The sequence below is a fragment of the Vigna umbellata genome, chromosome 2 (assembly GCF_029865625.1).
Source record: "Vigna umbellata cultivar VRB3 chromosome 2, Vumbellata_1.0, whole genome shotgun sequence".
Lineage (NCBI taxonomy): Eukaryota > Viridiplantae > Streptophyta > Magnoliopsida > Fabales > Fabaceae > Vigna > Vigna umbellata.
This window is the reverse complement of record NC_142166.1, coordinates 41139028-41279724: the sequence shown is the minus strand read 5'-3', so window position 1 is coordinate 41279724 and position 140697 is coordinate 41139028. Positions and strand designations below refer to the sequence as shown.

At 34.0% G+C, this 140697-nt stretch overlaps 13 protein-coding genes and 1 long non-coding RNA gene across 25 annotated transcripts; 8 read left to right on the top strand and 6 right to left on the bottom strand.

The window, feature by feature from the left end:
• The first annotated feature begins 1539 nt into the window (after nt 1-1539).
• On the top strand, nt 1540-3892 carry LOC124832122 (uncharacterized). Its single transcript, XM_047306249.2, has 3 exons — nt 1540-2631; nt 3199-3427; nt 3544-3892. Exons 1-3 carry the CDS (start codon nt 1721-1723, stop codon nt 3706-3708), a joined length of 1305 nt encoding a protein of 434 aa, XP_047162205.2. The 5' UTR covers nt 1540-1720; the 3' UTR covers nt 3709-3892.
• Nucleotides 3893-24326: 20434 nt separating this feature from the next.
• LOC124832119 (RING/U-box superfamily protein) lies at nt 24327-26945 on the top strand. Of its 6 annotated transcripts, none has more exons than XM_047306247.2 (4): nt 24327-25258; nt 26026-26061; nt 26250-26369; nt 26727-26945. In XM_047306247.2, the coding sequence occupies exons 1-3, from the start codon at nt 24385-24387 to the stop codon at nt 26279-26281; spliced, it is 942 nt and encodes a 313-aa protein (XP_047162203.1). In that variant the 5' UTR covers nt 24327-24384; the 3' UTR covers nt 26282-26369; nt 26727-26945. The 6 variants fall into 6 exon arrangements, with proteins under 6 accessions (XP_047162203.1, XP_047162202.1, XP_047162199.1 ...); XM_047306246.2 differs by having other exon boundaries at nt 26247-26369; XM_047306243.2 differs by having other exon boundaries at nt 24327-25378.
• A 4592-nt stretch (nt 26946-31537) lies between these two features.
• LOC124832123 (YbaK/aminoacyl-tRNA synthetase-associated domain-containing protein) lies at nt 31538-36092 on the bottom strand. Its single transcript, XM_047306250.2, has 12 exons — nt 35941-36092; nt 35787-35846; nt 35640-35693; nt 35465-35525; nt 35299-35375; nt 34582-34631; nt 34007-34089; nt 33567-33637; nt 33322-33478; nt 32081-32226; nt 31911-32009; nt 31538-31809 (listed from the first exon to the last, which is right to left on the bottom strand). Exons 1-12 carry the CDS (start codon nt 35977-35979, stop codon nt 31738-31740), a joined length of 969 nt encoding a protein of 322 aa, XP_047162206.1. The 5' UTR covers nt 35980-36092; the 3' UTR covers nt 31538-31737.
• Nucleotides 36093-37781: 1689 nt separating this feature from the next.
• LOC124832124 (uncharacterized) lies at nt 37782-43210 on the bottom strand. Of its 5 annotated transcripts, none has more exons than XM_088106867.1 (11): nt 43122-43210; nt 42930-42982; nt 42639-42820; nt 42486-42545; nt 41494-41546; nt 40370-40640; nt 40222-40283; nt 39446-39644; nt 39271-39367; nt 38437-38519; nt 37782-38095 (listed from the first exon to the last, which is right to left on the bottom strand). In XM_088106867.1, exons 5-11 carry the CDS (start codon nt 41539-41541, stop codon nt 38088-38090), a joined length of 768 nt encoding a protein of 255 aa, XP_087962993.1. In that variant the 5' UTR covers nt 41542-41546; nt 42486-42545; nt 42639-42820; nt 42930-42982; nt 43122-43210; the 3' UTR covers nt 37782-38087. The 5 variants fall into 5 exon arrangements, with proteins under 5 accessions (XP_087962993.1, XP_087962992.1, XP_087962994.1 ...); XM_088106866.1 differs by having other exon boundaries at nt 42930-43038; nt 43122-43160; XM_088106868.1 differs by having other exon boundaries at nt 42639-42754; nt 42930-43203.
• A 7670-nt stretch (nt 43211-50880) lies between these two features.
• On the bottom strand, nt 50881-53003 carry LOC124832125 (transmembrane emp24 domain-containing protein p24delta3-like). The gene is made up of 4 exons (XM_047306256.2): nt 52706-53003; nt 52235-52450; nt 51772-51848; nt 50881-51554 (listed from the first exon to the last, which is right to left on the bottom strand). Exons 1-4 carry the CDS (start codon nt 52931-52933, stop codon nt 51410-51412), a joined length of 666 nt encoding a protein of 221 aa, XP_047162212.1. The 5' UTR covers nt 52934-53003; the 3' UTR covers nt 50881-51409.
• Nucleotides 53004-71033: 18030 nt separating this feature from the next.
• Nucleotides 71034-73199, top strand: LOC124832129 (ethylene-responsive transcription factor ERF014-like). The gene has a single exon (XM_047306260.2). It carries the CDS (start codon nt 71270-71272, stop codon nt 71975-71977), a length of 708 nt encoding a protein of 235 aa, XP_047162216.1. The 5' UTR covers nt 71034-71269; the 3' UTR covers nt 71978-73199.
• Nucleotides 73200-75897: 2698 nt separating this feature from the next.
• On the top strand, nt 75898-78340 carry LOC124832127 (Thioredoxin superfamily protein). The gene is made up of 3 exons (XM_047306258.2): nt 75898-76179; nt 76265-76354; nt 78033-78340. The coding sequence occupies exons 1-3, from the start codon at nt 75937-75939 to the stop codon at nt 78111-78113; spliced, it is 414 nt and encodes a 137-aa protein (XP_047162214.1). The 5' UTR covers nt 75898-75936; the 3' UTR covers nt 78114-78340.
• Nucleotides 78341-82587: 4247 nt separating this feature from the next.
• On the top strand, nt 82588-90659 carry LOC124832128 (Tetratricopeptide repeat (TPR)-like superfamily protein). 3 transcript variants are annotated; one of them, XR_015784358.1, is made up of 4 exons: nt 82588-85549; nt 85803-85933; nt 88758-89312; nt 89410-90659. XR_015784358.1 is itself a non-coding variant. In XM_047306259.2 (2 exons), exons 1-2 carry the CDS (start codon nt 82679-82681, stop codon nt 85842-85844), a joined length of 2913 nt encoding a protein of 970 aa, XP_047162215.1. In that variant the 5' UTR covers nt 82588-82678; the 3' UTR covers nt 85845-86203. The 3 variants fall into 3 exon arrangements, 1 of the variants encoding a protein (XP_047162215.1); XR_015784357.1 differs by having other exon boundaries at nt 88758-90659; XM_047306259.2 differs by lacking the exons at nt 88758-89312; nt 89410-90659 and having other exon boundaries at nt 85803-86203.
• A 13425-nt stretch (nt 90660-104084) lies between these two features.
• LOC148204030 (uncharacterized) lies at nt 104085-106229 on the top strand (the record flags this gene model as incomplete). Its single annotated transcript, XM_088107833.1, has 6 exons — nt 104085-104708; nt 104793-104918; nt 105001-105674; nt 105748-105829; nt 105904-105993; nt 106083-106229. Coding segments are annotated over exons 1-6 (1731 nt in total), but the record flags the coding sequence as incomplete, so codon positions are not given.
• Nucleotides 106230-106238: 9 nt separating this feature from the next.
• LOC148204029 (uncharacterized) lies at nt 106239-106783 on the top strand. The gene is made up of 3 exons (XR_015784492.1): nt 106239-106412; nt 106504-106607; nt 106692-106783. It is a non-coding gene; the product is annotated as an uncharacterized LOC148204029 (long non-coding RNA).
• A 2139-nt stretch (nt 106784-108922) lies between these two features.
• On the top strand, nt 108923-109847 carry LOC148204028 (uncharacterized). Its single transcript, XM_088107545.1, has 2 exons — nt 108923-109609; nt 109695-109847. The coding sequence occupies exons 1-2, from the start codon at nt 108923-108925 to the stop codon at nt 109845-109847; spliced, it is 840 nt and encodes a 279-aa protein (XP_087963671.1).
• Nucleotides 109848-113365: 3518 nt separating this feature from the next.
• Nucleotides 113366-114117, bottom strand: LOC148204027 (uncharacterized). Its single transcript, XM_088106863.1, has 2 exons — nt 114003-114117; nt 113366-113917 (listed from the first exon to the last, which is right to left on the bottom strand). Exons 1-2 carry the CDS (start codon nt 114054-114056, stop codon nt 113495-113497), a joined length of 477 nt encoding a protein of 158 aa, XP_087962989.1. The 5' UTR covers nt 114057-114117; the 3' UTR covers nt 113366-113494.
• Nucleotides 114118-114177: 60 nt separating this feature from the next.
• On the bottom strand, nt 114178-134703 carry LOC148204025 (uncharacterized). The gene is made up of 6 exons (XM_088106862.1): nt 133122-134703; nt 132988-133034; nt 132785-132884; nt 132444-132479; nt 131948-132358; nt 114178-117303 (listed from the first exon to the last, which is right to left on the bottom strand). The coding sequence occupies exon 6, from the start codon at nt 114842-114844 to the stop codon at nt 114191-114193; it is 654 nt and encodes a 217-aa protein (XP_087962988.1). The 5' UTR covers nt 114845-117303; nt 131948-132358; nt 132444-132479; nt 132785-132884; nt 132988-133034; nt 133122-134703; the 3' UTR covers nt 114178-114190.
• LOC148204026 (uncharacterized) lies at nt 115384-116097 on the bottom strand. The gene is made up of 2 exons (XM_088107832.1): nt 115824-116097; nt 115384-115718 (listed from the first exon to the last, which is right to left on the bottom strand). The coding sequence occupies exons 1-2, from the start codon at nt 116095-116097 to the stop codon at nt 115384-115386; spliced, it is 609 nt and encodes a 202-aa protein (XP_087963958.1).
• Nucleotides 134704-140697: the final 5994 nt, after the last annotated feature.

The window sequence follows — 140697 nt, the reverse complement described above, 5'->3', positions numbered from 1 at the left end:
AGTTTCAGTTTTACTCCTACCGTCAAAACCGTTCGTCCAATCTGCATCACACACCTGTCTTCCACTTTCTGAATTTCAGACACCCATTTCGCTTACACATCTACTCCACTAAGTTAAGATTTTTATGGGTCTGACATTTCTCAATTAATATTATAAAAAAAATATTAAATAGTGTAAATAATTCAAACAATATAAACAAATGTGTTTAAAATATCAATTAAATTTAATAATTTTTTATTAAAAGAAGAAAAATTACTAATTTTTAAAATTGAAGAATTAAATTGGATCAAAGTTTTAAGAAGAAACTAATTTCTAGAAAAAATTGAAAGACCAAAAACATTTTTAATTCTTTATTTAATAAATATATTTCCAATTTTACCTATTCACAGTATCAATAATTAATTATTTTTATTCAAATATTTTTTTATGATAAAAGGATAAAGGGACTTTTTTTTAAGAGAGGAACACCATCAATTATAAATATTTGTCATCGAGTATTGTTTTCTTAATGTATACGTTTTTAATTAAATTAGTAAAATGAAAATTATTTATGAAAAAACTAATTTGATTTAATCTAATATTTTAGAGTGTATCTTATTTGGATTTGTTTAAAAAAGTTAATTTTACTTTTACTCTTGTTCCAAAAGTCAAATTTATTTATATTTGACCTCTAAAGTGATGTAGAATTTATATTTTAAAAAGAAATTTCTGGAATTTCGTTTGGAGATCATAATCTTTTTAATAAATATTTTTGGGCTTAAATAAAAACTGACTACATAAAAGAAGTTAGACAGTAAATTCTGAATAATATTTGCATGTAACCAATAGATTTCTTCCAACATAACAGATATAAGTAATTAATATTACTAGTTGTATTTATAAGTATTTGCCTGCAATGTTGATCTGATGAGCACATATGACAGAACAGAAAGAATGTTAATTACATATACTATTTAGTACTTTTTAATGGTGAAAAAAATATAGTTTTATTAAGCTTAAATTAATAAAATAAAATGTAGAAAGAAAGTGGAGAAAGTCTCCATCACATTACTCTTTCAAACTTCTCAAAGAATTCCAGGTAAAGGAAAACAGGAATTTGAATTCTTTTTCTTTTAACTGAAAAAGAAACTAAAACAGAATATTGACTAATTATTTAACATTTTTTGTAGGGTATGCATGGTAGACCAAACAGAGCGCGAAGCATGGGATATAATCCTCAGATATAAAGTGAAAAACCCGAAACCATGATGTGAAACGAAGGGTGATTAAGGGAGGGCCAAAATTAACCTGAAGAGAACGAGTCAGATGGAAAAAAAATTAAATAAATTGTGGCGGCACGTGCCGGCCAGGTACAGTAAAGCGAAAAAGGCACGACCTCGAATCAATCCCGATCCGACGACCATATCTACCCGTCAAGACCGCTACCCCAACCCATCCAACGGCCACAAATGGACTTCTACAATCTCAACATCCAACGGCCAATGTGAAATCTAACTCCTCTTTGCCAATACCCCATAAATACACCAAACCCGGCACCCACTCCACGCTCCCTTCATTTTTACCCTCCGAGCAACAACTCACTACTTTTCCTTCTCTCTTTCAAGAAACTTCCGCGCAGTGCCGTAACGTAACGTGTCGTTTTTCTCCACACTCTAATCCAATGGTTCCCGTATATGTCGCCGGCGGGGACAGTATCCCGGCACCGGAAACGTCGATCTGAATGAAGACAGCGAACATGGAAAATCAGAAGAGTGGGAGCAAGCTTACCAGAACCCACTCATCGCTCCTTAGTTGTTCTTCTCCTGCAATCCGATCCTCCATCCACAGCCTCTCTTCCATCGTCACCAAAGAGGAACACGAATTGCAGGAACAGGAAAAGCTACTCCTCGATGTTGACGACGACAAGAACAACAAGCCCAAGAAACCCCAAGCCCGAACGCGTCCTCGAGCCCAAGCCCACAGGTCATCCGCCTATTCCGCCCTTGCGGTCTTTTTCCTCGGCGCGTGTTCGCTCTTGTTCTACTTCTTCTACCTCGAGGTGTCCTCCTCGGAGAACGTTTTACTGGCGCTGATTTTCGTGGCCGTGGCGCTCTACTTTGTGTCCAAGAACAAGGGTCTGATTCAGAGATCCTTTTCCGCGGCGAAGCATTCGTGGGAGGAGAATGTGAAGCGGTTGGGGTTTTCGAAGGCGGTGGCGGCGAGGCCGGTGCAGTGGTTCATCGGAGAGCCGGCTGGGGCGGGAAGGAAGGCGGCGAAGATAGTGAGGGAAGGGGTCGAGTTTTACAGCAATGGGGATTTTTACGAGGGCGAGTTTCACAAGGGGAGGAGCAACGGGAGTGGGGTGTACCATTACTTCGTGAATGGGAGGTACGAAGGGGATTGGGTGGATGGAAGGTACGATGGGTACGGAATTGAAAGCTGGGCGAGGGGGAGTCGCTATAGGGGTCAATATAGACAGGGATTGAGACACGGATATGGTGTTTATAGGTTCTACACGGGGGACTCTTATTCCGGGGAATGGTGTAACGGTCAGAGCCATGGCGTTGGGCTTCAGACTTGCTCCGATGCTAGCTGTTACATTGGTCAGTTTAAGTATGGGGTCAAGCACGGTCTTGGCTGTTATCATTTTAGGTCAGTTTCTTGCTTTTGATGTTTTTAATGTCTTCTACTCAATTGTGTTAATTGTGTCATTGATTTCTTGTTTTTGATCATGGTGTGATTCAATCTTTGCTTTGCTCTGGTCATTGGCTTTCTTTAAAGATCCGGATTTTCAGGCTAGTTTTGTTTCCTTTAGATGTGTGATTAAGGGTTGGTTGGGATGACTTGGTCTGTTCTCCCCCCCTTTAGTTGTTGATTTCTTGGTTCCACTACTACTTTATGAGCTTTCTGTTTTCTTGTTGCATGCTTATGTGGAACTTAAACTACCAAGTTCCAGCTATTTTCTTTTTGAAGTTATTCCCGTGTATTGTTTCTAATGCCTTGGTTGTTGGATAAATGATTGATTGGTTTCTGTTGATGATTTATGCGGCTTGTTCGATGATGATGATGCATGATTTTGTCTACTAATGGCTGGCATTGCAAAGTTCTTTTCTTCAATTAGCATTCATTGTTTCTTGGGAGTTAGAGTAGACAATAGCACCAGAGCTTTCGGATGTTGTTTTTCAAAAATCTTATTTTGGAGGAATTGTTGTGTTGTAGAAATGGTGATAGGTATGCTGGAGAGTATTTTGGAGACAAGATACATGGATTTGGAGTCTACCACTTCGCCAACGGCCACTGTTATGAGGGAGCATGGCACGAGGGTCGTAGGCAAGGTATTGGCTCATACACTTTTCGAAACGGTGACAGAAGATGTGGTGAATGGGATGCTGGCAACCTCAAGCAACCTTTACCACCATTATCCGATGTTGTTCTTCGAGCAGTTCAGGTACCTGTCTTGTACATTTAATTATTGTTGACTATAATGGTTGCCTTATTTTGTAATCCGTTTACAAATGTTGCTTTCTTTTTTCCTCATACCCTTTGATGTGTTATGAATTTCAGGCTGCTAGGAAAACAGCAGAGAGTGCTATGAACCTTAAACGAGTGGATGACCAGGTTAACAAAGCGGTAATTGCTGCAAGCAAGGCTGCCACAGCTGCTAGAGTTGCTGCTGTGAAAGCTGTTCAGAACAGGATGGATGGAAAATTTTGCGTTACTGAAGTCTGATAATTAGTTAGATGCTAGTTTTTTTCTGGAATTGTAATTGTAAATTTTACTAATTTTTAGTCCTTGGAAGATGTCACCCCGGTGAGCAAAAGCTTATTGGAGGTTGAAGAGAGAGTATGTTTATTTCACCACACTGTAATTTGTATATAAGCCATGTATATCAATGAAAGATGAATTTGCCCAAGTTATTTCTTGTTGATCAGTTATTTTTAATTTTACACGCCACTGTGGGATTTTAAGTAGCTTCACTGTAAGGAGTGGGGGCACAAGTTAAACTTGAACATTGGGATGCTTAATACGGCCAGAAAAGGCTATTTATCCTATCGTCTCTTTTTGGTCTTTCAGAATATTTGTTTATCGGCTGAGGTGACATTCTAAAATTGATTAACTCGAGAGGATTGGTTCAACTTTTTGGCAATTATACGGCGTTCACTAAGATCCTTGTTTAGGAGACAGCCCCCAAGGGTTACAACGTTAAAGATTTGTGTTTAACGTTTTCAGTGTTAATCAAACAGGAAACTAAGATTATGTAAAAAAACAGTAGATGGTGGTCTTATGCACAGAGAATAATGGTTTATATCTCATACCACCATATTACAGCGAACAGGTGATGTTGATAAGTCTCAGTTGAGAGTCTAGAATTAGGCCAGCAACTCTCCCGCGAAGGGTCAAAGCCAGGCATCACCGAAAATTCTGTCTGCTTGTTTTAATGTCAAGCTGGTTGCATGTTGTTGACGATATTAATATTATTATCTTCATCAGAAACGCCATTACTTAGATTAAGATACTATTATTTTGAGAAGCAGCCATTGCCTAGAAGGAATAAAATTTCAAGAGAAGGAAACAAATAGATGACACTATAATAGTATCATATTTTTGTAATAAGAATCCATGTGACACTCTCCTATGTAGGACAATGACAGGAATTCTCTTTCCATTATTATTATTATTATCATTATTATTTTGTTTAAACTGTGGGCACATGATATGGTGGTGGGTAAGATCTTTATCACTTTTTTACAAAAATATAAAAGGGAAAAGAGTGTGACTTTTCTAGCATGCTGGATCTACAATCTGAAGTTCTTCCTTCTAAAAAAAGAATTCTTTTCTGTCAATAAAAAAAACATACATCTTACCTTTTTCAATTTCTTTTAGTTTTTCGACTACTTTTCGTTAATTTCTATTTCATATGTTTCAAAAATTAAAATAAAATTAACAATTGATAATTTTGAATAATGAAATACATTTATATAACAAAATATAAAAATGATCTCAATGTGAATAGTTAAATGCCTATCGTATATTTTTATCTTGTAAAATGCACTCTTCTCACTTTAAAAAGGCAAATCTTTTCATGTTACTAGTTCATCTTAGTATTTTATCTAACCCTGGATTCAAATATCTCCTTCTTTAAGCTTTCTTGTTCAACCACTCACATGCATCTCGAAAAAATCCAACCAGGAAAGGGTAGATACACAGTACAGGGCATTAACACCATACTGAGGTAAACTTTAATATCACTTGACTTGCCAAATAACGAGGAAAAAAAAACTTACCAACTACGAGGGAAAAATAAATAACTTTCCATGGGTAAAGTTTGATAATTTTAAATTTAATTTTATTTGAGAGGATAACAATGTAAAATTGTAATTATTAATTAAAAACAATAAAATAAATTCGAATGATTTCACGATTTACTTTGTGTAAATATATATTTTGTTATAATTAATCTACTCCGCTAACTTTCTATCAAAAACTAAAATATATTGTTTTAATTAACATTGTATATTTAGATTTTATTCTTTTTAAAGTACAGCTTTACTTTAGTAGGTGCTGGTGAAAGTATCTTAACATGCACCCAAGTGAGTATGAGTCGCAAGTAAAATGAGTGGAGAGTTTCAAAAAGAATATACCATCATGTTCAAACCCAACAATTTATAATGTGAAACTGATTATTATGTTGAAGACTCTGCAATGTAACTTTTACCATTGTCCAGTAATCCAACATCTCATTTAAAAAACGGAAACACGAAATCAGCATACGAATAGTCTATGAACAAATATTATTATTTTATTAAAAATATCAAATGAAAAGTTAAATATAAGAAATGTCTGTTCTTGATTTAATGGTTAAGAAAAGTGTTGTGTGAAAACAATTATTAAGAGAATGTCTTAATGAAATTCAGAATTATATTACCATTTAGGAGCATGATTAGAGGTATATTGGGTATGATAATTTGATGGAATCTGGTTTAAATAAGTAGTTTTATTGGTTTGGTCACCTAAGGCAGGGTCAATTTCTGAGCAGTGGCCAACTGCTTGAATTAATAAGATTTTGGAGGGTTTTTGATTACTTGGGTGTTCATGAACCTTTTGTAGCGGTCAAAGTTTCTTGAAGAATCCCCATAAAATATATCTGCCAAGAACATGCGGCGCTGCAGTATCATCAGAGCAGGCAAATGAAAATTAATCAATGGAAGCCCATTTAATGCTACGATTCTTCTTCTTTAATTACTTTTAAACAAAATATAAACTAAATTAACCCTTGACATGCATTTAGAGGGAAAATCTGAATTTGCTTTTGTATATATTTTGAATTGGAACTTGTCATAAAATCATTTTTGTCATTGGAACTTGGCAATGAAAGTAATCACTTGACATGGAAGCTCCATTACTTGAAATACATTTTTAGATAAAAATACTTAATTTTTTCATATTTGAGATTTGGTCAATATTTTCTTAGTTTTAAGAAAGTTTTTATAAGTGATAATATTACTAATAATAATATTATCGATTTCAAATCTATTAATATAATATTATTATTGAATGAAAGTTTGTATTTGTGACTTTACATACCATATTAATGTTCTAATCTCAATTTTATTAAGATAACATTGTTAAAACTAATTATTACATTTAAAGTATTATTTATTTTTAAGTTTAAAATTTGTTATGATTCTGTTTTTATAAAAGTATTTTAAAATATTACAAAGAGAATATATATTTAAATTGCTCTTATTATTGACTCTTAAATAATTTGATACTATGGACTATGACAATAGGATGTTCAAACATTCATTTTACAAGATTTTGAAAATAAATAAATTTGAGAGGGTTTGCAAAATTTATTCAGAAATATGAAAACAACAAATTGTAAATCTTATATGAAAGAGAGAGAAAGATGTTCCAAGTGAATTTAAAATAATGTTTCCAAAAATTTAATGCATTGATATATTTTACATTAATGTAATATGTCTCAATACACTTTTTCCTATTGATAAAAATTTATTAAAAAATTAAAATTTTAGAAGGTTTTTTCTCTTATTTAATAGTTTCTTCCACATTGTATTGTTTTTTTATAAATTATAATCAATGCGAGAAAATACATATTAAAAAAAATAAAAGAATTAAATATATCTTTAGTTTCTTAATATATAAAATTTGAATTTATTTATATTTGAAATTGTGATGCATTTTTATTTTTAAACTTTGAAAGCAGATAGATATAATTTTTTTTAAATGTTTTTTATGTGACATGTAGTTTTTGATTTATATTAGAGTAAGAACATGTAAAACTTGTAAACCACTCAAATATTAATATAAAATGTATTTGACATGTAAAAGAATATAACATAATTGGATTAAAATGACTATATTCATTTATTTTTAAAGTTTGGCTATCAATATGCATCAAAGTTTCAAATATGAAAAATTTCAATTTCGCATCAAACTTCATAGACTAAAAATATATTTAAAAAAAATTGAAATTAAGTTTTTTCCACTACAAAGTTGTAACCTTTTCTTACCTACTATGAAGATGGTAAATCCTAGTGACATTGTTTGAGTGTGTACATCTCTCAAATTATGACAAAAATGACTAATTATTGAGATTTTCTATAGAAATAAACTTTTAGGAAAGAAATTTTCAAATTAGAGATATATTGATTTCTTTTATATTGAAGATGAAGAGATATAAAACAATTATTACTTCGATGGAAAATATAAAATATTTGTCTACAATTACTTGATTAGAGATGTTAATTTCGGTTAACCCAACCCGTTTAGACCCACCTTGTACTTGGTCCTCAAAATGCGGGTTAAACGGGCACGTCCCATTTTAAAAATATAGGCTCTATAGTTTGGCCCGTCCTGCATAGATCCTTACCTGCGAGCTCATGGGTCAATCCAAAACATATTTTGTGGGATAATCCTAATATTCAGAATGACATTATTTTGTTTTTAATTTTGATATTTTCTCAATTGTTTTTGCTCAATTATTATTAACATTGTCAACTAATATTAGGATCACTAGTCATTATCCCAACACAAACTATTACAATAATTTTTTGGGATAGTAGTGGTACATTTAGAGTATTTAGGAGTTGTTTAGGATATTGTAGAAATGAAAGTTATTAAAGTTTGGTGTTTAACATGTTTGCTTGTTATTAAAGAAAAGAAAAAAGAAGGAAAAAGTGGTATGAATGAGTTGCAGGGAGGGTCACACACACATAGGTCTCCACACTAGAAAGATATTGTCCGTTTTGAGCCAAGCTCTCATGGATTTGCTTTTAGCACCACTTCAAAAAGCCTTTTACCAATTGAGGTATCTTATGTGTATATAAACTCATGTTTATCTCTTGTTTTTATACAATGTGATAATTTATTTTTATCCTAACAATCCTCCCTTCAAACAAAGGACTATGGTTCTCCACCTCCCTTACATAAGAAGTCTTTTTTTTATCCACGAATACAAATGGCCTGCAAACCCATGGTCACAACACTGAGTATCTCTTTCTCTACACCTCCTCGCATGATTCATCTAGTTGTTTGCCACCGACCACCTGCCAAGGCTTCACCTTACCATGGAGGGATGTACTCTTCTAAGCCCGTCACCAAGACTAACCATCAACTCTTATACCAATTTGGGTCTATCGAGAAGGAGATTCACTGGGAAAGTACAACACCAATGAGAACTTAGCTCAACCACATAAGGGATTTACACTACTCTCTACCCAAAACCTTAAGACAATCGGTTAATGGGTCTTCACCTTTATTTGATGCTCTACTTTCTCATTTTTATCCAATGTGAGACTTAGACTCACACTTGGATTCTAACAATCTCCCCCATAAAGGGTGAGTCTCTTCCATATTGTTACACTCTCCCTCCAGTGGAAGCATTCCCAACTACGAGTACCCCTTTTCATACCGTCGTGCATCTTAATGGGACACACTTACTTGTAATTCTTGCTAGGAAGACTTAGGGACCATGGTATCCCAACAATTGGTATCAGAGCCAGGTTAGGCTTAGATGAGTACAATGGTTCTTGCATCTCTAACTTTGACATAAGTGATACATGTCTTGCAACAAAGGTATTTTACTTCATACTCATGAAAGTGCTTTTCATACTCATGAAAGTGCTTTCATAGTCAAATAGTATAAAAAGAAAAGATAAACACTAGTGAAAAACAATTTTTATAGTGACTTTTTATACATGTTATAATTCACATGGCATAAAAAGAGTAGTGATGTAATTATAAATATTGTGATGACATTTTTTGTAACAAAGCAAAAAAATTTATATACTAGTTCTAGTTATAACTGGTATAGAAAGTAGACATAATAAATATTTTGTAATAAATAAAAAAAATTTCTATGTTGGTTCTAATTATGACATGTATAGATAGTAGTCACGATGACATTTTTTTAATAAATAAGAAAACCTTATATATAGAAAGTGAAATTTTATAATAAATAAGAAATTTTGTGTCAGAACTTAGCTCCATCCACAAATACCACAATCTAGCTCCATAAACAAACACCGCAAAAGAAGTGTCGATGTTCTTCATACTATTCACCGCCACTGAATAGTCACTCCTTCATGGCTACTTCACTCCCCTTCTCTATTTCTCCCACAACCATAACCACATCCAGATTCATACACTTTGCCATGGTCGTCGCTGCCACCACCATCACCGTCCCTCCTACCAAAGCGGCTCTCATTGTCATTGTCGAAGCTGAAAGAGTGGGGAGGGCTTTGCAAGACATGGGCACTGTCGAAGACCTCCTCGTTCACCAAGGGGAGTCTATGCCCTTGATTTTGAAGGCCTTATTTTTGTGTGCATGAAGAACGATGATCTCAAGTTTGTGCTTTAATTGATACCACCTTCTATATGGAAATGTGAGTTCTTTTATTATGATAAGTCATTGGATTGGAGTGTTGTTGATGATTTATTGATGGTGGCGCACATTTAGTGTTTTTCCATAATGGAATGGTGGAAGCATGGCTTGAGAAGAAAGGGTTGAAGGATGCACACCAAGTGTTTGCTTATTTTGCTGTGTCGAAAATTGGAGAAGTCCCTATTGATAAAAGGATTGATATTAGTTATTGGACTATTATGCATACAAGATGAACCAAATAATCGAGCTAAAATGTCAATGTGTAAAAGTTGTTTGAAAGATTAGAAAATAAGGGTTTCTCTATTTTAAATATTTTTTTATAACGGTTGTGTGTTTAACTGGCATAAAAAGTAGACTTTTTATATCTGTTCAGAAATCTATATAAAAAATTGAATACTTTTTATATCCCCTACTTCTATACGAATTTTAGAACTGATATAAAAAACTTTTTAAACCGATATAAGTAGACTTTTCTAGTATAGTGAAACCAAAGTAATAATACACATGTTTTTCCACCTTGACCTTAATGTTTATATCCCCTACTTCTATACGAATTTTAGAACTGATATAAAAAACTTTTTTAACCGATATAAGTAGACTTTTCTAGTATAGTGAAACCAAAGTAATAATACACATGTTTTTCCACCTTGACCTTAATGAAGAAAAAAAAATCACCAATACAACAAGTATCAATGGAGGCTAGATACAAAATGCAAAAAATGTGGTCAATTGGAACTTATGAAAAATATATGTAAACCTCAATACTCCAAGAAGATGTCAAGATTGTAAGGGATGAATCAAAGGAGGAACTACTTATTGCAATATTATATGTTATAATCGACAAATCTACAAAAAGGTTGACTTATATATAAATAGTTGTTATACAAATCATTAACTCACATCAATGTTTTTTTTTCAAAAGGCTCAACAAATCAAATATTTCAAAAGTAAGAATTGAGAACTAAGGACAACTTGTTGAGCAATGTGTATGAACAATTATAAATAAAACTCACTTAGTCAACTCCTAAAAAAAAATTATAGATAAGGTGTCCTTTAAAAAACAAATTGTGTGTGATTAAAATGCAAACAACTAAGAAATATTCAAAATTCATATGAAAGAGATAAGTTTTGTTTTAAATTTGATAAAGAGAAGTTGGTTACAAATGAAAAACAATATAAATGAATTATCAAGATCAAAAGAAGATAGATATTTCTTAAAAGAAAAAGTAGATGAAAAATCGCATTCTGACATTTATAAAAAATTCAATCATGAAATTACAATAAACAAAGAAAATAATGCTCAGAAAAAGAAATATATTAAAAAATGTCAAATTGAATAAAGATGTGATCCGGAGAAGAAAGAAAAACACAGTAATTATAAAAAAAGAAAAGAAATCAAATATAAAAAGAAGGAGAAGTAAATTTGAAATTTGAAATTCAAACAAACATATAAAATATATTTACTCAATATTTTGTTATTTAAATTAGAGTTTTAAGAAATTTTTCAATTTTAAACATATATTTCATATAAAATGAAATATATATTTAATTATTATTTAAATTTAGAAAATCATGAAAATATTATCTATATTTAATATTTTATCATATTTTATTTACATGAATAAAATAAAATAATTTTATTTTTATATAATATATCTCTTATATTTCTCATATATCCAAAATCCTAAAATCAATTATTATTATTGTAATTAAATATATTATCAATTTTATACATGATTAATCTTCATACAAAATTATGGATCATTTCATTATATTGTTTATTTAAATTAAATTTTTTTCTTTACAATATTCAAACCTAACCTAAATGGAATATTTAAACTGTCGAACTTAATTCCACTTACACCAACAACTTATGAACTGAAAATGAATATGTTATAGTTTTTGTTTTGCAATTTCTCCTGTGTTTTCCACTTCTTTTTAGAAGGGTTGTTAGTGCAAATTTCTAGGAGAAAAGTTAACGAATTTTTTGTTATTTAATTTCACATGTGGTGGTTTGATCTATTTGACTATACAGAAAGTTTCAACGGGGGTAAGTACGATTTTATCTCTCTACTTTAAATTTGATCAAAGTACACTCATGGCATTGATTTTTGGAAGAAAAAAAAAGAAGGGATCTCTTAGATCTATTTTAATGTATGAATAATCTTTTTTTGTTTTTCTCCCATGCAAAAACCTCAATGCTCTTAATTTGTAAAAGAGTTAGAAATATACCCTTTTACCACATTTTAATTTCTTAATATTTTTATATTTCCTGGTAACAAAAACACATTTTAAATTAATGGCATATTTTCATTAATGAAATCATAATTTAACAGGCTATTATTGCTGCTATTTTTTCAAACTGCTAATAGATATATCCCATTTTTAAAATCAAACAAATTTCTATTTTATGAGCGGGAAGCAAGCATGTCTGGTTCTTGCATTCATTGTGCATAATCGTTTGAACATTTCCCTCGTGTCATTGTCCCATTAATGTTCCCACTTTACCTTTTCACATATTAAAAATATTCACCTTACCCAAGACCAAAATAATGCTACTATATAAATATAATATATATAATCATATACAACTAAGTCCCACCAAATTTTGAACGGATAAGTCAATCATCTCTTGATTGATTTATTTAATTTTGTGAAATAATTCATTTTTTTAATGTTAATATGGGAATCATTTATATATAATGTGACTACGTGGCAAGCTACGATTGCTTCTGGATATTATTGTAAGACTTTAAAAAAACATAATTATAGAAGAACCAACTCTCGGTGTTCTTTTAGTTTGCTTCAAATTTAATCAAAAGGCATTATTATAACGTGAACAGGGTTTTCCGTTTTACAAGAGGATGAGTTAATGATGTAGTTACGACTGTAAACAGCGCATTTGCAACGAATCCGTGTTGTTAACGGAGGTGTAATTAGCATAATCAAGATCTAACGAACATATATTGTACTTGCATGGACGGTTTAGTTTAAAAAATTGAAATTTGGAAAGTAGCTCCTCCACCATCGTCTACTTAGGGGTTGCTTTATTAGAAATCTAAAATTGAATTATTCCCTGCCAGTTTTACTCACTTAGTACATGACACATGACATTACCCTCTTTGAGTAAGGGTTAAATTCACCAGCATCAACTACTATCTTTCCTATATTTGTAAGTTATATAAATGAAAACATATACCTTAACTCATCAACTTTTATCTCAATTATATTATCAGATTATACCAATAATTTTATATAATTCCAATACTATAAAATAATATCATATAGTTCATTCAAAAATAACTTTATCTAATATCGATAATCTTATATAACCTAATACGATAAAACACATCATATTCTTTATTAAAAGACAAAACTTTACATAATAGTATATCATATGAGCAATTTAATAATTTTTATTATTAAATGCGGAATAAGATTTCATGTACTTTCATTCAATTTACTTGCCTTCTATCTATGATTTTTTTTTTTATTTGTGAACTTATTGTTGTAGAAGCTGACAATAAAGAATAAAGATCACGAACAAAATACTTCCTGAGGCGTGTAGATCACTGTCTTTAAGGTGTATTGCGCAAGCGCCCAGGATACAACAGGAACTTCTCAGAATTTTTAAAGATATCAGAACTAGCAAGGATCTCTTAAAAAAAGAATAAATAAACCCAAAATATTTTTAGGGAAAGAGAGATAATGAAACTAGGAGAAAAGAGAAAGAGAGAAGAATGATTCTGATCATCTCTTCTGAATGAAAGAAAAGCTCTATTTATAGAGCCTATGACGGAACTAACCCTCCTTAACTTGAGGAGTACTTCACGTAAAAAGCGGGACCAAACCTTAAAATTAAAGTACAAAATCGGTGGTTGTGGAGAGAGAAAAGCAACGTTGGAAACAAACATGAACGTTGCACACCAAAAATGACGTTGGCTGCGAGCATATAGGAAAATATCTCTAAGGCAAAGACTTGCGGTCCAATCTCAACTTCCTCTGCAAGTGATGACACATATCTTTGCAATATTTTATTAATAAATAATAACACTTATAACCGTTGAGCCCTTCTTTCTCTTCAGCATTAATAGCAATTTAATAGTTACTTCTACTCGAATTAAGAGTATACGTTCTTGAAATCATTCTATAAATCGTGTATTCATATCTTATTACTCTTTTATCTTACTTATGTTGATTGATTAATACATAGGTTACAATCATATTAATATTATTGATTATTGGTATAATCATATAATGTCATAGGAATTAGACTAATGTGAATTATATAAATGTAGGCATGATTGTATTAGTGTCTGGTTACTTTTATTGAGTCTCTTCACATAATATGTTTAGACTATGTATTAAACCGATCTGAATTATATAGATATGAAAACGATTGTGTTGTCATTGTTTGATTATTTTTATTCAGTCTCTTAGCGTCATATTTTAGATGGGATGTATCACCATAGTATTATATCTATTTGAATATTAAGGGTTTATAGTAGGTTATTTAAGGGCTACATGAATAGAAAGTAGTATTCTTCTGATTGAGGATATTATTATTTTTCTCAATTATTTAAATTGTCATACCACTATAAAAAGACGAAGACAAAGTGTAAATGACAACTAATTCTAAATATTTTAACTAAGATTATTGAATAAATCCTAGAGAAATATTGAGAAGGTTTTTCCTCAATTTTAATTATCATACCGTAATCATAATAATAAAAGTGGAGGAAAAGTAAAAATGATTCTTAAATAAAACCTAAAAACCGACTAAAACAATTATATATTTATTTTATTACAGCCCATGTAAATTGATTAAAAATTATGTCACATAAATCTATATAATAGTATGATCATAACAAGAAAAGTAACATGAGTTTCAACCTACTTATAATGCTCTTATTTATGTTTGTGTTGTGTTTAATCCTTATCATTACTCACATCTTAGCTTATGTAGCAAGGTATATATATAACCTTATAAAAAGTTCAATCAAAATACATTAAATTTAATTTTAAAAAAAACAATTGTAACTTGTTACGATCAATCTCTCCTTTTTCTAAATCTTGTTCCATTTGACAGGCTTTGCGTTTTTTGTGAATTTGGTTCTTCCTAATGAGGAGAAAGTGAAGGGTAGCTTTGAAAGTCACCGAAAGCTTGTTATAAGAAAGCGGCAAGTAAAAGCCGAATAAATACCAATCAACCCAATGTGAAACTACACAACGTTTGTCTTTCTTTTTTGCATTAACGTATTCCACTTCTTATGCTGGTAAATAAAGAAAAATCTAACGTTTACTTGCTTTGAGAAATGCTATTTCATAGACACATGATGTGTTTCTTTTTGCACCCTTTTGAGCCAAATTATAGAGACCCTTTACATATACTTTTATAATCAAGATATATATAGCATGTCCTACAAGAATTTTTATCACCCATGCATTTTCAAATACGATGTATACAATAGGAGATTATGAGTGGTCTTTTAGATGGTCTCAGTCACATCAAAAGCCAAAAAAACAGGTAGCTAGCCATTTGGTCTGAATTATTGAATTCCAATACTCCAAAACGGAAATGATATTCTCTTCTGATTTACCTTCCTAAAACAGCAAAAGGAAGAAATCGACAACTTCATATACAACTCAACTTCCAGAGAGTGACGAAGAAGTAGCTTATAGTTCTCAATTTTAATAAAATGGTCAATAATTTTGCTCTAGCCCAATAGAAGTAATCAATTAATTAATATGTAAATTGTGCACATATCTATATACATGGATATGTTCAGTTGAAAGAAGGAAGCTGTCAGGCTTGACCTAGTGGTAATAAGGGAGATTTTAATATAATGAACTAAAAAAAGTGTTACGTATATAGTGACGTTTGAGGCTTTGAAAAAGAAAGGGAAACAGAGTTTGTCCTTAGTTCAAAGAAGCAGGGCGCGGGATGAGAAAGTAAGATGAAAACTCAAAATGCTTCAAACGTTGTTATGCTTCATTTTCTCTGGTATTATAATAGTCCTGTCTTAGTTTAATAGTGACTAATCATAGTCATCAACGTGGAAAGATTATGAACCACATTTCTATGATGTGACTGTGAATATATGTGAGTGCACACGACAATTCACACAATTAATTTAATGTCAATAGCTTTCTTGACTATCATTTAGATTCACCAATTTTATTGTTTTATGTTCAGTTGAAATTAATGTTATTTTTTTATAAAGTTACATACTTATACACTTATTATCTTAGGTTTTCTAAAGTAAAAAGCAATCTAATATTTTAAAATTTTGTGATGGGTTAGTTGATATGATTACCTTAAAGAAATTAATCACCCGCAGAGACATTGACTAAGTGAAAGTCTTTAATTTCACCTATTATTTAATCTGTAGATTAAAGTCCTCTTTATCTATTTTCTGTCTTTTTATTTGTTTTTTTATAACTTTTTGTTATCACATCAATAATATTATTAATTTCAATTAATAATTAATGATTGTGTGTTTGTTATATTAATTGATATGATAAAAAAAGTATTGAAAAATTAGAAAAAGAGAAACAAAATAAAGAAAAATGATAGCTATAGGATATATGTATTACTAACAAGTCACGTAATTGATTGTCTCCTATGATAACTTAACTCAAATATATTATATTATTATTTAATATTTCATAAAATATATTTTAACCCAAACAAAATTTTGAGTGCATATATAATTTCGAAATTTTTATCTGGTAAAGTTATAATAAATACAATACTTAATAATACTTTATAAATTACACATATAGATTCGAAAAGGCATTTCTTATAAAACTTAATTTTTCAAGTGGTGTTTTAATATACAGATGGGTCTAAATCTGCATTTCCATGATGAATAAGTGTTTTCAAAGTAATAACTAAATAAATATCTCTGTAGTTTGAATATAGTGATAATAATCTCAATACGATGTTAACATCTTACAATGCAATTCCGAGTTTCTTATGCATTTCTTCTCATTTTATAACTATATATATATATATATATATTTTGGTTTAGAAAAATGATTCTTTAATACACCTAAATTTTTTACATTCATTTATGTGTCAAATGAATGTAAAAGTGTGCATGATATTATTACTCTTTGATTTAAGGGATTGAGGTTAAGTCTTCAGTCTTTTATCTATCGTTCAGTCAAATCGGGTACTACTTACAGAAAACACTTTGATATTAAAGTTACTTCAGTCAAATTGAGTGTTATTTGTAAAAAACACTTTGATGCTAAAGTTAGGATTTATAAGTATTTATTTGAATGTTTTGACAATAAATGCATAGTAAATGTAATGAACTACTATATATGAATATTATTTACAGATTTTGGTACGAGCTTCTGATTAATGCTGACCTAATTAGGGTCCAGTAATAATCTCTCTAATTATTCTTATTATTAAGTGTCAATAGTCCAACTAACTATTTTATGTGAAACCAAAAGAGTTGTTGAGAGCTCGGTTCATGATTGACCGTCATATTATACTATACAATAAATAAATATATATATATATATATATATATATATATGTATATATATATATATATATTTTGTTTTGAAATGATTCAATTCATTTGAAGAGGTGATTGTGCTATAAACCAACTTGGTGTTCACGATCCTTCATTAGCCGCGTGGATCATGATTCAAATGATATCTCAAATCAGCTGGGTGATTCACCAGCAAAACAGACATCATTAATTTTAGCTCTACCTATAAAAATCAGCACTACCTAATGTGCATGGAATAGCAAGAAGAACAGGTAAACAGAATATTTTGTTAAAATGTTTTTGAGTAGAGTTAGAAAAATGTCAAAGAATTGCGGCAACTCTCATTGAAGTTTGATGAATTCAGAACCTTATTTGTGGCTTGAACTGAAAAGAATGTCACCATCAATATTGATGAAATAGTTTCATGTGTAATTTTATCATACCTTCATTTAAGAAGTTTGTCTTTAGGTCAAAAAATGTAGACATGGTCGGTTAGTTGGAAAGATATTTCCTTTTCTTGAGAGAGAAGGTAGATGAATGTTGCCACTATCGTTCAATTCAATGATAATACTTTTGATATAGTCATAAATTTCAAAATATTCCAAAGTGGAACATTTCTCACGAAACGTCACCAAACACACATCTTCACATAACCCATATATATAATTTATCAAAGTCAATCACCAACACATTTTTACGTCTGCAACCAACATAATACTTGCTTGATTTCTGTCAACAAAACAAATTCTTTCAACAATCTGAACTTTTATGTATGTATATTAACATATGTTCAGAAAAAAATTTAGATCATAGTAACATATGCAAACTGTTATTACGATATACAAACTATGTTTAAAACAATATATATATATTTAAAATTATAGTTTAATTACGTTTCTTAAAATCAGAAAAAAAAAAGTATGGTTTCTAAGTTTGAGGGCTCTTTTATTATGGGTGTCACGTGAATTATGAAAAAGATAAATTCACCGAAACTTTGTATAGTACAAGTTAATAAGAATTTATAGCGATAATAATTATAAATAAATAAGTAAATATTTTTTTATTATTAATATATTTTAAGTTTTGATATTAAAAAACAAAAAGATGTATTCAATTTATTAAATAAAATTTAGTAGTAACTTTTTGTTTTAAGTTTAACCTGATTATTGAATTATTAAATTTCAAATTATTATATTCAATTTCAATATTGGTAATCAATAAAATAAACTCTACATCTAAAATGTTCGAAGGTGGATAAATGTATAAATCATCATATTCAAAATATTAGTAGTTATTTATTTTGAATAAGCAAGAGGATGTTAGTTCTCCATTTTAAGGATGAATGAGTTTTATGAAATTAACTAATTATGATAATTTTTATCAAAGGCAAAGCTTTTAAGACCATTTTATTGAGACCATTTTTTTACAACCACTTAGTTTTGCCCTACGAGTGATCCTAGGAAGTAATGTTTTAAAAGAAAAAGGTGTCATTTTACATGAAACACATTCCCCTTATTTTTAAAGGATTTTTTTTTTCACCATTTTAGTTCTTACAATAAGTTTTCACTCAGTTTTTAATAAGTTTTTCTTTATTTTTCCACATCTTATTTTTTCACCGTGTTCTTTCACTTGTTTATTCTATTTTTTTATTCTTCCTATGATCATAGAGGAAGTTGTTAGTAGTGGAGAAGAATCCTGAAAAGAGTCATATGACTACTTTTCTATATAAGCAAATCCTCCCTTAGCAAAAATATTATATGCGCGTGTTAGCAATTAGTCCGAACACAAAAGCAATCTCTTGTCAACGAGAAGTTATTAGACGGTTTTTGTAGTAGTTGAAAAGTTGGGTTTTCGACAGATTAAAATAGTTTTATGAAATGTAACCAGAGACTAAGATAGGTTCAAGCACTTCGTTTTCCTCTTGGTCTATTCAATTCTTTTTATCCATTTTTTAGTTCTAATTGTGCAAGTGTAGCTAAAGTCTATATTCATTAACTAAAGTTTCTATTCACTAAGACTGGATATAATATATTTAAACTATATGTAGATTTTTCATATAAAATATAATTTCTTTAATTACTCTTGTATTTTTTTTTATTTTCATGTGCATAATTAGATATTTATGCTATTTTTTTTACATTTAATCATTGAAAGAGATTTTGAAATTTAGATAAGAATAGAACAACTTAGAAGCTTGGTTTTAGACATAGACTATAATCTTATTATAAACAATTCTTCTTAATGCAAATTTTGTGTTAACTAAGGGATTAATCTTTTCACATAGATCTAAGGAATTAGAATGTTTAAATTTATGATGTTAATGCTTGAGTATATTAAAGATATATTGTGTAAATTACATTGAGTTTATTTCATGAAATCAAATCTTATTGAATATTTGTCCTTATCCTTTATATAACTTTAATTTAGTAACTTTCTATATACTTTTAATTTAATTTCATCTGTAATTAAATTTGAATCAATAAATATTTATGTTCATAACCAGAATGAGTAAATAAAAACAATTCACTAAATAAATTTAAATCATTTTAAAAAATAATATTTAGATTTTATTTTATTATTTGTACAATTAGATACACTTGTGAAATTGAATTTAATTTAATTGACAAAATGGATTCAATATATATTTAATCTAATTTACAGATTGAATAAAATCCAAAATTAATTTATCTAATTAAAATAAATATAAATTATAAATCCTATATATTTTATTGGATCAAGATTGGAACTGAAATTTGAAAAATGCAATCCCTTAAATATAATTGTAGGAAAATTATTATAAAAATCAGAATAATTTTATTATATATACGACACTTTTAAATTACATGGTACTCTAGAAAAGATTAAATTGTGAATGAATTTAACTTAAAAGTAATAAATAAATGTACCGTCCTAAACTGTGGTGGAACGTAGTTGTTCTGAGATGTATAGGTCGCACATTGATTGTATTATAATTTGATGATTAATGGTGGGAAGTTCGAACTTGAATTATGCGCACTAACGAAAGCTTTCTCACTTGCATCATGTGCGAGAGCAAAAGGTAAGTCCATGATTATCATTTTGATGTCCCAAATTTTCATCATTGTGTTCCCAATTTGGGTTGAAAAACCCTATGAACATAACAACACCTATAGCTGCCCCAGCCACTAAAAAATCTCAGGTCCATTTCCAAAGGTTTTACTTTTTCTTAACTTGATTTTTTGTCCTCTCTTCAAAGAGTCCAATTGGACCTGTAGATTAATGAATCCCTGGCCCAGTTCAATCTTCACAAATATTTGCTTAATAAACAAGGAAGAACAAGAAGACGAGTTGCACAACAGTATCATATCAAAAATCTTGCATCTCACTTTTCTTACCTTTTTCAATTGTCATTTCCTTCATAAAATTGTTAATATTCTATTGCAGAGGTAATTAAGTCATTTGTACAGTACTGTGTCCAAATATTTTAATTCCAAGCTCTAATTAACAATAACAATAATAAAAAAAATAAGGGATAAGTAATTGAAATAATGATTCAGAGTTTGTCAGTGACAGAATATGTAGTCCCAGTAGAAGATGGACGGACCCTTGTGTTACAATCATCCATATATTTTATAGCATAGCATGCATGATCTATGAGCATTGAGCAATGATAGCTATTTATGTGCCATCTTCATCAAGTTTAAAATACTTGATGGGGTTATTTAAACAATTTCCTTAAAATCATAGAAAATACTTGTGGAATCTTAATCCTATTGTAATGAGGTTTTGTCTTTTAAAAGATGTTTGAGGATCTTATATTTAAGAAAAATAATTGACTAATTATATTATAATTTTGTCCTTAAAAAAATACATTATAAAATAAAAAATTTATATTTAAATTATCTTAAATTTTGATTTTTAAATAATTATAAAATAATGAAAAAAAATTAAATTATTTTAAATCTTAACTCTTAGATTATGTAAACATATTAGAAACAATTATATGTTCCAGTAATTGGATGAAAAAAATATAAAACGATAAATGAATTACAATAGTAAGAATATATTAATAATAAAGTATTCGTAATTAGAGGATGCCATGTATTGTTGTTAGGACAGTATATATACATCTTTCTCTCATCGTCATGGTTTCGGACAAAGTTGTAAGCTTGTAATTGAAGGATGTCCATGTGTGTGTATATATATAATTGCTGGGACACTAAAGATCTGTCTCTGATTCTCATGGTTTTGGATTACTTTTTATATACAATAACATTGCTGAATGCTGAAGCAAATAAGCTCCTTCCTCAAAGGACTTGCCCAATAATCATTTCTGATAGCTAATTTAACTCTCACTTAATTATCTGATAATAACGGTAAAGCTGATTTGAGAAATAAATCCTTGTGTCCACAGAATCATTTTAATGTTTGTCAATAGCACATCCTATGAATTTAGGTCAAACTATGCCCCTTTTGACTTCCTCATCATCATAACATAATAAATTAAGATAATTGAATTTGCCACCTGAATCAAGGTATGACAGTGTGAACTGAAGGAGTAGTTGAATAAATATACTATAATGTAAGGCTGTTCTGTATAAATTATTATTATTATTATTATTATTATTTTGGGTAGGTTAAGAAAAGAAGAAACACCAACGCAAATCAATTGCAATTTAGGAGCTTAAAATAAAAAAGGTATATGTCATGCATGCTATTAATTATCGAAAGATTAAAATCAGCATTGCCAGTACATGTAGGTTTACAAACTCCAAATTAATTCTGAAAGATAAATGATTAGTAATGCACAAGATTTAACTTAAAAGTTATTTAAAATAATTAATTCTAAATAATAATAATTCGATATTATTTAATATTTAAATGTTTAATTAAAACGATTTTTCAAAAAATACAAAAATTAGTGGTGTTGATACCAAATAAAGCAGGCCTTGGACCAAAGCCCACTAGGCCTTATCCATTGGAACTTTCTTTCTGTACCTTCAAGTTTTTTCCTTGCATTTCCAAATTTCATTATCATATGACAAATTTAACCTTCAAATATATGTAAAATATAAAATAAATTAGGTAAATAATAATTATTGTTTATCAGTCTATATTTACTGAATGACCATATACTCAAGTCACTTTTGAACGCGTTTACTGTCGTCTTTCGTCTTCTTTAGCTTTCTTTTTCATTAAACAGCAACGTAACTTTTCTTTGGTCTTGCTTATTTTGTCTTCATCTCATCTCGTTTATTTTTATTTTCGTTCATCTTCCAAATACACATTTTTTTTCTTATTTAAGTTTCATTTGATATTTTATATTTATTTTGTTTAAAGTTTTATATTCATTTTTATTATATTTTGCATGTATCAAAATTTGAAATTCCGAAATCTAGTTTAAGAAACTTATCGAATTTCGAAATTCTGTGAAGTTTTTTTTTGGATTTCAAAATCAGATGAAGTTTTTTTTCGAATTTTGAAATCTGACGAACATAAATGAAATGTGTGAGAGAGATTACACAAATAATTTTACAATTGATCATATTTTTCTCACACGTAATGAGTTAATTGAGTGAGTTCGATAAATTGTTTTTTATCTTAGTTTTGTTGTTGTTATTATAAAATCTGACAAAGCTAATGGTTAACTTGGGAGAAAAACGTTTATATTGCTAGGATGTAAAATAGGTGGAAAGTATAGAAAATATAATGTTCATCCTATATATCATGCACACAAAAAATATGATTGTCCTTATAAATTGATAGACAAATCAATTTCTAATGGAGAGGGATGAGTATTAAAGGTAATGTGTGGACATTATAACCATGATTTGGTATGTAAGATACACTTACAAATGATCATTGAGAGGTTTGAGAACTGAACTACAGCTACTGATTATGATGTTCGAATGCGATAAATGTATCCACTAAAATATATGTATCAACAAATTTAAGGTGATAAGAGACATCTTTTGGACACATCTTGATGCAATAAAATTGTTGAATACATTTAATATTTTTTTTCTCAATGAATAACATATAGAAAACAAAAAAGATATTGATTTCCATTGGTTGGAGTCACATCAATAGGGTTGACTTTCTGAAGTGCTTTTGCATTAAGTGAAGGACAAAATAATTTCATTTAGGCCCTATAAAGGCTAAGACATTTTATTTTTTTGACATCTCAAGACGATCCACAAGTTATTGTTAATGACAAACCTAATTTTGATGAATGTCATAGGTAGTGTATTCCCTTAATGTTATTATCTCCTATGTCGTTTTCACATTCAGAAAAAATGTACATACCAAGTGTAAATGTTAGTCAATTTTGTAAATATCATCATGGAAGTATGAAAAAATCTCATGAAAAATAAACATGAATCAATATTTACTAATTGTGTTGATCGCTTTAATAATGTATTTATTGGCCTTTATTTCTTAAATATCTCACTAATTAAATAATTTTTTGAAAAATTGAAAATATGTTTTAATAACATTTTATTAAGTTACAAATAGCGGTTTCTTTTAACAACTCTAAGAAAATAAAAGTATGTTTTAAAAAATATTAAACATGTATAGTCTTCATAATTGCATGAAGAAAGGCCGTTAAACCTTTTTAGCTTAGGGTTAAGTGTAAGGTTAGCATAAGATTGGTCGAAAGCTGATCCTAATAGTACCTAGGCCAGGCCTATAGAGGAAGTAATAGCAGAATGAAGCGAGGATGATAAAGAACCAAAACAACATGGAAAATCCAATAGAGAAGAAAACATATTGGCATTTGTAATGGTATGTTTTTGTTTGAGCACTCATCCTTTTCCTACCCATGCAAGGAACAGTGGAAAGCAAAACCTGAACTCAAAGCTTATCCTAACTAAAAAGAATCACTTCATGGAAACCATTAAGTCATCCTTCCCTCTTCTCCTATATAACATTCTTTTACTTCCACTAACCAATCTCATACGTCAATTCAAAGCCGATAATAAACTTTAACAACAAAAACAACCCACGATGTCGTTGAGTCCTCCGAGAGAGAGAAACAACGTGAATGGCAGAAGGCGAGAGAGGCCAACGTTCCAGATGTACTGGTGCTTCCAGTGCAACCGCATGGTCCGCGTCGCAGTGGATAACAATAACCCCTCAGAGGTCACGTGTCCGCGCTGCTTCGGCCAATTCATATGCGAAGTAAACGTGCCGCGCCCAAGACTCGTTGTCGATTTCACTACCCCAGACCCCTCCCCAGAAGCGCGTTTGCTCGAAGCGCTTTCCCTCATGATGGACCCACCCATACGCCGTTTCCCGGGTCTCCTCCAACCCGAACCCGAAGAGGTCCCGGTTCATCACCACCGCCGCCGTCGCTTACGCCGCCACCAACCCGAACCCGAATCCGAACCCGTCCCTGAACCCCCACAACCCCGCCCGCGCACGTGGATCGTATTCCAGCCCATGGACTCACCCAACCCCTTCCTGTCCATTAACAACATTCCTAACCGCCCCGGCCCAGGCCCACTTCCATTCCCGCTCCCGCGCGCCGTGGACACTCGCGACTATTTCTTTGGACCTGGACTCAACGAACTCATCGAACAGATAACCGAAAACGACAGACAGGGTCCCGCGCCGGCGCCGGAGAGGGCCATCGAATCGATTCCGACAGTGAAAATTGTGAGCGCGCATCTGAAGGAGAATTCTCAGTGTCCAGTTTGTCAGGAGGAATTCGAAGTTGGCGGGGAAGCGAGGGAACTTGCGTGCAAACACATATATCACTCGGATTGCATTGTTCCGTGGCTGAGGCTTCACAATTCTTGTCCAGTGTGCCGTCAAGAGGTTCCTGTGCCGTCTTCTTCGTCGGAGGAGGATGAGTGTGTTGATGTAAGCGGAGATGAAGGTAGGTTGCGGAGGTGCTTGAGGTGGACCCGTCGTTTTACTTCGGTTTGGCCTTTCAACTCAAGGTATCGACGGGTTCACCCTCAAGGAAATAATAATGTTGCTGCTGCTTCTTCCAGGGGTGAATCATAATTAATTTTATTCAATTCACTGCTTATTATTCTATCTTCATCACTCTTTCAAATTAGTGTTTCATACTTGTGTTACTGTCATCACTGTTGTGATGTGCTGGTGCTGCTGCATTCAGTTCAATTAAATCATTCTTTGTTTGCTTATGCTATCTTATGAATTATTAAATTATCACCTATGGTGAAAGAGTTGGGTTGTTATTATTGTTCTCTTACGAAATTCAAATTCTCTCTTCGTAATCCATTTCTTTCGTTGAGACACTGGTTAAAATACATTATCAGAGCTATTTCTTAATTGAGGTGCAATTTATGTGTGCTATTTCTGAATTGAACAGCAAATTTTGTGTTATTTCTGAATCGGGAGCAATTTTTGTGTGTTAATTCTGAATTGAGGAGCAAAATTTAAAATGATGTTAAGATAGCTATATAATGTTAACTTGGATACTGGTTTAAATATATTTTGGGGTTTTGATTGATTGTTACTACAGATATTATGCTTGTCTATAAATGTTCTCAAATTGAGATGTATTTTGATTATACGAACTCGATTGGAATGTGATGCAGTTTAGGAGATTTTGTGCATGAGTGTGTAAAGTGTTATTAGCTGATTTGGCTCACCATTTATTTATTTATTGGCCAGGATATTTTGCATCTGACAGTCCGACACTCTCTGGCGGTACGAACCAAAATCTAACACTTCTAGGATTCTCCCAATGAATTTTGAAACCTAAGGAGAAAAGAAATATAAGTACCACAAATGAGACAAAATAAAACTGCATGTTGATCAGGTGTTAGATTGTAGTGATTGAATACAGGCACCAAATACTGAAAAGTAACCATCATATTTGCTTTCATTTGCAGCAGTTAGGAGGCAACCCTCTTGCTGCATTCTTTAAGCTCTCCAATTATTTACATCCAAGGCTGATGAACTGGTTAGGTTGCAGCTTGTCTAAAAGGGCACTACTCAACATGTCATGATCCCCAGTAAGTTAATTTCAAGCCTCTTTTCAACTTTTATTCCATCTTAAAACTAAATAAATAAATAATAGTTTAATTAACTTTTTAATCCCCTAATTAAGATATACATCTATCGTTTTTTGTCTCTTGAAGAAAAAACTTGTCACTTAGTCCCTCAAAAAAGGTTTTAGTTATTGTCCTTCTTCAATAATAACGTGACTAATGGATTAACCATATGACCAAAATCTACTATTGATAATTTTTAGAGATTAAAGTTAAAAGAGGTGTGTAAACTGTCAATTAAAACCATACATAAATAAATTGTGTTCCGAAGCAAAAGCCTGCTTCTGAATAAAGTTTCAACGGATGAAATGCGTTTTGCAGGGGTAACATGGGCTTACGATTCAAAAATAAAGTGAAATGGCCCTCCTCAAGTTCCACTCAAATTGAAAAATGGATTCATCACCACATACTACGACATTCGAGATCCGTATGATATTGCCACTGTAAATATTATCTGTTATTGGCAAAGACAATTATCACAACACTACTGGCACACTTTTTTTATAAAAAATAATATTACAAAGGCTACCTATCTATTAACTTTATGGTTATCTGATATTTTGCCAGACATTTTTTAATAAAATTTCTTCCTGATAATTTTTTTTACGGTTGATATCGATGATTGGGTATGTTATGTGAATAAAATAATAATAATCATGAAGATGTCCTTAAGTAAAATAACAATAAACAACCAAGAAACCCTTTGTAATCGAATACAATACCTAAATCAAATATGGTTGTTATCCTTAAGTAACAATGTCCTTCTTCCCTACATCTTCAGCGAACTGGTCGAACGCACAATTAGCGTTTAGTAGTAACAATATTTTATCGAATAAATAACACGTATAATGGTAGTGTAAAAATATATTATCCAATTACAAATAATTTTATATAATGAGTTTATTAACTTTTATAATAGGTAGCTTTAAATTAAATAAAATATTAATAGTTTTTATTGTGTCATTACATTTCTATTAAATTTATTTTGATAAGATTCATAAAATCCCATTTGAGTTCATAAAATTCTTTTTTATAGAATATATCAACTTTCTATTCGTGAACCCCAAACAAAATTAAAACGCCTACACTGATTCATAAAAAAATCTAGTAATTAAAATTGTAGTCCAATTGTTATAAAAAGGACCGCGATATTCCAACAACGCATATTTAACACTGTTTTGACAACGCCACGTGTCGTTGTTTGATTGGTTTGTTTTAAAAATAAAATTTTTTTAAAACCTACGAAACGGAAGTCCGTAACCCTTATTTTTACTGAAATTCCGAAAATAGCCCTTTCTGTGTTCCATTGGAAACGAAGGTGCGTTCTCTTGGAAGGTCGAAGGTCGCGTTTCGTGGCGCTTCACTTTGTTCTGTGTGCGTTCGTCTTCGAAGCTTCCATCTTCGCTGTCGTTGTCTCGCTCTATCATTTTTACTTTGTGTTAATCTCACTTATAATGACAAAAGTAGTGATTGAAAAATGAACGCAGCATTATAATAAGAATTTGAAAAGTACGAGACCATTTTCAGTAAAATTAATGGTGATTAATGGGAAGGAGTTGATCAAATTCTGAGTGGGGAGATGGGTGTTGGTCATTGATGTAAACGCAAGAAGTGTGGAGTGACCCATGAGTAGGGGGACGAAGTAGTGCAAGGGATGAGTCAGAGTGTTGAGAAAATGGTCTGGTAATCGTTTACAGAATCCTGGTAAACGATTACCCGAGAGAAAATTGGATTTTGTACATAAAGTCCAACACAGGTAGTCAGCCAGGTGAACAGGGGTCACCATTGGAAAAAAAGCTCAGTTTTAGGCAGTTCTGCACCTGTCTGAGGCTGGTCCAGGTGTTTCAGTGGTGGGAGAGGGTGGTTGGTGATGTGATGTGTGTCCAAGGAGTGTGGGGTGACCCCTCATCAGTTGGAGGAGCAACCTCTGCAAGGGATGAGTGAGGGTGTTGAAAAAAGGGTCTGGTAATCGTTTACAACATCCCTGTAAACGATTACCCGAGACAAAACTGGATTTTGTACAGAAAGTCCAACACAGGTACTCAGTCAGGTGAACAGGGGTCACCATTGGAAAAAAAGGTGAGTTTTAGGCACTTCTGCACCTGTCTGAGGCTGGTCCAGGTGTTTCAGTGGTGGGAGAGGGTGGTTGGTGATGTGATGTGAGTCCAAGGACTGTGGGGTGACCCCTCATCAGTTGGAGGAGCAAGCTCTGCAAGGGATTTGTTGACCAAAAAACCATACAAGTGAATTTAAGGGTCATTACTGGTTGGGAGGTTATGTTTGATGACCCCAAGAAGTGGGGAAGAAGTCATTCTTACTGAGGGGACCAAGTTGGACAAGTGTAGAGCTAATCTGTAGAAAAAACATTGTCGTAATCGTTTACAGTGGCCTCGTAAACGATTACATGAGAGAAATCACTGTTTTGTACAGAAAGTTGAACTGAAGTAGTCAGTTGTAGTGTCCTGGGTGATCATTGGCAAAAACTGTTAATTTAAAGCACAAGTCCACTTGTATTTACTTGGTGTTGGTGTTTGACTGGTGGTAGAGGGTGGTAGGTGATGGGAGGTGACCCCAAGAAGTGGGAAAGAAGCCATTCTTACTGAAGGGACCAAGTTGGACAAGTGCAGACCCAATCTGCAGAAAAAACACTATGGTAATCGTTTACAGTATCCTTGTAATCGATTACAGTGTCAAAAAAGGTGTAAACTTGATTTCTAAGGCATAATTTGAAAGGTCTTTGAGTATAGATTCCAACAAAACAAGAATCAACTCATTTGGAGTTCGGTGGAGAAAGTTATGAGCAAAAGAACAAGCAAAGGTGAGAGTTGGCAAAAATATATGAAACGCTAACTTGAAAGAATAAACTGTACCAACTCAGATGTCCAAAAATTACAAATTAGTAGTCATTGGAAAGATTCTTGAGTCTAGTTTCTAATAAAAAAAGAATCACATCATTTGGAAGTCGGTGGGAAAAGTTATCAGTAAAATAGCCAACAAAGGTCAAAGTTGACAGCATGTTATCTCACCCAAGTTGCTCATCTCATAAACATTGTTTTTTTCCTTCATCATGGGGTGCCAAAACATCACTTCCCACCACTGAAACACCAGGACCAGCATAAGAAAAGTGCAAAAGTGCTTAAAACTCACCTTTTTGGCCAATGGTGACTCCAGTTCACCTGACTGAGTACCTGTGTTTGACTTTCTGTACAAAATCCAGTTTTGTCTCGGGTAATCGTTTACAGTGTCCTTGTAATCGATTACAGTGTCAAAAAAGGTGTAAACTTGATTTCTAAGGCATAATTTGAAAGGTCTTTGAGTATAGATTCCAACAAAACAAGAATCAACTCATTTGGAGTTCGGTGGAGAAAGTTATGAGCAAAAGAACAAGCAAAGGTCAGAGTTGGCAAAAATATATGAAACGCTAACTTGAAAGAATAAACTGTACCAACTCAGATGTCCAAAAAATACAAATTAGTAGTCATTGGAAAGATTTTTGAGTCTAGTTTCTAATAAAAAAAGAATCACATCATTTGGAGGTCGGTGGGAAAAGTTATCAGTAAAATAGCCAGCAAAGGTCAAAGTTGACAGCATGTTATCTCACCCAAGTTGCTCATCTCATAAACATTGTTTTTTTCCTCCATCATGGGGTGCCAAAACATCACTTCCCACCACTGAAACACCAGGACCAGCCTAAGAAAAGTGCAAAAGTGCTTAAAACTCACCTTTTTGGCCAATGGTGACCCTAGTTCACCTGACTGAGTACCTGTGTTGGACTTTCTGTACAAAATCCAGTTTTGTCTCGGGTAATCGTTTACAGGGATGCTGTAAACGATTACCAGACCCTTTTTTCAACACCCTCACTCATCCCTTGCAGAGGTTGCTCCTCCAACTGATGAGGGGTCACCCCACACTCCTTGGACACACATCACATCACCAACCACCCTCTCCCACACTGAAACACCTGGACCAGCCTCAGACAGGTGCAGAACTGCCTAAAACTGAGCTTTTTTTCCAATGGTGACCCCTGTTCACCTGGCTGACTACCTGTGTTGAACTTTATGTACAAAATTCAATTTTCTCTCGGGTAATCGTTTACCAGGATTCTGTAAACGATTACCAGACCATTTTTTCAACACTCTGACTCATCCCTTGCACTACTTCGTCCCCCTACTCATCACGGGTCACTCCACACTTCTTGCGTTTACATCAATGACCAACACCCATCTCCCCACTCAGAATTTGATCAACTCCTTCCCATTAATTACCATTAATTTTACTGAAAATGGTCTCGTACTTTTCAAATTCTTATTATAATGTTGCGTTCATTTTTCAATCACTACTTTTGTCATTATAAGTGAGATTAACACAAAGTAAAAATGATAGAGCGAGACAACGACAGCGAAGATGGAAGCTTCGAAGACGAACGACAGAGCGAGAGAGCGAGACACAATATGGAAGGGTTGAACGAACTTCTTTCCCACCCGAAACCGCCCAAACCCAATTCTTTAAATTTTAACGAGAGAGCGAGAGAGCGACAAGGGTTGAACGAACGTCTTTCCCACCCTAAACCGCGAAACCCAATTCTTCAAATTTTAACCTCGAAATCCCAAAATACCCCTCGCCCCGTAACCCTTTCTCTGTTTTATTTTCAATTTATTTGGCCAATCAAGAGCTGACACGTGACGTTGTTAAATCTGTGTCAAAATTTCGTTGTCCAAATAACATTTTCCTTATAAAAAACATGGCAAACATTTTAGACAATAGTTAATATAGAGTGAATAGTTGAGGATCATAAAGAGAAAAGATTTGGATCGTAAATCATCCAAATTTAGATCTACTATTTTTGTCTATTTAAAGTAATATTCCTAATTCAGTCTATGCTTTCAGTAAAGTAAGGACTATTCCCAACCTAATGAATCGAATGAAAGGGATTCGGCTCTCATAGCAGTTACTTGAAGTTAAGTTACCTTTTTGTATTTAAGAAAGAATGTCATCAATACAAACCAAGAAAAGCTTCTCTTATGTTAAAATGATTACTTCAAGACAAGTTAAGTTGACTTCCATGAGATCCGAGTATACTCCACTTAAATTCTTTAAACAAGCTTTCGATTTTGACTATATCATTGTGAAGGTTATAAAAAAAATTGCCACTTTAATGTGCCTCTTTTTTTGGCTGATCAAATTGTATCAGAATCATCTATTCTGTAACATTTACCAGTATATGTGAATATCCAAACAATGCATGGTGTCATCACAAACTAAACATTGACCAACTAGAGATAAAAACTTTGGGGCCCTCTTACTTTCATACCAGCAAATCCTAAATCATCCTTCACATGGGCGGGGGCCGATAATGAGTACCAGCATGAAACCCTTCTGTATATGCTGTGTTCTTGAATATCATCTGTAATAAAGAATTGAATGATAAGAGGCATACTTGCATAACATGGAGGGTCTGATTTCCTGAAAAAAAGGAAAAGCTCACTAGCATGTTCATATACTTACAGCAAGGTTCTTAAACTCTGAAGTAAGGTTTTTCTGTAATCTGTCAGATACCACTGTACCCAGCTGCTCCCCGTGTAACTTTATATTCTCTTCCTTGACCTGCATGACCATTCTTCAGCCTGATGCAGGATGTATAGCTTAACTTCGAACTGAGAAATATTTTTGTTTACCTCCGAAAGCAATAACTGTGACGTTTTTTGCAATATCTCTTCAACGAATTGACCAACATCTGCAACATAGCCTGATGAATTAACTTTTTTTACCGGTGTTGGTGATCCCTTCGTACTTTTCCCATCAGAAGACTTGACAACTTTGGCTGCACCAGAAAAAAACTATCATTAATTTAAGCAGTAGGATATTTCGGCCATAAACAAGCTTGTTCTGCTATCATTATTTACAAAGTTAACTAATGTACTGAAATCGAAAAATATTTAACGCTAAACATGTAGCAGTCCAATAGGGACTCAAGTATTATGAAGTGACTAAGTCTCACATCGAATAGTATAAGATACTCGATTGGGCGTTTCATTGGTAGATTCTCACTTCTTATTAAGCAGCTTTTTAAGTAGTGGTGTGCCAAAAATTCAAATATTCAAATTCAATCCAGAACCATTGGGATCCAAATAACTTTAAGTCCATTTTAATGAATCGTTTCAAATTCAAGTTGGCCTCCTCCAGAGCATCATCGTTATGATCTCAGTGGGGGTTGCTTCAGTTTCATCACCAAAAACGATTTGATGCTAAACGAAATCTTTCAAATCGCATCTCAAATTAAGGATATAAAATCATAGGTATGTGTAGAAATTTAGTGAGACCAGCTACAAAAATCCGGAAAAACCACATATATGCTGAATGGTACATAGAAAATGTCCCATGTTACCAGAACCAGCGAAACATTTAGTCTTGACTCACTGGTTAGGTGAATTTGTGCGACGTGGGTGGGTATGGACAGCAACCGAACCCCAGTTAATATAAAAGTTCGTAAGTTGTTTCACAATGATTTGTTTGCAGCCCGCATTCTAAAAACTGGAGTTTGGGATAGACAAGGCATGGGTGGGTCAATAATGGATAAGGCGTGGGTTAAAAATGGGAAATCCTACGGAGTTTCAAACATAAAGTGTTTAAAACCTGTTATCCCAGACGTATGGGGTACTTCATATCTCTATCCCAGATCGATGGCTCAACCTGGACTAGAGCATCATCGACCCAGCCTCAACCAAAGCATCGTAGAAATGAAAGCAAAAACATGAGTGCTATCATACTAAAAGATTAACGTACAGGTGCAAATTACTCTGAGGACTAACCAAATCATAGAAATGAAAGCAACAGAAACATAAAGTAGATGCTGTTTCAATGCAAATAATGATAAATGAAAACATTGAATAGTGCTGTTAATAGTTTTTTTTTTTACCTGAAACTGCACTGGTTCCATTACCAACAGAAACATGATTTGCATCCTTAGGAACCTGTGAAGACTGCTTTTGTGGTTGATCGGGTAAAACTACTGAACCGGATGGAACTAGAGCAGCTAGATCAGGGGGTTGATCTTTCCCCACTGTAGGATTGGCCTGGAGAGGAATAAGGCAGATATATAATGATCGACAATGAAACAATTAAAGATTTTTCTTTTAAATGATGTGCCTCGAATTGACTCACCTCCAAATCAACATATGAGGGATTTCTTCCAATTGATTTAAGAAACTTGTCAAGATCGCATGCTTTTATAGCTGCATTTGTAAAGACAGGACTATATTAACTGAACTTTTAGTGCATCAAAGCATAATAGATCTGACATGAGCATCAAACCTTGTCTTACATCAACATAGATGCATAGATGAGGTAAAAGATGTCATTCGAAAACAAAATACGACCACTATTTAACATTTAATTTCCGAACTGTCAAATAGTAAGTAAGCATGAAAGGAAATCCTGTTTGGACTTCAGATATCAATTGATGGACCATGGTGTTAGAAAATGCAAGTAAAAGAATTCCCTAGGGGGAGTATTGCATCTATGTAATATTCATCAGCTTTAAAAGTGTTATGTAAAATGCGCAAACAAATTTATTTCCTTTTCACAAGAATCTACTTGCTTACATATAGACATGTCATTCGACAGTGGATGGAAGAAGCAGTGCTCCTGAGTTTTGAAACCTTGATCCAATAGCAATGAAACATCTCTTCAGAAAGGAGATGATGTGACATGAAAGAAAAATACATTAGTTCCTTATAAATATATTAACTGAGTGGATCAGAAAAATGTTCACAAATAGTTAGTCAAGCAAACATATAAACATCAACAAAACAGTACAAGCAAGTATGGTTAAGGTCAAGACATTATTAATAATTCACAGATTTAATTCAGCATTCAAGAGAAGATCATTTTATATTTGATGGCAGGAAAGAAGCAACAAACACATTCAAAACTAGTAGGAACTTCATAAATAAACAAAGTAACTTGATGAGAAAACTAGAAGAAAAATAGAAGAATACGGTTTAAGCCTAAAATAGCAGCAACAACAAGGAAATCATTGATGGATGGATTTCGAATTGCAACATCTTAATAGTGCAAAATGGGACAGTATTGCCGTAAACATGGCTATGTAACCGAACAATTCCCATGAAAAATATTAAATATCTCATAACCAAACAAAGAAATAAAAACAGCATACCGTGCTGATTCATTCACTAGTGCAAACGGAGTGACACAACCCAGGGGTACCTGGCGAAATAAGGAAAACAACGGCATCAAGTAATACAATAATTTCAATCATGACAACACAATCTTGATTTTCTTCTTAAATTTTATAATAATTGATTTCTTGCCAAGCACAATACCAGTTATCATCATACAACTGAAACTTATGGTATCGGCAGTATCAACATGCAACAAAAATAGACTACAAGGAACGTTTTACATTGATTGATAAAAAGGTTCTAAATATATAGATTAGGAATCGCTAAACAAGGAAAATAGCGGAAAATCCATAAGGATGATGAATATGCTACAGATAAAAGCTATGAAACGGTTTCCATGACAAATTGGATAAATCCTTGGTCCGGAGCAAGTTTGACTGCATTTATCAATTTCCGCCATCAACTCAATCAGTAATTTGTGAATGCTTTAATATGAATTGTTTAACTTATACATTATATAATGCACAAAAATATCAAGGTAATTGGGCAAATTTTACACTTCATGAGTAGAAAAAAAAAATCCATAATTTTTATGCAAAGACTGTCAAGAAGCCAAGACAAATTCCAGAGCAAAAGCCTCTAAAGATTTTTGGTAGTCACTTAGATAGACACAGCTACTAATAAAAGGGAAGAATTAAAGAGAGAAATGACTGTTCCAACTACAAAATGATAGAACAGAGGCATAGACAGACCTGAAGTACTTCACCTAGAGCCTCCTCAGGTGCCATTCTGAGACCACCTTTTCCCAAACCAAGCCGCTGAGATAATACTGCTCAGCTTTGAAGCAACAAAGAAATTCATTGATACATATTGAAGTAAAATAATACAAACTCTCAATGTTCACAAAATCATGCATACCTTTAAGATCTACTTTGGTAGCAGCTAAAGCAGAAACAACATACAGTCTGCTTTTCTTATCCTGTTTAAATTAAAAAGACGGCCGTAATCAGGGCATACCCATAACATAACGATTTATAAACAAAGAACAACAGAGGTGTATGGACTTTGATTTTCCTCTTTAATTATACTACACCTTGAGAAACAAATTCTTACTGAGCCCGCCCCCCAAATGTCCAACATACTGAGCCTGAAGGTAAGATAAAGGACACTCAATCAGATGTAATATTACAATAAAATGAACAAGAAAGGGAAAATCTAGTATTGTATTAACGGGTTTTACCTGAGCGTCAACGGTCAACACAACTGGATGTTCGTATTGGGAAAATGGAATCTGAAGCTCCTGTGAATGGTAACGTTCCAAGATGGATTAGGATTGAGGCATTTCGTGATTACGGATAGGTAAGAAAAGTGATTAAATAGGAAAAAAAACGAACCTTCAAGCGCGCAAGAAGGTTTTCTTTGGAGAAACCCATGAACGGAGACGAAATGGTGGAGAGGCTAGTGCAGTGGAAACGATTGTTATGGCAGAGGAAACACAAGTGCCAATGCTCTGATCTAAACCCCAAAAAACAATCAGATATGGGTGGGCCTGCTTTTCTTATAACACTGGATCACACTGTTAATTCTTATTAGGGTTTTACTATTTTCAGCCTGTTTTTTCTAAAGTTCACACCTGATCTAGATAAAAAAAATTAAAGAACTAAAAATAAAGACCTCAGAATGGATAGACCTACTTAATTCTGATTAGTTCATCAAGATACCATAATATCTTTATCGTTAATAAAGAAATTTATTTTCTATACACAATTTTTTAGTTTTTAATAATTATTTTTTAAAATTTTTTATTATATTTGACAATTACAATGAGTTTAAATTGAAAAGGTTGAGAGTGAACTTATCAAACAAAAGTGGGGATAGCAAAGCATTCATATATATTCCACCTTCAAATTCTACAAAAAGGAGTTACTATTTACACTCCTTTTGAGTACTCCTAAACTCCCTTTAATAAATTCTTTTCCAACATACATCTCAGAATTTGCACTCGTTTTTATAAATAAAAAACTTAAATATTTGTTCATATTTTCGTTGACTACGTCAGGGATTCTTTTTTTATAATATTTAATATGGTTCTAATTTTAATAAATTATGTTGGATGTGGTCATTTTTTATCACGTTGTTTAAATTGTTAACGAGATACACATTAATAACATTTGAATAAATTGTTCCATTTTTGTTTACATGGCTCGTCTTATGCAAGGTGAGAATTGGATTTAATTTATTTTATTGTATTTTGAAACCAAAATTGGCCGTAAAAAGGAAACTAGGATTTCCGAACTACATGTGGGTTTCATGCATTATATAAATATTTTGAGTTAAAATTTGATATATATTAAACCAATTAGAAATTATTCTAAATTTTGTTAAAATAATTATTACAAAAAATAAACATTTCACTATATGTGAGAACATGATTGGAAAAAATAGAAGGAAAACTCATTAAGAGGATGCAACACTTTTTATTAAAAAAAAAAAAACTGATATCATTACAAAAGGCATATTTCAACTTTCAAGGAATAAGCTCTATTTTCTTTTTCCTTACAATGCAAGACTGAAAAATGTCAAGTTTTATTTATTTATTTTATTGAAAAAAAAAAAAAAAAAAAATATATATATATATATATATATATATATATATATATATATATATATATATATATATATATATATATACATTTTATTCCTTGAAGAACATGATAAACAGATTAGAAGAGAATAAAATGTATATATATATATATATATATATATATATATATATATATATATATATATATATATATATATATATATATACACACACACACACACGTGTGTGTGTAACGGTATTTTATCATCATGTTTTGGACTTTATAGGAAAAGGATGCATTCATTCAGCAAAAGTGGTTTGTAGTAAATATGTATATATCATGCATATTTCCAGCTTTAGAGTTGATTTAGTTTTGCTTAACACCAAAATGGAATAGCTTATGAAATATTAGTTTGATCTATATTTATGGGACTGTTTCAAAAAACAAAAGAAGATTCTTTTTATAATAACAAAAAAAAAATTGCTAATTTAATTGGAACTAAAAAGTTTGCTAATTTATCTTATAAAACACATAACATAATAGTTTCTATTGATTTGTAATTACCTATATATAAATTTCTTACTTTATTCCTTAAAACATTATACATTAGTCAAAATATTAATTTAATACGCAGTTAAACTAACATCGTGTTAATGGTTTTGATATACCTGTGATGAATTTATTGGTTTTGTATAATGAATAAAATTATTCACTTCACTTACACCATGTTAATGGTTTTGATATACCTGTGAGGAATTTATCCACTATAACAGTATCCATGGTGGCATCAAATTAAAATACACCATAGTTTGCTCAGACCTTTTTTTACTCGCCATGACTTGCAATGGTATCTCTCCAGCAGAATCAGAAAGCACTTTTTCCTCAGATATCTTAGCTAGCTACTTTTCTAATCTTCAAGCCAACGCTTTGTGGTGCTTGTGCAGTTAATTCCATCGCTACTTACCTGTTACAATCCGGGAACAAAAATTAATGACGACATGAAAACAAGATTTTAATGATCTATGGACCATGCATAACTTTATTTAATACTAATTCCGCTCATTGTCCAAACGCAACATCATCCATAGAAGTGCGGAAATATCTTCTGATATACTGTACTATTTGTTAGTAATTATTTCTCCTTGAAAACTGGGATCCGTTTTTGGCTAATCTCACATGATTTACTAATGGAGATCCAAACAGTAAAATGGAGTTAATGGTAAAAATAACTGCAGAACATTTACTAATTTATTGGGGATCAAATCATGGTTGACCAGTAAATGACTGACTAAAGAGAATACCTACCATAATTTTGGTGCACTCTCGTGAAGTTATAAATGGCTTTGATTAAGGAACCATATGTCATGAATTTCAATGATCCCATGTGTCTGTAATAAACACAAAATTCAGTCAGAAGAATCTATCAAAGAAAACAAATTGTCAAAAATAAATCAGCGTACGCATGATCCAAGCCTTGCCCAAGACCAGCTTACTACTGTCACCACTTTTAGAATTCTCTAGTCTTTGTCTTGTACTGAGTATTTATTACCTATTATTGATTTTTTTTATGCAATATTCTTATTTTTTAGAAGATTTGTACAGAAATGAAAATTATAACTTTTCAGTCTTTCTTTATCATTGTGGTTCGCCATTTAGGTCCCTAAATATCCAAATCTTCTGAAAAAAGTTGTGTTGTACTCGAGGCCGTGGGTTCTCAGTTTTCTAACAAAAAAAGATACATGTGTATAGCTTTCTTAAGCGATCATGAGATCACTAACTTTTAATATTAAGTTTTCACGTATAGGTACGGCCAACATTCATCAAAAATTATAAACAAGTTCTCACATCACCTACAGAGCAGAGCCTATGCATGGCAAGGAACTTTACGTTAAACTTTCAATGTTATAATGTCTCTACAATAGAATTATGGAGTTCAGTTCGAGTTTTAAACTAATTTCATTTACGAGGACTTTTACTTTAGTTAAATCATCACCATACTATTCCAAGTTGATAACTAATTCAGAACAGAACGGCAATGTAACAGAACTACCGCTTTTAGTTTCCTTTCTGTGAAAAAAACAAACATTTTATCACTGCACTGATATAATAAACAATAATAGTTTCCTCTAAAGAACTTACACGATCTCTGTGTAGCGAAGTCTCCATGCAGGAAAACCAAGATGGCTCCTCACAGGTCCATAAACCAGTAAAAGGTCAGGCTCAGGGCCTTTGCTACCTGATCATAGTGATAGCTACTTTTCTGAACAAGGCAATCAACTCTGAAACTATTACTAGGTCTAGAAAGCAAACATACCAACAATTTGCAATGCTTCATTCAAGTGAGATTCTAACGATCTTTGAGCATCTAGTTCTCCAGCCAAGCAATGCTGTTTCAAGTTCTCCACAAAAACCAAGTTAGCTGCTTTCGCCACTGCCTCCTTCCCATCCACATAAGAAAGAAACTCCAGAGTCATGTGATCATGAGCATGGTGTGTAACAACTTGACTAACTTCCTGCACTGAGTTAATGCTAGATCAGATCAAACAAGTGACATAACAGCAACGTTACTATTCATGCTTGACAGCAATGGCAGCTGAATGAGCCATTTATAATCCATATTTTCTACTAATGCATCTTTTGGAGGCAGAGGGAAAATACAAAGAGAACATATGATAAGAATCATGTATTTCATCTTCTAATGAATAATTTCTTAGACAATGCTCCAAAAATAATCAAATACTGCAAGTAAACCCCATTGTCTATGAACATTTTAAGCCAATGACAACGGAAATGAAATCAGATGTACCCAACAAATTTCGTGTGTAAAACCAATTTAATCTAGGACGCATGATCTACCACAATCTAAAAAAGGGTTTGGTTACATATCTTTCCTCATCACCTAATTGAATAGTAGAAAGAAGTCAAAGAATCAAACAGAATTAAATGAGGAAAAGGTGGGATCCAAAATTGATTAACATGGGAAAAATATAGGACACACCCAGTCACATGCAGGTTAAAATCATAACTCGATGCCAAACTTATCAATACATTAACAAAGAATCAATCTGCAAGGAAACAATTATATGGTACCTGAATGGATTTTGCATTCTTCAAATTTTGAAGTATGGTTTCCTTAGACTTCTTCAGTACTCCTAGAATGAAGAGTTCAAGGAAAACACTATTATATGGCCTGAGTAAAAGAAACTTTATAATCACTGGTTCTCCAAACCTTTCATACCATTCATGTCATAGAGGCACACATTCTTCACACCAATAGAGTCTAGCCACTTCAACAGTTTAACAAGTTCCGAAATCTGACGAGCTTCTTCACTTTCTATGACAATGGCAAGGTACTGAACCTTTTCTGAATGAAGAGACTTGTATTTCTCTAGTACTCCAAGAGAGATGAAGTAGCTCTCCAACAAATTAACCACGACTACTATGGAATACCATGCGCTGACAATTATTTGTAGGAAGTGCCATAGCAGTCGAAGCCAGAGATCTCCAATCTGTAGAAGCCTTAAAACCCACAATGAATAGACTTAAAGTTTAGGTTGAATGGGAAAGGATATGGTCAGTTGCATAGGCTAACCATTTACGTTAAATATCATTGTGTTCAACAATACATAGATCAAAGATGACGCAAAGCAACATGTATTTAGATTGCAATCTTTCTACACTAGCGTGGACTCTGTTAACAAAATTGACTTATGTTGGAAAATGTAGCAGGAATAATTCGTTTATCTTATAGAATAAGTAATTTAGTGATTTAAAATTGCCAGTTTTGTACGCACCTTTAGACATAGATTACCAGTTTCTTACGGTCTACACGTCAATTCAGGATCTAGATAGTTATCATTTTTCTCTTGTATTGGTCTATTTTTTTATTCAGTGCTTGGATTACAGCGCTTGGAGATGTGTCTATGACAGCATGATATTTGAAAGAAATAAAGTGCTTGAAATTCAAAGAATTAACTGAAACATCACAGGGTCTCTAAACAACTTTTAATTAGAGCTCAAGTTAATAAATAATAATTGGTTATTAAATTGAATGAATATTTCGTTTCTACTAAAAAACATTAATATGACATAGATATCTCACAGAATATTATTAAGTACTGTTGTTATTGCAACTACAGCAGAGAAAAGCTCTTCAAAATTAAAATTAGTATTCCTATATGTCTAAAAAAAGATTGAACAATTTAGCTATTTTATCAATTAAGAAAATTTGAACACCTAACTTTGATTATATACAAATTTAATAGCGGGTGCAAGAAAAATATTTCTTTGAAATATAGTGTGCAGACAGTTGCAGTACTGATGGAAGATTAGGCAGAAGGATATGAAGTGATGAAGACTTACAGTAACAATACACCAAGAAAACTTGTGAGCTCCATCTCTAAAATCCATGGATCCTAAAAGTACGAAAAACATCAATTAGATCAATTTCAAAAGGAGAAAGAGGGTAATAAAAGAAGCGAGCATGTAAACATATATACACGAGTAACAGTTAAACTGGAAATAATAATTAATAATTGGTGCAATCAAAGTGGGAAACTGAAGAAGATGAATCCATAAAGCAAGAAACCAAAACATGAAGGCAGCAAGCAATAGACTAACACAGACGTGAATGCAAAATTGCAACGAAAAACATACAAGAGGCCCCCGCTAACTAAAACCGGGTTACGATTCAGCAAACACTTAAGAGAATAGGGAAAATCACAACATGAATAAAGAGCGAAAGGAGAAAACGGAATGGCACCTAAAAGAGAAACCCAACGAAACAAAATCGTTTAATTTGCGGCGCCAAGCGAATAACAACAGAGAAGAAAGTGATGATGAAAATTATTTAAATTATTGTATTTAACCAGTCGTGCGCAGATCAAATTATTTTGATTGGTGAGGAAAAAAAAGCAAAGTATTATTTGTCTCGGAAAATAAATTATTGTTGACTACTACAATCTTTAAACTATAGATTTATTTTAATAAATTATTTTGTATGCTCATCTTCGTTTATTTTCATTTATTTTATTATAATTTTTTATTTATCTTTTGCATCTTTGAAATTCAATAATAGTGAGAGCGAAAAATAGTATTACTGACTTGACGATATTTTTTAATTAATTTTTCAATTCTTTCGTATTTGATCTATTTCATTGACTATAAAATTCCCGTTTATTTGTTTCTTCCTACTTATTTGATTCGAAATGTCATGCAAAAACATGAGTGCTGTCATACTAAAAGATTAACGTACAGGTGCAATAACATGAGTGCTATCATATTACAATCGGATATAATATTACAATAAAATGAACAAGAAAGGGAAAATCTAGTATTGTATTAACGGGTTTTACCTGAGCGTCAACGGTCAACACAACTGGATGTTCTTATTGGGAAAATGGAATCTGAAGCTCCTGTGAATGGTAACGTTCCAAGGTGGATTAGGATTGAGGCATTTTGTGACTGTGGATAGGTAACAAAACTGATGAAATAGGAAGAGAACGAACCTTCAACTGCGCAAGATGATTTTCTTTGGAGAAACCCATGAACGGCGACGATATGGTGGAGAGGCTAGTGCAGTGAAAACGATTGTGATAGCAGAGGAAACACAATTGCCAATGCTCTGATCCAAACCCCAAATAACCATCAAATATGGGTGGGTCTGCTTTTCTTATATCACTGCTTCACACTGTCCATTCTTATTAGGGTTTTACTATTCCCAACCTGTTTTTTCTAAAGTTCACGCCCAACATATATCCCAGAATTTGCACTCATCTTTCTATAAATAAAACCATTACCTCCATTGAATTGAAGACAACCATTGACCAAAGAGCACAGGTTCTTAGCTGGTCTTTTGAATCAAATGAAAATTCCTAAATCAATTAAAATAAAAACGCAAAGCATGCTCTGTTCTCACTTGACCAGTGAATAAATCAGAACCCAAACCACAGATAAAAATTGAAACAGAGAGGGAGAGGGAGAAGAGAGACCTTGTCAGCAGTGGCGTCGCTGAAAAATGGCAACAGTGGCAGCAGGGCGAGGTGAACATATAGGCTCAGAGTATCTTTCTATTGTTCTCTTTTTCTTTTTTACAAACCACGTTTTATTTTAAGGAGATTTTCGACAATTCCAATTTTTAATTTTCTGATTGTTCTAATAAATTTTTATTTTTAAAAGAAAATTTTTAGTCAATTAGTTTTTTAACAATTTAATTTTGTTTTAATTTTAAATAAAAATAAAAAACTAATTAATCTTTTTTTTAAAAAAAATCATTTCATTTTTTTATTTGTTATTTTTAGGATTAATGGAATACTAATTTTTTTAGGTTCGCTAAAATAAATTTCATTCACCCAAATGAAATCAGTTTGTGTTAACAGTATGAAGCCAATGAATGTGGATAGTTTTCTCATTAACTTGATGAAAGCACGATGAAATTGTCAAATATTTTATTTAAATAAAATAAAATAGGTTTTTGAGAGAGTTAGGAATATATGATTTTCATTTGTAACGTTAAGAGGGAGTGTTGAGACGAATAGATTTATTAGTTAAATTATAACGCAATATAATATAGGATCGCGATATTGTAACAACGCCAATTTAACAAAAAATTGACAACGTCACGTGTCAAGTTTTAATTGGTCGAATTTGAATGTTTTTTTTTAATTTAAAATCTGATTTGGAATGGGTTGAAGTTTGGATTCCGAAACTGCCCTCTTCGTTTTCGAACTCTATCTTCTCTCCTTATCACTGTCTTCTGTCTCCATTTTAGGGATTTGAATTTCATTTCAACTTCTCTCTTCATAGCAGTGTTCTCTCTCCTCCATTTTTGCAGTTGTTTGTTCGTCATCATTGAAAGACCAAGTTAAGGTGTTTCTGGGTTGAGAGGTGAGTTCCTGCATCATTGACAAAGAACTGATGTTGTTGTAATCGATTACAGGGAGCTGGTAATCGCTTACCAGTAGAAAAATCTCCTTTTGTACCGAAAGTTGAAGAGTGCTACCCAGACGTGGCTTAAGCACTCCCCAGGAATATTTTGGATTCGTTATGACTGCCTTTTGAAGGTTTTATGGATGGATCATTAATGGAACACTTCAAGTTGGAATACTTCAATATTAAACAAATATAAATGAAATAATGAAGGGTATTGAGTAATGAAAAATTATAACAATATTAAAAAGCACATACATTAATAAAAAAACGTAATGACATTTCATGAAACAACAAGTTTTGAAATGAAAAGATACATAACAGTATACAATGAAATGTAATCTAAGAAGATGGTTGTCGATCAAATTGATTGCGGAAGTTAATAAGTTCTTCCTCTACGAGTTGTGCAAAAATTGTCATGAACTTGAACTACCTTGGTTCAAACACCTATAGGAGTTTTTTCCTCCACAATTAAATGGGCGGAAACTGTGTTTTGGTACACTTGACACCATCAATGATGAGCAACATGTGTTTCATCCACAATTAAGTGGGTCAAACTGTGTTTTGATGCACTTGATACCATCAATGATGAGCAAGGTGAGTCATCCATGCAAAAAAAATAGAAAAGATCACTTATAGGGACACAAAAACGACTTTGGGGAGCAGTGTTCATCAACCTGGGGAGTATAGTTGAAGTTTGTGTACAAATTACCCTTTTTCCTCTGGTAATCAATTACAAGACCCCTGTAATTGATTACCAGAGGAAAAAGGGTAATTTTTACAGAAACTTCAACTGTACTCCCCAGCTAGATGAACACTGCTCCCTATTCTCTATTTTTGTTGAATTTTTCCTTTTTTGAGATGGGTGAGTGAGTTCAATGTTATTCGGTGAGCTCCCTGCATCAATAATGAGGTTAGGTCATTGATTTCTTCAAAATAAAAATGTCCATTTAGGTGGTTTTCTCCAATTGAGGTGAGGTGCATAACCCATGCTGTCAACTTTGACCTTTGCTGACTATTTTAATCATAACTTTTTCCACAGACCTCCAAATGATGTGATTCTTTTTTTATTAGAAATTAGACTAAAAAATCTTTCCAATGACTACTAATTTATAATTTTTGGACATATGAGTAGGTGCAGTTAATTCCTTAAAGTTAACGTTTTATATATTTCTACCACCTCTACCTTTTCTGGTTGTTTTGCTCATAATTTTCTCCACCAAACTCCAAATGAGTTGATTCATGTTTTGTTGGAAAGCTCTTTGAGTCTAGATTCCAACAAAATAAGAATCAAGTCATTTGGAGTTCGGTGGAGAAAGTTAAGAACAAAACAAGTAGCAAAGGTCAGAAAAACAGAGTTGGGGAGCAGTGTTCATCTACCTGGGGAGTATAGTTGAAGTTTCTGTATAAATTACCCTTTTTCCTCTGGTAATCAATTACAAGACCCCTGTAATCGATTACTAGGGCAGAAATTGGCCAAAAATGCTTATGGAGCTCATCTAACTTACATGAAAGCACCTAAATGACATTTTTTCTCAACAATTCAATGAGCTAACATGTTCCTACACCATACACACTGGACACATGCACTTGTAATCGCTTACAGAGAAGTTGTAATCGATTACCAGGTTAAAATTGCAGTTTTGTACTGAAAGTTGATCTGCGCTACCCAAATGTGACAATTGCGCTCCCCATGATTGTTTTTTGTTTGTTGTGAGTGTCTTTTTAAGATATTGTCAATGGAGGACCCTTGTTGGTCATGGTTGATGGTTTTCACAACTTGTAGTGTGAAGTTTGGTAAGTCTTCTATGTAGGGAAGACCCATCCTGGGTGGTCTTAGCAACGCAGGTTAGGTCTTGTACCATACACACTGAAGACATGCACTTGTAATCGCTTACAGAAAGGTTGTAATCGATTACCAGGTTAAATTTGAGTTTTGTACTGAAAGCTTATCTGTGCTACACAGGTGTGACAACCGCGCTCCCCATGATTGTTTTTTTGTTTGTTATGAGTGTTTTTAAGATTTTATGAATGAAGGACCCTTGTTGGTCATGGTTGATGGTTTCTACAACTTCTAATGTGAAGTTTGGTAATGAATCAATGATGTGTGCGAAAAAGCCCAAACCTTGGTGATACCAACCTCGACGGTGTGTGCGAAAAAACCCAAACCTTGGGAGAAATACCGCCAACCACCATGGGAGACAAAAGCCAAAGACTTACACAACCACGAAAATGTCGCCAACGACAATGCACGCCAAAATCAACAAAATTCCAAAACGAGGGATATATACCGCCAACGAGCCCACAGTCACACCATCAAAAAATGGGGAAATGGATAAAGAGAGAGACAAAATCCTCGACAGTGACCAAATGACCCAAGAAACGAAGTAAGAAAAGTCAAACTCAAACTCAAAGGGGAGAGAGAAACTACATTTCAATGGTGGACAGAGAGTGAAGAAAAGCAAGGAACGAAGAGAACCCAAACGGTGGAGAGAGATGGATGCTTCAATGGTGGAGAGAGATGGAAACTTCAATGGTGGAGAGAGAGTTGAGAAAACCAAACTGCAAGTGAATCTGAAAAAATAAACTGCCAAAAGGAGTTTCTATCCAAATTCATTCCAAAATTGCCCTTCTGAACAAATTCCACCTTTTCAAAAAAGCATTTTAAAACCAACCAATAAAACAACGCCACGTGGCGTTGTAAAAAAGTTGGCAAAATATAGTTGTTAAAGAAAGGTTTTCCTATAATATATTATATAATTAAAAAAAATTAATTTAATTTTTGTATTATTTGTCTTTTTAGCTCAACTTTTGGATTGTGTATTTTCGGTTTAACTTTTTGTATTATGGACACAATGTTAATTTAATCGTTAAAATATATTTGCAGATACCTTCATCACCTAAGACCAACAATTACTTGAGATCAACAACGAATACTGAAAATTGAAGAGAAAATTGTAACTTATTGGTTTTGTGAGATCCATTTGATCTCATAAGAACAATCTTAATTTGTAGAAATAAAATGTTATACTAATAAAGTATCTATATACAAAAATATATAAATAAAAATTATATAATAAATTCTATGAAGCGTGTGAATGTTGATAGTTTTTTCTTTAAGAAAAAACTTGATGAAAATTCGATGAAATTGTGAAATATTCAATTTAAAAACCAATTTATAAATATTTTTACCAAAGTTATGACAAACTAAGTTTTTGAGAAATGATTGGAATTAGAAATATATCACATTCATTTATTATGGAAGATGGAAAGGAAGAACTTTTATTAGTTAAATTATACATATGGGTATAAAATAATACAATATAATATATAATCAAAACTTTTTTAATTTAATCTTTGTACTAGTTTTTTCAGTCCAATTTATTGACTATACATTGTTGGTCTAACTTTTCGTTATTGTCTTATTGACATAACTTGTTGGTCTTGTATTTTTGGGTTAAGTTCTCGATTTTCTTTATTTATACCAATTTTTCGATTTTGTCTTCTCTATCCAATTTCTCAACTTTCTCAGCTTATTTATCCCTCGATTGAGAAACAAGATAACTAAATAGAGATTGAACACAAAGCAAAGTCTAATCATGGTTAAACTGTGATTAAGTCTTCCTTAATCGCCTTAAGGGCAAAAGCCCAAAAAAATGTTATAAATAAATAAATGCTTAAGGTAAAACCAAATGTTTTCTTTAAATTATATTTGTAGAACAAACTATGGACATAATATTAACTTGATTGTCGAAGTATCTTTTCAAATATTTTCATCATCTCAAGCTAACAATTATCCTAAAATCAACAACCATAGTGAAAATTGAAAAGAAAACTACAACTAAGTCGGTCTTACAAGAACAATCTTAATTTGTAAAAATAAAATGTTATAATAATACACTAACTATATACAAAAGTATATAAATAAAGATCATATAATAAATTTCAATTTTCAATTACATTATGTTTGAAGAAGAGGAAAATCATTGGTTTAAGAACTAAAAGGAGTGAAAATTTTGGGCACTTAGAAAAAAAAAAGGTTTAATACCTATTTTGGTTCCTAGGTTTGGTCAAAGTGTTCAAAGTGGTCCTACCTTTTTTTCATATGTTCACAATTATCCCATATTTTGTAAAAATGGTTCAAGTTAGTCCTTTCTGCTTACGGTGTTAAAGACGCTAACAATGTAATTGTTCCCTGGCCAATGTTGAGTGACTTGTGCACTTTTGTAATACGTGAAAACAATCAGTCCAATTAACGTGGCAAAGTTAAAAATTTAAGTTAAATTTAAGCTGAGGAGGGTTGGGGTTTTGAGTTTCTTATACTTCTCACGATGAAGAATCAAGTTGTCTCGAGGTGTAGAAGACGAACATGGTGGAGTGATGGTGCAATTTGGGTTTTTTTGCATATTAGGAGTTTTCTAATTTGGGACTTTAGGGTTTTCTGATTTGGGATTTTAGGGTGATATTATTGTGGCTTGGTTGTTGTTCGCGAAAAGAAGGTGATTGCGATTATGGTTTCGCGTTCTCAATTTGGGGTTTTGTGGTGGTTTCTTGCAAGTTGAATCGTGACCATGGAGGTTTGAACGAATGTTTCTCTCGTTCTTACAGATCCTTAGGAGAAGGAAAATCGCGATGGTAGTTTTGGAACGAGGTTACTGGTGATTGTGATTTGGGTATGGTTTGTTGTTTCAGATTCGTGATTGTAAAAGAGAGAGGAACAAGGAAGTTTTTGCGGTGGCCGACGTGGTGGTAGTCCAAGGGAAATGGTGGTTGCTGCATTGGTGGTAGTGGCCCGAACGAAGAAGAAGATGAGAATCTATTAGAATAAAATAAAAAAAGTAAAAATATAAAAAGATCAATAATCGTGTCATGTAATTAATAATTAGACAATTCATTCACTTTTAGTCAAGAGACAATTATATCATTAATATTTTTAATCCAGTAAATAAAAGAACCAACTTGACCGTTTTTATAAAATATAAAAATAATTATAAATATCTAAAAAAAATAGAACCACTTTAAATAATTTAACCTAAGAAACGAAAATAGTTATTAAAAAAAAAATCGATACTAAAGAGTGTGTAAGAAATAAGGGGAATGGAAATAGGAAACCCTTACACGGAGTTAACCGACAAATCATATTGATCATTAAGAAATATTGACCACTAATGTAGTCTTCAGATATTGTCATTTGTGAAGTTTTACACTGTCGATACGTACATTATTATTTGGCCATGAAACAGGTTGGAATTAAAATTTTGTTAAACTTTTTTTTTTTCAGAAACTTGAAGTTTTGTAAAGTTACGCAAAAGTAATTTCTGACTATTTAAAATCTTTTACACTGACTTGTTTAGTAAACTCCTGTTTTACATTATTCAGTTTCATCCACTATATAGATATTTTGAGTTAAATTTTGATATATATTAAACCAATTAAAAATTATTCTAAATTTTGTTAAAATAATTATTACAAAAAACAAACATTTCACTGTGTATGACAACATTGGAAAAAATAGAAGGAAATCTAATTAAGAAGAGTAAAAGACTTAATTCTAATTGAGGATGCAACCGTTTTTATTAAAAAAACCTGATATCATTACAGAAAGGCATGTTTCAACTTTCAAGGAATAAGCTCTATTTTCTTTTTCCTTACAATGCAAGACTGAAAAATGTCAAGTTTTACTTATTTATTTTTTGAAAAAAAAAATATAATATAAGGCTGGTGGTTAAGGTACCTGTTTTACTTTATTATCTTCAAATCTGTTTATCATATTCTTCAATTTAAAGTTGTTATGACATTTCCATTTTGTTGTCTGTGTGAAACAATAAATAAACAATAAAATATAACTAATATAATTCAAATATATGAATATATATCCAGTAAATCATATCTACAAACCTGAACTTAATGAATATCATTAACTTCATATTCACATCATTAAAAGAGAATTTATGCAATATTGCAACTACTTTTTAAATTAAAAATCAATATATTTATTTTTATTGAAAACCAATGTTTTCTTATACCTATGACACACTTAATATATATATATATATATATATATATATATATATATATATATATATATATATATATTTTAATTTTGTAGTTAATTATTTTCAAATAAGTTTATATTTTAAAATAAAAATATGATATGATTGATATTGATAAGTGTTTACTAAAATATGAAATGTTTCTCCATAGTAACCGGATCATGTTGAGTTTGTTAAACACTAATGTGTTATAAGTAGTGTTCCTGATTATAATGTGTTTTTTTATATTACAAATAGTAAACATAATTAAGTTTTTGTTCACTTGAATGGATTTGAGAGAAAATGATTGAATGATTTTGAGGAAGAGTGATTAAATGAATTTGAGATGATTTGAAGGTAAATTTTTTATTATTTATTTGAGTGGATTTTGGAGGTAAGTGAAAGTGGATTTGAAAATAAATTTGTTTAATCTGTCACATCAATCAAATTCTACACTAATTCTCACAAACTTTAGTTCCAAATCCACTCTTATTTACTTCCAAAATCCACTCAAATAAATAACAAAAAATTTAACTTTAAATTCTCTCAAATTCATTCAATCACTCTCCCTCAAATTTATTCAAGTGAACATAGACTAGATTTCGATTTTAAATAAAGATGAGCATCTCCAAAATGGAAACTTCTACTAGGAATTTCTTACAATAATAGTAATTTTTTAATCCCAGACACATGTTTCAAGTATCTCTCATAGATATGTTTCAAGTATCTCTCATAGATATGTTTCAAGTATCTCTCATAGATATGTTTCAAGTCAATAAAGATGAGCATCTCCAAAATGGAAACTTCTACAATATAAATACTCAATTAAATCACCTTAAACTTCGTACAATTAATATCTTCAAAAAGGAAAATTAGTACAACTAAGGCATCAAACATTTGTGCACAACAAACATTTCACCCACAGCTCTACACATTTGTTTCGTTTCATCAATATCATAAGCTTTACTCAAAACATTTGCTTAGATTGAAGTCTATCCCTTCTAGAAAAACAGGGCATATCAGTCCCTTTCAGGGGAAATCATTTGCAGCAAATGCTAACTGTGAATGCCTTTTCCAATTGACAAAATACTGAAGGAACTCTTATATATAATAGCTGCTCAATAATCAAAACCAGTTACCACCATTCGATTAGCTCCAAGAAAGAAAGAATCAAACTCTCCAATTTCCGCATAGCCCTTGCAGGGTCAACCCACAAACCCCAAAAGGATTCCCAAGAAGAAAAACTATACAATGTTTGAGTCATCTCCAAAACTTGAGAAAACAATCTGCTGTGGGTAAGTGTCACAATAAAGCAATATCTATATGAGCTTCTTCTTACGAAAGAAGCGCTTCAGATACCATAGCTGCAACACCGAAACACAGATGCAGATGCCAAGAGATAAGATACTGAACCAAGCCACTCTAGCATTTGTTGTTTCACTAACTTCCCTCATCTCCTCTTCCCTGTATCATTGTCCAAGAGAAAAGGAAGTTTTGAAATGTTTTAATAAACATAATGGATGCTTCGCAATAATTTTATAGCAGTTATGTTACTCAGTCACACATCACCACCACTGTTACGTAATGCAGCTATTTCGAAGAACCTATCATAAGGCCTCATACAAATAGATAGCATCCTACTAAATACAGCTGAAATCAAGCATGCATAGAAGAGATTTACCTATTCTTCAAATAAATTAGATTGTCCCGGATGGCTTCCACGGCTCCTTCAAGTTTCCTTAGCTCAAGTTCAACACCCTAAAACCAATGCCCGAAAAGAATGCGTATGAAATTTAAATTAAACACACACTTCAGTACAGATAAACATGCATTGTACATATTACAAAGGCAATGATACAGAACGAATGATACCTTAAATTTATTTAGGCTAAACTATTCAATTAGTCTCCATAGTTATTTCTATTTTTAGTCTTTCCATGAGAAACATGTAAGTTTTACATATACACACACACACACACTTAAAAGTTAAGTTTTGGTCCTTAAAGCTAATATCATAAAACCAGTGATAAACCAGTACAAAAATTTGTGAGGACTCAAATGTACAATTTGTTCCTGTACAGACTTAAACCTCAAATGGAATTAAGGGGGAAAATTGAATAGTTTAACCCGCATTTATTTATCACCTCTATCTTTTCCTTTCTTGCAACGGAGTCCCAATCTTTGGCAGCGATTCCAGTTTTCCATTCAAGGCTGATTGTGGTCTCTACTCCACCTTCTTGATGTTTGGTATCCATCCAAAAGCACGCCACATAGTTCCCACTCTCCGAAGTTGTAAATGCAAACTGACCATGGGTAACATTTTCATTCTGGTGAAGATTATTTCCATAAGGGGATGTCACCTGAACAAAAAAAAAAGAGTCATCATCAAAATCGAGTTGATCATATGAACTCTACGAGTATACTATCTTATTGTACTATGAGTTAATTAAAACCGTAGTTCACAACATTCAATTTCATTAGCAAGGAAGAAATCTACCATTACTAATACAGCCCTAAACTTGCCAAGGAACTACAACTGGGTATGAGAATAGTAACAAATCCGTGACAAAAACATAAATAAACGGAGTCTTGAACAGCTTAATCATGTATATAACCTTGACAGAAACTGTTTGAGGCTGGTGACCCTTGCCATCCTCGGCTACAACGTAGTAATCTGCTAAAACGACGACGTGTGCCTGGATTTCCTCAGACATGCACTTAGTTCCCTTACTTGGGATGGTTAACCATACAGCCTCGGTTCGAAGGAGCATGAGAGTGGTGAAACATAAGAACAAGAGTAGAGGATTTGGGGTTCCAGAGCTTAGGTTGGTGTTCTTCGCCATTGCTCAGTTGTTGACCTTTGGATCCAAATCAGATACCCTACAACTTAGGGACTCAGATCTAAATTTGTCAATTATCCACGACACAGTACAAACTAAATTGATTGCGGTAATAATAATTTATAAAATTCATTGTTTAATGTTTTCTTGCAGAGGTTAATGTTATTCCAAGCGGACAAATGCGCGTAGTATTGGATTACGGTGACGCGTTTTCAAGTTCACGTGGCAAGCCATGCACCAATCAAAACCGTGATGTCAATACTCTGTCAGGGAAGTGTTGCATTAACATAACCCTTAAACCACACGCTTGGTTCGCGTCTGAACCCAGTGGTTGTGGTTAGTGCTATTATTGGATTTGGTTAAAATCCCTTTTCATCCTTTAATTATTATTAAAAATTTAATTAGAGTCTTAATTTTTTTATTTGGCTTAATTTAATATTTAAATGACTTATTTAGATTGTTTTCTAATTGACATTAAATTTTAAAATTTATAAAAACTTAAATATTTAAATTAATTTTATTTTATAGGTAAAATAATTTGATGTATAAATTTTAACAGAAATACAATGTGAACCTAAAGAAAATGATTTAATTGGATTATTTTAAAAAATTAAAAGATTAAATTGAATTAAATAAAAATTAGGAATCTAATTAAATTTTTTATAAAAATTAAAGGATGAAAATAGAATTTTAACATGTTGAATTATTATAAATTTATTATTTTGTTTTTTTCTATTAAGAATAAAATTGTGTTTGTTTCGAAAATAAAAATTGAGTAAAAGTAATTTCATACTTTTTAACAATAATAGATAAAATGTTTAGTATTTAAACTACATTGACTTTAACTCCTAAGTGATATATGACTATTATTTGTCATGATTTTGTTTTTCAAAGTCGTCTCAGTCGATGAAAAAGAAGAAAAAATATTTAATTTGCCTTTGACTCGACTTCTAAATGATGTAAGACGAGTATGGTATGAACAATAATTATATACCACTTTTTTTTGTTTCACCTTACAAGAGAAATAAATAACAAATTAAAGAGATATTTATTAACGAAAAAAGTACACATCATTATTTTTTACATAAACATTTAAATGAGTTTTCTCCTATGAGTAAAAATAAAAAAAGGAAGAAATATACAATTAATATAAGAATCTAAAAAATAACTCAACAGTAGAAGTAATTAATTAATTGAGTTTTATTTTATAAAAGTTATCATTTCTTTAGAAATTTATTCTCTTCCCTTTCTATATATTCTCTTTAAAAATTCTCGACTCTTTCCTTTCATCTTTATTAATATCAAATGTTACTATAACGAGCCTAACTCGGAGCACATGTATGTCAACAAAATAGATCATGTGTGAGTTGTATATTGGACTTAAGAGATGACTTCAATAGGAAGAAACAACACCTAAGTCCAACTTACATAAAGGATTAACACCGCTTACAATCCAAAACTCTAAGACAATGAGTTTATGGGTTTTAATCCTTATATGATACTTAATTTTTAATTTTTTATCTACTGTGAGACTTAAACTCACATTTCCCAACAATCTCCTTTTCAAAAGTGAGTCTCTTTCACATTGGTACACCTTCCCTTAAGCAAAAACATTCATAACCTCTGTACAATAACTATATTATACTCATATGAGTTAGTCACCAAAACTAATCATGACTCTAATATCATTGACGAGTCTTTAAAGAGAGTGTTCATTAGGAGACTGAAACACCAATGAGACTTGAGTTTAACCCATAATAAGATATTAACATCATCTCCAACCAAAAATCTCGAGGTTTATGGATCTTCATTCTCATATGATACTTAACTTTCTCATTTTTACTCAATGTGAGATTTAAACTCATACTTAGATTTCCAACAGTTGTGATAAAAATTGTTTATGAATTTGATATTTAATATTTTGAATTAAGATATTATTATGATTGAGGAGAAAATTTAGAACATGTATATTAGTTTGCTTTTATTGGTTTTTTGTACCATAATTTATAACTAAGGAGATAAAAGATAAAACACTAGTTTGAGTTAACGAACCAAACTAATATAGCTAATAGATTTGAGTTATGTAGACAACACACTTATTGAGTAAGTTAGTGAGTTGTTGGTCGAGAGTGTAAAATTGAAATTCTAGAAAGAGCTTTGGACTATACATAGTATACTACTAAGTGAGAGAAAAAAAATTAAAATTCCTAATAGAACTTTGGATAATTCACTCGCTGGGGGAGTTTATTAAAAATGACTCTTAGAGGTTTGAGTTAAGAAAATGTAGTGAGCTCAAAAGGAACGGGTAAGAGCTTGTGTATTGAGTGAGAATGAATCATTTCAAGCATAAAATAAAATGTTTTTAAATGTGTGTATGGTCTAATATAGCTTGAGATTTTACTAAAAATCTACTGAGTGTGTGTTTAGTCCAGTAGAACTTGGGATTATACTAAAAATCTACTATGGATTGTTATTTGATGCGCAAAACCAATTGACATGAATGTAGTTATTTCTAAGGAGAAATACTATATGGAGTGATTTTAAGATGTGTTTTGAATGATAATTTCAAGAACGAGGCTATCCAAATTCTATGAATATTGGACTCACATAAGAATATATTATGTGGTAAAGGTTGATGGAGGATTTTATGGTCTTGAGGGGTGATATGAAAAAGGATTATGTAGATGGAAGGAATTTATTCTATCATATAAGAAGGTCTTAGTTCTAGAGATGTGATTTTGTGAAGTACGATGTCACATGACAAATCCATAATTTCTAAATTTATTTATGTGAAAAGTCTTTCAGAAAAGGTTAAATATCTATTTAATATAATATTATTGATGAAGTGTAAAATGAGAATAATAAACCAAGTTGACTCATAAACTTAGATGCTTAATTATAATGATTATAAAGTTAAATATCTGATTGTGATAAATGAGATTTGTTTTTATGATGTCATATAAAAATCACTAATTTATTCTATTTACGTAGATTAGGGTTTTCACATGATCATGTATCACAAATAAATTATGTTTTAAGTGAGAAAGCTAATTTTTATATATATATATATATATATGTATATATATAATATTTACTTAACTATTTTTATATTTAAATAGTTTTATTTTAAAAATTAAAAAAACGATATATCATGTATTATACTGTTTTTCAGCATTATAATGTTAAAATAAAGTAATATAAATATTTATATAAGATAAAAAATAATAATGATGACATATTTTTTAGAGTACCACAGTTACAAAAAACGCGTATAACGTCACGCATTGAACGTCAAACCACTGAATAACCAACGTTAAAAATAAACGTTGACATTTTTGTAAGCAAATGCAATTATTAAACTGAAAATTCATTCACTTTATCTTAGCGCGCGATACCCTCCTCTCTTCTCAAACTTTTCTCGAATGAAGTTTGACGAGCATCACATGTAATTTTTCTTTCATTTGATACAAATGCATGTTAATTAATTAGTTTATGTATGATTTTTGTTTGTTTTAACCGATTATTTTAGTGTTCTTGTCCTTCATAAGCGCATTCTGTTTTTTCTTTCACTATGACGAAACTTTATTCGGATGAACCCACCTTTTGAAGGTTAGTTTTTGTTTTTGTTTTGAAGAACTTATTTGTTGAACTTGTTTGTTGTTTTTTTGTTGAACTTGTTTATGGTTGTTTAGTTGAACTTGTTTGTTGTTGTTGTTTGATTGAACTTGTTTGTTGTTGGTTATTATTGTTTGTTGTTGATACTACACTTTCATAGTTCATGATTTATAAAATACCAAAAACTGAAATTTAAGCATCCCAATTAATTAAAAAAACAATTAATTAAAAGTCCAAAATAGTTGATGTTGTATGCGATTTTTGTATTAGTGTATGGAGATGATTTTATATTATTGTTAGTATATTTTAGTTGCTTTTATTTTCTTTTTATAACAAGCTCCCGATTTGAATTATCTGTTAGTATTCACTCTAACATCTCCTAAATTTTAAATTTGTTATAATTCAATGATTAATTTGATGGAAATTGAATATCTTTACAAAATGAGAATTTAATAGTCAGAATAGATAGAAAAAATCTTCTAATTCTGGATGGAAAAGGGTAATTTTGATTAAAGAGAAACTCAAATATTCAAAACAATGTGATTTGTTCTTTTAAAAAAATAGGCGTTAAACAAGAAATTATGAGTTCAAGAATATTTGTAATATTTTCTTTATAAATTTAAAACAGAAAAAAGTAAGTTAAATAGTGATTTAATATTTTACCGTGTTAAAGTTATAAAGGTTGTGTATAATATAAAATGAATTCAGTTTTTATCGACAGAAATTTTATTTTTCATATTAGACTTTTATATATTCTGTTTAGCCTTTTTATTAAATCATATAAATTAGATACGACAAAGTATAAGACAATGTAATTCGTTTAAATTTTTCTTGTTTTTTTTGTAAGTTTTTATATTTTCTCTAGATCTTATGTTTTTTATTTTTACATTTTGTATGTTGGGACTTTGTCAATGGTTTGGATTAAATAATATATATGAACCTATATTAAACTAGGTTTCTATTGATATATTTAGTTTATATATATATATATATTATTTTATTTATTTTTTATTTTTTTCATAATACATCTCGATACCATCTTCTTGCAATCGAAGATTTTTAACACATTACCGGAAGATTTTCGATGAAAATTTTAGAAGTTATATTGCCTTAAATTATGGGCCTTAACTAATATTTTTGCGTTTTAGTTAAGGTTTAATTCTCTTTTAATTTTAAATATTTTTAATTAAGTTTTTATTAAAACAATATTAAACTAAGTATCCTATTTTATTTTGTATTTTTTAATCAAATGTGTCTCATATAACTTTGTTTTTGTTATTTTTAATTACTTACATCGTTTTATACAGATAATTAAAGTATAATTTTTAATTAAATTATAAAAAATTATAAAGTTGAGTATTTTAATTTTATTACGTGTTTAAACTATTTATACTTTTAAATTCAGTATTTAGTATTAATTAGAGTTTGTAATCAATTTGAGTGACATGACAAATTAATTTTACAATTTTAAATAAAACACCACATTTTTTTTATGATAGAAAAATAAGATTCTAGAATTTTAATTATTTTTACAAAAAAAATTATATTATTTCATTTTATAAATTAAACATTAAAATAAAAATTAAATCAACTACGTAAATATCAAAATAATAATGTTTGGTCATATTACCTGATAACTGATGTTAAAATTTCAGTTTTAAAATATAAAAATTTAATAAATTAAATATTAAATTTAATAAAGAATTCAATTAAAAAAACTTAATTTTGTAAAAACAAAAACTCAATTAACTTTGTGTTTTTTCAAATAAACATACTTAATATAAAGCAACAAGTAGGATAGTCTTGTTAATAACAAAATTAAACATAAAAATTCAAATAAAAAGAATGGAAATTTTAAGAACTATTGAATTTTGAAAATAGCTAAATTTATAACCCCCTTAAAAACTTAATTAAGAGATAATAACCTAACAAATACTGTCAAAATTAAACACACTATGAGTAACTTCCATCACTTAATGGTTAATTACTCATTATCCTCCAGAAATCACATGCAAATATACTGAGGAATCAATCTAAATATATGAAATGACTTTCCTTCTATTACAATGAAATAACTTATTATCCTCAACTAATTAGATCAATTGTTTAGGAATCAATTAATATATACGTGTGAGTGTTACAAAGTTGTTACCACAATCAAGCTTAATAACGTAAAATATATATACTTTTTTTTTAATAGTGAGATTTTTGAAGTGCCATAAAATTTAAATAATAACAATAATTACTCATACTCATAAAACATATAATTATTTTTTGACTAAAAAAAAGATATAATTATCCTTGAAAATTTCAACCCACGAATATTGAAAACTAAGGAGCTTACAAAATTTAGCAGTTGGTGTTGGTCCTCCAAAATATTTATCCAATTTGATGACTATAAAAATATAAAAACAGCTATGAAGCACTGAGTTATGAATGCGGATACGATTTGTTGATTTGACTATATCCAACCACAATTATTTTCAAGAAGTTTCACAATACATTTTTTATCTTATCTGTGGAAGAATATAGTATATTTAATTTATTCAATAATAATAATTCTAAAAATATCTCGTCAAATCCACGTCCACATGGATCTTGCCTCTTTTCGTATCTCAAAAAGCTTCAAGTTTTAAATCCTTGACTGCACTTTTGCCCATCCCCCCACACCCATATTCCTTCTCGTCAAATTTCTGGCCGAATGTTTGTAATCTTCATTTTAAATTATCTTTATTTTATAAATTTTATTTTAGTTAAAAGTAAAATTAGAAAATAAAGTAAGCTGTGTTTGAAATATTTTTTAGTATATGATAAAATTTAAGACGTTTTTTTTAACTTTAAGATAAATATATATTAAATAGACAAATGTACAGAACTTCAAAGTAGTTGGGACAGTGCCGAACGTATAGACAACCGTATATAACACACAAATGATATTGTTAAGTGTGTATTTGAGTGAGTTTAGCTATAGTTTCATGTACGTATGAAGTTCAGTGTTATTTCAGGCATTTTTTTTCTTTTTACTTTTCTTTTTACTTTTCTTTTATCTTGTTTAATGGTTAAGTAAAATTCATATTTAAACGGTTTAAAAATATTGTTGTAATAAGTGTATTATAAAAAGTCTCAACAATTATATTTTGATTTGTATTTAGAGGTTTTTTTTTTTGTGATCGACCTAATTATGGTCTAATTTTATTAAAAATAATTATTGGTCGGTTTAGCTTAGCTGAATCTGATCGACATTGATCAGTTTTCTTCTACTTTAGACAATCAATTTGGGGAGTTCGGTACATATACAATACATATATTGTCTCACTAGTGCAAAATTGATCTTTAACGTCACCTCATAGACGTCCGTCCACCAAAACCCCAACGTAAATAATTGACCGGTGGCATAAATGTAAATAATTGAGTGTGGAGACGTCCGTCCTAGACGGGGCCGGACGTCTATAATACAGTAGACGTCCGACCCCTCTAACGGACGTTCAAGGGGTTGACAGGTTCAACTACTCTGTCAGCCTCTTGAACGTCCGTCCTGGAGGGGGACGGAAGTTTAATATATATAGACGTCCGTCCCCCTCCAGGACGGACGTTCAAGAGGCTGACAGAGTAGTTGAACCAGTCAGCCCCTTGAACGTCCGTCCTGGAGGGGGACGGACGTTCAAGAGGCTGACTGAGTAGTTGAACCTGTCAGCCCCTTGAACGTCCGTCCTGGAGGGGGACAGACGTTTAATATATATAGACGTCCGTCCCCCTCCAGGACGGACGTTCAAGGGGCTGACTGGTTCAACTACTCTGTCAGTCTCTTGAACGTCCGTCCTGGAGGGGGACGGACGTCTATATATATTAAACGTCCGTCCCCCTCCAGGACGGACGTTCAAGAGACTGACTGAGTAGTTGAACCTGTCAGCCCCTTGAACGTCCGTCCTGGAGGGGGACGGACGTTTAATATATATAGACGTCCGTCCCCCTCTAGGACGGACGTTCAAGGGGCTGACTGGTTCAACTACTCTGTCAGCCTCTTGAACGTCCGTCCTGGAGGGGGACGGACGTCTATGTATATTAAACGTCCGTCCCCCTTCAGGACGGACGTTCAAAAGACGTTTAAAATAAGGACTTACTAACCAAAACGCGAACCCGCGAGGAGTTATGCGAACCCGTGAGAGTTCCCTCTGCGCCTTGCATTTCCAGGTTGGTTTTTATCTGTTTTGGACCATTTAATCTTACTTTTATTCCGATTAAATTGTTCAGTGATGAAATATCTTTCATTTGAACCGATTAAAAGTCGTTTTCTGTGCATTTTTGTGCAGTTTGTAGCGTGTTCTTGGGCGGCGTTTTTGGCCTACGTTTTAGGTCGTTTACTCCTCCATCTCCCTCCATTTTTATTTCGAATCTGCTCTTCAGACGTGTTGCAGTGCACAAACAAACGTCCAAACCCTGTAATCCTAAATAACTCGTAAATAACCCTAAATAACCCGTCTAATAAAGCCCTTTCTGCAGTAGTGTATAGACGTCCGAGAGGTTCACAGCGGACGTCTATATAGACGTCCGCCTGACACAGCGGACGTCTATATAGACGTCCGGCCTGACACAACGGACGTCTATATAGACGTCCGGCCTGACACAACGGACGTCTACATAGACGTCACCCACATAGACGTCCGTTGGAGGTCAGACGTCAAAAGACCCACAGAACGGACGTCTATAGCCCGTTCTGCACTAGTGTCTAAGTCTTGAATTTGGGTCAGAGGTTTGATCGTTGGTGATGAAGGGTTGCATTGCTTCGTTAAATGCATTCTGGTTTGACGCCGAATACAAAGCGTCGCACCCCTTTACCGTTGGATGGTGTAAGATCTGACGGTTGTGAGAGCGCCACGTCTCCTCGAGAATTTTTATAAATATGGGTTTGGTGGTTCTGTCATTTTCACCATTTTCGCTCTCATGCTTATCTCTACATCGTTTGACATCCAATTCTTTTTGCTCAAGGTAATAAAATATTTGTAAACATCTCTTCAGAAGGCTCTTCTGGTTGGGAGGGTAAATGGTACGTCAATGATGTGTTCATGTCTTTGTCGTCACTCAGGTCATCAAACAATAAAGGGTCAATCAAGAAAAAATTGACATCTTTAAATAGTGTCACGACACCAATTCAACCTGCTTAAAAAGGTTCGGTTGAGGAAGAGGGATAAATTGGGGAGTAAGGTTCGTAAGAGTAGGTTTTGAGGGAGAGAAACTACGACACTGCTTGAGAAATCCAAGTGGACGTTGTTGTTGAGGGGATGAATAAAACATGCCTTAGGTCCCTAGGTATGCATGGGCCTAACACAAGGTGCGTGAGTATGTCACTCACTTTAGGTGAGGTAATAATCTAGTGGAGCTTGTCGATTTGACCTACGTTTTAAAGGATGACGTGGTGGACAACTCCATGTCTACTGAGGAAATCAGATATGCCATTGGAAGGGAACTTCAACTTTTTCTTTGTCTACTCGTATTTCTTCACCAACATGCACGTGTCCATCTCATTCTATGATTTTCAAGCTAGAGTCTTATAAGAGTTGAATGTTGCTTCCACACAGCTCCACCTGAATGCCTGCATGGAACGCCTCCCGGACTCCCAAACTATTATGTAGGCATTTAAAGACGAGTTTTCAAGATCACAATTACTAATAAAGGTGGTAAGTTATTCTCTGATTTGGGATGATCGACCTAAGTTCCCCTTATACTAGACACAAAATCTTGCTCAGACCGACCCTTGGGAGTCCTCCATGATGACCCCCAAGGAGTTCACTAATTTCGAAGTTTTGGAGCAATTACCATATAAGTTCTCAACCAGACAACTTTTGAAATGTCCCCATTCTCGACATCTCGGTCAGGATGTTTATGGTAACTTGTCATTCTTCTTCTGGTCCCTTATTTGATCGATTTTTAACTTGGATGATTTTCCTTTCCTATTATAGATATCATGGATTGCACCAACCCACATAACCTCAATTACTTTAAGAAGTTATTGGACAAACGTCCAATAAGACCAAGTGGTGCTAGATCTGTTATCGGCGATGGTCCTTTGATCAGGGCTGAAAGGGAAAGAAGTATTGGTCGACCTTGATGACATAATATTGGTCTCCCCAATCTAAGTCCTAAATGTCCCCCCTTGATCACCGTGTATGCTACTCCAACTAATTAGGAGGAGGAGACCAAGAGGTGGAAGGGGAAAAGAAAATATATGGTGAGCGGTCAACCTCCACTTCCTACTCCTCTAAACACAACCGTTGAGGTAGGGAGCTTTCGATCCCTCTTGTTGAGGGATCTTTGGCAAAAGCTTTTGGATGGGAGACAAAGTCCCCTTTCATCTAAACCTTTAAGAGAAAGATCTATTTAATAGTTTAATATTAGGATTGAGATCATTAGATCATATAATTGGAATGAATTTGCATATAGAGAGTTGTACAATAATTTTGGTATCATACATCAAACTAGTTGCATTGAAACCCCCACAATAAGAAAACATGAGTACATTCTAAATGTAATTAGAAGCATGTTTTTTCAAAGTAAAATTCTTAAAAATTACTGATCTTTCGTTGTTATGCATGTTATGTATTTGATTAACAAATTTTGTTTTGTTGTTTTGAACAAAAAATCCCCTTATAAATTATTCTATGACAAATTACTTGATTTGTATGATTTAAAAGTTTCATGATTTAAAAGTTTCTTATTCACTCTATTTTACTTGCACTATCAAGAGAAATTTATCCAAGCTTGACCTTAAAGACAAGAAATGTGTGTTTTTTGGATATTAATACCAAAGATTACATAGTTGTGGATATTAATACCAATGAGATCTTTATTACTATAAACATTAGTTTTGATGAGGATATGTTTTCCCCTTATGGATAATGAAACAAATGTTGAGAAAAGATTAATAGAAAATAAGTTTGATTTGTTACTCGAACCTATTTACGTATAGACATTATTGTTGAAAAAAATCATGATGGTACAAACATTAATCAAAATCATCAAAATATAAGACGTTCTACTAGAAATAAAAGGGCGCCTAATTTCTTGAAGGATTATCATTATCAAATTAACAATCATGTTGATATTAAAGTTATACTCATATCCAACTTTGCTATACTCATATCCACCACCAATGTCTAGTATTTTATTAGTCTGTATGTTTGAAACGAACCAATCACAAATTACCACATGGATTATTATAAAAATGTTGTAAAAAAAAATTGTTAAAAAAACATTTTCCTATTACATAACCTTTTCAATGTCTAATGCTTCAACTTCTTCATCATAATCAATCAGCATGGTTGAAATCAAATACAACCTCCACTAAAATCAAATACGGATAGAAGAAAGTCAAATAAAAAAAGTACAAATAAGTGCTTATAATAAATCAATTTATCAAAACAATAATGTTCTCAAATATGAAAAGTAAACAAAGATAAACCTAAAATAGAAGAACAATGTGAAACTGATTTTTCTAGCCACAAACCTCTAATTCATGATTCCAACTATAATATTGAAGAATCCTATGTGAGTAACCTTTTATCAAAGTTTCAACCTAATTCAACGATGAAAAGTATGAATCACAATTTTAATGAAGTGACTAAATGAAAATGTCAATAAATTTTCTCTCTCTTTTTTCTCTTTTAAGGACTTCTGAAAAAACACTGTCATGATCTAAACTATCATTCTCCATTTAGATTAAATAGTGAGACAAAATAAACTTAATTAGTTTGTACTCTTTAAATACAGAATTAGATCTATCCCAACAAAATCAATAACTCAAAATCTTAAAAAACAGTAAATTTATATATAAGATATTCGCAACAAAGGTGGATAAAGTTTAACAAAGATTGAATTTTTTTTTCTTTGTTTTACCATCATATATAAGATATTCGCAACAAAGGTGGCACTAGTGCAGCGAGGGGCTTTTACCGCGGTTGATTTTCACTATACGTCGCGGTTCTTGAACCGCGGCATATTCAGCCGCGGTAGTAAGTCAGACACTTTATGCCGCGGTTCGAACCGCGGTATATAGGCTGCGGAATATGCCGCGGTTGTCTAGGGAACCGCTGCCTAAATTCATTTTTTTTTAAAAAAAAAATTAAAAAAAAAATTAAAAAATGCACTATATGCCGCGGTTGTGGTTAGAACCGCGGCATATTCCCCTGCAGTTTTTTAAAATTGCAGGTCTGTTTTTGTGATATCCACTACCACAAAAACAGACCTGCATATAAAAACATTTACAGAAATTCAATTTCAACATAACAAACACATGTTCAAATGTATTTCAACATCAAATAAAGTAGAGAGTCTAAGAAAATTCTATCTAATCAAATGCATTGTTTAAATCTAAATCTAAGAGCTATTGTATAATCTAACTATATATTTTAAGGTTTATAAATAATACAAGAACTACAACACACATTACCAAAACTATAGCAAAAACCATATCATACATTACCAAAACTATAACAATTTCATGCACTATCAAAATTAAAGCAAAAATTATACCAAAACTATAGAAACTTCATACATTACCAAAACTATAGCATTATGCAAAAATTAATGAAGAAATCACGTTAAAAATGCAAATGGACATAAATACCTGGAAGAGGAACGGCGGCGGAGAGGGTGAAAAACGCAACACAACGGCGGCGGAGAGGGTGAAAAACGCCAGGAAATCACGATTTTGAACGGCTAAAACTCGTTTTTATCGTCAAAAACGAATAATGACCGAACAATTTTGAGTTTAAACGGTTAAAAACGCAAAATCTGAGATGAAGGGTGGTTCGGAGGAAGAAGAAACGCGAAAACAGAGAGAACGCGCGAGGAAGACGATGCACTGTTCCAAGTTTTGTTTTTTAACTCTGAACGGGAGAATCTACCGCGGTTCACTACTTAACCGCGGTATAAAAGGCATTTTATACTAATTTAAAAAATTATTTTCAAACTATATGCCGCGGTTCAGCGGGCAACCGCGGCATAAACCTCGAAATATTTCAAATAAACATTAAATTAATTTCATATAGGAGAATATGCCGCGGTTCCCCAGAGAACCGCGGCATATACCCCTGAAACGTGTTCAACACAACTGTCTCCCCAACTGCCTTTCACAGAATTTGAAAAGTTACAGGGGGTATATGCCGCGGTTCTCTGGGGAACCGCGGCATATACCCCCTGTAACTTCTGAAATTCTCTGACTGGCAGAGAAGTTGAGACGTGACAGGGGTATATGCCGCGGTTCCCCAGAGAACCGCGGCATATACCCCCTGTAACTTTTCGAATTTTCTGGCCCAGTCAGCACCTGCAATAAATTGGCAGGGTATATGCCGCGGTTCTCTGCACAACCGCGGCATATACTCTGTTATTTAATTTTTTATTCATACGTGGCGTCAAAGGCAATGGTTGACTGGGGTATATGCCGCGGTTCCCAGTAGAACCGCGGCATATAGGTTCGTTTTATTTACAAAACTGCCACCGCGCACCATTATGCTGCGGTTTTCGTTGAACCGTGGCATAATGTGCGCTGTAAAAACCCGATTTTTTACTAGTGTGGATAAAGTTTATTTTTAAATAAAGTTAATTTTTAATATTAATAATAGCAATAATATAATGTAACACTAATAATGATATAAATAATATTAATAATAAATATAAATGATAATGATTTTTCATTTTTTAATTTATCAACTATATCACATTTTCATTAATTTTTATAAACTTTCATCTCAAATATTTTTCTTTATCATCATTTTTCTCTTAATTCAAATAATCTTACATTATTACTTTCTTTTTCCCCTAAATTCACTCTCTTAAATTCGTCTTAAAATCCAAACAAAATAATGAACCAATTTGAATGATCACACTAATATCGAATGAGTATACTAATATGAATGAGTATACAGTGTAGTAATAACAAACCTGTATCCTATTTTTGAAGGGACCTCCAACATCAATCTTACACAGATTCCAAAGATAGGGCAAGTCTGAAATACAAGAAAGCATGGCCCTAGAGCTTAGGGTGGGTGTGAGGTCATTTAGTGGATAGTAGTATTTGTGACAACTGGCAAACGATGGATATGTAATCTAATTGACCCTACAGATTACAAATGTTATTGCCTGCATTATTTAGCAGTACTGTCCTTTACATGGGTGTCTTGGTCTGTGAAAGGGGTACGGATGTCCTATAGTTGGTACGGGCCACCAAGGACAGATAGAGTACAGGTGTAGTACCTTATCGAAAGGCCCTCACCCATGCATCATGCATGCATCTACTACATTTTGTGGTCATCAAGTAGTTCGCCACCTGCACTACTGTTATTTCTCAATCTTCATGGCAACTTAATAGATATATGTAGGCCAATATGTTTAGCATAGGTAACAAAAAACATTAAATCATTATATCGTTTTAAGTTAAAACCCTTTCATCTGTCATGTCTTCTTCTGTCTGCTAAATGTAATTTCTTTCAAGCTTCAAATCCACCCAACAGTATATTGATCCTTTTTAGATGCAGTGTCATCGTGAACTATTCACCCACTTTGTTAGCATAATCACACCATTTATCACACTAATTATAGAAGTTTTAAACTAAGGCTTAACCAAATTTGTTTTTATTTTATAAGTATTCAGAGAAGTTTTCCTTTAAATTAGATGTCTAATCAATTAACAAGTTTTTTTTTCTGTATTAGTTTTATTGTTTATGTGTTTGTTAACTTGTTCTATACATAATCCTAAGTGTTGAACAATAATTAGTAGTAAGTTTTTCCGTAAACCATGTTGACTTAATATACTTTATTAAATGATATAAAATACATTTGTTTTATGATAAACAAATAATGAGGAAAAAGAAAAATTCTAAAACATTTAAAAGACCTAAACTAAAATAAATAAAAATAAAAATATCATCTAAGAACTTAACATGAATTAATTTAAGTACAAAAATATCGAATACTCAAAATAGATTCAATTATATATTTGTAATTCAAGTGGAATCATCCCTTAATCCATTTGCTTACTATTTAATCTCTTATTTAATATATTATTGTTTCATGATAAAGTAAACCTGATTTATTTTTAAACAAAAAATATATTTTAATGATAAAATAATACCATGAAAATTAACAAATTGGTAATTGGAGGATTATTATTCATGGACTCAATAAATAATTTATTTTATTTAAAAGATTAATAGACAGATTTTCGTACATTTAAAGATCAAATTGATAATTTATCCTATATTTTTATAAATTTATATAAACTTCCTATAATATTTACTAAATGTAAGACAGTATCTTACAAAGGCAGAACATAACAGAACAAAGCTTTTGCGAGATTTGAGCAAAATTTATAAACACTTAAGTACATTGCAGCATAGAATAATCCGCGAGACTAATAAATTTATTAACATAAACATCACCATCATCATCATTATTATTAACATAAACATTATGTAACCAAAGAATTGTGTTTTTATTTAAAGAAACTTCAAAAATATTTTTAGCCATGTTTTAATAAATGGTTCTGAACAGTGTTGGAGAGTCTTCTTTTGATCCCTGTGAATACTCCAAGTTTCAACTTTCAGAATTTAAGTATTGGTAATTCCACACATGATGATGATGTTAGCGTTCACAACTATACTTGGTGTGAAACGAAGTAAACCAATTCGAGAAGGTCCAGCTAATCCAATGGATAAAACCCATTTGCGAATGAAGTTTCCTTCAAACTTCCAACAACGAGAGTTTTCCTCGCTCAGAATATTTGATGAGAAAATACGAAATCAAATTGAGCGTGGCAAGAACATGTGCGCATCATTAATGTGAAATCAATGGCATGTCAAAGACCGTACTCTTAGCTGCCACGCCCAATTATAAATCGATTCTGAAGCCATTTTCTTGGGTTGTTAATTTAAAAAGCTGTGATGGAGAGAGCTATAGTTGTCTTCAATTTTTATCTATATTCTCTGTGTTCTCTACAGCTACCAACCATGTAACAAAGGAAGGAAGCAGGAAAGAAGGAGAGGACACGTACGGATTGACGACACTATTCTCTTCACACATGCATGATCATTGGGGACTGCAATTCTCACTGCTAAATTCTTATTATTAGCTCTCATTAATTCTTCACTCTCAATTCAAAATAAAGGCATTTTAATATACTTGGTATCTGATTATTGTACCTAATGATTGTTGCATACCGAACCTGATTAAAACTGCCCAGTTAATACTTAAAACCGTGTTAAAAAGATTGATCATCTAAGTTAGTTTTTTTTTAATCCATGCACATCAGAAGGTCATTGCTAGCGCAGACAATAGCAAAACCTTTGCTGTAAAGTTGACAAAACTCATGCTCATGATTTTTTTTTTCATTCAGTTTGATTATCTATGTATTTCTTCAATGAGAATATTTAAAAGAGCTGAGAAAACCTTTGAAGTTTGAACCAGAGAAAATCAACTTTGACCCAAGTTAGAAAGAGTCATTTGTTTCTAAAAAGCGTTTTCTTTTCCTCACATATCCTCCAGCATGTGATCTGAGCTGGCATTTTTCTCAAAGTAAAAAAAGAACAGTTTGCTTTTGTATGGGAAAAATCATTATATAAGTATTTATGTGTTTGTTGGACCAATTTTCATGACATGTTTCATACATAATTTGATAAAAAATATATAAACTTAACGAAAAAGGAGATCCTAATGAAGTGAGAAAACTGAAAATGCTTCTTGTATTGGTTGACCATTTGGTTTTGTTTGTTAAGCAAAGGTGAACAGTTAGATTAGATATGTGTTTAAGTTTGACAAGATTAATTAATAATTAGATTGCAATGATATGATAAAAGTTAGAAAAATAAGGGTGAAAGCATAGATAATAAATAAAGTGGGAAGGAAAAAGGAGAGCAAAAGTCAAGTTATGCAGGCGTTAGCAATAGCAAGCAAAGTAAGTAAGCATGGTTATAGTACCGTTGAGGAGAGAGAGGGTATGATTTATTATATTGTTTCCGTAGTTTAGAGAGAGAAAAGGATAAGAGACATAAGCCACAGTTGATGAGGAAAGGAGGGTCCATGACGCGGTTTTGCAGCTGAGTACAGAGAAGCAACAGCTGTTCGATTGGCTACACTGTTGAACTGCGCGTCGAGTGTTGTGTGTTAATATATTTTACCTTCCAACCTTTTGTGCTCACCAGCTTTAGTTCAAATCCCTGTCAAAGCATCAGCACCTGGAAGCTACCTCTTAACCCTAGAGAGAATCCAATGTCTCTCTCCATCTCTACGTACATTATTAATTTATGTAAAAACCAATATAAAAATATTACTACAAGATACCATATAATAACACATCATATATATAACAATATTGCCTTCCTGATATATATATAGTATAACAACTTAAGATAACATATAATAATCTGAAGTTTTTTTTTTCAATGGCAAAACTATGTCAGAGTATATTTATTTATCCATGAAAAATTCACAGGGTCTGGTCTATTACATCATTAGGGTATACAAATTTTCCCTTACTTTTAGAGCTCAATCTAAGATTAATAAAATGGGGAAGTCATGAGGGAAAGATGAAGACTTATTCCCAAGTCAGACCAAAAACAAAAATGAAGATTCATGAGCCTTTTTTATTTTCGGTTTCTGATTGGTCCATAGGATCGAGTTTAATGCATCGCTCAACTTCAACCATAAGTCGTGGTGTTTTAAATTTTGTGCAGTTGCTATGTATGCTGTCCTTAGTCATTTGTGTTGTATTATGACCACACTGAGAAGTTAATATTATTAACCAAAAAGTCGTACCACATTTTATTTTGTACCACCATAGAATAAATCCTCCTTTGACCTTTGGCTTCCAAAAGATAGCATTCTGATACGACTAAATCAAAACTCTCCCAGAAGAACATTACTCTTTAATGCACTCGTAAGCAGTCTCATTCGTGCCATGTTATCAAAAATTCAAAATGTGCTGAAAGAACAAGCCATACATATATATCTTTTGGTTCTCCTATGATGTGTAGACGAGTTTATATCTGGTCCTTCTAGCAAAGGTGGATGATATGCAACATGATTTCAAATTTAGAATATGGACGTAGTGTAGTATTAGAGTGAGTTTAGTTCAGTTTGTGTCTGAATTTTTTTCTTCTTTTTCTAGAGAGTTTTTTTTTTTTTAAAAATATTTCTCCAGAAAAAAAAGTGTTAGCAAAAACATGTAAATTAAGGAACAAGTTAGTTTGTTATGATACTTGTTGAGTATTGAAGTAATTTCCTCAAAAGCTTATATCATGTGTTAAGTGGAATGAGGATATCTTACACTTATGAGGGAAGCTTCAGTAAGAAAGGACAGAAAAGTCATTTTAAGAACTAAGTTGTCCGTATTAAATTGAAATAAACTAAAAACAATCTGGCAACGATGTCGTATATTGACTACCGAGGATTTGCTAGTTGCTACCTTGAGACGCAAGCCTCTGTGTGGCTGTATCAGTCTACTATAAATAGTGGATTTCTTCTTCCCACATTCACTTCTGATCTGATTCTTTTCCCCACTTTCAGAACAGTAAGAAGGTTGATAGAGTGAGAGAGAAGAAAGACTGCCACTCAACAAAAAGAGCAAGAAAAACCTCTTAGATACGTATACACCCTTACTTTCTACCTCAGAAATAACCACTCTTCAATCGTTTTCCATTCACTGAAGAAGGATCTTCGCAGTTGCAGCCATCTACCATGGTTAAGTCAGAGCACAAGATCAAAACAGAACCATCATCAAAGGCAATGCGGTCTATATCCTCGTTATCAGCATCATCACCAGCACCAGTTCCAGCACCAGATAGCAAGAAGAAGAAGTACAAGGGAGTGAGAATGAGGAGCTGGGGGTCTTGGGTTTCAGAGATCAGAGCACCAAACCAGAAAACAAGAATATGGTTAGGCTCTTATTCAACCCCAGAGGCTGCAGCTAGAGCCTATGATGCTGCACTTCTGTGCCTCAAAGGCTCCTCTGCTAATTTTAATTTCCCTTTAAGCTCTTCACAATATATTCCTGGAGATGCTGTCATGTCCCCCAAATCAATCCAAAGAGTTGCTGCAGCTGCTGCAAATAGTTTCATTGACAATGCCACCATTCCCCCTTCTGCATCTCCAGCTTCAACCTCATCATCATCGTTGGTCTCATCCCCCTCGATGGCCTATTCTCCTTCGGATCAAGTCGATGATGATGCCTCACTGATATCATCTCTGGAAACCTACACCAGTTATGATCAAGCAAATGAATCAATGGCTATGAATGAGATGGAACCTTGGTACACTTTAGATGATCTTCAATCCCCCAAGTATGTTGATCAGATGTTAAGTGGTGCTTTCTTTGATGTTGATTCGTCCCATCTGCTCGATGATCTATACGAAGAAAGCGACATCCGTTTGTGGAGCTTCTGCTGAGAAAAACTCCAGCCAACTCCAATATTTCTCTTTCCCAAAAATTCAATTCGTTTGTCTTCAGTGGTACAACTTGAAGATGTTACTGACTGTGACCAAATTAATTTTTTTTTACCCTATGCTACATAATAGTTCATATTAGATGAAATTCATATAGAGATAAGAATTTTTGGTCTCTCTTATGTGGATTTCTAAGAGTTTGAAATTATGTATCATTGATGAAAAGCTTGTATGTCAATGTCATGAATGGTTTCCCATGTGTCACAGAATAAAGGGAGAATTAAAAAACATGCAGTGGTCATCAATATCCTTAGTTATAAGCAATTCCTTTCACTGTTATGGGAGAAGACTTTTGCTATTGAGTATTATTACAAGGAATTTGGCAGGGCCTTTGTTGCATGGGAAGGTATCAGAGATGCTTATTTCCAATTCAGTGAGAATAGGAAACCATGTACAGAGCGTGGTAACTTGAAACCATTGGAAAAAAGCGTCTTTTCTAAGCAGTGTCAGCAGCTCTCCTGCGTGCCCAAAGAACAAAGACTGTTCCCTTGTTTTGATGTCTAAGTTTGGTATTTTATACCTTATTCTTCTCATAGAAGAGAATAAGTTCAGTTTAATTTCCAATTCGTGTATAGTGCATAGTGATAAATCTTGGGTTAGAATTTGGGAATGCTTTTAATAATTGAGTTGGTGAAGGCAAAAAAATAAATAATAATAATTGAATATCAAAGCTGATTTGATTGAACGATGATTCCTCAGCAGTTTTTGTTATTGAATTGGGCCAACTTTGTTTGCTTTAGTAGCATATGATATCTAGCGAAAAAGAAAATTTGCAGTCATAACTGTTGATGCAAGCAACACTTTATCTTGTACTTCATGGAAGTGTAACATGTTGAGAATATTATATGCAATATGATATTCTTTACACAAGGAGAAGGGTAGACAAACTATGACGCTTTTCGGCAACTTTTCAACCCCATCATGTGTCCGAACCAGACACGACCTGTCCTATAGTGAAATGGGCTAAGGCATGGGATGCCATTCTCTCTTGCTCTCTTTACATTGCATCTAACTAGTCTCAACTCAACAAGGGCAAAGTGGCTTCCATATGATATTCTCATAATGTGAGGATGCAACAAAGCTTTTGCTTTTGGTGTTACTTGTTCATGTATTCGCAGGAAGAAGGGCAGGGGATCAACCCTTTCCTTTCACACCTTTGTTGTTCTTCAATCTATATGCACATACTAATGGCCCTACATAACATTGTGTCCCTAAGGAATCCATTTAATTTAGCTTATTCTCTATTTTATGCACATGAAAATGATATAACTAAATGACAATTTAAGTGTTGCGTTTTGAGACACAGCATGTGAGTGTCCTTATTTTGGCCACCAGCATGTGAGCTCAATGTGTCATTCAACACGCCATTATAATAAATTTTAAATTATTGGTGCTTCTGTTTGATATTAACAAAGGATTGCCTTGCTCGATGCAGTATCCGGCTAAATTTGTGATATTTTGTTTAGGTAAAATGCATTTTACTCTCTTTCTGATCAGTTCCTTTTGGAATTATGTCTGAAATGTACTGCTAAGTAAACCAGTTTGTGCTCATACAACTACCACGTGCTATAGAATTTGACAAGTCATGGTTATTAGGCTAGTCATTACTAATTTGAAGTACAGTGATATCCCATATGAAGAAGCCATTTATTGAAATAAATATACACATTTTGCTGGGTATTTCATGTGGGATCAGTGGCTTCTGATATAATGATTGAGAAACAGAATAATTGGGCAGGCACAAAGAAAAGGTAGGGGTAGGGTGGTGGAGATCCAACATTAAGCATGATTTAAATGATCCATGCTTCGCCATATTAAGACATAATTTTAGTGAAATGTTGATTAATCAAGAACCCGGGCAGATTTCAATCAATGATTTGTTTCACATGGAGCCTTTTCCAACAATGCATATTAATGCAACTTAGTATCTTGAATTACCAAATGAAAAATGATACTTTTGATACATATAATTTTTTTTACGTTCATTTCATATTATTTTTTTTAGAAAATTACAAAAGTTAACTCTTATGTGACTGTATTATTCTTGTTAGATGTGTTAAATGAATGCAAATGTATGCCATTTTACTATGACTCTTAATAAATAACTTGATTTTTTAAACCATGAAGGTGTTCTTTCTCGGTACACTCACTGTGCTGCCCACAGTATTTAACTAAAATGGGAGAATTTGGTCTAAATCGTGTGAGTGAAAGTTTGAAACTCTTGTCTGCTAACAGTGGGCATTTGGAATTCTATGCGCTACAGGGCTAGTTGGCAAACAGGACCTCAGGGATTACAATTATGTATACAAACTCTGATTATTACAGCCAGAAAAAAACAAACAATATTTCAACAACAAAAAATGCTGAATAAAATTCATTAATAAGAGTTGCCCTGATAATTTCTTTCATTTTTTTCATCATTGACTAATTAGAAACATGATGAATAAGAATTTTATCTTATAAAATATTTATTATATTACTTTTGTGTTTTATAATGAAAAATTAGTTTTAATAAAATAATGATGGAAATAATAAAAGAATAAGATATTATTCATAAAGTCTTTATAGTGTATATGTAAAATTTTTCTAACAATTATGGATCGACTAGTTTTGTTAAACGAACAATGCATACGCATCCTAGTCACATTTAGAATTGAAAATGATGCGGGTGCTACTCACTCCACCACCACCCCCTCCTCCCTCTACCATCCCATTCTTGTTTTATCCCTCTCTTTATTTTTTCATTCTTATTTTACCCATAGTAAAATTTTAGGCTTAATATTTTTTAACCTCTACCCACTCCAATCCTCTACATGTATGCAGCGGCAACTTTTCTTTCTCTTTATCGTTTGTCCCCTCATTGTTTTATTGCGCTCTTCTTCCTCTTTTTCACGTTCCACTTCTTCCTCTCATTCTTTATGATAGAATTGTGGTCTCAGAGTGTGGTGGACTTTCATTAGCTGGTGTGCTTAGTGAGAGATTGCAAGTGGTGGTGGAAGTAATTGATCAGTCGTGCCAAGATCGGTGTGTGGTGGTGGTGCTTGAAGGATTCGTCGTGAAGGCACATAATAAACCCTAAAAAAATAAATGTATAATCTTTAAACGGATGTCCGTTTAAGGAAAACAAATGTCGATATCCGTTTTGCCTTAAACGGATGTGGACATCGGATGCTCATATCCGTTTAAAGTTACATGTTTATTTTTCAGTTTATTTTTATTAGTTTACTTTTTTATATTAATTTTGGAGATATTTTAATAATGTAATTTATATGTTTTGATGTATTATTTTTGAATATATTTTTGATGTATTTTAATAATGTATTTTTGAAGATCTTTATTGTTATTAGTTTATATTTATATTTTTTTGTATTTTGCAGTTATATATAATTAATTTTTTTAATGTTTTTGTATAATATAATTTTTTATATATGTTTTTGTATTCTTTAACAATTTTATAATTATATAAAAAATTATTTATTAATTTAATTATATAAAATATATAATTTTATTATATTAATATTTGTAATTAAAACAAACGGATGTGGTGGAGTTGGAGGGGTGAGAATCTGAAAAAGAGAGAGAAGGAGAGTTGAGAGGTGTGGCTGAGTGAAAAGTAAAAATGGGTAAAAAGATAAGATTTGATTTTAAAATAAATAAATAGGATTAAAAGTAAAAAAAATTATATTTGTAATTAAATTTTTTTTTCAAAAGGTTGGGGAGGTGGAGGGAGAAGTGGTGGTGGTAGAGGGGGCAACACCCAAATGATGCTGTGCTGTTTAATGACGATAAAAAGGCCCAAAAGCCCAAAAGAATGTAAAGTGGGCTTTTGCAACAAAGCCTATGGTGTATATGTAAAGTTGGGCATAAGCTGAGAGAAAATTTGAGTTGTGTGGAAGAGAAGCATGGTAGTGGGAAGTGCTTTAGGAGCTTTTGCAGTAGCAAGGCCATCGCCACTTTTGTTGTTTAGAGGACAAAAGGCTTTCAAATTCAGACCTCTGTCGTCTTCATCTTCGTCTGCCGAACCTTCTAGAAAGCTTGTTCTCTACTCTAAACCAGGTTGCTGTTTGTGCGATGGCCTTAAAGAGAAGCTTCATGCTGCATTCTTACTCGCCGGTCCCGATTCACTTAACGACGTTGATTTGCAGGCATATCTCTTTCTCTCACGTTGGTTGTTTTATGGGTGACAATAGGTACGAGGTTTTTATTTGATTTTTGCTTTTGTTTTGTCAGATAAGGGATATAACCAGCAATCCCGTGTGGGAAAATGCTTATCAATACGAGATACCTGTGTTGGCTAAGGTGCTTTCCGATGGCACCGAGGTTTGTTCCCTTACGCACACTACTCTTCTTCATTCTTAGGGCAGGCATTGATGATTATGAAGCTCTTTAATTCAACACAGTGGGGGCTACTACTCGCATTGACGAGTGTGTAACTAGAAAATTTTAGACGGGAATGAAAATTGAAAGGGTGGGACTTGCTTAAAAAAATTAGGCTTAAAAGAGGTTGTTTTGGGACACTTTCTGCCCCGGAGACCTAGGTGATTGCATCTGATTTTCATTGGTGAAGGGTTACAAGGTAGGCAAGTGCCTAATTTCTTTGAATCGTGATTTAGCAGGGATTCATGTTTCTCGTAGAAGTGTGTCCCCCACTAGGTTTTCATAATGTCTTTAAATAGTTAAAGTTTGATGCTTGTATTTGTATGCAAACCTGCAATCAGTAGTAGGACAAAGAATTTTCCTGGTGATTTGAATATCATCTTTGAATGACTGATATCTTTTGCAGTTTTTTCTACTCAAACTAAAAACAAACATTAGGAAACCTCTCCTACTTTTTTGGTTTTATTAAGTCCTGAATTACTTGACTCTTGGAAGATTTTTATCTCCTTCAAGTATTCCCTATTTGCAAACCTACCAGAATTCGTTTTTGAATTTGATATCACAATTATTCATCCTTGCTTTCCCCAACATAACATGCAGCCATCTAGTTTGAACTCAGCTTATTGTTGATCACTATTGACGAACTTCTAACTTTTTCATTTGAGTCTTCGTTGTGTCTTTTTATTTGAAGATGAATAATTGGTCCAATTTGTTAGCATAGTTGTTTGACTCCTTATTAAGCTCATTCCCCTTCTAGTTTTCACTATTATGTCATGGTTTTGGTTATAGTACTTAGATTGCGGTATATTGGTGTTTGCATATCATTCGGACCTTAACTGTTGGATAGTCAGGTCTTACATTCATACTTAGTCTGAATTTTGTTTAATATTTAGATGTAATTTATTGCACACGGTGATTATAGTACGCCATTGTGCCGGTAGATACTGAACTGTGGGCTTATGAAATATATTTGATATAACCCCAAAATAAACACAACTAAAGCCTAAACAAATAGGGCATAGAGTGTTAGCAAAGAAGTACTAAGAGATACCATCTTTGAAACGAAAAAGAAGAGTGTTTCGGTTTAAGACTATAATTGTCTATAATTTATTTGAAATTTACAAATTCTGGTGACCCTCCAAAATGAGAAATGGGCATCCTCCAAAATTTATGATTTTCAATTACTTTCAACGAAATGGTAGATTGAATGTTGGAGGGTGTTGCTAACATTCCTTGAAGAAAAGTCCAAAGAAGCAACTTGCTAATCTTAATCTATCAAAGCTTTTCCCTTTCCTTCTTAATCATAATCCTCATTGAAAACACAATTGTAACTTTGGCCATCTTAAGCCTGAAGAACTACCCATATAAGTCTGTCTTTCTCATTTCGAAGTTGCATCGCAATTTGCTCAACCATCTTTATGAAGATGGACCTCATGGAAGTAAACCAGTTCATTAGAAGTTTTTTAGTCCTATTAGTTTCTGATTTTATGGTCCAACTCCTAATAATTGATACTGTGTTCTCCCTTTCTTGCAATATTCATGACAACCAAGTAATAATAAAATAAGATTCAACATAGAGATGGAATGATTCTGTCTGAGTAAACTTTGTTCTGTTTTCTAGGTGGCTTTACCACGATTGTCCCCACGTCTAGGAGTGGAGCTCCTCCATAAGAAGATAGCGGCTGCTCTGAAACAACAATAAAGGTGTCTCAGTTTTTGTTTTGTAACTTTACATTTACCATTTAAAAACCATTTTTGTAAATTATATTTGCTGTTTTTCATTATTCTTTTAAGTTTTCTGTGAAGTATAGTGTATGAATAAATCAAATACATAACGCCGCCTCTGATGTGTGGAAGTTGCACAAACATATACTCACTAACACCGAAGAAGTTCCTTACATATTAAAAATTAGAGGAAAGTTTAATGCATTTTCTTACGTCTCTGAAACACTGTATAACAATGATCTTTCTTAGGGTTTGAAGTTCTGTTTTCTTACTATTGCTGCGTCTAACCCTAATCATAGAAGAGTGCATGTTTTCCTGCATAAGTATATAGTTCTTTGTATGCATATTTTTAAAAATAGATTATATATATTTACGGTCATTTAATCATATATAGCATTGTGTGTAATAGTATTGTTAATTATTAAAATAACTACTTAAAAATCATTACAACGATAGTTTGAGACTGATTAAATAAAGGTATACATGGTCATCTTACGCCTTTTTTTGGGTCCACTTTTCCTTGTGTTTTTAAGTAACCATTTAGCAACCGTTTCCTCTCTTGAAAAATTCTATCTTGCAGCATAAAATAGAACAACAATTGGCTTTAACATTCTTTATTTTTTTTAATCTAACATTTCTGATATATATAATAATAATAATAATTTACAGAATAAAAATAAAATATAATAATATAAATAAATTTATATAATTGATAAAATAAATTTATAAAATAATAAAAAATAATTAATAATATTAATAAACAACAATAATTATAACTATAATTTTTACTTCAAGAAAAAAATTATTCATCTTACAATTTCAGCTTTTAAAACAATTTTTTTATATCTACATCAATTAAATTCTGTACAAACTTTCTTCTTATTTTCCTACATTTTTTATTATCTTTTTCTTTATCCATACAACATAATTTTCATTTACCTTTTGTTTTTCATATCTTTCACTTCCTCAAATCTATCATTCAATTCAAAGAGACCGTGATGCAAATTTGGTATTTGATCCAGGGACGCTTAGACATAATCTTAGGACAAGAACAGGACATGAATTATATTTGCCTCTAGATATTGGGCTTGAGGTCTATTTAGGATAAAAGAATTAATTTTATTTCATCTTACTTAATAAAATTTGCTGTCCTACTACTCCTAAACAATAAAATGGATAGTAATTGTTTAAAAGTCTATAAATATACACTTACACCGTCATTATAAAATAGGAATATACATTGAATATCTTTGAGTTAACCCTTTTTCAGCTTTGTCACAGCTATTGCATCCTCGAAATAAAATTGTGATTAACTTTATTTTTTTTGTGAAATAGTATTTTTACTTTTGTAAAATTTAAATTCGAAATTTTGTTTGTAAGATTCATTGTTAAAAAATTTAAATATATAACTCAAAAATAGTATTTTTTTTAATCTATATAAAAAATCTATTTATTTTTTATTATAGAATTGAAAATCACTACATTCAATCTAATATTATGTGACGGGAACAAATGACTAATTGGCCATTTCCAACCACGTCTATGATATGTTATCAATATTTGTCATTTTAAAATAATATAATATATAGAATAAACTTCATTTATTCATCTTAAAATTGATAGTAAAGACAAAAAGTAGTAATTTAAAATGTTGAGAAAAAATATTTTATATGAATAAAAACTAAAATTCCCTCATTTTATAAATATTAAAAATAAGGATTACAAATCTTACCATGTGAGGTGTCAGAACCATTAAAAACGCACCCAAAAACCCTTGAACGGACGTCAGGTGTCAAGTTGAGGGGAGTCGGAAATCAGATAGTGGAATGCATGTGTCAGCAGATGAGTGGACGTTCGTTTTAAGCAAAACTGAGTTTTTGAAAGTTTACGTCACACTCTCTCTCCATGCATCTTCTTTTCCAAACTCTGATATTCTCAAATTCTCCTCCTTCTCTCTAAAAGCCCTCCCTTCTCTCTACCAATTCACATCCTTTCTCTTCTCCGATCTTCATTCAGGCACCGTGAAAATATTTCCGGCGTCAAGAGCTTCAGTTTGAACCGATCGGTTTTGGATTCTGAACTGGTAAGTTCTTTTTCTCATTAGTCGTTCGTTATCTGGTACATGCAAACCAATTTCTGGTTTCATGATTTCATCTTGTCTGAGCCTTTGTTGGTCTTCTGTTGTTTGGTTTAGTTTGAAGATTTGTTGAGCGTGAGGGTAGAAGAAATTTTAGTCAGGCAAACCATATTCGGTCTCTAGGATGGTCGTTCACGCTCAAAGGTAAGGGAAGCTTATTAATTTAATTTGTATGATTATGCGTGTTGCATGAACGTTCGTTGAAATTGACTGTATTAATATATGATGGTTGATATGTTTGGGATTATATGAAGTATGAAAATTGATTATGATATGAATGTATAAGTTATGAAACTATATGTTAAGAAATGAGGTGAATATAAATGAATTCTGAAAATGAAATTCCACTATGATAATGTACGTTCGTCACTGAACGGTCATTGACCGTTCGGTAATGTTAGTAAACTTGGTTAGAATTGGATTCTTTCATTTGGGAAGAATCCTAGTTGAGGACGAGCGTCTTCGCGTTGTAATACTATGCGACCAAGCATAGTTGTATCTGGGTATTCTGGGATAAACTTAAATTTGTAAATATATGTATTTGTATATTTTAGTTATTCTTAAACACTATTCCAATAATATCTTATTATATTTATCAAGCTTTCTATTATAAGCTTAGTAGTGCTCGGTCTTACACCAAGCGCTCGTACTTGTCTATGTTATAATCCATCTTGATGAAATGGCGTTCGTCCAACTTAAATAGAGTTTTCTCTCTACGGTGCTCGGTCATTGACTGACATTCTGTGTTCTTGATACTAAACTCAAATAAGTTAAGTATTCACAAGTGTTCGGTTTCTTCATGTGAATTCTTCTAAGCATTATTCTTTGACTGTCTTGAAGTGTCTATATATATCTTGGTTCCAACCTAGAGCCTTAGTACTTGACATGGATTTTTGGTGTTCGGTCTCTCAAGAGTCAGTTCATCTAATTGGCTCACTTTGTAAGTAACGTTCGTCCTGATAGTTTCCTTGAGATATGATTGTACTCAGTTTCTTTCTCAACCCGATAATAATCCTCTCGGTCTTAATCTATTCTAAAACTGGAGACCTCTCTGTCTCGTTCCAAGCGTTTGTTCTTGTTCTGAGTTAAAGCTTAACGTTCGGTATTTGGTACCATTAGTGATCCTTGAATGAATGGTTTAATTGAGATAATTTATAATGAAAGATGAAGAGAATGTGATATGGATGGAAATGTTGTGGATTATGGACGAGCGTTCCGGGGAGGAACGACTCATGGTTGAATATTGGAATTTGTAAAGTATGAACGTGGGCATGCTAAGCTGACAGTTTATCCTGATGTTCCGTGAGTACTCGTCCTCACGTAGAGGAGGGTAGGTCATGTGTGGGAATGGCAGGATGTCCTAGTCCTTAGGGGTACTTTGGACAGATAGGACTAACCTCGGGTGGCAGCTGTTGAGGGCATCCCAGTTACTACATCACCCGGGTGCACGAACGCCTGTAGCTACACAGATTTCATACAGTCCGGACAGTCAGTCTAGTATTAAGCTTTGTATGAATTTATAATGAAATATATCTTTGTGTTTGATTGTGTGAAAATGTATGTTTATACATGAATTAAATTACATAAGCTTATCCTGTGTTTCCTATCTTGTCATGTTTTGTACGTTCGTCTTGTCATTGCAATGATCATCCGTTGTGAATGTAAGCAGAAGGAGACGAGCTTCTGGAAGAGGCGCTTGAGAAAGAGAACCTTGTTGAGGTAGAAGTGAAGACCGAACAATAGGACGTTCGGTCAAGAGTCTAGTTATAGTAAGGTGGTCGTTCAATCACCTTCTCCTTTTGTTTTGATTGACTGTTCGGTATAGTTTTTTGTAAACCGTTTGGTCAGAATTGTAATCCTGTACAGTTTTAATTTCTCGCAATGCTGTTTAAGACCGTTCAGCAATAACCGTATGTTCTTCTAATGTAAGACTGATTTGAATTACTATTAAATGTTAATATTTTATTGTATAGTTTTAGACTGTAGTTTTGGATGTTACATAAGGAGAAAGAATAATAAAAAATTAATCATGATCCACTCACAGATTAAAAATATATTTAAAAACTGTATAATAAGAAATTCCAAATAAATCTCTAAAGTTTTTAAAATCAAATTATTATATATACGTTATGTACATCTTATATGTAATCATAGTGCGCATGTAACGTGTGAATCGTTGTTTTAAAATTTATTGTTATCTTTCTTAATATCGATTAAGAAGATGAAACCATAATTAAGAATTTTAACCTTATACAGTAGAAATAAAAAATTGAAATGATCATGAGTTGGTTTGAAAATGAAATGGAGTTATCTTTCGTTACTCCAAGGGCTTTGTCTTGTTTGGTTCTCTCTCTTAAACCCTAAATCAAAGGGTTGGTTGGTTCGTGTGTCGTTGATTTTGATTGATGATTATGAAGAAGAGAGAGTTGAACAATCTTCTCTCTCGCTCTATGCAATTTTTACACCCAAAACAACACTGCTCCAATTCCTCACACCACCCTCTCCCAGGTCTTCTTCCCTCCGACGATGAAACTTCTTTGCACGATTCTTCCCTCCAGTTGTCGCAACACTACGCATTCCTCCGCAACTCTTTGCTCAATTCCTCCACCCCCTCCGGTGACTCCTCTAACGATGCCGTATCCATCTCCAACGCAATCAGAACCGGGTTTGGCTCCGAAACCCAAAATTTCTTGAGGCAGTTTCGGGGTAAGCTAAGCGAGTCTCTGGTTGTTGAGGTGATGAATCTCGTTAAACACCCTCAGCTGTGCGTCGAGTTTTTTCTGTGGGCGAGTCGTCAAATCGGTTACACCCACACTCCTGTGGTGTACAATGCGCTGATTGAGTTACTGTGTTGCAATGACGTTAATGAAAGAGTGTCTGACATGTTTCTGATGCAAATTAGGGATGATGACAGGATGCTTCTTCGGAAGTTGCTCAATTTTCTCATTCAAAAGTGTTGCAGGAATGGGATGTGGAATGTGGCGTTGGAAGAGTTGGGGAGGCTTAAGGATTTCGGGTACAAGGCTTCTCCTACCACTTATAATGCTTTGATTCAGGTTTTTCTTCGGGCTGATAAGTTAGATACTGCTTACTTGGTTCAGAAAGAGATGTCCAACTCTGGGTTTTTCATGGATGGATATACTCTCAGTTGTTTTGCCTATTCCCTTTGCAAAGCGGGGAGGTGTGAGGATGCGCTGAGTTTGATTGAGAAGGAAGACTTTGTGCCTGACACAGTTTTTTATAATAGGATGCTTTCCGGGTTGTGCGAAGCTTCGCGTTTTGAAGAAGCTATGCAAATTTTGGATCGAATGCGGTTGAATTCCTGCATTCCCAATGTTATTACATATAGAACTTTGGTTTCTGGTTGTTTGGGGAAAGGGCAGCTGGGCAGGTGTAAGAGAATTCTTAGCATGATGATGACAGAAGGCTGTTATCCTAATCGGGAAATGTTTAATTCTCTTGTACATGCCTTTTGTAAATCCAGGGATTACTCTTATGCCTATAAGTTGTTTAGGAAAATGGATAACTGTGGGTGCCAACCCAGCTATCTGCTTTATAATATATTCATTGGTAGTATATGCAGCAATGAGGAGCTGCCCGACTCAGATTTGCTGGAATTGGCGGAAAAGGCTTACAGTGAAATGTTAGATTCAGGGGTTGTGTTAAATAAGGTAAATGTCAGCAATTTTGCACGGTGTCTTTGTAGAGCTGGAAAGTTTGATAAAGCCTTTAAGATTATATGCGAAATGATGAGCAAGGGTTTCATTCCTGATGATAGTACATATTCTAAAGTTATTGGTTTTCTTTGTGATGCCTCCAAGGTAGAGAAGGCTTTTTTGTTGTTTGAAGAAATGAAAAAGAACGGCATTGTTCCCAGTGTTTATACGTATACTATTTTAATCGATAGCTTTTGCAAAGCTGGTCTTATTCAACAGGCTCACAAGTGGTTTGATGAAATGTTAAGAGACGGATGCATCCCAAATGTAGTGACTTATACTGCTCTTATTCATGCATACCTGAAAGCAAGAAAGGTGTTTGATGCAAATAAACTATTTCAGATGATGTTGGTGGAAGGTTGCAACCCTAATGTTATTACGTATACAGCTTTAATTGATGGTCATTGCAAGGCTGGGCAGATTGATAAAGCTTGCCAGATCTATGCCAGAATGCAAGGTGACATGGAATGCTCTGACATGGACATGTATTTTAAGCTAGATAACAATGACTGTGAAACACCAAATATTATTACATATGGGGCTTTGGTGGATGGTTTATGCAAAGCAAACAGGGTTAAAGAAGCCCGTGAATTATTGGATACCATGTCAATTAATGGTTGTGAACCTAACCAAATAGTGTATGATGCTCTCATAGATGGGTTTTGCAAGACTGGAGAGCTTGAAAGTGCACGGGAGGTGTTTGTAAAGATGTCAGAGCGTGGATATAGTCCGAATTTGTACACTTACAGTTCTTTAATTAATGGTCTGTTTAAAGAGAAACGATTGGATCTTGTTTTGAAAGTGTTGTCCAAGATGTTAGAAAATTCTTGCACTCCAAATGTTGTTATTTACACAGAGATGATTGATGGCCTCTGTAAAGTTGGAAAGGCGGATGAAGCATACAAGCTCATACTTAAAATGGAAGAAGTGGGTTGTTATCCAAATGTCGTAACTTATACTGCAATGATTGATGGCTTGGGGAAATTGGGAAAAATTGAACAGTGTCTTGAGCTATATACTAGTATGTGCTCAAAGGGCTGTGCACCAAACTTTATAACCTATAGGGTCTTGATAAATCATTGTTGTTCCGCTGGCCTTCTTGATGAAGCACACAGACTTCTAGATGAAATGACACAGACGTATTGGCCAAGGCATTTGTCAAGTTACCGGAAAATTATTGAGGGCTTTAATCGAGAGTTTGTAATCTCAATTGGGCTTTTGGATGAGCTGAATGAGAATGAATTAGCCCCAGTCGAGTCTTTATACAGAATTTTGGTTGATAGATTTATCAAGGCTGGAAGACTGGAAGTTGCGCTGAATCTACTTGAGGAGATTTCATCATCTCCAAGTCTTGCAAATGCCAACAAATATCTATATACTTCCTTAATTGAGAGTCTGTCCCTTGCAAATAAGGTTGATAACGCTTTTGAGCTTTATGCAAGCATGACAAATAAGAGTGTTGTTCCAGAGCTTAGCACATTTGTCTATCTCATCAAAGGCCTTACCAGGGTTGGTAGGTGGCAAGAAGCACTACAATTATCAGACAGCATATGCCAAATGGTTTGTTGCACTTTCTCTAACTTTGTTAAGTACAAAACAACACAAGGATAAACTTCCCATGACATTTTACTGAATTATTTTAAACATGTTAACATTAAGTGCTTCCTTTATGCATTTAGTGGTAAAAGTATTCGTCAAACTTGCCGTGACATTTCTTACAAAACCACTCTGTAAATCTACTAGATCCTTAAGTTATTATTTATGTTTGTTTGTTCTGATCCTTTTTATTTTGCACTTTCTTTTGACATTGCAGGATATTTGCTGGCTTCATGAAGAGATAACCGTTGTGGATTAAATTTATGATGTACAGAACTGCTGATTGAATGCGAGTTATGTAACTTAAAGAAAATGAATATAGGTAGGATAGAAGAAATGGTTAATCTGGTAAGTGATTGCTGTTTCATAATCTCTAATATCTTATGACACCTTTCATTACTATTGATCTTCAACTGCAAATGTTGATTTTTGAGGAAAAATGTTTTAAAGTGTTAGAAGTCTCACATCTAAAGTGGGCAAAGGCTTCCTTTCTTCATTTGCATATATATAGAAGTGTAAGTGAAGGTTTAAGATGCACCAACATTTCTTGTATCCTCCTTGTATTCAAAGAGAGGATGTTGTAATTTCTTCCATTTAGTGAATATTTTTCTTGTGAGAGCTTATTTTCATTACTCTGATAGTATCAGAGCCTATTGGTTATTGATATTATTCCGCTGCATGTATACTGGTATAGTGTCACAGAAAATTCTAGTATGCTCTGTGGTTGCACTAAAATCTTATCTGCCACATCAGAAAGAATTATTCTTGCTACTAGAAGCATAGTGCGAGATTGTGAAAGTGCATGTCTAGGGAAGGTTCTGGATAAGGAAAAACTTGGTATTTAAGCGTGTCTATCTGAGACCCACTTCTCTTTCTTAGGAACTTACCTAGTGTACTGGTTCATAAATTATAATCACTATTCCAGTAGGCGGTACTATACATAGTAGAAATTGTGTAAGTCGGTTCAAGAGTGAAACCATGACAGCAAAATTTGAGATAGAAAAGTTTTTCAACGGGAATAATTTTGCCTTGTGGAAATTGAAGATAAGGGCAGTTTTGAGAAAAGACAATTGTCTAGATGCAATTGAAGGCAGATGTGCAGAAATTTCTGATGAAAAGTGGAAAGAGATGGATGACAATGTTGTTGCCAATTTGCACTTAGCAATGGCAGATTCAGTTTTGTCTAGTATAGTAGAGAAAAAGACTGCAAAGGTGATTTGGGATACTCATTAAATTGTACGAGGTCAAGTCACTTCACACAAGAATATTCTTAAAGAAAAAACTCTACTCTTCGAATAAGTGAGTTAATGCCAGCGACGGAACACATCAACAATTTGAATACATTGTTTGCTCAGCTCACAACATCAGATTTCAACATAGTAGAAAATGAACGTGCAGAGCTTCTACTTTAGAATTGTACGAGGTCAAGTCACTTCGCACAAGAATATTCTTAAATAGAAAACTCTATACTCTTCGAATAAGTGAGTTAACGCCAGTGATGGAACACATCAACAATCGGAATACATTGTTTGCTCAGCTCACAACGTTAGATTTCAACATAGTAGAAAATGAACGTGCAGAGCTTCTACTTCAGAGTTTACCAGATTCGTATGATCAACTCTTCATCAACATTACAAATAAAACCATTATCGGTCGTCTCTCCTTTGATGATGTTGCTGGAGCTATTCTTGAAGAAGAGTTCAGGCGAAAGAATAAGGAAGATAGGTCAGAAAGTTCGAAGCAAGCAGAAGCTTTAACAATGATGAGAGGAAGATCAAATGAACGTAGCTCTAGTGGGAGTCAAAATCATGGTAGATCAAAGTCTCGAGTAAGAAGAATTTTAAATGCTACAATTTTGACATGAGAAGGCATTTGAAAAAGGATTGTTGGTACAAGAAGAGTGGAGGGAAGAACTTTGAAGCATCAAGCTCTCAAGGTTGCATTGCAAAAACTTCTGACGATGGAGAAATCCTATATAGTAAAGCAGAAGCTAGTTCTAAAGGCAGAAAACAACTTTTTGATGTCTGGAGTATAGATTTAGGCGCAACATGGCATTTGACTTCACACCGAGACTGGTTTCACACTTATGAACCTATCTAAGAAGGATCTGTGTTCATGGGGAATGATCATGCCTTAGAAATTGCAGGAATTGGTACTATCAAATTCAAAATATATGATGGTATATTACGCTCGCTTCAAGGGGTTCGACATGTGAAGGGATTGAAAAAGAACCTCTTGTCTGTTTGGCAATTGGATGACCTTGGGTGCAAAATTCACATTGAAGGTGGAATCCTAAAAGTGATGAAAGGTAACCTCATTGTGATGAAAGCAAAGAAGATCACAGTCAATTTATACATGCTTCCCCTTGAACTCCGTGTAGTATCCCTAATTTAAATAATACAAACTAAAAGTGATGAAAGGTAACCTCATTGTGATGAAAGCAAAGAAGATCACAGTCAGTCTATACATGCTTCCCCTTGAACTCCGTGTAGTATCCCTAATTTAAATAATACAAACTAAAAGTGATGAAAGGTAACCTCATTGTGATGAAAGCAAAGAAGATCACAGTCAATCTATACATGCTTCCCCTTGAACTCCGTGTAGTATCCCTAATTTAAATAATACAAATGCAGATAGATGGCTCTTCACGGGTTAACTAGTAAAAGGGGGAATGTGGATTTGATTATTATCGTGTCTCTTGATTATCTTCTAGATAAAATTGCGAGGCTTGTAAAAGCTATCTATATTTTTTACTTTAACCTTTTATTTTTTTACTTTTTTTTAAGAAAAACCTAAATCTTTACCTCTCATTCTCACTCTCACAGTAGCCCCACCCCCAACTCTCATTTTCACTTTCACAGCAGCGCCGCCCCCCCTCCTCCACCTCCACTCTCATTTTCACTCTTTCTCTCCATATCTAAAATTACATCATACAAGAAAGAACTCAATACAATTGGAGTAACCATTGACGTTGAGAGAAAGGGTGCCTCTTGATTTCTAATCACCTTAACCATCTCTTTGATTATGACACCATTGTGAAAACATATGGGTACATCCTTTTTCTCTCAAGAAGATTATTCCTGTTTTTTTGTATTCTTTTCAAAATTTTAAGCCTACAATGGTATCTATGATTCATTCTGTCTTATTATTGCAACCTTGTGCATGTGTATAGGTACTTGAGCGAATACAAGTGGAAAATTGAAGATAATGCTGCTAGAAAAATTTAGATTCCAGAAAGTAAAGTGTGGGTCAGAACAATGCGTCATACATGACCAGGATGATCTTTTTGGTTCAAAATTTTATGTATTGGATGATGTCTATGATGATGATTGTCACGCCCCATTTAATGCCTCTGTGCCTCATTAATACACCCACGCCCCTCCACGTGCTGTGCCATTAATGTGCACGTTTATTCTCTGAATCTCTTTGACATGTGTCACATCGGAAGGTTCTGCACTCAATTCTGGAAGCCAGGTGTCAGCACAGGAAGGAACGTCCGTTTGACTATGGGAAGGGAATTAATTTTTCTGAAACACTCTTCACATTCCTCTGCACGCTTCATCTTCTTCCTCAAGCTTTTGATTTCTAGATTCTCTGCCTTCTCTCTAGAACCTCCACCTTCTCTCTACCATAACTCACTTTCTTCTCCTCCGATTACGTTTCAGAGACCACAGAAACGTTCCCTGCACCAAGAGCTTCAGACTGAACCGAACAACTTACAGTTCTGGTAAGTTTATTTGGACGTTCGTTTCTAGAAGTTCCTGCAAACCCTATTCCGTTGCATGCAAAGGCGTGGACTAAGTCCTTTCTTTTTCTTTGGTTAGTTTAGTTGGAAAGCGTAAGTGAAACGCTGAGGGAGTCTCGGTTAGACGAATCAAGATCCACTCAGTTTAGGACGTTCACTACAATCCGGGTAAGGGAAGCTTTAGTAATTTAATTTAATACTTGTTTGATGTGTATGAAAGCAATGAAGTGTACTGGATGTCTGAAATGCATGAAATATTTGATGTTTAAGTATGCATGAACGAGCATGGTTGCACTGGATGTATATGATGAATATTGTTTGAACTGTATGCTGAGAATGAAACGTATGATTTGGAATATGATTAAATTTCTGTATGGTTTGGGATGATAATATGAATTTTGTAATGTATGAGATTTATGGTGGAGAGAAATTATAAGTTATGAATCGTATGAAAACTGTAAAGTTATTGTAAAATGAAAAATCTGGAAATTATCATATTCTCTGCTTGATAATGTACGCTCGTCATCGAACGGTCTTATACCGTTCGGTTTCCCTTGAAATGACTTAGAATAAGAATTCTTTCATTTGGAAAGGATTCTGATTAAGAACGAGCGTCCTTTGAGTGAAGGGTTAGGTTTGAGCGTTCGGCTCAGCCTAGCGTGTCCAACGATTGAAATAAATTGAAGTATTTTAGTAACGCTCGGTTTTATATTCCAGCGTTCGTCATAGGTAGCGCTTAGTCTTATACTGAGCGTTCGTCCAAATGAGCTCTCGGTCTTAGATTGAGCGTTCGTCCTAGTTAGCGTTCGGTCTAATACCGAACGTTCGTTCTAAATGAGTGTTCGTTCTATTTAGTGCTCGGTCATTTACCTAGCGTTCGTCCAAAGCAGAGTTCGGTTTTATAACTGAACGCTCGTCCAAATGAGTATGTGGTAAAAGAACGCTCTGTACTATACCGAACGTTCGTTCCTTCATAAATTATCAACGAGCGGTAATAGCGTTCGTCCCAAATTTGAAATAGCGTTCGTCCTTAAAATCTAAATAGCGGTTGTTCAATAATCCTAGAAACGTTCGTCCAAGATTTCAGTGACGTTCGTCCAAAAGTTTCATTTAACGCTCGGTCGTTGACTAGCGGTTGACTCTTGAATTAAATCGTGTTCAGATCCTTTATCTAAACAATTTGTGATACATCTATCCATTTGATTCGTTCCAGAGTTATTGAATTTAAATTATTCTAAGTATTATCCGGGTCGTACTAAAGTCAGTTCATTTAACTGATTCAAAGGAGTCTTTCTCGGTCTCACTCTCGACGTTCGTCCTCGTTATGAAGGGGAGTGAACGTTCGGTTTTTGGTTAGAGAAATTAGAATAGCGGGTCGCTTAAGCGAGCGCCCTTTTGTTGGTTGTATATAGTTGGACGTTCGGTCATTATTTTGTAAACCGTTCGTCCTAATTCTTTTTGTGAACGCTCGTTATTTTTGTGTGTATATGTAAGGCCGTTCGGCCATTTTTGCGCACTGCTCTCTTTAATTGTAAAACTGCTATATAATATTAATTCATGTTAATATTCTATTATATAGTTGCTGACTGTATAATTTTGGGATGTTACAATGATATTCTTCCATTTTTTTCCTTTGCCTTGGAAGTCCGCAGCATGCCCTCCCTTGATGGTTACATCAATATTTGGAATGATTGGGAGAGTTCCCAGAATATGAATGCCGTGAACGCACATCAGCGCCCAGGCCTCAACGGATGTGGTACATCCGTTTGGCCAACGAATGTCGATATCCGTGTACGGATGTTAACATCCGTTTAAGAATCCAACGAATATTCATATCCGTTTAAATATTTATGAAAGGCAAAAATAGAATAGAGAGATTCGTTTAAATATTTATGAAAGGCAAAAATAGAATAGAGAGGTGTATGAAGCAGTTGTGGTGGAGGAAGTAACTCTCCTACACGGTTAGTACTGGGCCCAAAGTATTATTTTTGTCTGACTTTCACTGCAAGTTTCTCGTAATGATCGATTTCAGAATTACAGGGAATTGTTACCTCTGGAATAACGTATTATGCGCAAGGGTTGGTGTTGCAAAGCAGGGGTCCGGTATTTTTAACTGCCTTTAATCCTCTTTGCATGGTCATAACCTGTGCTTTAGGCTCCTTCCTTTTTGCAGAGCAACTTCACTTGGGCAGGTAAACAATGCTTCTTACCTCTTCATTATTATTCTTTCGTCACACTTCAAAGTTTGATTATTATTTTAATTCTAAGTATTCATAGTGTTGATGCAACTTTCTCAACCATGTTCTTCCTCTGTCTTTCTCTGTTACACTGATTTCAGTATCATCGGAGTTGTCATTATCGCATTGGGTCTGTACTTTGTGGTGTGGGGCAAAGGCAAAGACCATTCAGACCCCACGCCATCATCTCCTGCAGCAAAGCAAATGGAGACACAAAAATTGCCAATTTCATCATCTGACATCTAACACAGAATTCCAAAGGAATTTGTGAATAGTGCACTTTTGCTGCCTTCAAAAATGGCAATAGTTATGTATGCCAATTTCTTGCTTTCGGTCTCCACATTTTGAAGGATAATCTCAGATTGCTGCTACAAGCAATGCCATTTTCTTTGCTTTATTTTATCATCCAAAAAGAAATCATAGCATCGTTTCATGCGAAGGTAAGCTTTTAACCACCACCTTGTCTTCGGTGTTCATTTGCTCTTCTCCAACAATGAATAAACTTATATCTCTCAATTCATATCTTTTTAAAGTAATTTATAATTATTTTGAAGTGTTTTTTGATCTTGACGCTTGTTATGAATGATCAATCTATTCTGAAATTGTCATGTCACAAAAAATCAGAAAGTACATTAAAAATAGACCGGATAATGTCTGATAATCAACTGCAATTTGAGTTATCAAGTAATGTGATGGATAAACGTATAAACAACATAGCATTGCAAACAAATTAAATCTAAAGAAGTCTGGTTTAAACATTTGCTTTAGGTGATAAAAAATGGATTATATATGAATGACTAGTCTTTAATTATATATATATATATATATATATATATATATATATATATATATATATATATATATATATATATATATATATATATATATATGATTTAATATACCTCGATCGTGTCAGTATAATCATTACGTCTATTCGAGTACATCTCGATCAAATGAGTCTACATGTATGTGGTTCAAACATATGTGATCATGATGAAACTATACTAACCAGACTAATTGAGATTGGTAAATTATAATTAAACTAAGAATAAAGGGTTAAAACGTTGTTAAAAGGATGTGACCCAATCTCATCCAGGTAAGGATATATGAACATTAATATAAATAACACATTCTACGAGATACACTAATTACGTTCTAATTACCACATTTATTATCATCTAATGCACTTAATTGACTTGAGCGTTAGAATATCTTTTGCAGACATAATTCCCATTCAGATTTGATAGGACAAGTACATTGAAATTGGAGTTAGGAGTGCTTGGAGTTGGAATCTTTTTGCGGAAAATGTTCGACTCTATAAGAATAATTAGCGCCTACCGTGAGACTGACATATTTTATTAAGAAGAATTGTTATATGGTGTTTACAAGAAGCAAGATGGTTGAAACGAAGGAAGTGAGGCTTAGACCCTCCTTGACTGACATAAATGAAAATGCAACAAAAGTTTGAAGAGTTTAACAAGAGAAACGTCGAAAAGATATATGCCCTGAAGTAAGACAATGTCAGGTTAAGAAGGAAGGTAGAGGTTGAGGGAGTAATTGACAAAGGAAAGGAGAAGGAAATCCATGATAACAATAATTTAGTGCACTGGACTGTATCTCGTGTTAGCACTATCAACGAAACTAAAGAGGAAATTGCGTATAACCCTACCCCCAAAACCGGAGGAACAACGAACAACTCCTTGACCGCATGGGGAATTTATCAGCCCCCCTTTGTTGATGATATCATGGCCCTAAGTAGTGGAAGTCCGTTATACTGGATCAATATGATAATAACATTGATCCATATGAGCATGTCGCTGTATACATCACCTAAGTCAGCATGTATTCAATCAATGATGTTGTTATGTGTCAGGCCTTTCCAACCACCCTAAAAGGGACCGTTCTAGAGTAGTTTACCCACATACCCCCTACTTCTAGTACCTTCAGAAGGAAGATGATGCATCCTATCACCTTCACAAACACTAACTTTCAAGGGGTGGACCCGAAGCAAGATGACCCCATGGTCATCATAGTAGAGATCAAGAACTTTGCTGTCAAAAAAATCTTAGTGGATTAGGATAGTTTAGTATATATGCTTTACTGGAAGATGTATAGGAAGTTACAACTCCCAAAAGAAGCTTTGACACTGTATAACAAACCCATATTCGACTTCTTTGGGAAGAAAATCAACACCAAAGGGAGTATTGATTTTCACACCACCTTTGGGGAGGGGCCTGATGAAGACCATACTTATTTGGTACTTAATCATATACGTAAATACGTTTTATCTTGAGGTTGGCTAGATACATCAAGCCTATACTAAAGATTATGAAGAAGAGCATGACGGAGAAGTGGGATGACAGTAGCCACCTTTATGGAAATTAAAGGAATTTTGGCCAATCCGTTCGTGATGGCTCGACCCGCTCTAAGACACTTGAGCTACAACTTTTTTTAGTTGTGTCTAATACCACGATTAATGTAGCACTTGTCCAAGAAGCTCCTGAATTCAAACTTATATATTTTATACGCAAGGTATTGTAGGGTCCGAAACATGCTACACCCAGATTGAAAAGGTGGCACTGGCACTGTTAACAGCCATGCGCCGTTTGTAGCCATATTTTCAGAGACACCAAGTGGTCGTCCGTACCAACCACCTTGTCGCGAAGATTCTTAGGAAACCCGATCTAACGGGGGTGATTGTAGCATGGTCGATAGAGTTATCAAAGTTTGATCTTCGCTTCGAGCCGTGTGGATCAGTACATGGCCAACACTTGGCCGATTTCGCGACGGAGCTATCGCCTGCAAAAGATGACCCTCCACAACCTTGGCTATTATACGTTGACGACTTGTCAGATAAGAAAGAGGTGAAGTCGGAGTGTTCCTCGAAGGACCGCACAACCTATTAATTTAACAATCTCTAATATTCTAGTTCAAAATTAGCAATAATTAGGTTGAGTACGAGACACTCATCGCCAACCTCGCTCTGGCCAATGATCTAGAGGCATCGACTATAGAATGTCGGACAAATTCTAAATTGGTGGTAGGGCAAATAAATGACGATTTCCAGATCATAGACGATTTCCACAAAGCCCAACAGTTGCTGAAAAGCTTTAACAAGGATAACGTAAAACATATACCTAGGGAAGAAAACTTGTGAGTAGACCCCTTGTCTAAACTAGCACACAACAAGGAAAAGGGACAACTTTCTTCTGTGATCAGGTAGATCACGACGAAACCCACCATCAAAACCTTGTCGTTCACGACAATAACCGATCAAGCAGACTGAAGGAAGGAAATACGAGATCTCATGAAGAAACTGGAAGAGAGAGAAAGGATAAGCCCGACTAACACTAAGAGGATCACTCAATATGTTGTTATCGGCGACAAACTCTACAAATAGGGCATTTTTCTACCCCTCTACTGAAGTGCATCTCAGGGGAAGAGACAAACTATGTCTTAAGGGAACTCCTCAACGAAATTTGTGATCTTCACACAAGGACCCTCAAAGACCGCACTCTCTGAGTCGGGTACTACTGGCCAACGTTTGAAGAAGACTGTAGTATGTTCGTGAAGAGATGTCAGAGCTGTCAAGAACATGGTAATAACATTGGTGTTCCTCCCACAGAGTTGCACAATACTATCTCCCCTTGTTCGTTTGCATAATGGGGAATGAACATTGCAGGACCTTTCCCGGTCGACTAAAAGTAGAAGAAGTTCCTCCTTGTTGTCGTTGACTACTTCACTAAATGGATGAAAGTCGAACCACTCACTACAATAACCGCTTAACAGGTCCAAAGGTTCGTATGGAAGATCATCTGTAGTTTCGGCCTCCCCCACACGTTTGTCATTGATAATGGACGACAATTCATTGATAAGAGGTTAACATAATTTTATCAAAACTTGAGGATTAAACATATCACCAGTTCTGTAGAACACCTTTTCATATTTCTCCAAAACTTGAGGATTAAACTTATCAAACGGCCAGGCTGAGGCGGTCAACAAAACTCTCATAGCCGAGTTAAGACGACTCTTGGGTGAAGTGAAATACACCTTTTCATATTTCTCCAAAATGCAATTGTTTGAGGTGAGAGCAAAAAGGACAATGTTACAATCGTAATAAACAATGACTATAGCTTTAAAATAAGCTTTGACACTTTTCATGTATCTCTATAATGCAATTGTATGTAGTGAGAAAGAGAAATACAATGTTATAAGGCAAGCATAACTTTTTTGACAGATACAAATGGTTTAAGATATAAATATGATCAAATGCTGGTATATATTAATTGATCTACATTTTATTTTGATCTTACTCCTCTCTTTATCTCACTCCGTATATATATATATATATATATATATATATATATATATATATATATATATATATATATATATTATTTTATCTTTATTTATAACTTCTTGGGAATGTATATCCATTTTTTCAATCTAGATTTCTAAATATGGAAAATTGAAATTTTCGGTTCGATCAGGCTAGAGGTTGAGATGGACCGACCTACAAAGAAGTTGGAACAGATTGGTCCGGCTCGAAGATTTAGAATGACTGACATTTTCAAGCGAGTCCCAAAAGTCGCTTCAGCGAGCTGACTTTTTCAGAACTCATTAAAATGGCTCAAAAACACGAACAAAAGGAGATTTTGATGGTGAGGACGCTGCAGAACCTCTCCAACTCAAGTTCAAGTGCCTCCAGGGTGCAAGGCCTCCATCTTTCACCATCCAATCCATCAAAATCACTTCTTCTTGCTTCCTTGATGTTTATGTGTAGTTAAAACTCCATTTTCATTGGGGTTAAGAGTAAAGTTCCGAACTTCTTGTAATCTTCTCTAGTTAATGCATGATTCTTGATGAATTTTGTGTTCTATCCTTATTATTTACGCATATGATGGAAATCTGATTATTTGAACGGTTGAATATTTGGAAAATGCATAGAAACCATGGACATAGGTAGAACAACTTAAGGAGTTCAATTCTAGACATAGATTGAATGCTTTTTGTCATTTGTAGCGTGATTAATGCGAATCTGATTTCTGAATTTGCTAGGGATTAGTAATTTTTAGTCTGATGGTTCAAAACTTGTCGTATGAGGAACTAGATGCTTGTATGCCTGTGATGTTGATGCTTAGTTCATAGAAATTGTGTTAGTAGAAAATAGTATTGATTTCGGAACTTGAATTTTAACCCCAGTGAATATGAACTCGAACTTTTTGTACAAACTGTAAATCTAAAATTTAAATTTAAATTTGACCATAAAACTTTGTGATATCCATTATTGTTGCTAAATTGGTAAATTTTCATAATTAGCAAAGTTAGAACAAATCCCTCTGAAAAAAGATATTCGGACTTACCGGTTTATTACTTGATGGGATTCGGTACGTTTGTCGAGGTCTTAACAAACTTCTTCATCATAGGTTCTAAAACAAATTCTTATTCTTCCTTTCCCTCTCTTTGGTCCCACATCACTCAACCGCGACCACTGCTTCCCCTTGAACTCCGTGTAGTATCCCTAATTTAAATAATACAAATACAGATATTATTATTGTGTCTCTTGATTATCTTCTAGATAAAATTGCGAGGCTTGTAAAAGCTATCTATATTTTTTGCCTCCGTAGGAAGAATTTGGTTGTTCTGTCACGAGCAAACCCAACTCCAACGTGGGGAATCTAATGACTCTTAGCTTTACAATTAACACTGCTTCAAGTGGTCCACACTAGAATTTCTCAACCGGAAGAATCCTTTACAAAGGCATCCAATCTGCAGGGCCTTCTCATGTTTCTCTTTCCTTATCAGAACCCTTTGAATAGATTTTGAAGAATCCACAAGAAGCCAATCATCATCAAACATTTACAAAGGCATCCAATCTGCAGGGGCTTGTCATGTTTCTAGGAAATCCAAGAAGAAAAAGTCCAAATCAACTTCTTTTGACAAAAATATGAAAATGTTGTGCTTTTGCTGCTTAAAAGTAATAACCCAACAAAGTTGAGTATATAAGAACTAGTTGAAGTGGACCGTGATGGTGCATCTATCGTTCCTGATGAGCGTTGCAGAGATTGAAAAAAGAAGGAAGAAACCCTAACACCGGTGGATTCCCCAGCGACAACAAGCGTCGTCGGCAACAATCTCGGTGGCGACAACCTGTCTTAGTGGAGGTGCATTGGTGTTCGTGTGACCAGCGGAAGAAAAGATGTTCAGGACACCGATGTAGGAGTCTAAGTTGAAGAAGATAGGTGGAAGGGACGAGAAGAAACCCAAATAGTTTGCTAATCTGAACAAAAAGTAAGAAACATTGATTTGCAAATTTTCAATATATCTAATGTGGCATGAAACGGGGCACATCGTTAGCCACCTCAGCCTAATTTTAACGGTGTTAGGTTTCGAGGACTAAATATTACAGTTTCATTAAGGAGAGGGATGAAAATGAAGCAAACTTTGGAAGAGGGACTAAACCCAAAAACGCATGATAGTTGAGGGACTAAAAACATATTTAACCCCTTAAAAAACATGAAACCCAAACCTTTAAACCTCAACCCCTAATCGCTCTCAACCCCATTCAATGTATCTCAATGAAAAATCAATGTAATTTCCCATGCAATTCTTTGACCAAAAGTTATGAGAAAAGTTAGAGTTAGTCGCAGAAGAAAATAAGACACCTCACTTAAAAGGTTCCAACAATACTCAAGGCTTAGTTACAAAAGGTGTTGAACTTGGATACAACTATATACAAACATAAACACATAGATTTGTACATCTAACTTAACACACAATTTCTTTATAAGGACATGCTTAATTTGTCCATAATTAATAAAATTATACTTAAACTGCACAAGCCAAAGAAAGTGTGAAAAATGTGAAACCCACAAACATCATTGGGTTCAAAATGATGAAAAACTATGCCCTGCTTAAAAATGAGTTAATATAATGGGCCATCAATGCTTTTCATACGTCGTCAGTGCTTTTCATACCTTCATATAAAATCTCCCTTGGGACTGAGAGAGTCATATATAATTAATTTAGGCATTTATTGTTTGTCCTTGGCCTCGTTATTTTCTTCAATTATTAATCTAAGGGACATAACTAAAAATATTTCACTTAAAATCCATCTTTTTGTTGTCAAATCACGCTTTCTTGAGTTCTGACTTGTTTTCCTCCACCAAAATTTCCTTCTATTTTCTTATTTAACACTCAAAGAGATATTAAAAGTAAAACAAAGATATATTAACTAAAACATAAGATAACATGAAAACACACTGAACTTGGGGATAAAACAAGGTAAAAGCCATGAAGGAGTTGATTTATTCACCAAAATATATACACAAAAACACGTAAAATCAACTGTTATCAAAGTACAATTCCCTCCCACGCTTCCCGATTCCGTCACTTCATCTACTCGATCCCTCCTCCAAACACATTCTTTTCGCTTCAGGTACGTTCATTTGTTTTTCTCCTTTAATTCCAATTCCCCTTTCTGAAACTCCGATTCTAATTTTCCTTCTTTACTTTAGTTCATCAGTCATATTCCATTTCGCACAATCTTCAACCCTACGACAACAACTACACTCCCAACACCACATTCTAATTTTCCTTAATGGTTTGAAGTTACTCCTATTGTTGATCGGCAACCCTTTCGAAAAGAAAAACCCAAATCTCACTATATGGCAAAGAAGAATCCTAATTTTAGTACACATGGATGAAACATGTCACACCGTTAGCCAAATCTTTCAAAAATTAACAACGTTGGTTTTTAGGACTAAATATTAGAGTTTCATTAAGTAGAGGGATAAAAATGAAGCAAACTTTGAAAGAAGGACTAAATCCAAAAATGTTTGATAGTTGAGGAACTAAAACATATTTAACCCTTTTTTTAAGTTATGAGTTTTGTTTTAGTTTTAGGTTTCCGATTTATCTAGTTTCATGCTTTTAAGGTGGGGGCTTCTTTTTTAACCTCCCTATTTTTCTGTTCACACTCGTATAAAAGTTGCATTTCAAAAATACCCTCATTAAGAAAATAATAAAATTCTTACACCTTGTTAACATTTTTTGGATTGCATATTTTGGAAGGTATAACCAAATGCGAAAAATGTCTTTCAAAATATTTACCTCAGAATGTATGATATTTTCAAAATGGCTTGCACCGTCTTGTCTTCCTTTAGTCCCTCCTAGCCAATCTTAACCTTTGATCTGTCTCAACCTTCAATTCTACCTATTCCGACATTTGATCTGAATCGACTTCTCTCAACTTTTGACCCAAGCTTCTTCGACCTGAACTTATTTGTCTTAACCTTCAGATGATTTTGTCTAGACATTTACCTGTGTCAATCCATTTCAAACTTTGACCCTTGTTAGCCTGTCTTAACCTTGGCCCGTTAGATATACTCATCACTATGTTGCACTTTTACAAATATATTTATGATGGGACGACTCAAAATATCTATATAAAACTTGCATAGTGAAATAAGAAAACCAAAGTGCAATTCTGGACAACTCAATAGTTCCATTTAGGATGTACCTCAAGTTATAAAGCTTTCAAAATTGCAACCACAATATTAACCCAGATTTATAAAGTAAATAGAACAATATATCTATAAACTGTCAAGTTCATACAAAGCTTAAAAGCAATCTTTGTTACCCATAAATTCAATATAATCCGTCAATTGCACACAAAATAAAGCTCTCAAACTACCATTGTTTTCTGTGATAATTAAAAATTGTCAACGCAAAAAACGATTCAAAGTGTTAACTCATATACTTATCCACTATCTTGCAATTGGAGAAATCTATTTATGATGAGACAACTCAAAATATACCATATGAAATTTGCACAATGAAACAAGAAAATCAAAGTGCAATTCAAGAATTCCATGTGGGACAACTCAAAATATAGTATAGGAACTTGCATTGTGACCAAAAAAATCAAAATGCTATTCGACAATTTGATTTAAGGTATATGCCTACCTCAAGTTAAAAGGCTTTCAAAATTGCAACAACACATAGAGTGAATAAAACAACATATCAACATGATGTCAAATTCATTCGAATCTCAAGCAATTTTTGTTACCCATAATTCAATATAAAGCACAATTGTAACCCGTTAATTCCACATACTCAAACCACCATTGTTTCTTATGATAATTAAAAAATTTCATCGCAAAAAATATTCAAAGTGTTAACTTGGATATATTCATTCATTATCTTGACTATGATTAAATATATCAAATTGTGCTCCCTTAAGTCTTAATATGGATGCACACAAATGTTACACAACTATCATTTCACATGCATCCTCTTAATATATGTTTTGGGCTCAAGAAATAGCCACACAAAATAAAGCATTCATCTTGCAACTGTATTATAAACAACAACTCAAATGTAAGCATCTAAAATTTGCACTCTGAATAAAATGAATTTTATATGGCTTTCAAAATTTGAGGCACAATATTAACTCAAATTTAAAATTGTAGGGACACTCGTATGATGAGGCAAACAAAAGATTAGACTCTTAATTTCAGACTCTAATGTGACAAGACTTAAATTCTAATCTCTTTTAGCCCAGATCACTCCTAAGCATGGAATCAAACATCAATCAATATAAACTTCTACTCGTATGATGAGGCTTGTAGCTTTGGCTGACAAAACACACACCAATCTAGCTATGCCAATTTTAAATCAAACTATAAAGAAAAGTTGTCAAGAGTTGAAAGAGCACCAAGGACTCTTTCAAACCACTTGGACTTTTAATGGCCTTTTACAAATTAAAATAAAACCAAACAGAAAAACACAAGGCTAACACAAGCCTATTACAAATCAAATTGAATTAAAACAATTACAAAACAATCAATCCTATGCTACGGTCCTGGTCATCCTTTTTGCAGAAAGATCCATGTTCCCACTTCTTGTGTAAGAATTCTCGTGCTATATTTGTTGCTGGTGGATAGCATTGGTCATTCTAGCTTCGGGCAAATCCTACAATACAAATTACAAAGTGTGGATCAGTGTATATGCCCTTAGTATAGACTGCACAAGGTGATAAATATGGCATCGCTTTGGTCATTCTAGCTTCTGGCTAATCCTACAATACAGATTACAAAGTGCGGATCAGTGTATATGCCCTTAGTTAAACAGACTGCACAAGGTGATATATATATGGCATCAAAGACTTCCCTTTCTCGGTCTTGTACAATAGCTGCAACTAAAAGATCCTAGTTGCTCTCAATTAATTGCCTCAAACTGATACTGCATAGATAAATCCATCCATCATAATCAGCAGGACATCACTATCAATTTCAAGCTAAGATAAAGAAACATAAATGTGCTTTAAAAATAAACTTACCTGAAGAACATAAATGTTTATTCCACATCTCAATCCTTTTTATTCTTTCCAACACAATGGTTCTTCTCAATAAACCCAATCCTAATATCAATAATTGATAACTAAGTCATAAATATCAAGGCACACTACTAACTCAGATTTAGACACGTAATAAAATTCAACCCACTTTTGTTTCCTTTTTATTTATTGCTTCACACCACACCTGCAGCCAAATCCAATAGAATTTCTAAATTGAAAGAAGTTTAGACACGTAATAGAATGAAATAGAAGTGCAAGAAAATAAAGTAGAAGTCTAAACTACAATAACCTAAAGTAATAAACTCAAGATTTGCAAGAAAAAGCATAAATTAAAATAAATAAATTAGGAAAGGGGCCGAGGAGAAGAGAAAAATAAATTACATTTGTGAAAGAAGAGTAACCGGAAATAAATTGTGAGGGAAAGATAAAAATAAAGAAGGGTATTTATGGATTTGAACGTAAATTATGGTTTGTTAATTATTATACGCACCTTGGGTTTTTCCTTTACTTGCTTACCATTTCTCTTTGTTTAGTCTTCCAGTAATGAGAGAGAACAGTAGAACCATCAAGATGTAAGTGGTTGATCTTGCCTTTTAACAAAAAAAATTAAAGTTTATACAACCAAGAGGGTAAAGAGAAAATGAAACAGTTAATAAATTCTTGAAAAAGAATAATAACCAGAAAAGTTCACAATGAAGTTTTGAGATATCTAAGTTTTCATACAAATGTGGAAACATAAACTGTAGCACCTTAAATGATGGATGTCCTAGACGATAGTGATACAGCCATAGTTCATCCTTATTTGTTATACTATGAAGGGATTTTGCTTGGTTGGTTTGGGATTCTTGAGATACTTCCAAGTAGTAAAGACCAAGACCATCTTTTTCTTTAGCAAGTCCAATCCTCCTCCCCGGGTCTTGTTCTTGAAAAACACATAGAGATGGGAAAAAATTGCAGAGAAATTGAGATCAGAGGTTAGTTTCTTTATGGAGAGAAGACTGGCTGAGAGTTCGGGAAATGGAGAACATTTTTGAGCATAAGGTTAGGGTTTACTTGGATATTACCATATCCTGCAACATTAGCTATTGACCCGTTGGCAACAATAATTTTTCTATTACTTGGTAAGAGTGTATAAGAATGAAACAAGTGGAATAAGTGTGTCATATGATCTGTAGCTCCCGAATCCACAATCCAGGAGTTCACATTATGAGGTATTCATACAAGAAGTTTTACCTAAGAAAACAAGAGAACATGATCTAGAGGGTTCCTCCATATTCCCCAATAGCTTTTTCAGTTTCAATATTTCTTCCATATTGAAACTGCCTACTGCTGGAGATTTTTTAATCTCTGTTTATGTTACGTGCACTTGGGACTTTTGTTGTCCTCCACGATTCACCCACTCCTCTCCTGGAGGTTTGCCATGCAATTTCCAACATCTCTCCCTTGTGTGTCTCGGTTTTTGACAAGGAAAATGTTATTTGGACAACAAAAGTTTGACACAGTTTTGACAACGGCCACGTGGCAGCTGTGCATTGGCTCAGTGAATTAAAAATAAACCAGAGAAAGGGAACCGGGGCGAGGGGTATTTTGGGTTTTCTAGATTAAATTTTTAAGATTTGGGAGTTGGCGGTTTAGGGTGCGAAAGACGTTCGTTCGAGCCTTGCTTCTTCTCCTTCGTTCAAGCCTTCTCTCTCGTCCGTCTTCTCTCTCGCTGTGTGGTCCTTCTTCTCGTTCGTTGAAGCCTTCGTTCTCTTTCCGTCTTCGAAGCTTCCATCCTCGGTTTCGTTCTCTCCTCCTTCTTCAAAACGTGCGTTGAAACCTTGGAGGATCTCTGTGGCCGTGTGTTCCATCTTTACCCTACCCACAGCGTTCAACCCTTCCATCCTTTGTGTGGGTCTGTCGTCGAAAGAGAAACCCTTACATTTTGGTGTAAGTAAAAATGGGCGAGCCCTGACATTGTGTTTTACTCTGTGTTTTTGGTTTTCATTAAGTTGAATGATATAACTGAGTGTGGAATGTTGTCTTGTTAGGGCCGTTGCAATGGAAGGGAAAAAAGCAAGTGTAAGAAAAAAATTAAATTTTTTGTTTATATATTATTTAATTATCTTACGGATTGTAATTAGTAATAAATTTTTATGATTTTTTTTGTAGTGGCGACTTCTTATCTCGATGGATTCATCGATAATTATTGAAATGAATCGTTTACTCCGACAGTGTCATGTGGATCGGATTAGGATGACACCATTTATGTGGTGTTTGAATATTAATAACCCTGTGGAGGTTAATTTAAAATTATTGAAGGTTATGGTTAGCAGGTGGGTTGGAAATGATAACAGTTTTAGAGTTAGTCAAAAGTTGGTGCCCTTTAGAGTTGTTGATGTGTTGATGAGCTTAGGTTTAGAAATAGGTGGTTTAGAGATTCCCTTTGATGAAGTAGTTGGTGGATTGGTTGGTGAAAGTTTCAAATCAAAAACCATCAGTTTGAAGGACTTGACAGACATGTTTAATGTCATTGTTGATGATAAAAACATTGAAGTCGATGTAGTGTGTAGGTTATATATATTAGTTTGTTTGGTTGTTTTCTATTTCCCTAGGAAATCAAGGCATGTTTGTAACATGCCTTTTGGAGTGTTAGATGACTTAGATCGTTTGTGTCTATATGATTGGTGCACCGGTGTACATAAACACATTGTAGAGAATTTAAATAAATGTAAGAAGAAAATTATGGGAGCAGGTATCCCCCAGTCAGTCACTCTCAGTGGCAATGTGGCAGTGTTGCAGGTAATATGATATGTAGTTCACTATTTTGATGCAGTGCAGAACATTGTGAATTAATTTTGATGAAATAATTTTATGATATTTTAGGCTTGGGCGGTTGAGAGACTTTCTTTGCATGGTCATCCTTCGCATCGGTTTTTCCCGCGCATAATGAGATGGTTCCCGTTTAAATCAAGGACCGAAAAAATTGAAAATATTTTTATGACCGGAGATGTAAGTGTTTTGTTTTTTGTTATTTTGTGTGTTAAAATGGATTGTCTATTTTGTCTGAATTTGTTGTGTGCTATTGGTGCAGTTAAATATGGAGTGGTATATACGAAATGAAGATCGTCATAGGCCGGAAATCCGTGCAGCTTTCAACATGGATGACGGAGGAATGAGTGAAGGATCCTTTGGTGAAGGATCCAAGGTTGACAAAGACGATGATGAAGACGAAAGCTCTGATGACGGGGCATGGGAAGCAGGTGCGGAGGAGAGATTGAGGAAAAATAACGAACATATCAGAGCATTGAATGCCAAGATTGGAGTTCTGACTAGGGAGCTATTTGAAATTTATCAAACTCCAATCTTTCATGAAGAAGATGCATGTGGCACTGATGAAGAGGTTGGGGGTGGAGTTGATGAAGGACATGGAGTTGGAGGTGAGGAGAATGCTGAAGTTGGGGGAGAAGAAGAAGGTGATGGACATGGAGTTGGAGGTGAGGAGAATGCTGAAGTTGGGGGAGAAGAAGAAGGTGATGGAAATGAAGTTGATGACCCCCTAGGTGCACATGCTGAAGTAAGAGGGGATGATGAAACTGTTGGTAACATTAATTTTATTGAAATAGATGATGATGCTGATGAAGAAGAACGGGAGGTCGTGCCATTGGCTATACCCCCATTGCGGAGTTTTGTTGGTGATCCAAGCACTAGTGTTGATGTAAACCAATTGTATACAGCAGTGAGCATCAGAGAGATTTACGTACACAGGTATATGGTATGAATTGTAGTTGTGGTTGAGGAATATGTATTGTTTGTGATTGACTAATATTTGTATGTTTAGGGTTGTAAGCGAAATAATTGGCCAAAGCTTGAGCACGACTTCAATTTATACTTTGGCCCCAATGAAACACGTTGATAACATGGTTAGTATTGTCACATTTGGTTGTGTTTCATGTTTTAGTCTATGTTAGTAATGTGAAATTTTTTTATTGTCTAGGTGGTGTTGTTTGCTTCTACGATCTTTATGTACTTTGAGAGAAGGTTGTGCGGTGTTGTTAAGAGGATTCATTTTAGTCCGTTATACTCGGTAAATATAATTTGATATTGTATCATATTTATGATTGAAGAAAGGATTTTTGATTGAATTTTTATTGATGATTTTGAATTTGTCCACAGCACCATATTCTTACAGATTATAGGAAACGTCCACAGAATCGCCATGTATTCACGCTTCATAACTATAACAGTTATTTGCGTTCCGATCATTTTGGACTTGAAGAATTACTCATAGCGGACTTTGTGAGTAACCTTGAATTTGCAAATTTTGTCGACTTTTGGTTGTAAATGTGTTACTGAAATTGTTTAAATTTTTTGTAGTTGTTTCTGCCATTTGTCCACGATGATCATTGGTGGTGTTATTCAGTGAAATTGAGGTCAATGGAGATTTTTGTGATTGATTCATTGGGGAAGGGGATTAGAGACCGCAAAAGGATAGACACAGCCGTTGTAAGATTCGACATCTTTCATTGTTGATTACCATGTGATTATGACATAACCCTGTATTGTTTAACTATTTATTGTATTTGTTAACTGGTAGGCTGAAAATATGGCACGGTTATTTTGCATCCTGATGAATACACCGGAAGGTAGTATTGGTCCTTTGACAGTTAAACAAGCAAATATCCCATCCCAACCAAACTTGTAAGTTTCTTCAACTGTACTGCCGGATTATATTGTGATGTATATGGGCAAAAGTAATCTGATGTTGTCGGTATATTATTTCAGACATGATTGTGGAGTAATAATATTGAAAGCAATGGAAATCTGGGATGGAGATGAAAAATACAACGGGAAAAGCATGCCTGAATATACAAATGTAAGTTGGAACTGTGTGTTTGATAGTATTCTTGTATGTCCTGGTTTCTAATGTGGAAAATGTTGGTTTCAGGAGGAGCTGCTTGAGATTAGAAAGAAATATGTGTGTGACTGAATCCTAGACAACGACAACATTAGAAGAATGGAAGCCCTACAGCTATACGGCATTGTCTAGGATTGCTAAGAAATTATCAAATTTTGACATGTATAAGATGTTCAAATATGTACCTAATGTTATTTGACAATTTTGACATGTATAAGCTGTTCAAATATGTACCTAATGTTATTTGACAATGTACAGTATGTGTTTGTAATAAGATTAGTGGTTGGATTTCGAAATGAATTGTTTTTACTTTGCGTTTGTGTTTGTTATAATGACAAAATTAGGGATTGAAAAATGAACGCAGCATTATAATAAAAATTTGAAAAGTACGAGACCATTTTCACTAAAATTAATGGTAATTAATGGGAAGGATTTGATCAACTTCTGAGTGGGGAGATGGGTGTTGGTCATTGATGTGAACGCAAGAAGCGTGGAGTGACCCGTGATGAGTTGGGGGAGCAACCTGTGCAACGAATGAGTGAGAGTGTTCAAAAAAGGGTCTGGTAATCGTTTACAGCACCCCTGTAAACGATTACCCGAGAGAAAATGGGAATTTGTACAGAAAGTCCAACACAGGTACTCAGTCAGATGAACAGGGGTCACCATTGGGAAAAAAACTGAGTTTTAGGCACTTCTGCACCTGTCTGAGGCTTGTGCATGTGTTCCAGTGGTGGGAGAGGGTGGATGGTGATGTGATGTGAGTCCAAAGAGTGTGGGGTGACCCCTAATGAGTTGGGGGAGCAACCTGTGCAACGAATGAGTGAGAGTGTTCAAAAAAGGGTCTGGTAAACGATTACAGCACCCCTGTAAACGATTACCCGAGAGAAAATGGGAATTTGTACAGAAAGTCCAACACAGGTACTCAGTAAAATGAACAGGGGTCACCATTGGGAAAAAAACTGAGTTTTAGGCACTTCTGCACCTGTGTGAGGCTTGTGCAGGTGTTCCAGTGGTGGGAGAGGGTGGATAGTGATGTGATGTGAGGCCAAGGAGTGTGGGGTGACCCCTCATGAGTTGGAGGAGGAAGCTGTGCAAGGAATGAGTGAGAGTGCTGAAAAAAGACTCTGGTAATCGTTTACAGCACCCCTGTAAACGATTACCCGAGAGAAAATGAGAATTTGTACAGAAAGTCCAACACAGGTACTCGGTAAAATGAACAGGGGTCACCATTGGAAAAAAAACTGAGTTTTAGAGACTTCTGCACCTGTGTGAGGCTTGTGCAGGTGTTCCAGTGGTGGGAGAGGGTGGATGGTGATGTGATGTGAGGTCAAGGAGTGTGGGGTGACCCCTCATGAGTTGGAGGAGGAAACTGTGCAAGGAATGAGTGAGAGTGCTGAAAAAAGACTCTGGTAATCGTTTACAGCACCCCTGTAAACGATTACCCGGGAGAAAATCAGAATTTGTACAGAAAGTCCAACACAGGTTGTTCCAATGTTGGCTAAGATGCATGCGTAATAAGACTCCTCAAGGTATTATTACTGACCAATGCAGAGCAATGGCCAACGCTATTGAACAAGTGTTTCCTCATACGAGGCACAGGTGGTGTTTATGGCACATCCTTAAGAAGTTGCCTGAAAAATTGCACGGGTATAGAAATAATGTCGTTATCAAAACCGAACTACATGCGCTTATATATGATTGTATTTGTCCATCAGAATTTGAAAATGGTTGGAAGGAACTACTTACCAAACATGGATTGGAGGAAAATGAATGGCTATGTAATTTGTACGAAGAGAGACATAAATGGGTCCCGTGTTACTTGAAAAAAGATTTTTGGGCAGGCATGTCTACTACTCAGAGAAGTGAGGGAATGAATGCCTTTTTTGATGGATTTATCAATTCTACGACAACACTTCAACAGTTTGTGGTCCAATACGACAATGCACTTAGGGTAAAGGCGCAGAAGGAAATAGAAGCCGACTTCTCCTCCATGAACACCACTATTGCATGTGGTTCTCAGTCACCAATTGAGAGACAATTTCAAGTGGAATACACACATGCAAAGTTTGAGGAGGTCCAAACTGAATTCCGTTCAAGGATGAATTGTTTCATCAAAGACACCTTAAAGGAGGACTTGTGGAACACTTACACTGTAAAAGAAGAACGAATGTGGGAGGGTAATCATGTACCAGATAAATTTTACGAAGTTCAATTTGATCCGATCACACAGACAACCACTTGCTCTTGCCACCTGTTTGAGTTTAGAGGAATTATATGTCGCCATTCCCTGTTGGTATTTGGCCAAGAAGATGTTTACAGGGTTCCCTCAAAATACATTTTGAGGCGCTGGAGCAAAAACATTCGAAGAAGACACACACTAATAACAACATCGTATAGTAATTCGACAAATGAACCACGGATGCAAAGATACAAACTGTTGTGCAAACGTTTTTATGAAATTGCTGAAGTTGCATGTGAGTCTGAGGAAGCTAGTACTGAATTGGAAAAAGAACTTATTTGTTTGGGTACAAAATTTGGATTCAGTTCTTCCATGACAAATAACATCATCAGTGATGCAGGCCAACTAAGATACGATACTGGTGCATGCACGTCAATACCACTTAGTCCAGTTGGAACATCTGATGTCCTTGTACACAGTCCTGCAACTGTTAAGCGAAAAGGACGTCCACGCACAAATAGGTTGAAGTCCACTGTTGAGAAAAAAACCAAAAGAAGAAAGTCAACTTCATTGACAAACACTTCAACACCACCCACCGAACAATGCGTGAGTCATTATTTACGGTCAAAATATTTATTAAATAGTTTTTAGTCTATCAATTATGTTTAACTTAGTAGTTTTGTTGTTTCAGGGCGAAAGACCAAGTAATGTTGTTGAATGTGATCACCGTGAACAATTTGAAGCGGACACTATCCACCTATCACAACATACCGAAATGGGTCATTTTGGATTTATGTCGTTGTTGTCAGCTGTACATAACAATTTCGATAACAACATCAACTGATATATACAACTTGTTTGCTGCTTATTTTGTATCTTTTTTCTGGTTTTGAAAGTTAAAATGGTCTTCCATGAAATTCCTTTAATGAATGTATGTAATGCATATGAGCACACCAGTATATGTTATCGTAATCGATTACGGGGCTCTGGTAATCGATTACGAGGCTATTGTAATCGATTACGAGGCTCTGGTAATCGATTACTGTGTTCAGTTAATTAAACCAAATTATCCCACTGCATAACGTGTATAACTTGCAATTCATAACCGCCCAAAACACATCCTTCCTCAAATTCGTTTCGAAAACCTCTCTTCTGTCAGTGCAAAACCCTAAACGAAATACAATGGCTGATCGTGGAACGAAGAAACAAAAGGCATCTTCTTCCGTTGGTGGACGTCGCCGTCGGCGGAGTCCAAGCCCATCACCATCGTCATCCCCTCCAACGCCTACCAACGATCTCTTCTCGTCGGATGAGCAACAGGAGAAATATGCCCAACATTTCGTAAATCGGGAAATTTTGGAGAGTAAGTATGTAGAGGACGAATACTTTCAAGGAAAAAATTTTCAATTCTATGACATATTACACGAAGCTGGGCTGACTAAATTTGTGTGTTTAAGAAGACATTACCACCCACAATTAGTCAGAGTGTTCTATAGCAACATGTCAATATCGGATACGGGGGTTATTCGAAGCGAAGTTAGAGGGGTCAAAATTAGGGTGAGCCCTAATCTTTTTCAACAACTGACTCATCTCCCATCTGATGGTGTTTGTTACGAAGGCAAAGTTGTAGATGAGTGGAAAGAACAATACGATTCTGTCACTGCAAGGCAACTAGTGTGTAGAGATGATGCAGCCATACAATCTAGAATACTAGCGGGGCAAATGAAGGTTCAACCAAGGATACTTCATTACGTTCTCACTAGAGTATTAATTCCTCGTGCAACCAATATTGGTCAGGCATCCGAAGAGGATATTATGCTGCTATGGGCATTTTTCAATTCCATTCAAATTAACTGGGGACATCTTATTAGATATAAGATGAAAAGAGCATTAAGGGAGAACGCAAAGTTGCCGTATCCACATCTGATAACCATCTTCATGGAACACTTTGAAGTGCCTACTGAAAGTTATCCCATTTCAGAACTGAAGTTCAAGCAAAGAATTGGTTGTGAAGTTGTAGCATCATTTGGTTATATGCAAAATGATGAAGGAGAATGGGTTCCCAAAGGCAACGCCCCCCATCCCTCCTTACAAGAAGGTCAACAGAATCAAGGACAAGATGATGAACAAGGCAGTTCATGTACAACACTAGATAATGTAATCAACCGCATAGAACAACTTCAAACCTTTGTTGGTACAAGATTTGATGCCTTTGAAACTCGATTTGATGCCCTTGAAACAAGATTTGGAAACATGGACATGGTCATGACTACAAGGTTTGATGAGTTGCAATCGCGCGTTGGGAACATTGAAGAACAACTGCAACACTTGCCAAGTGCTTCTGGAAACAATCCTCAGACTTAAAATTGCTTGTTTAGGCTTTCTTTACTGCATTTTAAACAACTATGTACTCTAGTTCCTGCTTTGATCATTTCAAGTATTTAATAAAATGAAGTTGTTTAGTTTCAAAATGGTTCCTCAATTCTCGACATTTATTATGTAATGTTCAATTTATGATACACTTAATACCATGGCAGTTGTGAGTAAAACACCAATAAGAATAACCAATACCACTTAATAACACTGCAGTTGTCTGTAAAACTAAAAGTCAGTTTTTTTCGCAATGGTGACCCCTGTTCATTTTACTGAGTACCTGTGTTGGACTTTCTGTACAAATTCTGATTTTCTCTCGGGTAATCGTTTACAGGGGTGCTGTAAACGATTACCAGAGTCTTTTTTCAGCACTCTCACTCATTCCTTGCACAGCTTCCTCCTCCAACTCATGAGGGGTCACCCCACACTCCTTGGCCTCACATCACATCACCATCCACCCTCTCCCACCACATTAACACCTGCACCAGCCTCAGACAGGTGCAGAAGTGCCTACAACTCAGTTATTTTTCCAATGGTGACCCGTGTTCATTTTACTGAGTACCTGTGTTGGACTTTCTGTACAAATTCGAATTTTCTCTCGGGTAATCGTTTACAGGGGTGCTGTAAACGATTACCAGAGTCTTTTTTCAGCACTCTCACTCATTCCTTGCACAGCTTCCTCCTCCAACTCATGAGGGCTCACCCCACACTCCTTGGCCTCACATCACATCACCATCCACCCTCTCCCACCACTGGAACACATGCACAAGCCTCAGACAGGTGCAGAAGTGTCTAAAACTCAGTTTTTTTCCCAATGGTGACCCCTGTTCATTTCACTGAGTACCTGTGTTGGACTTTCTGTACAAATTCTGATTTTCTCCCGGGTAATCGTTTACAGGGGTGCTGTAAACGATTACCAGAGTCTTTTTTCAGCACTCTCACTCATTCCTTGCACAGTTTCCTCCTCCAACTCATGAGGGGTCACCCCACACTCCTTGGCCTCACATCACATCACCATCCACCCTCTCCCACCACTGGAACACCTGCACAAGCCTCACACAGGTGCAGAAGTCTCTAAAACTCAGTTTTTTTTCCAATGGTGACCCCTGTTCATTTTACTGAGTACCTGTGTTGGACTTTCTGTACAAATTCTGATTTTCTCTCGGGTAATCGTTTAGAGGGGTGCTGTAAACGATTACCAGAGTCTTTTTTCAGCACTCTCACTCATTCCTTGCACAACTTCCTCCTCCAACTCATGAGGGGTCACCCCACACTCCTTGGCCTCACATCACATCACCATCCACCCTCTCCCACCACATTAACACCTGCACAAGCCTCAGACAGGTGCAGAAGTGTCTAAAACTCAGTTTTTTTCCCGATGGTGACCCCTGTTCATCTGACTGAGTACCTGTGTTGGACTTTCTGTACAAATTCCTATTTTCTCTCGGGTAATCGTTTACAGGGGTGCTGTAAACGATTACCAGAGCCTTTTTTCAGCACTCTCACTCATTCCTTGCACAGGTTGCTCCTCCAACTCATGAGGGCTCACCCCACACTCCTTGGCCTCACATCACATCACCATCCACCCTCTCCCACCACTGGAACACATGCACAAGCCTCAGACAGGTGCAGAAGTGCCTAAAACTCAGTTTTTTTCCCAATGGTGACCCCTGTTCATCTTACTGAGTACCTGTGTTGGACTTTCTGTACAAATTCTCATTTTCTCTCGGGTAATCGTTTATAGGGGTGCTGTAAACGATTACCAGAGCCTTTTTTCAGCACTCTCACTCATTCCTTGCACAGCTTCCTCCTCCAACTCATGAGGGCTCACCCCACACTCCTTGGCCTCACATCACATAACATGTTACTCAAAATGACCACTCAAACACCAACACCTTACAAACAAGCCTGCAACTTAGGAGACAAAAAAAATTACGACATTCTAAAATCGACAATGGTATTGAATACATATAATATGAGACCAATTCAAACCAAAACTCAAATTTTATTTCATTGAACCAAATCAGATACATTAAACATTGTTATCTTAATCTATTTACAATGATTACAATTTTCATTACTTTCCAAATAACATTTTCAATCAACTAAATACACAGATCACTCATTTTTTATTCTAAGCACTACGGTCCCGGTGTATGGAGTCCTAAGTGCTCTTCCCTTGTAACGCCTTCGTGATCCAACCCTAACATACGTCTTCAAAGGTTGTTCATTTCCGTCAATGTCAGTAGGGGATACAAAACCAGTGTTCACAGATGGTTCTGTACGAGGCACACTTTGTCCAACGTCATCTTTATTTTGCCTTCTTGCCTTCTCTTCAGCCAATTGTGCCTCCAAAGTTCCAACCCTCCTTTTAAGTTCTTCAATTAGAAATTCTTGTTCCTCTAAGGCACGCATAAAAGTTTCTCTGCGAATTCTTTTTTGTTTCTTCTTTCCTCTTGGTTTAGCATCCTTTCTTTTAGGTGTTGGTCTGTATTCCTCCTTATCCTTCGTTGAAGGACCACCATAAACATCGTCAACAACCTGAAATTTAACAACACATTACACATTACACAACTTTGGTCAATATATGAAAACATAACAAAACTTTCGATAACAAACAACTTACCAAACCTGTCTCCATACACCGTTTAACGAACTTGTCTCCAACACTTATATTCATCCAATGCAATATTCGTGGAAATTTATCAATAGGACCTTTTGGTGGAACAAAGAGCTCAAAAAACCATACCTAAGACAAATAAATCATCTTAACTTGTAAGAAACTTAATTCAAATAACAATTTAAGTAAGTACATCAAATACTATTAATTACCTGCAGCATGTACACACAACCGTCGACGTAAACGTTTGAAATACCTTTGCCTTTCTTCAAGCCTTTTGAAGCTTTGCACAAACTATGTAACAGATAACGATAAACTACACTACCCCAACAATAACTACCCAAAGCACTTAAGTTGTCAACAAGATTAAACATTACGGGAAACACTTTCCCGCTACGTTTTGGAAATAAAATCTCACTTATCCCTACCAGGAGGTAAAGGCTACAAAAATGAGAACAAGGAATCTTCTTCTTTTGTTTTCGCATTAGAATTTTGTATATTGAATTCAATTCCTTTGTTCCTTTGCCTATGTATTTCACACATTCACTATTGCCCAGCTCTTCCTTTAAGTTAATGTTTGCACCATCTGTACTCAGTCCCAACCCTAAATATATATCATTTTCATTTATATTCAAAACTTTATTCCCAACTAAAAAACCACTACTACAGTCGTCCCACTTACCCAATAACTCACTCAGTATATTTCTACCTACTTTAACATTGACATTGACATCTAAAAACCAAGCAAATGGAGTTGTCGCAATCAATGATCGATGCTCCTTTGTTAAGTGTTCGTTCAAAGTACATATATACTTTGTCGAAAAAGAGTGACGAACACTCAACTGCATAAACCAAAATCAAATCATCAAAACAACGAAACCCAATAACCCAAGCACCACAACCCAACGATACGAACCCCAAACATTAACCCAAATCAAATAACCATGCTACGAGATGCCCAAACCGAATAACCAAGCTACGACATGGAATGGAAAACCACTTACCTTAGTCGTCGGACAATCGTCACCGGAACTTGCCATTCCGCACGATAACAGGACACCAAACTGGCCGGAGACAACACGATGCAAATGGAACGAAGCGAGACGAAACGCGACCTTCGACCTATCAACACAACGGACCTTCGTTTGCAATGGAACAGAGAAAGGGAAAGGGGTATTTTAGGATTTTCACTCAAAATAAGGGTTACGGTCATAGGTTTTAAAAAAAAAAATATTTTAAACGAACCAATGAGGTGGCGACACGTGGCGTTGTCAAAATAGTGTTAAAAATCCGTTGTTGGAATATCGCGGTCCTTTTGACAATAGGTGCACCATAAATTATCTTTGTTTCCTTTCCATAGAGAATTAGTATTTTGCTCATTTCCTTTCTACACCAGTTCAGGTTTGGTAAGTAGAGCAAACCCATCTATTGGTGGAGACTCAAGCATTACACTCCTCCGACTCTCTTCTGCACGAACAATAGAGATGGTTTCTTCTAGTGAAGGAGTATCCTTTCTCCCTGGAATTTGCACTCTAACCTGATCAAATTCAGGATTTAGTCCTGCTAGAAAATCATACACACGATCCTTCTCTATGAAATTCTTCAAGATGATTGCATCCTCAACACACTTCATTTCAAAAACTCTATAGTGATCAAGTTTCTGCCATAGATTCTGCAATACTGCCGCATATTCTGTGTTTCCTCTGCTTCCCTGTTTTGTGACTGCAATTTTTATTTTGATTTCCTATACTTGAGCAGCATCATTGGCTTTAGAATATGTGCGGTCTATGGAGTCCCAAATATCTTTAGTTGTATTAAGAAACATACAAGTGTCACTGATGGTAGCTTCCATGGAGTCCCACAACCAAGACATAATCATGGAATCTTTTTCATCCCATGCTGCGAATGCTGGATCCTCCATGCTTGAACCATTTTCAAAGAGATGAACCAGGCATCCTTTTCCTTTGAGATAGGTTCTAACAAACTGGGACCATTTGAGAAAAAATTTTCCATCCAGCCTGTATGATGCTCGGAGACCTTGGACTTCTCCATTTTTGTGTGAAGAACTAGAGACTTCCCTACTTGATGTAGTGTCAGACATTGTAATCAGAGGTTAGGTTAACACAGCGGAAAGAATAACAACAGCAATTAAGGCTGCCCCTTTTTTTTGGACGAGAATGGCAATGAAGGCCAACAATAGTTGAGGAACGACAATGAAGGCTGTGAGACAAAAAACAAAGACTAGGGCTCCAAAAAAACCTAGAGCTTTGATACCATGTTGAAAACAGAAGTAGAAGTAGAAGTAGGATGCTGGAATTAATAATTTCCTCATTCATACTTTTGAAACAATACATAGGTGTTTAAAAGGAAACAAACCATTGTCTAATTAAGGTAAAAAATCTCTTGAAAGAAAGTCTCTAAATCAGGAGATATCTACCCAATAATACCTAATCTTAATAAAATGAAATTTGACCAATAATTACGAATCCTAATCCCTTAATTTTAGGGATTACACAAAATTGCTATATTAATTGTTATATTTCTTGTGTAATAAATTCACATATTCTGACAAAGAGCAGTATAAGTAACTTCATTTGATTCCAACATTTTTCTAAACATTTCACTAAACAGTTGTAGTGCCTCCACAACCTTTCTAGCTTCAGCGAGCCCATTAATCATGGAAGTATAAGTCACAAAATAAGGAACTATTTTCTTATGTCTCATTTCATCAAACAGTTTCTATTCAGGTGAAACATTCCCAGACTTGCCGAACCCACTGATGAGAGTTATATACACAACTTTATCAGGAAAAATCCTCTGGTTTATCATCTCCCTCGGGACTTGCTCTGCTTCAACTACCGTGCCAGTCTTACAAAGAAGGGAAATTACGCTATTGTATGTGTATTGATTTGGCTTACACCCCTTTCCCTATAACTCTTCCAAGGCTTTAAGACATGGTATTCCAACAAACACCCACTTCTGGATCCTCTCTGAACACCTTAATTGCCATCTTTTTCCCATCAAAATTGTTAGATAGCCTAGCTAGAAACAAATCACAAGAATCTGTAGAAATAAGAACGCGTAATTTACTAATTTATAAACAGTTTCTGAGCCTATAGAAGCCACCCTGCTTCAACAAGAACTTGGAACAACACATCAAACACAAAGGGATGTGCACCCGTCCTTGTAATTGTAAATCAACCTTAGTAAATTAAGCAAACGAGTTACCAACATCCAAATGAGCCTTTTCCCAGAACTCAAAAACCAGCCTGTGAGTCGATCTCAAGTACTTAGAAGCCATAACAATCTGAAAAACAATGCAAAGGACTACTAAACAAGAGTCCCATCGTAGGCATATCTAATTAAAGAAATCCAACACCAATTTATAATCATCCTTGATGTTCATAAGAATGCACAACCAACTCATATTTACAAAATGAATAAATAAGAAGTAAAATCATAATCTGGAATCCTTCTACTTTAGCCCAACAAACCATCAAAAGATACACAAAGCATTCATCAACTTTCCAAATAACAAGGGACAACACAAAATTTTCTATTGTGAACATAGAAAGTCAAAGCGCAATTTGACAGCTCTATTTATGATGGAATAACTAAAAAATATACCCATATGGGATTTGCACAGTGAAACAAGGAAATCAAAGTGCAATTCGATAATTCCAGGAGGAAAAATTCAAAATAAAAACTTATCGAACTTACACTGTGAACCAAAGAAATCAAAGTTTTATACAACTGTTCCATTTAGGGTGTATGCTTACCTCAGGTTATAGTGGTTTCAAAATTGCAGTCACACCATCATCAGCTCAGATTTATAGAATGAATAAAACAATATATCTGCAAGCTGTTAAATTCATACAAAGCTCAAAACCAATCTTTATCCCCTATAAATTCAATATAAAACCCACTTCCAATATGTCAATTCCAAACAAAATGAAGCTCACAAACCGTCATTGTTTGTGTGATAATTAAAAAATCTCATCACAAAGTGATTCAAAGTTTTAACTCAGATATACTCATTCAATATCTTGACTATGGTTAAATAATTCAAATTGTGCTCCCACATTCTACCCATGTTACACATCCAATATTACACTTGTAATCTCTCGCTATCATTCGGGCTCAAGAAATAGTCACATGCATAATAAACCATTCATCTTGCAACTATATTATAAGCAACAACTCATATATAAGCATTTGAAATTTTCATTGGGAATAGAACTAATTTTATACAAAAATCAAGGCATGATATCAAATTAAGTTGTAGGACTTTCAAAGTTGGATGAATAATATGAACTCAAGTTATACAAATTTTAAAATTGAAGGCACAATATCAAAACTAAGGTTTAAAATTGGAGGAACATTATTATCTCATGTTTATAGTTTGCAAAAAGCAATATATTTGTAAGCTGTCAAATCCATACAAGGCTCATAAATAATCTTTGTTACCTATGCTCAATACAAAAATCTTCATGATATATTTCAACAAGCCAACTTTGGCATATGGAATATTTACAAAGTACAAATATCTTACACCACACTCAATCAATTCAATTTAGGATATCCACATAACCCAATTTCATTTGGGCTTTTCGACCAACACCAGCTAACAAAATTTGAAGTACAACCCCAAATCAAAATTAAATTCGATATGAAAAATAAATTTGAATTTTGTAAATTCAATAAAGCACTGAAAAACCAACATTTAATCCCTCATTGGATAAAAAGAGCATATTCCAACAAGATTACAAGGGACAACTTAGATATAGCCATTCCAAAATTCCAAAAATAGTCAAAAGCTGTAAACTAAATTTTGAATGCACACCCAACTCATTTACAAAATGAATAAATTTGAAGTCAAATTATAATCCAAAATAACAATTGTCGTGCTGGCAACTCCAAATTTTCTACTATGAACAAAGAAAGTCTAAGTTCACTTTGACAAATCTATTTATGATGGAACAACTCAAAATATACCCATATGGAATTCGAACAATGAAACAAGAAAATTAATGTGCAATTCGAGAATTCCAAGTGAGAAAACTCAAAATATACTATTATTGATCTTGCACTGTGAATCATAAAATCAAAGTGTTATTCGACCGTCCCATTTAGGGTTGTATGTCCACATAAAGTTATAAGGGTCTCCAATTTGCAACCACACTATTAACTCAAATTTATAGAGTGAATAATAAATCAAGAAAATCAAAGTGCAATTCGAGAATTCTAGGAGGGACAACTCAATAAAATGTTATTGAACATGCACTATGAACCAAAAAAATCAAAGTGTTATTTGACTGTTCCATTTAGGGTGTATGCCCATGTATGCCTACCTCAAGTTATAGGGTTTTCAAAATTGAAGTCACACCATCAGCTTAGATTTATAGAGTGAATAGAACAATATATCTGCAAGTTGTCAAATTTATACAAAGCTCAAAACCAATCTTTGTCCCCTATAAATTCAATATATAACCCACTCGCAATCCGTCAATTCCAAACAAAATGAGGTTCACAAACTGTCATTGTTTCCTGTGATAATTAAAAAGTATAATCTCACAAATTGATTCAATACAATCTTGACTTTGGTTAAATAATTCAAATCGTGCTCCCATAGTCTGAATGTGGACGCACACCCATGTTACACAACCAATATTCCACTTGTAAACTAATATCATTCGGGCTCAAGAAATAGTTACACGTATAATAAAGCATTCATCTTGCAAACAACTCATATACAAGCATTTGAAATTTTCAATGGGAATAGAACTAATTTTATGGAACTTTCAAAATTGGAGAAACAATATGAACTCAATTTATACGACTTTTAAAATTGGAGTTACAATATCAAAAGCAAGGTTTAAAATTGGAAGAACATCATTATCTCATGTTTATAGTTTGCAAAAACCAATATATTTGTAGGCTGTCAAATCCATACAAGGCTTAGAAATAATCTTTGTTCCTCGTGATTAATACAAAAAGCTTCAAGATATATTTCAACAGGACAGTTTTGGCAAATGGATATGCCATATTTACAAAGAACAAAAATCTTAACCACGTAACCCAATTTCATTTGGGCTTTTCGACCAACACCAGATAACAAAATTTGAAGTACAACCCCTAAAATAAATTTGAATTTCGTAAATTCAATAAAGGGCTGAAAAATGACCATTTAATCCTTCATTGGATAAAAGGAGCATATACCAAAAGGATTATAAGGGACAACTTATTAGATATAGCCATTCGAAAATATCAAAAATAGTGAAAAATTGTAAACTAAATTTAGAATGCACACCCAACTCATATTTACAAAATGAATAAATATGAAGTCAAATTATAATCCTGAATTCATCAACGGTCTCAACGGGCTACTCAAAATTTTCTACTATGAACAAATAAATTTATGACAGGACAACTCAAAATATACCCATATCGAGAATTCCAAGTCGGACAAGTCAAAATATAGCCTTACGGAACTTGCATTGTGAACCAAAAAAAAATATTATTCGACGGTTCCATTTAGGGTGTATGTCCACCTCAAGTTATAGTGCTTTCAAAATTGCAACCACGAAGAGTGAATAAAACAATATATCAACATGATGTCAAATTCATACAAAGCTCAAAAGCAATCTTTGTTACCCATAATTCAATATAAAGCACAATTGTAACCCGCCAATTCCACACAAAATGAGGCTCACAAACCATCATTGTTTCTGTTGAAATATATTGTATTGTATAATTGGACTTTTAGTTTTGGGCTTTTAGGTTCTGGTCCATTGTTCCTTATATAGGACTTTTTTGTGTAATAGAAACTTTAACCCACAGTAATAATATTTTTACAGTCTCTCAATCTTTCACATGGTATCCAGAGCTGGTTAGGGTTCGCCACTGCTCACTGCCCGCGCCGTCGTTCACCGTCGCTTCCGCCGCCACCGCCGCCGCTGCCTTTTCTCCGGCGAAGTTAAGGGTTCGGTGCGCCTCGACGAGCGCGACCCATCCCTGGTGGTCGCCGCCTCATCCTTCTCTCGACGCGCCGTCACGCGTCGTTTCTCTCTAACCTCTCTCAGGCGCGTGGGCTTCACGCGCCGCCTCTCCCGTGTCGGATCTTCACCGTGCCACTGCCGGTCGTTTCGCCTCTGTCTCCTGAGTGTATTGTGGTCTCTGATTTGCTGTTCCGTTGACGGTTGCTCCGTTTAGGGTTTCTTCCCACACCTTTTTCCCCTCTTTTCTTGTTTGGCTTTATAATGGCTGGGCTTGGAACACCGTCTCTCTCTGCTACTCCAACCATTACTTCTGCAAAACTCAATTGGAAAAACTATCTATCTTGGTCTTCTTCCGTGGAGTTATGGTTTCTTGGTCAAGGACACCATGATCATCTTGAACAAGATGTTTCCACCGTTCCTGAAGAAGAGAAATCTCAATGGCAGAAACTTGATTTTCAACTATGTGCTGTCCTATGGCAATCTGTTGAACCAGAAGTCTTAGAAATTTTAAGACCTTACAAATCGTGCTCTTCCTTTTGGAGAAAAGCTCAGGATATCTTTGCTAACGATGTGCAACGTCTCTTTGATGCAACTCAAAGAGTGACTTCCCTCAAACAAAACAATCATGATATGGTTACATACATAGGAACGACCCGTGCTGCTGTAGAAGAATTGAAGAATTTCTTTGTGGCTGATTCTTTAGAAGGCCTAAACAAGAAACTTGATAAGTTTTATATGGTCTTAATTTAAGAGGTCTACATTCAGATTTTGATCATGTTCGTGATCAAATGTTAGCTGGTGATCAAGTTCCACAAATGGACAGCTTAGTTACTCGACTTCTTCGGATACCTTCATTAGTTAAAGACGAAAGTTCAATTGGTGGTATTGAAACATCAGCTATGGTAAACCACAAGGAAGAGGAGGAGGCAGATGTAAGACTCGTCAAAATAAAATGATTTCTTACCTTAACTATTTTACTTTGTGGTATTATATAATAAATTGTGATGAGAATCAATGTTGAAAAATATTTAAGGATTTAGTATAATTGTTTGCGCTATTATGTCAGCGAATGGAGCTTGGTTTAGTGGTTGATGTGAGTGTGCATGGAGGGTATGTGTGCTTGGTCTCAAGTTCAAATCCTCCTAAAATCAAAATAATGCTTCAAGCTCTTGTGCTTGAATCATTAAGGGAAGCACTTAGGTTTTATTCCCATTACTCCCTCACTTTTGTGAGTGCTTGAATCATTGTCTTCTTTTTTCTCCACTTTGCTTGAGTGGACACATTTTTTTTGGGCACAAGTTTTCTAGACTTAGGAGGCTTGTAAGTGACCTTGGGGAGGTTAAAGCTTGGAGAGTAGAGAAGAGATTTTTGGAAAGCAACTAAGTTTGTGAGAGAAAGGAAGAGCCACCCTAGCCTTGGAGTTTTGGACATCACTTGTAGGAAACCTAAGAGCCTTGGAAGCTAGCTTGGAATTAAGGTAAGGGGGTTTAACTTGGGATATAACATAGTATATGATGGGTAGAAGGTAAAGTTATAATGTTGTTGCATGCTTTCTTCCTTGTGTGTTGGGATTAAATTTAACATGTTGAGGTATGTTCCTTTCTTTTTGGTTGTAAGTTTTATGAGTTTTCACGCTGAAGTTAAAAACTGAACTGTTGCGATTTTTCTCATATTTATTTGAGACCCTTCCCCATGTCCAAAATAGTCGTATGAGTAGTCAAAATAAAGATATTTTAGTCTAGTTTCCAGAAAATCAAGAATCAACCCAATTGGAGTTCGGTAGAGAGAGTAATGAGAAAAAGAGTCATCATAGGTCAAAACTGAGAAGACCAGAGCGTGGTTAAATTTTCCACTTTTTAATAATTTTACTGCAACTAGATCTGTAGTCCAAAAATTTAGATTTATATGTCCAAATAAAGATATTTGAGTCTAGTTTCCAGAAAATCAAGAATCAACCCAATTGGAGTTCGGTAGAGAGAGTAATGAGCAAAAGAGTCATCATAGGTCAAAACTGAGAAGACCAGAGCGTGGTTAAATTTTCCCCTTTTTAATAATTTTACTGCAGCTAGATCTGTAGTCCAAAAATTTAGATTTATATGTCCAAATAAAGATATTTGAGTCTAGTTTCCAGAAAATCAAGAATCAACCCAATTGGAGTTCGATAGAGAGTAATGAGCAAAAGAGTCATCATAGGTCAAAACTGAGAAGACCAGAGCGTGGTTAAATTTTACACCTTTTAATAATTTTACTGCAGCTAGATCTGTAGTCCAAAAATTTAGATTTATATGTCCAAATAAAGATATTTGAGTCTAGTTTCCAGAAAATCAAGAATCAACCCAATTGGAGTTCGGTAGAGAGAGTAATGAGCAAAATAGTCATCATAGGTCAAAACTGAGAAGACCAGAGCGTGGTTAAATTTTCCACTTTTTAATAATTTTACTGCAGCTAGCTCTGTAGTCCAAAAATTTAGACTTATATGTCCAAATAAAGATATTTGAGTCTAGTTTCCAGAAAATCAAGAATAAGCTCAATTGGAGTTTGGTAGAGAGAGTAATGAGTAAAACAGTAAGTAAAGGTCAAAATTGAGGAGACCAGAGCGTGGTTAAATTTTACGCTTTTTAATAATTTTACTGCAGCTAGCCCCGTAGTCCAAAAATTTATATTTATATGTCCAAAGAAAGATATTTGAGTCTTGTTTCCAATAAGAAAGAAATGAACTCATTTGGATTTATGTACAGAGATTTATGAGTAAAACAATAAGCAAAGGTCTGTGTAGACAGCATTCAATTTTACTCGTTGGGAGCACTTATCTACACTCTTTGGCCAAGAGTGTGGCTAAGAGGGTATTGAGAATTCTCTTCCATTGTTGGAAGAGGAAAGAATGAATTTTGAGAATGAGAGGAGTGAAAGAGATGTTGGGTGATGATTGTGATGGTAAAATTGTGAGAACAAGCGGTCGGTCATTTCCTTAGAATTTTTGTCGAATCGATGGTGTTCGTATTGCGATACGATAGTGTGTTGAGTCTCTGCGGAGACTGAGATTCGAGTGTCACCCTTTCCTCATGCGTGGGGACTAGAGAGGGTTGAATGTCTCACCCAATGACTTCGGCTCGTGTGAGTATAGTGCTCGGTGGGTGCGCCTAACCGAAGTTTTTACTCGTAATTCCTTAAGAGGTCGGGGAGATAGGTCTGAAGTTGCGATGGAAGATGGATCGAATCGCCCTGTTTTGCGAAACAGGTTTGGTACGACAAAATTCAAGGAAACAACAGAAGCTTGAGTAAATGATTGAGTCGTGAGTTTAATACTGTGTTGTATTGTAATATTGTGACTTGATAGTCTGAGTGGTGATGATCTGAGTTACGAGTTGAATATTGTGTTGTATTGTAAGGTTGTGACTAGGATAATCTAAGTTATGATATTTTGATATTTAAATTATATGCTATGTTAGATTCTTCGTTACTCACCCTGAAATGTTGTGGTTGTGGTTTCCACCTTCGATGATCGTACTTGTACGGGAGTAGATGGCGTTGCAGATGAGGCAGAGATGAAGTAGCACGACGAGAGTTATGGGAATGACTATGGGGGATTTATCATGTTTTAATGTAATTTTATGTCTTTGAATAATGAATTTGATAATTGTAAGGTTTTAACCTTATGTTGTAAGACGCTTAAACTTTTGATGGTTTGGTTCCGCGATGTTAATTTTAAAAAAAAAATTGGCGTAAAATTTTAGATTTTGTTATTTTCTAGTGGCACTCCGTAAGGGGTGTTACAGCAGAGGCAACCGAGGAGGACGTGGTGGCCGTGGTATGCGTCCTCAGTGCACATATTGTAAGAGGATAGGCCATACTCGAGAGAAATGTTATGCCTTACATGGATATCCTGACAAAGTCGCTCATGTTTCGAAATCTGATGATCTTGAACCCAAGTCTGGAAAATCTTCTAATCCTGACCAATCCTCTTCCATGTCCAATGTGTCAACTGCCTGTATATCTCAATCTGTGGAAGGTCACAATCCATGGATCCTTGACTCAGGTGCCTCAGACCATATCTCTAGTACTATTTCTTCATTTTCTTCCATGTCCTCTCAGAAAATTCGTCATTTAATTACTGTTGCCAATGGATCCAAAGTTGCATCTCAGGGAATTGGCAGAGTTTCCTTATCTCCTTCACTAAATTTAAATTCTGTTTTGTATATTCCTCATTGTCCTTACAATTTAATCTCCTTGAGCCAATTGACTCGTTCCTTAAATTGTTCTGTAACCTTTACTACTAATTCCTTTGTTATACAGGAACATGGTACGGGTCGCCTGATTGGAGAAGGACATGAGTCTCGAGGACTTTATTTTTTGAAACATAGCTCTTCAGTTTCCTGTTTTACCACTTCATCTCCAAAACTTTTGCATGATCGGTTGGGCCATCCAAGTTTATCCAAGTTGAAGATGATGGTTCCAAGTCTCAAGAACATTCAAGTCTTAGATTGTGAGTCGTGTCAATTAGGAAAACATGTTAGATCTTCTCATCCTAAAAAGTCTGAGACACTATGTAATTCTCCTTTCTCAACTATTCACTCTGATATTTGGGGACCAAGTCGTGTTACTTCTTTTGGTTTTAATTATTTTGTAACCTTCATTGATGAATTCTCTCGATGTACTTGGGTTTATTTAATGAAAGAGAGATCTGAACTTTTGTCCATATTTGTGTCCTTTATTAATGAAATTAAGAACCAATTTGGGAAGACAATTAAAATCCTTCGTAGTGATAATGCTAAGGTATATTTTTCTTCAGCGTTTTCTTCATTTTTATCTTCCCAAGGAATTTTACATCAGTCAACATGTCCTCACACTCCACAACAAAATGGTATTGCAGAGAGGAAGAATAGACATCTCATTGAAACTGCACGCTCCTTGATGTTGAATACTAATATTCCTGTACATCACTGGGGCGATGCAGTCCTCACTGCCTGTTTTCTAATCAATAGGATGCCTTCTTCCTCTCTTGAGAATAAAATTCCTCATTTTGTCATTTTTCCAAATGACACTCTATATCATATCTCCCCACGTGTATTTGGGTGTACATGTTTTGTCCATAATGTTTCTTCAGGTCTTGATAAGCTATCCGCAAAGGCTATTAAGTGTGTCTTCTTGGGATATTCTCGTCTTCAGAAAGGGTATAAATGTTATTCTCCCTCCACCAAGAGATATTATATGTCTGCTGATGTCACATTCTTTGAGGATACACCGTTTTTCTCGTCCTCTGTGGAGGATCGTTCATCTGTTCAACAAATGTTGCCTCTACCATCGTGTGATCCCTTGGTTATTCCTGCTTCTATACCTCAAACTCAAAATGTGAATGACATTGTTCCTCCACCTCTTCTCACATATCAGTGTCGGAGACAATCTCAAGCTCAGAACAATGAAGATCCTCTAGACTCATCTCCTCCTCCATCAGCTCACCAGACCATGGATCCTTCATCCTCCTCGTCTTCTACTGACTCAGATGATAATTTGCCCATTGCCCTTCGAAAAGGTATTCGTTCTACTCGTAACCCATATCCTGTTTATAATTTTTTGAGTTATCATCGTTTGTCTTCTACCTATTTCTCTTTTGTTTCCTCCTTATCCTCCCTTAAGACTCCTAATAATATTTATGAGACACTTGATCATCCTGGATGGCGTCAAGCCATGGTTGATGAAATGCAGGCCCTTGACCACAATGGTACTTGGGACCTTGTTCCTCTTCCTCCTGGTAAGAAGCCTGTTGGCTGCCGATGGGTTTATGCTATTAAGGTTGGTCCTACTGGTGAAATTGATCGTCTAAATGCTCATCTAGTAGCTAAGGGATATACTCAAGTTTATGGCATTGATTATTGTGATACTTTTTCTCCTGTGGCTAAAACCAGTACAGTTCATATTTTACTTGCTATGGTTGCCATTCGTCATTGGCCACTTTACCAGTTGGACATTAAAAATGCCTTTCTTCATGGTGATCTGGAAGAGGAGATATACATGGAGCAACCTCCTGGGTTTGTTGCTCAGGGGGAGTCTGGGTTAGTTTGTAAATTACGCCGTTCCCTCTATGGCTTGAAACAATCACCTCGTGCTTGGTTTGGTAAATTTAGTCGGGTTGTGCAAAATTTTGGATTGAAACGATGTGAGGCGAATCACTCAGTGTTTTATGGTCATTTTTCTCCTGACAAATGTGTTTATCTCATGGTGTATGTTGATGATATTGTTATTACAAGGAATGACAACACTAAAATTACTCAATTAAAGAATCATTTGTTCAACCACTTTCAGACTAAAGATCTGGGTCGTCTAAAATACTTCCTTGGTATTGAAGTGGCACAGTCAAAAGAAGGTGTCATCATTTCACAAAGGAAATATGCTCTTGATATTTTAGAGGAAACAGGCTTGACAAATTGCAAGCCTATTGATAGTCCTATGGACTCAAATCAAAAGCTAATGAGAGATCAAGGTGAACCTTTCTCAGATCCAGAGAGATATAGAAGGCTGATTGGAAAACTCATATATCTTACAATAACAAGACCTGATCTTTCTTATCCAGTGGGAGTTGTGAGTCAATTTATGCAGAATCCACATGTTGACCATTGGAATGCAGTGATTCGAATTCTCATATACATAAAAGGAAATCCAGGACAGGGATTGTTGTATGAGGACAAGGGAAGCACTCAGATTGAAGGATATTGTGATGCAGATTGGGCTGGTTCTCCAATTGATCAAAGATCTACTACAGGATATTGTGTTCTACTTGGAGGGAACCTTATATCTTGGAGAAGTAAGAAACAAAGTGTTGTTGCTAGATCTAGTGCTGAAGCTGAATACCGATCTATGGCTTTGACTACATGCAAACTTGTGTGGATCAAGCAACTTCTCCAAGAGTTGAAATTTTGTGGAAATGAGTCGTTGAAACTGTACTGTGACAACCAAGCAGCCCTTTATATTGCCTCCAATCCAGTGTTTCATGAGAGAACAAAACATATAGAAATTGATTGTCATTTTATTAGAGAGAAGTTGTTGACTAAGGAACTTGTTACTGAGTTTGTCAATTCTAATGAACAACTCGGAGACATTATGACCAAATCTCTAAGGGGGCCTAGGATTCAATGTATATGTTCCAAGCTTGGTGCATATGATCTATATCCTCCAGCTTGAGGGGGAGTGTTGAAATATATTGTATTGTATAATTGGACTTTTAGTTTTAGGCTTTTAGGAGTTGGTCCATTGTTCCTTATATAGGACTTTTCTGTGTAATAGAAACTTTAACCCACAGTAATAATATTTTTAAAGTCTCTCAAACTCTCATACTTTCACAGTTTCCTATGATAATTAAAAAATTTCATCGCAAAAAATGATTCAAAATGATAACTCTGATATACTCATTTATTATCTTGACTATGATTAACTATGTCAAATTGTGCTCCCTAAGTCTCAATCTAGATGCACACAAATGTTACACAACTATCATTTCACATGCATCCTCTTAATATATCTTTTTGGCTTAAGAAATAACCACACAGAATAAAGCATTAATCTTCCAACTGTATTATATGCAACAACTCAAATGTAAGCATCTAAAACTTGCACTCTGAATAAAACGAATTTTATAAGGCTTTCAAAATTTTGAGGCACAATATTAACTCAGATTTAATATTGGAGGGTCACTTTAATCTTAGTTTTATAGTGTGATAAAACCATATATATGTAGGTTGTCAAGTCAATATAAGGTTCGAAAACAAATTTGTAAGCAATAACTCGTAAAAGCATCTGAAATTTGCATTGTGAATAAAAACAATCTTAATCATCACCAAAATTTGTGACCAAACTCAATCCCTGAAAGCCTACTGTAATCAAATAGGACAAATTTGGCAAATGGATGTGCAATATTTATAAAGGAAAACAATCTTAAACCACGATTAATTAACTCAATTTAGGGTAACCACGTAACCCAATTTCATATGGGCTCTTCGACCAACACCAGATAACAAAATTTGAAGTACAACCCCTAAAATAAATTTGAATTTCGTAAATTCAATAAAGGGCTGAAAAATGACCATTTAATCCTTCATTGGATAAAAAGAGCATATACCAACAAGATTATAAGGGACAACATAGATATAGCCATTCGAAAATATCAAAAATAGTCAAAAATTGTAAACTAAATTTATAATGCACACCCAACTCATTCACAAAATGAATAAATATGAAGTCAAATTATAATCCAGGATTCATCAACGGACGGGCTACTCAAAATTTTCTACTATGAACAAATAAATTTATGACAGGACAACTCAAAATATACCCATATCGAATTTACACAATGAAACAAGAAAATCAAATTGCAATTCGAGAATTCCAAGTGGGACCACTCAAAATATACTATTATTGAACTTGCACTATGAATTATAAAATCAAAGTGTTATTCGACCGTTTCATTTAGGGTGTATGTCCACTTATAGTTATAAGACTCTCCAAATTGTAGCCACACCATCAACTCAGATTTGTAGAGCGAATAAAACAAAATATCTATAAGCTGTCAGTTTCATACAAAACTCAAAAGCAATCTTTGTTACCCATAAATTCAATATAAAGTCCAATTATAATCCGTCAATTCTACACAAAATAAGGCTCACAAACGGTCTTTGTTTCCTGTGAAAATTAAAATTTTCATTGCAGAAAACGATTCAAAGTAAGAGCTCAGATATACTCATCCACTATGTTGCACTGTTACAAATCTATTTATGACGGCACAACTCAAATATACCCATATGGAGAATTTGCACAGTGAAACAAGAAAATCAAAGTGCAATTCGAGAATTCCATTTGGGACAACTCAAAATATACCCTTATAGAACTTGCACTGTGAACCAAAAAAATCAAAGTGCAATTTGACAATTCTATTTAGGGTGTATGCCCACCTTAAGTTATAGGGAGTTCAAAATTGTAGCCACACCATCAAATCGGATATATAGAGTGAATAAAATAATATATCTGTATACTGTTAAATTCATACAAAGCTCAAAAGCAATCTTTGCTACCTATAATTTCAATATAAAACCCAATTATAATCCGTCAATTCCACACAAAATGAGACTCAAAAACTGCCATTTTTTCCAGTAATAATTAAAAATTATCATCACAAGAAACGATTCAAAGTGTTAACTCATATATACTCATCCACTGTCTTGCAATTGGACAAATATATTTATGATGGGAGGGACAACTCAAAATATACCATATCGAATTTGCACAATGAAACAAGAAAATCAAAGTGCAATTCAAGAATTCCACGTGGGACAAGTCAAAATATAGCCTTACGGAACTTGCATTGTGAACCAAAAAACTCAAAATGTTATTCAACGGTTCCATTTAGGGTGTATGCCCACCTCAAGTTATAGTGCTTTCAAAATTGCAACCATACATAGAGGGAATAAAATAACATAACAACATGATGTCAAATTCATACCAACTCAAGCAATCTTTGTTACCCGTAATTCAATATAAAGCACAATTGTAGCCCGTCATTTCCACACAAAACCATGGTCACAAACCGTCATTGTTTCCTGTGATAGTTAAAAAATTTCATTGCAAAAATAGACTCAAAGTGTTTATACTCATTCATTATCTTGACTATCATTAAATATGTCAATTTGTGCTCCCTAAGTATCAATCTCGATGCACACAAATATTACACAACTATCATTTCACATGCATCCTCTTAATATATCTTTTGGGATCAAGAAATAGCCACACAAAATAAAGCATTCATCTTGCAACTGTATTATAAGCAACAACTCAAACGTAAGCATCTAAAATTTACATTCTGAATAAAATGAATTTTATAAGGCTTTAAAAATTTGAGGCACAATATTAAGTCAGATTTAAAATTGGAGGGACACTCTAATCTTAGTTTTATAATGTGATAAAACCATATATATGTAGGTTGTCAAGTCAATATAAGGTTCGAAAACATATTTGTAAGCAATAACTCATAAAAGCATCTCAAATTTTCATTGTGAATAAAAACGATCTTAATGATCACCAAAATCTCTGACCGATCCCTGAAAGCTTACAGTAATCAAATAGGACAAATTTTCAATCCGACATAAAATTACAAAAAAAACAAGCACGTCTTTGAAAATAATTGTGGCAAGAGGAGTCTATGTTACTTGGTTTACAGATGTTACTTGTGACAAGAAGGCCACACTACCGAGAGTAGCAATTCAAGGAGGTTGGAAATGCAAAGAGGCGACATTGTTAAGAAGGGTGTAGTAGCACAATAAACAACTAAAACTTCAACAGGGTAACAAACCAAAATAAATAACTCAAAAGTCAATTAGTTAGAATGACTAATCTTGAATTCTAACACATGTAATACACATTTATCATATATTAGACATATAATTGACACGAGCAGCATAATATAAACATAAAAAAGTTATATAGAGAAACATAAATGTGTTTTAAAAACTAACTTGCCTGTAGAACACAATTCTTTGTTCCATTTCGCTTTCCTTTTTTATTCTTCTCACAACAATGATTATTCTCAATAATCTAATCCTTAGATCAAGAATTCATAAATAATTCATAAAATTGGAGGCACAATATTTACCCAGATTTAAAACTTGAGGGACATGCTCATCTCAATTTTATAGTGTGCATAAAACAATATATTTGTAGGCTGTCAACTCTATCCAAGGCTCAAAAACATATTTGTAAGCAATAACTCATAAGCATCAGAAATTTCCACTGTGAATTTCTCTATCCTAAGAGATATATTCTTGATCAGAAATCATAAGAGATACCAAAATTTCTAACCAAGCTCAATCCTTAAAAGCTTATTGTAATAAAAAAGGAAAAACATTCAATCTAATCTAACATTACAAAAAGGCATGTCGTTGAAAAGGATTGTGGCAAAAGAGTCAATGTTACCTGGCTTGAAGATGGTACAACACAGAGAAGAAGGCTAAACCAAAGGGACTGCACATGAAAGGAGGTTGGAACTGCGAAGAGGCAATATCATCAAAAAGGCTGTAGCAGCACAATAAACAGCTAAAATTTCAACAGGCTAATGTTAATAACAGATAAAAATAAACCAAAATAGACAGTTAAAAAGTCAATTAGTTAGAATGAATAATCCTGAATTTCTAACATATGTAATACATATTTGTCATATCTTAGGAATTAAACTGACACGAGCAACATAATATAAACACCAAACAGTTATAAAGAAACATAAATGTGCTTTAAAAATAAACTTGCCTGAAGAACATAAATGTTTATTCCACTTCTCATTCGTGATGTATTCTTTTCAACACAATGGTTCTTCTCAGTAACCCAATCCTAAGATCAAGAATTGAAAACTAAGTCATAAAATTCCAGGCACACTACTAACTCAAATTTAGACATGTAATAAAATTCAACCCACTTTTGTTTGCTTTTTATTTATTGCTTCTCACCAGACCTGCACCCAAATCGAATAGAATATCTAAATTGCAAGAAGTTTAGACACGTAATAGAATGAAATACAAGTTCAAGAAAATAAATTAGAACTCTAAACTGCAATAACCTAAAGTAACAAACTCAAGATTTGCAAGAAAATGCATAAATTAAAATAAATAAATTAGGAAGGCCGGGGAGAAAAGAAAAATAAATTAGATCTGTGAAAGAAGAGTAACGGGGGAGATAAATTCTGAGGGAAAGATGAAAATAAAGAAGGGTATTTGTGGATTTGAACGTAAATTATGGTTTGCTAACTATTCTACGCACCTTGGGTTTTTCCTTTACTCGCTTTCCATTTCTCTTTGTTTAGTCTTCCAGCAATTAGAGAGAACAGTAGAACCATCAAGATGTAAGTGGTTGATCTTGCCTTTTAACAAAAAAGTTTAAAGTTTATACAACCAAGAGGGTAAAGAGAAAAAGAAATAGATAATAAATTCTTGAAAAAGAATAATAACCAGAAAAAGATATACTCAAAGTTTCTTTGAATTTAATTCCAGGGAATTAACAAGAACCAATCCTGAAAATATAGCTCTTAACTTCAGTCTCAAGAAATATAAAAACGAATAAATATATAAACAATTCATTAAGTAAAATATAGTTGTACCTTATCAAGTCACAAACCATCATTAGCATCTCCCCACCTATTTCCACTCACTTGCTGGTTGATCTATTCTTACATCAATGATAGTAGTCTGTGAGAGTGAGTGAAGACGAAGGATGTAAACAAAAAGAATGGATTGTGTAAGAATCACAAGAATTTCAAGAGAGAAATGAAAAATGTTGAGGATGAAATGAAAAAGAAATCTTTTATAGTGAACAGTGTAATGGATATCTTTCGATTGGCTACGGGTGTTAAAAATAAATTTTACATAAAACTGGTTAAATAGGTTTAAATAATATTTAAAAGGAAAATAAGAAACACACATACACATATATATAGAGAGAGAGAGAGAGGTAATACCTCTTTACGAAAACAAGTCTTAGCACTTCATGATTATTAACGATTCCTATGAAGGAATTTCAAATTTTAGCAGATGAGTACGTCAACTTTGAAGTAAATCATCATTTTTTGATTATTCATTGCAGCTCTCTACAACAGGTCTTAAAGGATGGGAAGGCTACAACAGGAATATAGAAAACTGCAAGATTTACTTCTATTTAAAATCTCTATTTACATTCTTCAACTAAAATATCTCTATCACATTCGAAGGAATCTCTATTAAATTAGTTCCGTAAACTTACTGGGGCAAAAGGATTTAGGCCTATGCACAATCCTAATATTACCCTAAAATATCTTGAATTTTCTATGCTATTTGAGGATGTAAAACTCCCTCGTGTTTGCTTGTGCTACTAAGATGTCCTGTTATAGTAATTTGGAACTGGAAAATACCTAGAAGTCCCATGTCCCACCTCTAATCATGAGAGCAACTGCTGTCATCATACACAAGTTACTTTCAATGGAACTACCAAGAAAGAAGGAACAACACAAACAACAATTACTGCCCTGATAATTGCATCATAAAGTGGTATATGCAAAAGTCAACTAAGTTCTCTTAACAAGACATTTCACTCTTGCTTCATCACAAAGCTCAAGAGTATTTTCCCATTTCCTTTCTTCATAGTTTGCATCAACAAAAATATCATATATCTTTTTTCTACAACAAAGCCTTGAGTTGTCATCTCAAATACCTTCTTAGCCTCCACAAATTTCTTTTTCTTACAGAAAGCCTTCATAAGAGCATTATAGGAAGCAACAGTTAGACTAAATCCCGTTTCAACCATTTCTTTATGCAAAAACCATGCATCTTTCATATTTCTACCTTTACAACGCCCTTTAATCAAAATATTATAGGAATTATTGTCAGGTATCACTCCTTCAGCATACATCCTCTTACAAATCTCTGTTGTAGCACATATGTTATTTCTAATACAGTACTGCTTCAAGAGAAAATTGAATGTTGTGGCATTGGGCCTTATATCGTTTTCCAAAATCCATTTAATTAACCTTTAACCATCTTCAACCGTCCCTGACATGCAAAACCCATTTATTAGCACATTGAATGTAACAATTGTACGCTAAAGTCTTTAATCAAGCGTAACCCACAGCATTTCAAGTGCCTTGGTCATTTCACCCATCTTACAATAAGCGTCCATTAGCGTGGTATATGTAATAGTGTCAGGATAAAACCCTGCTAGATCCATTTCTTACATAATTTCTATGGCTTGCTCAATATTTCCTACCATACAAAGACCATTGAATAATGCATTATATGTGCAGACATTTGGCTGAAGGCCCTTCTCAGACATTTCACGAAGAAGTTCATTTGCTATATCTATCTCACCATGTTTACACAGGCAACCAACCAATGTTGTATAAGTGACAATATTAGGAGTCAAACACTTCTCAACCATTTGGTTATGAAAAGAGAATGCATCTTTCATTTCTCCAGCCTTGCAATACCCATCTATTAGAGTAGTATAAGTAACTTCATCTAGTTCCAACCTTTTTCAAATCATTTCACTATACAGTTGTAGTGCCTCCACAAACTTTCCAGCTTCACCGAGCCCATTAAGAATGGAAGTAAGAGTCACGAAATCAGGAACGGTTTTCTTATGTCTCATTTCATCAAACAGTTTGTATTCAGGTGAAACATTCCCAAACTTGCCGAACACACTTATGAGAGTTGTATACACCACTTTATGAGGAAAAATCCTCTGGTTTATCATCTCCCTCAGCACTTGTGAAGCCTTAACTATTCTACAAGTCTTACAAAGAAGAGAAATTACGCTATTGTATGTGTATTGATTTGGCTTACACACCTTGCCCTAAAACTCTTCCAGGAGCTTCAAGACATTTTCTATCTATTCAACCTAACAGTATTCATTAATTATAACACTATAACTTACAACATCAGGAAAGCTCCCCCTAAACTCCATTTGTAAAAGCATATTATGCACTCCTTTTAACCTACCCAATTGACAAAGTGAATAGAGAATAATATAGTATGACATGGTGTTCCAAAAAACACCCACTTCTAGATACTCTATGAACACCTTAATTGCCATCTTTTTCCCATCAAAACTGTTAGATAGCCTAGCTAGAAACAAGAACGCGTAATTTAATAACTTATCAAACAGTTTCCAAGCCAATAGAAGCCACCCTGCTTCAACCAGAACTTGGAAGAACACATCAAACAAAGGGATGTGCACCCCGGTCCTTGTAACTATAAATCAACCTTTCAGTAAATTCAGCAAATGAGTTACCAACATCCAAATCAGGATTTTCCCAGATCTCAAAATATTCAACTTGTGAGCCAGTCTCAAGTACTTAGAAGCCATAACATCTGAACAACAATGGAAAGGACTTCCAAACAAGGGTCCCATCGTAGGCACATCTAGTTAAAGAAATCCAACCCCAGTTTATAATCATCCTCCATGTTCAAAAGGATGCACAACCAACTCATATTTACAAAAATAAATAAATAAGAAGTCAAATCATAATCCGGAACTCTTCCACTTTGACCCAACAAACCATCAAAACACACACAAAGAATTCAGCAACTGTTCGAATAACAAGGGGCAACACAAAATTTTCTATTGTGAACAAAGAAAGTCAAACTGCACTTGACAACTTTATTTATGATGGAACAACTAAAAAATATACTCATGGAATTTTCATAGTGAATCAAGAAAATCAAAGTGCAATTCGAGAATTCCAGGAGGGAAAACTCAAAATAAAATGTTATTGAACTTGCACTGTGAACCCAAAAAATCAAATTGTTATTCGACCGTTCCATTTAGGGTGTATGCCCGTGTATGCCCACCTCAAGTTATAGGGTTTTCAAAATTGAAGTCACACCATTAGCTTAGATTTATAAAGTGAATAGAACAATATATCTGCATGTTGTCAAATTCATACAAAGCTCAAAACCAATCTTTGTCCCCTATAAATTCAATATAAAACCCACTTGCAATCCTTCAATTCCAAACAAAATGAGGCTCATAAACCGTCATGTTTTCCTGTGATAATTAAAGAATCTCATCTCACAAATTGATTCAAAGTATTAACTCAGATATATTCATTCAATATCTTGACTATGGTTAAATAATTATGGTTAAATAATTCAAATTGTGCTCCCACAGTCTGAATGTGGCGCACACCCATGTTACACAACCAATATTCCACTTGTAATCAAATATCATTCGGGATCAAGAAATAGTCACAGGTATAATAAAGCATTCATCTTGCAAACTGCTCATATAATCATTTGAAATTATAATTGGGAATAGAACTAATTTTATAGGGCTTCCAAAAATTGGAGGCACGATATCAAATTAAGTGGTAGGACTTCCAAAATTGGAGGAACAATATGAACTCAAATTATACGACTTTTAAAATTGGAGGCACAATATCAAAACCAAGGTTTAAAATTGGAGGAACATTACTATCTCATGTTTGTAGTTTGCAAAAAACAATATATTTGTAGGCTGTCAAATTCATACAAGGCTCAGAAATAATCTGTTACTCGTGATTAATACAAAAAGCTTCAAGATATTATTCAACAGGAAAAATTTGGCAAATGGATGTGCAATATTTATAAAGAAAAAAAAATCTTAAACCACACTCAATCAACTCAATTTAGGATAACCATTTAACCCAATTTCATTTGGGCTTTTCAACCAACACCAGATAACAAAATTTGAAGTACAACCACTAAAATAAATTTGAATTTCGTAAATTCAATAAAGGGCTGAAAAATCACCATTTAATCCTGCATTGGATAAAAAGAGCATATTCCAACAGGATTATAAGGGACAACATAGATATAGCCATTCGAAAATTTAAAAAATAGTCAAAAGTTGTAAACTAAATTTATAATGCACACCCAACTCATATTTACAAAATGAATAAATATGAAGTCAAATTATGATCCAGGATTCATCAACTGTCTCAATAACAACGGGCTACTCAAAATGTTCTACTATGAACAAATATATTTATGACAGGAAACCTCAAAATATACCCACATGGAATTTGCACAGTGAAACAAGAAAATCAAAGTGCAATTTGAGAATTCCAGGTGGGACCACTCAAAATATACTATTGTTGAAATTGCACTATGAATTATAAAATCAAAGTGTTATTTGACCGTTCCATTTAGGGTGTATGTCCACCTGTAGTTATAATACTCTCCAAATTGCAGCCACACCATAAACTCAGATTTGTAGAGCGAATAAAACAAAATATCTATAAGCTGTCAAATTCATACAGAGCTCAAAAGCAATATTTGTTACCCATAAGTTCAATATAAAGCCCAATTATAATCCGTCAATTCCACACAAGATTAAGGCTCACAAACCATCTTTGTTTCCTGTTATAATTAAAATATTCATAGCAGAAAACGATTCAAAGAGCTCAGATATACTCATCCACTATGTTGCACTTTTACAAATCTATTTATGACGGGACAACTCAAAATATACCCATATGGAATTTGCACAGTGATACAAGAAAATCAAAGTGCAATTCGAGAATTCCATTTGGGACAACTCAAATATACCCTTATAGAACTTGCACTATGAATCAAAAAAATCAAAGTGCAATTTGACAGTTCTATTTAGGGTGTATGCCCACCTTATGTTATAGGGAGTTCAAAATTGCAGCCACACCATCAACTCAGATATATAGAGTGAATATAACAATATATTTGTATACTGTCAAATTCATACAAAGCTCAAAAGCAATCATTGTTACCCATAAATTCAATATAAAGCCCAATTATAATCAGTCAATTCCACACAAAATGAGGCCACAAACCGCCATTTTTTCCAGTGATAATTAAAAATTGTCATCGCAAAAAACGACTCAAAGTGTTAACTCATCCACTATCTTGCAATTGGACAAATCTATTTATGATGGGACAACTCAAAGTATACCATATCGAATTTGCATAGTGAAACAAGAAAATCAAAGTGCAATTCGAGAATTCCAAATGGACCTCGAGTCATTGTAACTATAAATCGACCTCTCAGTAAATTGAGCAAACTAGTTACCAACATACAAATCAGGATTTTCCCAAAACTCAAAATATTCAGCCTGTGAGCCAGTCTCAAGTACTTAGAAGCCATAACAATCTGAACAAATGCAAAGGACTTCCAAACAAGGGTCCCATCGTAGGCACATCTAGTTAAAGAAATCCAACACCAGTTTATAATCATCCTCCATGTTCAAAAGGATGCACAACCAACTCATATTTACAAAAATAAATAAATATGAAGTCAAATCATAATCCGGAATTCTTCCACTTTGACTCAACAAACCATCAAAACACACACAAAGAATTCAGCAACTGTCCGAATAACAAGGGGCAACACAAAATTTTCTATTGTGAACAAAGAAAGTCAAAGTGCACTTCACAACTTTATTTATGATGGAACAACTAAAAAATATAGTCATGGAATTTGCACAATGAATCAAGAAAATCAAAGTGCAATTCAAGAATTCCAGGAGGGACAACTCAAAATAAAATGTTATTGAACTAGCACTATGAACCAAAAAAATCAAAGTGTTATTTGAACGTTCCATTTAGGGTGTATGCCCACCTCAGGTTATAGGGTTTTCAAAATTGAAGTCACACCATCAGCTTAGATTTATTGAGGGCATAGACAAATATATCTGCAAGTTGTCAAATTCATTCAAAGCTCAAAACCAATCTTTGTCCCCTATAAATTCAATATAAAACCCACTTGCAATTCGTCAATTCCAAACAAAATGAGGCTCACAAACTGTCATTGTTTCCTGTGATAATTACAAAATCTCATATGACAAATTGATTCAAAATATTAACTCATATAATCATTCAATGTCTTGACTATGGTTAAATAATTCAAATCGTGCTCCCATAGTCTGAATGTGGTCGCACACCGTTACACAACCAATATTCTACTGGTAATCTAATATCATTCGGACGCAAGAAATAGTCACACATATAATAAAGCATTCATCTTTCAAACAGCTCATATATAAGCATTTGAAATTTTCATTGGGAATAGAACTAATTTTTTAAGGCTTCCAAAATTGGAGGCACGATATCAAATTAAGTTGCAGGACTTTCAAAATTGAAGGAACAATATGAACTCAATTTATATGACTTTTAAAATTGGAGGCACAATATCAAACCCAAGGTTTAAAATTGGAGGAGATTTATTATCTCATGTTTATAGTTTGCAAAAAACAATATATTTGTAGGCTATCAAATCCATACAAGCTCAGAAATAATCTTTGTTACTCGTGATCAATACATAAGGCTTCAAGACATATTTTAACAGGACAAATTTGGCAAATGGATGTGCAATATTTACAAAGAACAAAAATCTTAAACCACACTCAATCAACTCAATTTAGGATAACAAAATTTCATTTGGGCTTTTCGACCAACAGCAGATAACAAAATTTGAAGTACAATATTTACTCGGATTCAGATTTAAAACTTGAGGGACATTATCATCCCAGTTTTATAGTGTGCATAAAACAATATATCTGTAGGCTGTCAACTCTATCCAAGGCTCAAAAACATATTTGTAAGCAATAACTCATATAAGCATCATAAATTTTCATTGTGAATAAAAGGAATCTTAAGAGATACCAAAATTTGTAACCAAGCTCAATCCCTGAAAGCTTATTGTAATAAAAAAGGAAAAACTTTCAATCTAATCTAACATTACAAAAAGGCATGTCGTTGAAAAGGATTGTGGCAAAAGAGTCAATGTTACCTGTCTTGAAGATGGTACAACACAGAGAAGAAGGCTAAACCAAAGGAACTGCACATGAAAGGAGGTTGGAACTGCAAAGAGGCAACATCATCAAAAAGGCTGTAGCGGCACAATAAACAACTAAAATTTCAACATGCTAATGTTATAAACAGATAAAAATAAACCAAAATAGACAGTTAAAAAGTCAATTAGTTAGAATGAATAATCCGAAATTTCTAACACATGTAATACATATTTGTCATATCTTAGGAATTAAACTGACGCGAGCAACATAATATAAACAGAACAGTTATAAAGAAAAATAAATGTGCTTTAAAAATAAACTTGCCTGAAGAACATAAATATTTATTCCACTTCTCATTCCTGATTTATTCTTTTCAACAATCCAATCCTAAGATCAAGAATTG

Excerpts from the sequence above, each read along its gene's own strand:
- LOC124832122 (XM_047306249.2), top strand. The coding sequence starts at position 1,721 with ATGAAGACAGCGAACATGGAAAATCAGAAGAGTGGGAGCAAGCTTACC. Across the intron at positions 2,632-3,198 it reads CTTGGCTGTTATCATTTTAG|AAATGGTGATAGGTATGCTG; the intron begins GTCAGTTTCTTG and ends GTTGTGTTGTAG. Across the intron at positions 3,428-3,543 it reads TTGTTCTTCGAGCAGTTCAG|GCTGCTAGGAAAACAGCAGA; the intron begins GTACCTGTCTTG and ends TATGAATTTCAG.
- LOC124832119 (XM_047306242.2), top strand. The coding sequence starts at position 24,385 with ATGTCGTTGAGTCCTCCGAGAGAGAGAAACAACGTGAATGGCAGAAGG. Across the intron at positions 25,379-26,025 it reads TGCTGCTGCTTCTTCCAGGG|GATATTTTGCATCTGACAGT; the intron begins GTGAATCATAAT and ends TTTATTGGCCAG. Across the intron at positions 26,062-26,246 it reads CAGTCCGACACTCTCTGGCG|CAGTTAGGAGGCAACCCTCT; the intron begins GTACGAACCAAA and ends TTTCATTTGCAG.
- LOC124832123 (XM_047306250.2), bottom strand. The coding sequence starts at position 35,979 with ATGGGTTTCTCCAAAGAAAACCTTCTTGCGCGCTTGAAG. Across the intron at positions 35,376-35,464 it reads TACCAAAGTAGATCTTAAAG|TATTATCTCAGCGGCTTGGT; the intron begins GTATGCATGATT and ends AAAGCTGAGCAG. Across the intron at positions 33,479-33,566 it reads CCTCATATGTTGATTTGGAG|GCCAATCCTACAGTGGGGAA; the intron begins GTGAGTCAATTC and ends ATTCCTCTCCAG.
- LOC124832124 (XM_088106867.1), bottom strand. The coding sequence starts at position 41,541 with ATGGATTTTAGAGATGGAGCTCACAAGTTTTCTTGGTGTATTGTTACT. Across the intron at positions 39,645-40,221 it reads AGAATGCAAAATCCATTCAG|GAAGTTAGTCAAGTTGTTAC; the intron begins GTACCATATAAT and ends AACTCAGTGCAG. Across the intron at positions 39,368-39,445 it reads TGAAGCATTGCAAATTGTTG|GTAGCAAAGGCCCTGAGCCT; the intron begins GTATGTTTGCTT and ends CACTATGATCAG.
- LOC124832125 (XM_047306256.2), bottom strand. The coding sequence starts at position 52,933 with ATGGCGAAGAACACCAACCTAAGCTCTGGAACCCCAAATCCTCTACTC. Across the intron at positions 52,451-52,705 it reads CTCAAACAGTTTCTGTCAAG|GTGACATCCCCTTATGGAAA; the intron begins GTTATATACATG and ends TTTTTTGTTCAG. Across the intron at positions 51,849-52,234 it reads CAAGAAAGGAAAAGATAGAG|GGTGTTGAACTTGAGCTAAG; the intron begins GTGATAAATAAA and ends CATTGGTTTTAG.
- LOC124832129 (XM_047306260.2), top strand. The coding sequence starts at position 71,270 with ATGGTTAAGTCAGAGCACAAGATCAAAACAGAACCATCATCAAAGGCA.
- LOC124832127 (XM_047306258.2), top strand. The coding sequence starts at position 75,937 with ATGGTAGTGGGAAGTGCTTTAGGAGCTTTTGCAGTAGCAAGGCCATCG. Across the intron at positions 76,180-76,264 it reads TTAACGACGTTGATTTGCAG|ATAAGGGATATAACCAGCAA; the intron begins GCATATCTCTTT and ends TTGTTTTGTCAG. Across the intron at positions 76,355-78,032 it reads TGCTTTCCGATGGCACCGAG|GTGGCTTTACCACGATTGTC; the intron begins GTTTGTTCCCTT and ends TCTGTTTTCTAG.
- LOC124832128 (XM_047306259.2), top strand. The coding sequence starts at position 82,679 with ATGATTATGAAGAAGAGAGAGTTGAACAATCTTCTCTCTCGCTCTATG. Across the intron at positions 85,550-85,802 it reads CAGACAGCATATGCCAAATG|GATATTTGCTGGCTTCATGA; the intron begins GTTTGTTGCACT and ends TTGACATTGCAG.
- LOC148204028 (XM_088107545.1), top strand. The coding sequence starts at position 108,923 with ATGAATTGTTTCATCAAAGACACCTTAAAGGAGGACTTGTGGAACACT. Across the intron at positions 109,610-109,694 it reads CACCACCCACCGAACAATGC|GGCGAAAGACCAAGTAATGT; the intron begins GTGAGTCATTAT and ends TTGTTGTTTCAG.
- LOC148204027 (XM_088106863.1), bottom strand. The coding sequence starts at position 114,056 with ATGAATATAAGTGTTGGAGACAAGTTCGTTAAACGGTGTATGGAGACA. Across the intron at positions 113,918-114,002 it reads GGTGTATGGAGACAGGTTTG|GTTGTTGACGATGTTTATGG; the intron begins GTAAGTTGTTTG and ends GTTAAATTTCAG.
- LOC148204025 (XM_088106862.1), bottom strand. The coding sequence starts at position 114,844 with ATGCAGTTGAGTGTTCGTCACTCTTTTTCGACAAAGTATATATGTACT.
- LOC148204026 (XM_088107832.1), bottom strand. The coding sequence starts at position 116,097 with ATGTCTGACACTACATCAAGTAGGGAAGTCTCTAGTTCTTCACACAAA. Across the intron at positions 115,719-115,823 it reads AGCTACCATCAGTGACACTT|TCACAAAACAGGGAAGCAGA; the intron begins GTATGTTTCTTA and ends TAAAAATTGCAG.